Here is a 144,179-nt window from a genome sequence, read left to right as displayed (position 1 = left end):
ATGCAATTACAAAAGTATTCTGATGCAGGTGCTAGTCTCTGCCCTAGACATATGTGAAATGTAGTTTTTTTGCACTGACTGGATATCTGCAAAGGTAAGTCCGTCTATAGGCTGCAAGTACGTGATGAAATGTGCCGATAAGGAGTGTTTTTTGGACCCACTGCTGATCTTGATAATGTGTTCAGATATAGGACCCTTTACATGGGCCAAGAATTGAAAAGATCATTGCTAACGAGCGTTCATAGTAACGCTTATTAGCGATGATCTGGCGGTGTAAATGTACCGCCAAATTCAATCGTTTATCAGGTAATTAGGTCCATAGTGCAGCACAAAACGTGCTGTGTAATCACAATCTGCTGCCGGGAAACAATGAGACAGTATGGGTAAGAGCGATGACATTCGAGACCTCTGCCCCGATACTGTGGAGATCACTGCATTTAAATGTGTCTCCTCCACCAGCAATCAGCAGATTGTCTGGAAGGAACGCTTTCTTCCCGACAATCTGCTTGTACATCGTCCCGTGAAGAGACCTTAAAGGGACACTGACAGGCCCAAAAAGCATATTTAGGTATATATATGACAGTACAGGTCATATAAAGTGTATTAGAATCATCTAAGTATCCCCCCTGCCCACCTTATAAATACAGTAAAAATAAGTTTTTAGAACCTGCTTTCATCGTGTTCAATCTGCCCAAGGGGCGGTGTTTCATCTCAACTTGCGCCCAGCCAGCCTCGCCACAACTGCCGTTTGAAGCGCCGCCCAGCTCATCAATATTCACTTCGCTGGGCGGCTACTAGTGTCCCCGGCCATCTTCAGCGCATGCGCCCGGCACCCTCACTGGCCGGAATCCCATCGCGCCTGCGGACAGTCTGATTCCCAGAGGCCGATGCAGCCTCTGCTTAATGCGCATGCGCCGGGCACAGCAGCGCTTCAGAGTAGCCGCCCAGCAAAGTGAATATTGATGAGCTGGGCGGCGCTTCAAACGGCAGTTGTGGCGAGGCTGGCTGGGCGCAAGTTGAGATGAAACACCGCCCCTTGGGCAGATTGAACACAATGAAAGCAGGTTATAAAACTTCTTTTTACTGTATTTATAAGGTGGGCAGGGGGGATACTTAGATGATTCTAATACACTTTATATGACCTGTACTGTCATATATATACCTAAATATGCTTTTTGGGCCTGTCAGTGTCCCTTTAAATGTTTGTGATGTTTTTTGTAATCGGATCCTTCTGTGTACACAGTGGGTGGTCCGAACAATATTTTTCTCCCATAAGTTTTTGAGTCTTTGCTCTGTAGCTGTCAGTTCTGAATGATACGACTGATTTCTCCATATTGGGTTCTTCTATAGTGGTTGTATAGGACCTTTGTCAGCCATCTTTGGATTTAGCCATTCTTGGCTACAGGTTGTGGTATGCGTAGCTGTTAAGGGAAATATGGCTTTCAGCCAGAACCTCATCCTGATGACCACACAAATATGTGGACCCAGGAAGGGCACATTGTGAAAGCAGTTGAACAACATCCTCTTGACCAAGAGATGGGGGAAGATATTTGGGTGGTCACAGGGTGGAGTCTATGGTGGGGGGCTGGGACACAGCAACATATAGGTGAAAGTTGGGAGTGAGGCGGGCTCTCTCTTCCTGCCACCCACTGGACCAACAGCACTTCAGGAGCAAGCTAAGTTATATGTGTGCGTATGTTGGTATGTATATAAGTATAATATACCAGTAGACTTCATATGTGTACATATAGATATTTGTAGTCGGCGATTGTATTACCAATAGATTATATTCACTCACCTAAAGAATTATTAGGAACACCTGTTCTATTTCTCATTAATGTGATTATCTAGTCAACCAATCACATGGCAGTTGCTTCAATGCATGTAGGGTTGTGGTCCTGGTCAAGACAATCTCCTGAACTCCAAACTGAATGTCAGAATTGGAAAGAAAGGTGATTTAAGCAATTTTGAGCGTGGCATGGTTGTTGGTGCCAGACGGGCCGGTCTGAGTATTTCACAATCTGCTCAGTTACTGGGATTTTCACGCACAACCATTTCTAGGGTTTACAAAGAATGGTGTGAAAAGGGAAAAACCTCCAGTATGCGGCAGTCCTGTGGGCGAAAATGCCTTGTTGATGCTAGAGGTCAGAGGAGAATGGGCCGACTGATTCAAGCTGATAGAAGAGCAACGTCGACTGAAATAACCACTCGTTACAACCGAGGTCTGCAGCAAAGCATTTGTGAAGCCACAACACGCACAACCTTAGGCGGATGGGCTACAACAGCAGAGGACCCCACCGGGTACCACTCATCTCAACTACCAATAGGAAAAAGAGGCTACAATTTGCACGAGCTCACCAAAATTAGACTGTTGAAGACTGGAAAAATGTTGCCTAGTCTGATGAGTCTCGATTTCTGTTGAGACATTCAAATGGTAGAGTCCGAATTTGGCGTAAACAGAATGAGAACATGTATCCATCATGCCTGGTTACCACTGTGCAGGCTGGTGGTGGTGGTGTAATGGTGTGGGGGATGTTTTCTGGGCACACTTTAGGCCCCTTAGTGCCAATTGGCCATCGTTTAAATTCCACGGGCTACCTGAGCATTGTTTCTGACCATGTCCATCCCTGTATGACCACCATGTACCCATCCTCTGATGGCTACTTCCAGCAGGATAATGCACCATGTCACAAAGCTCAAATCATTTCAAATTGGTTTCTTGAACATGACAATGAGTTCACTGTACTAAAATGGCCCCCACAGTCACCAGATCTCAACCCAATAGAGCATCTTTGGGATGTGGTGGAATGGGAGCTTCGTGCCCTGGATGTGCATCCCTCAAATCTCCATCAACTGCAAGATGCTATCCTATCAATATGGGCCAACATTTCTAAAGAATGCTATCAGCACCTTGTTGAATCAAAGCCACGTAGAATTAAGGCAGTTCTGAAGGCAAAAGGGGGTCCAACACCGTATTAGTATGGTGTTCCTAATAATTCTTTAGGTGAGTGTATGCTGTTTATGCAGGAGTCTCTATATGTACATATACTAATGGTCAGGTACTGGATGTGAGTTGGGTTGAAGAGTAGATCCAGTAGACTGTATATTGGTGGACTCTGGATATACTGTATATACATACACATTATTAGCCACATTTGCTTAGCATCCAGGGTGCGCAGGAACGGAGGTGGCTGTGTGTGGTGGTGTCCTCTATGTATTGTGTTATCTGTATCTTTATGTATAATGTCCATTGCTTTGTCATCTCTATGTTATCAGTAAACTATTTTTATATATAAGTATCTGCGAGGGTTGTGTGTTGCTCCTGGGGTATATAAAGGACTGGAAGAGGTGTAATTATACACAGATTAATCGGGTTGTATGGGAAACAAGGGAAACATGCTAGGAATAGAATAGAAGAGATGGAAAACGGAGATATACATAAATCTCCATTTTCATAGAAGCAAAAATCCCCTCATAAATAGCACTACAAGTGAGATCCCAATCCCATCACTTGTAGATCCGAATATTCTATGGACGCATTTCTTATGTGCAGGGAAATCCGAGTAAGTTATCATTGAGGTTGCTTATGAAATTGGTTGGTCTGTCCCAAATCAGAACAATATTGTTAATATGTCTCTCCCAGTTTGGGTAGAATGTCTTGTTGTTGTCAATATGCCATAGAAAGATTGGCATGACTAGGGGTAAATGGAGTGCCCACGGCGGTCCCATATATATATATATATATATACAGTCCTGATTAAAAGTTTAAGACCACTTGAAAAATGGCAAAAAATCATATTTTACATTGTTGGATCTTAACAAGGTTCCAAGTAGAGCTTCAACATGCAACAAGAAGAAATGGGAGGGAGACAAAGCATTTTTTGAGCACTCAATTTAATGAAAACAACGAATAAACTCAAACAGGCTGTTTTTCAGCTGATCAAAAGTTTAGGACCACATGGCTATAAAAGGCCAAATCTGTGCAAAGATTGTCATTTCCTGTCAGGTAGTCACACGTTGTGATGGCAAAGGCAAAAAAACTCTCCCATTTTGAACGTGGTCGGGTTGTTGAACTGCATAAGCAGGGTGTCTCACAGCGCGCCATCGCTGCTGAGGTGGGACGCAGTAAGACAGTCATTTGGAATTTCTTAAATGATCCTGAGGGTTATGGAACAAAAAAGTCAAGTCGAAGACCCCAAAAAATTTCACCAGCACTGAACCGGAGGAGCCAATTGGCTGTCCGTCAAGACACTGGACGATCCTCGACCCAAATTAAGGCCCTTACTGGTGCTGACTGCAGCCCCATAACCATCAGGCAGCATCTGAGACTGAAGGGCTTCAAAAACAAAAAAACGTCTTCAAAGACCTCGTCTCCTTGAACGCCACAGAACTGCTCGTTTGGACTTTGCAAGAGAGCACCAAACATGGGACATTCAAAGGTGGAAGAAAGGTTTATTCTCTGATGAGAAAAAATGTAACCTTGATGGTCCTGATGGTTTCCAACGTTACTGGCATGACAAGCAGATCCCACCTGAGATGTTTTCTACGTGCCACAGTGGAGGGGGCGCCATAATGGTCTGGGGTGCTTTTTCCTTCAGTGGAACAATGGAGTTTCAGAAAGTGCAGGGGCGTCAAACGGCCGCTGGCTATGTCCAGATGTTGCAGAGAGCATTCCTCATGACTGAGGGCCCTCGTCTGTGTGGTAACGACTGGGGTTTTACAACAGGACAACGCTACAGTACACAATGCCCGCAGGACAAGGGACTTCTTCCAGGAGAATAACATCACTCTTTTGGTCCATCCTGCGTGTTCCCCTGATCTAAATCCAATTGAGAACCTTTGGGGATGGATGGCAAGGGAAGTTTACAAAAATGGACAACAGTTCCAGACAGTAGATGGCCTTCGTGCGGCCGTCTTCACCACTTGGAGAAATGTTCTCACCTCATGGAAACGCTTGCATCAAGCATGCCGAAACAAATTTTTGAAGTGATAAACAATAACGGCGGAGCTACTCATTACTGAGGTCATGTTTGGAAGTTTGATTTCTGTTTTGGGGGGGTTTAGTTTTTTTTGGAGGTGTGGTCCTAAACTTTTGATCAGCCGAAAAACAGCCTGTTTCAGTTTATTCGTTGTTTTCATTAAATTGAATGCTCAAAAAAGGTTTTGTCTCACTCCCATTTCTTCTTGTTGCATGTTGAAGCTCTACTTGGAACCTCGTTAAGATCCAGCCATGCTAAATATATTTTGCCATTTTTCAAGTGGTCTTAACCACTTCAGCCCCGCTAGCTGAAACCCCCTTCATGACCAGAGCACTTTTTACACTTCGGCACTACACTACTTTCACCGTTTATCGCTCGGTCATGCAACTTACCACCCAAATGAATTTTACCTCCTTTTCTTCTCACTAATGGAGCTTTCATTGGGTGGTATTTTATTGCTGCTGACATTTTTACTTTTTTTGTTATTAATCGAAATGTAACGATTTGTTTGCAAAAAAATGACATTTTTCACTTTCAGCTGTAAAATTTTGCAAAAAAAACGACATCCATATATAAATTTTTCGCTAAATTTATAGTTCTACATGTCTTTGATAAAAAAAAAATGTTTGGGCAAAAAAAAAAATGGTTTGGGTAAAAGTTATAGCAATTACAAACTATGGTACAAAAATTTGAATTTCCGCTTTTTGAAGCAGCTCTGACTTTCTGAGCACCTGTCATGATTCCTGAGGTTCTACAATGCCCAAACAGTAGAAAAAACCCACAAATGACCCCATTTCGGAAAGTAGACACCCTAAGGTATTCGCTGATGGGCATAGTGAGTTCATAGAACTTTTTATTTTTTGTCACAAGTTAGCGGAAAATGATGATGATTTTTTATTTTTATTTTTTTCTTACAAAGTCTCATATTCCACTAACTTGCGACAAAAAATAAAAAATTCTAGGAACTCGCCATGCCCCTCACGGAATACCTTGGGGTGTCTTCTTTCCAAAATGGGGTCACTTGTGGGGTAGTTATACTGCCCTGGCAATTTAGGGGCCCAAATGTGTGAGAAGAACTTTGCAATCAAAATGTGTAAAAAATGACCGGTGAAATCCGAAAGGTGCACTTTGGAATATGTGCCCCTTTGCCCACCTAGGCTGCAAAAAAGTGTCACACATCTGGTATCGCCGTACTCAGGAGAAGTTGGGGAATGTGTTTTGGGGTGTCATTTTACATATACCCATGCTGGGTGAGAAAAATATCTTGGCAAAAGACAACTTTTCCAATTTTTTTATACAAAGTTGGCATTTGACCAAGATATTTTTCTCACCCAGCATGGGTATATGTAAAATGACACCCCAAAACAAATTCCCCAACTTCTCCTGAGTACGGCGATACCAGATGTGTCACACTTTTTTGCAGCCAAGGTGGGCAAAGGGGCACATATTCCAAAGTGCACCTTTCGGATTTCGCAGGCCATTTTTTACACATTTTGATTGCAAAGTTCTTCTCACACATTTGGGCCCCTAAATTGCCAGGGCAGTATAACTACGCCACAAGTGACCCCATTTTGGAAAGAAGACACCCCAAGGTATTCCGTGAGGGGCATGGCGAGTTCCTAGAATTTTTTTTTTTGTCGCAAGTTAGTGGAATATGAGACTTTGTAAGGAAAAAAGAAAAAAAAAGAAAAATCATCATTTTCCGCTAACTTGTGACAAAAAAAAAAAAATTCTAGGAACTCGCCATGCCCCCCACGGAATACCTTGGGGTGTCTTCTTTCCAAAATGGGGTCACTTGTGGCGTAGTTATACTGCCCTGGCAATTTAGGGGCCCAAATGTGTGAGAAGAACTTTGCAATCAAAATGTGTAAAAAATGGCCTGCGAAATCCGAAAGGTGCACTTTGGAATATGTGCCCCTTTGCCCACCTTGGCTGCGAAAAAGTGTCACACATCTGGTATCGCCGTACTCAGGAGAAGTTGGGGAATGTGTTTTGGGGTGTCATTTTACATATAACCATGCTGGGTGAGAAAAATATCTTGGCAAAAGATAACTTTTCCCATTTTTTTATACAAAGTTGGCATTTGACCAAGATATTTCTCTCACCCAGCATGGGTATATGTAAAATGACACCCCAAAACACATTGCCCAACTTCTCCTGAGTACGGAGATACCAGATGTGTGACACTTTTTTGCAGCCTAGATGCGCAAAGGGGCCCAAATTCCTTTTAGGAGGGCATTTTTAGACATTTGGATCCCAGACTTCTCACACTTTCGGGCCCCTAAAAAGCCAGGGCAGTATAAATACCCCACATGTGACCCCACTTTGGAAAGAAGACACCCCAAGGTATTCAATGAGGGGCCTGGCGAGTTCATAGAAATTATTATTTTTTTGCATAAGTTAGCGGAAATTGATTTTTTTTGTTTTTTTCTCACAAATTCTCCCTTTCCGCTAACTTAGGACAAAAATTTCAATCTTTCATGGACTCAATATGCCCCTCACGGAATACCTTGGGGTGTCTTCTTTCCGAAATGGGGTCACATGTGGGGTATTTATACTGCCCTGGCTTTTTAGGGGCCCTAAAGCGTGAGAAGAAGTCTGGAATATAAATGTCTAAAAATGTTTACGCATTTGGATTCTGTGAGGGGTATGGCGAGTTCATGTGAGATTTTATTTTTTGACACAAGTTAGTGGAATATGAGACTTTGTAAGGAAAAACAAAAACAAAAACAAACGAAAAATTTCCGCTAACTTGGGCCAAAAAAATGTCTGAATGGAGCCTTACAAGGGGGGGGGGGGGGGGTGATCAATGACAGGGGGGTGATCAATGACAGGGGGGTGATCACCCATATAGACTCCCTGATCACCCCCCTGTTATTGATCACCCCCTGTAAGGCTCCATTCAGACGTCCGCATGATTTTTACGGATCCATGGATACCAAAACACATGCGGACGTCTGAATGGAGCCTTACAGGGGGGTGATCAATGACAGGGGGGTGATCAGGGAGTGTATATGGGTGATCACCCGCCTGTCATTGATTACCCCCCTGTAAGGCTCCATTCAGACGTCCGCATGTGTTTTGCGGATCCGATCCATGTATCCATGGATCCGTAAAAATCATGCGGACGTCTGAATGGAGCCTTACAGGGGGGTGATCAATGACAGAGTGGTGATCAATGCAGGGGGTGATCAGGGAATCTATATGGGTGATCACCCGCCTGTCATTGATCACCCCCCTGTAAGGCTCCATTCAGACGTCCGCATGTGTTTTGCGGATCCGATCCTTGTATCCATGGATCCGTAAAAATCATGCGGACGTCTGAATGGAGCCTTACAGGGGGGTGATCAATGACAGAGTGGTGATCAATGCAGGGGGTGATCAGGGAATCTATATGGGTGATCACCCGCCTGTCATTGATCACCCCCCTGTAAGGCTCCATTCAGACGTCCGTATGCGTTTTGCGGATCCGATCCATGTATCCGTGGATCCGTAAAAATCATACGGACGTCTGAACGGAGCCTGACAGGGGGGTGATCAATGACAGGGGGGTGATCAGGGAGTTTATATGGGGTGATCAGGGGTTCATAAAGGGTTAATAAGTGACGGGGGGGGGGGGTGTAGTGTAGTGTAGTGTTTGGTGCGACTGTACTGACCTACCTGTGTCCTCTGGTGGTCGATCCTAACAAAAGGGACCACCAGAGGACCAGGTAGGAGGTATATTAGACGCTGTTATCAAAACAGCGTCTAATATACCTGTTAGGGGTTAAAAAATTCGGATCTCCAGCCTGCCAGCGAGCGATCGCCGCTGGCATGCTGGAGATCCACTCGCTTACCTTCCGTTCCTGTGTGCGCGCGTTCACAGGAAATCTCGGCTCTCGCGGGAGGACGCGTATATGCGTCCACCCAGAAGAGCAGGGCCGCCGGCAGGACGCAATCCTGCGTACGGCGGTCCTGTAGTGGTTAAACTTTTGATCAGGACTGTAGATATATATATATATATATACAGTACAGACCAAAAGTTTGGACACACCTTCTCATTCAAAGAGTTTTCTTTATTTTCATGACTATGAAAATTATGGGATTTTACTAAAGTATGACGTAAAGTCATGATTTTATTAAAGACACGGAGGCGAGTATTGCTTTAACCTTTCTTTACTTCTACCATAGCAGCAAAGAGAGAAAATGGTATACAAAAAAGAAACCATGGTAACAGACTCCTCCCCCTTATCCCAGTATATCCTTCCTTGTCTGTCTGAGCTCTTCCTCTTTCTTTGTGTCTCAAACAGCGCTGGTCAACCGGAACAACAGACGCCGAAACCACCGAGTAACGAAAAAACCCCTTGAACTCGTCGGCTTGGACCGCCACAACTGGACCTCCGACCGGAACTGTGTAACTCTAAAACATGAAGCCGTAAGCCTCTCAACCTAGGAAAAAAGGAAATAAGAGAAAAACCTTCTAAGAGCATAATCCAGTGCATTAGAAACATAGGATCCACTAGTTGGAAACACAGTAACAACTTTAAAATTCTGACCATACGGTAAATCAACAAAACATACTTACGTCAAAAACCCCAAGGGGTGGGTCCAGGGAGGGCAATACTCGCCTCCGTGTCTTTAATAAAATCATGACTTTACGTCATACTTTAGTAAAATCCCATAATTTTATAACAAGACACGGAGGCTCCTATTGCTTGTTTAAAGCTGAGCCACTATAGAATCAAAAGCATGCGAAGCCGGTCGGAAATAAAACTCCCGGAAAGTGGAAGATCTGGACCAATCCGCCAATCTCATAACATCCTCCAAACGAGCCCCAGATAACGTCATGGACGTAGCTGTCGCACTGCGGACCGAATGTGCCGTGAAGATAGACGTATCAATCCCGGAAAGGGATAGAATCCACTTGACCCAGCGAGATAACGTAACACTGGTAACCGGAGCAAACGGGCTGCGAAACGAAATGAATAAGTGGGGGAGAGAAAGAGACCGCAGTGGACGGGTTCTGTCCTCATACTCGCGTAAGCACGCTACAGGACATAGCTGTGGAGAAGTCGGAAAACGGGGGTAAGAGACCGACCGGATACTGGTTTTCGTGCGACGGGAAATGTTAAAGTGGACCCCCTCCGGGGTGAAGGATCTGGCGTCCCAATCCAAAGCACGCACATCCGAAACTCTCTTACAGGAGATTAAACAGAATAAAGTGACCAATTTGGCCGATAACTGACGTAACGACAATAGCTCATTTGAGGGCCAACTGACTAGAAATTGCAAGACATCCGACACATCCCAGGTAGACGAAAACCGTGGCCGAGGTGGTCGGGCCAAACGTGAACCCTTGAGTAAACGACAGACCAGGGGGTGTTGACCCGCTGGACGGCCGTCGACACCGTTGTGTCTGGAGGAAATTGCTGACCTAAAGACATTGATGGTGCGGTAAGCCTTCCCTGCCTCAAAAAGTGAGGATAAAAAGGCTAAGATGGAATTGACAGGGGCCGTAACGGGATCCAGAGTCCGGTCGACGCACCAGCGAGACCAAGAACCCCAGGCGGCTCGATAAGCCCGTCTCGTCCCGGGCGCCCAAGCGCAGTCCAATAAGAACCTAGCTGTACCTGAAAGTCCAGCGCCTCCTCCTGGACTCCCGATATCTTGCAAGCTAGGAGGCGTAGCGACCCGTTCTGCAGGAGTGGGAGAACTTCTCCTGCAGGCCCTTGGAGTAGTGACACCTGAGTGGGAAGGAGAAACGGAAAGTCCACTAGAAGTTCCAGGATCTGAGGGAACCAGGACTGGGTCCTCCAAAACTGAACAATCAGAACCAGGTTCGCCAACTGCTGACGAACCTGAAGGAGCACTCGTGGAATGAGCGCGAAGGGAGGGAATGCGTACATCAACGCTCCTCCCCAATGTTGAAGCAGAGCGTCCACTGCCTCCGCCAAGGGATCCGGCCTCCAGCTGAAAAACCTGGGCAGTTGGGTATTCAAACGGGAAGCGAAGAGGTCGACTGCAAAGGGACCCCACAGAGAAGAAATAGCAGAAAAAAACCGTCTCGTCTAACTTCCAGTCGCTGGAGTCCGATATGTAGCGAGAACTCCAGTCCGCCAGAGTGTTGTGAAGGCCTGGAAGGTACTCGGCCACCACAGAGATGTTCCTGTCGAGACAGAATTCCCAAAAATCCTTCGCCAAATGGGTCAGAACCACCGACCGTGTGCCACCCATACAATTGACGTACCTGACCGCAGATATATTGTCCATGCGGAGCCTGATGGCTGAGCTGACCACACCATTGGCAAAACTGCGAATGGCAAACGACCCTGCTAGGAGTTCCAGGGCGTTGATGTGAAGATGGGATTCTTCTGGAGACCATGGACCGCCCGTGGACACACCACTGCAATGTGCTCCCCATCCGTGCAGGCTCGCATCGGATTCTATGATCAGATCCGGTTGGGGACCCACGATCGCTCTGCCATTCCACACTGACAGGTTGTGGATCCACCATCTCATCTCGTCCGTCGTCTCGGCATCTAATGAGACCAAATCTGCGTAAGAGGCCCCCGACCGAAGGTGAGCAATTTTGAGGCGCTGCAACGCACGATAATGGAGGGGGGCTGGGAAAATGGCCTGTATTGAGGAGGCCAGAAGTCCGATTATCCTTGCCAAATGCCGCAACGACATCTGAGGTAGGCGTAGAGCATGCTTCAACTCCTTGCGGATAGCCTTGACTTTCGAGAGTGGAAGACTGAGGGATAATTCTTCCGAGTTCACCTGGAAACCCAAGAACTCTATGGATCTGGAGGGGGTCAAACAGGATTTCTCCTGGTTGACAATGAACCCCAAGTCGGAAACGAGCGTCACCGTCAAGTGGAGGTGTCTCAACAAGAGAGCCCGTGATTGGGCCATGATCAAGATATCGTCCAGGTAGACGATCAGACGAACACCTCTGCTGCGAAGCCAAGCCACCACTGGGCGCATGATCTTGGTAAAGCACCAGGGGGCGGAGGACAGGCCGAACGGAAGGCAGGTGAAGCGCCAGGCCTGACCGTTCCACAGGAACCGCAGCAGGTCTCTTGAAGAGGGGGACACTGGGACCGTGAGATAGGCGTCTTGGAGATCTATCTTGGCCAACCAATCGCCTGGAAGGAGCAGATCCCTCAAAAGATGGATGCCCTCCATCTTGAAATGTCGGTATTGTACAAAATTGTTCAGGGCTTTCAAATTGATCACCGGGCGCATCTGGCCCCCTTTCTTTTGCACCAGGAAAATACTGCTGATGACACCCCCACGATTCTCCGGTGCGCGTTCGATCGCGCCTTTCTGCAGAAGATCCGACAATTCCCTCTGAAATTGGGACCGTGCCGCATAGGACAGTGGTACCGTAGGGGGGGCTGGGATGGAGCTCGGATCGGCAATCAGATCTATTGTGAACCCCTGCACAGTAGAAAGGACCCATTGGTCTGAGGTTATGCCTGACCACACATGAGAAAAGAATCGGAGTCTGCCCCCGACTAAATGGTCTAAAAAAGGAGGGGGACGAAGAACATAACTTACCGAATGGTCGACGGGAGCCTGGATTCCCTCGGAAACCTCGTGACCTGAAGGGAGCGCCTCGTGAGGGAAAAAAGGACGGCTGATGTCTCTGATCCTGGAGGGATGCTCTATAATTAAAGGAGCCTCTGCCGGTACCTCTGGCATGAAAGTTGGAACGGCCGGACAGTCGGCCCCTACCACTGCCGGCCCTGTTGGAAAAACGCCCTTGAAAGACTCGACGCATCGAAGTCTGGGCTTTATCAAGAGCCGTAAAAGCTCCTACATATTTCCCTAGCTCTTTAATAAAAGAGTCGCCAAAGAGCAACCCCTGGGCGTCCTTGCCCGCTTCAGTCAATGCTAAGTTCGAGAGCTTTGGCTCGATCTTAATTAGTATTGCCTTCCGCCTTTCAATGGCGAGCGAGGTATTGGTATTACCCGCTACGCATATGGCTCGCTGGGCCCAACCTCTCAATTCTATAGGGTCTACCTGGCTACCTGCCGCGATAGCGGACTCAGCCAAATCGAAAATCTTTGCTAAAGGACCTGTAATGTCCAGTAGCTTGTCTTGGACAGCCTTCAAGGCCGCGTCTAGCCCTTTACGGGGGTTAAACCCCGTCTTCGCCAGAAACTGGACCATCTTTGGATCCACTGATGGCGTCTCGCACACTTTGTGTGGTATTAAAGGACGAGGGCACTCCGCCCGCAACTTATTACGCGATTCCTTACTAAGCGGATTGCGTATGCGAGCCTCCATATACTGCGCCACATGTGTGGCGGGCATCCATTCCGCGGAGCGGGGATGATGCAGCTCCTCGGGGTTAAACAGCGGTTCCCCAGACGGATCCAATAAGAGATCCTCTGCTGATCCCTGTTGTAGTAACGGGGCTTCCGGGTCTAGATTACGAACCGGATCCACAGCAATATCCGCCAAATCGTCCTCCACCTCATCCGTCAATTCATAGACGTTGTCATGAGTCTCCTCCTCTGACTCCCTATCAGAGTCTGACCTAGGCTCAGGTAGAGACCTGGCAGTCTTCCATGCCCGCGTTTTTTCTGCCTGGCGGGTACAAGCTCGTTTACGCGACTGAAGCGCGTTGTCTTGGGATGGGGATGGCCCATCAATCTGAGGTGTTCTGGAGACAATAGGAGGTGGTCCTGGAGGTGGGACCAAAACCTGGGTAGTAGTAGCAGGGCGCGCCATAAGGGCCTGAGATATAGACTGGGTCAATGCAGATGACATCGAACCCATGGCGGTTATAATGGCATTAGATATGGATCTTTGCAGTGCCACCTCATGGTCGTCCGGGTGGATCACCTCGGACCTCCTATCCTGCGCAGGGGAACCCTGATCTACTTGGGGGGCTTCACTAGGGGCCACAGAGGCAACGGAATTCTTTCTGACAGACATGGTGAAGTAGCAAAAGGCAGGGGTTAGTCACCCCGACCGGAGCAGCAAAAATAGCACTAGAGGAGAAAAAGCGAAAAGGGGATAATGAAGCCAGGAATCATAGCCAGCCAGTGGGTAGACGAAATGGAATAAAACAGAACTTACAAGGCTCAAGAGCAGTGGAAAAAGACCGCCAGGAGATGCGCTGTGCAGAGCGGGATGTCCGGTGTGTGCAGAGCGGGGAAACGCACAGGGACGGCGAAATCTCGCGAGATCTCGCCGTCAGTAGCAGCCGAATGCGAAAAATGCGAAATAATGCGAAAATATGCGAAAATATGCGAAAAAAACGCGCGCGAAATCTCGAACTCGCGAGACTTCGGGCGGGAAGGAGAGGAAGAAGAAGCAGAAAGCGCGCGCAATGGCGGCGCAGTCTGAGGTAACGAGGGACAAGGATGACAGGGCAGAGAAACGGATCACACGGGGGGAAAGCGGGGAAGCCGCAAAAACTGTTATAAGGACAAACCCCTAGGCAGAACGGCCACAGAAGTACCTGAACGAAAAAACATATACATATATATACGTACCCTAGATAAATAAATATATATATATACAGGAGAGAAATATGTATCTACGATAAGAGTCTAATCAGAATCTAATAAAGAAACCGAACGAACCGATAATCCAAGCACATAAAAATACAAATATACCAGACCCTGAGCAATGCCACAGAGCTGGAGAGTACTTATCTGCCTGGTAGCAGCAAAGAAAGAGGAAGAGCTCAGACAGACAAGGAAGGATATACTGGGATAAGGGGGAGGAGTCTGTTACCATGGTTTCTTTTTTGTATACCATTTTCTCTCTTTGCTGCTATGGTAGAAGTAAAGAAAGGTTAAAGCAATAGGAGCCTCCGTGTCTTGTTATAAAATTGTAGATTCACACTGAAGGCATCAAAACTATGAATTAACACATGTGGAATTATATACATAACAAAAAAGTGTGAAACAACTGAAAATATGTCATATTCTAGGTTCTTCAAAGTAGCCACCTTTTGCTTTGATTACTGCTTTGCACACTCTTGGCATTCTCTTGATGAGCTTCAAGAGGTAGTCACCTGAAATGGTCTTCCAACAGTCTTGAAGGAGTTCCCAGAGATGCTTAGCACTTGTTGGCCCTTTTGCCTTCACTCTGCGGTCCAGCTCACCCCAAACCATCTTGATTGGGTTCAGGTCAGGTGACTGTGAAGGCCAGGTCATCTGGTGCAGCACCCCATCACTCTCCTTCATGGTCAAATAGCCCTTACACAGCCTGGAGGTGTGTTTGGGGTCATTGTCCTGTTGAAAAAAAATGATGGTCCAACTAAACGCAAACCGGATGGAATAGCATGCCGCTGCAAGATGCTGTGGTAGCCATGCTGGTTCAGTATGCCTTCAATTTTGAATAAATCCCCAACAGTGTCACCAGCAAAGCACCCCCACACCATCACACCTCCTCCTCCATGCTTCACGGTGGGAACCAGGCATGTAGAGTCCAACCGTTCACCTTTTCTGCGTCGCACAAAGACACGGTGGTTGGAACCAAAGATCTCAAATTTGGACTCATCAGACCAAAGCACAGATTTCCACTGGTCTAATGTCTATTCCTTGTGTTCTTTAGCCCAAACAAGTCTCTTCTGCTTGTTGCCTGTCCTTAGCAGTGGTTTCCTAGCAGATCTTCTACCATGAAGGCCTGATTCACACAGTCTCCTCTTAACAGTTGTTCTAGAGATTTGTTTGCTGCTAGAACTCTGTGTGGCATTGACCTGGTCTCTAATCTGAGCTGCTGTTAACCTGCGATTTCTGAGGCTGGTGACTCGGATGAACTTATCCTCCGCAGCAGAGGTGACTCTTGGTCTTCCTTTCCTGGGGCGGTCCGCATGTGAGCCAGTTTCTTTGTAGCGCTTGATGGTTTTTGTGACTGCACTTGGGGACACTTTCAAAGTTTTCCCAATTTTTCGGACTGACTGACCTTCATTTCTTAAAGTAATAATGGCCACTCCTTTTTCTTTACTTAGCTGTTTTTTTCTTGCCATAATACAAATTCTAACAGTCTATTCAGTAGGACTATCAGCTGTGTATCCACCTGACTTCTCCACAACGCAACTGCTGGTCCCAACCCCATTTATAAGGCAAGAAATCCCACTTATTAAACCTGACAGGGCACACCTGTGAAGTAAAAACCATTTCAGGTGACTACCTCTTGAAGCTCATCAAGAGAATGCCAAGAGTGTGCAAAGCAGTAATCAAAGCAAAAGGTGGCTACTTTGAAGAACCTAGAATATGACATATTTTCTGTTGTTTCACACTTTTTTGTTAGGTATATGATTCCACATGTGTTAATTCATAGTTTTGATGCCTTCAGTGTGAATCTACAATTTTCATAGTCATGAAAATAAAGAAAACTCTTTGAATGAGAAGGTGTGTCCAAACTTTTGGTCTGTACTGTATATTATTTTTTTTTTTTATTGTGTTCCATAATAAAAGTAGTTATGTGTCAAAATGAACATAAGAATAGCTTGAGATCTGCTTGTAGCACGTGATGAATGGTTTGTGTGCTTTGTGTGTGATCTACCCTTGTGTATAATGAACAGACCGCTAGGGTGCCTAGGTGCCAGTGGAGTTTGAGGAATAACTGAATATCCTTCAAATATGTTGTGAGATGATTTCAGAGATAATAGGTCTCGTTGCATTTTTTGGGTACCTGTAATGAATTAGAATTCTTGTTTGCTGAGGGCATCCTATAATACATGACAATCTCTTTCTAACAAAGCTAGAACCAGCTCTGTACCTTGCATTTTTGCAACAAAGAAAATTACAAAAGTAACTAGTTTTATTACACTGAATTATATTAAAATAATATTTAAAGGGGGTTTTCTCTGGGGTTTTGATATTGATGACCTATCTTCAAAATAGGTAGTCAATATCTGATCGGTGGGGGTCTGACACCCCATGCTGGTATAACCTGGGCATCTCCTGTATATCATTCTATATGTACAGCTTGTATAAGGTATACATCTTCTTGTATATAATAATATATGGACCATGCTGGTATAACCTGGGGATCTCCTGTATATCATTCTATATGTACAGCTTGTATAAGGTATACATCTTCTTGTATATAATAATATATGGACCATGCTGGTATAACCTGGGCATCTCCTGTATATAATTACACTGATCAAAAATATAAACGCAACACTTTCGGTTTCGCTCCCATTTTGCATGAGCTGAACTCAAATATCTGAAACATTTTCTACATACACAAAAGACCCATTACTCTCAGCTATTGTTCACAAATCTGTCTAAATCTGTGTTAGTGAGCACTTCTCCTTTGCCGGGATAATCCATCCCACCTCACAGGTGTGGCATATCAAGGTGCTGATTAGACAGCAGGAATATTGCACAGTTGTGCCTAAGGCTACTTTCACACTAGCGTTCGGGTTTCCGTTCGTGAGCTCCGTTTGAAGGAGCTCACGAGCGGACCCGAACGCAGCCGTCCAGCCCTGATGCAGTCTGAATGGAGGCGGATCCGCTCAGACTGCATCAGTCTGGCGGCGTTCAGCCTCCGCTCCGCTCGCCTCCGCACGGACAGGCGGACAGCTGAACGCTGCTTGCAGCGTTCGGGTGTCCGCCTGGCCGTGCGGAGGCGTGCGGATCCGTGCGGATCCGTCCAGACTTTCAATGTAAGTCAATGGGGACGGATCCGTTTGAAGATGCCACAATGTGGCTCAATCTTCAAGCGGATCCGTCCCCCATTGACTTTACATTGAAAGTCTGGACGGATCCGTACTAGGCTATTTTCACACTTAGCTGTTCTATGCTAAAAATAATGCAGACGGATCCGTACTGAACGGAGCCTCCGTCTGCATTATTATGGGCGGATCCGTTCAGAACGGATCCGCCCGAACGCTAGTGTGAAAGTAGCCTTAGACTGCCCACAATAAGAGGCCACTCTGAAACGTGCAGTTTGATCACACAGCACAATGCCACAGATGACGCAACGTTTGCCCAGGACGTCCACACCCAGCATGTTCACCTCCATGATCGTCTGAGACCAGCCACCCAGACGGCTGCAGCAACAATCGGTTTGCATAACCAAAGAATTTCTGCACAAACTGTCAGAAACCGTCTCAGGGAAGCTCATCTGCTCGTCATCCTCATCGGGGTCTGGACCTGACTGCAGTTCGTTGTCGTAACCGACTTGAGTGGGCAAATACTCACATTCTATGGCGTCTGGCACGTTGGACAGGCGTTCTGTTCACGGATGAGTCCCGGTTTTCACTGTTCAGGGCAGATGGCAGACAGCGTGTATTGCATTGTGTGGGTGAGAGGTTTGCTGACGTCAATGTTGAGTATCGAGTGGCCCATGGTGGCGGTGGGGTTATGGTATGGGCAGGCGTATGTTATGGACAACGAACACTGGTGCATTTTATTGATGGCATTTTGAATGCACAGAGAACCGTGACGAGATCCTGAGGCCATTTTTGTGCCGTTCATCCACGACCATCACCTCATGTTGCAGCAGGATAATGCACGGCCCCATATTGCAAGGATCTGTACACCATTCCTGGAAGCTGAAAACATCCCAGTTCTTGCATGGCCAGCATACTCACCGGACATGTCACCCATTGAGCATGTTTGGGATGCTCCGGATCGGCGTATAAGACAACGTTTTCAAGTTCCTACTAATATTCTGCAACTTCGCACAGCTATTGAAGAGGAGTGGAGCAACATTCCACAGGCCACAATCAACAACCAGATCGACTCTATGTGACGGAGATGTGTTGCACTGCGTGAAGCAAACGGTGGCCACACCAGATACTGACTGGTTTTCCGACCCCCACCAGTAAGGCAAAACTGTGCACATTTCAGAGTGGTCTTTTATTGTGGGCAGTCTAAGGCACACCTGTGCAATACTCATGCTGTCTAATCAGCACCTTGATATGCCACACCTGTGAGGTGGGATGGATTATCTCGGCAAAGGAGAAGTGCTCACTAACATGGATTTAGACAGATTGTGAACAATATTGGAGAGTAATGGGTCTTCTGTGTATGTAGAAAATGTTTCAGATCTTTGAGTTCAGCTCATGCAAAATGGGAGCAAAACCAAGTGTTTCGTTTATATTTTTGCACAGTGTATAATTATATATGTACAGCTGGTATAAGTTATACATCATCTTGTATATAGTGATATGGAGCATGCTGGTATAACCTGGGTCTCTCCTGTATATAATTATATATGTACAGCTGGTATAACCTGGGTATCTCCTGTATATAATTATATATGTACAGCTGGTATAAGTTATACATCTACTTGTATATAGTGATATGGACCATGCTGGTATAACCTGGGCATCTCCTGTATATAATTATATATGTACAGCTGGTATAAGTTATACATCATCTTGTATATAGTGATATGGAGCATGCTGGTATAACCTGGGTCTCTCCTGTATATAATTATATATGTACAGCTGGTATAACCTGGGTCTCTCCTGTATATAATTATATATGTACGGCTGGTATAAGTTATACATCATCTTGTATATAGTGATATGGAGCATGCTGGTATAACCTGGGTCTCTCCTGTATATAATTATATATGTACAGCTGGTATAACCTGGGTATCTCCTGTATATAATTATATATGTACAGCTGGTATAAGTTATACATCTACTTGTATATAGTGATATGGACCATGCTGGTATAACCTGGGCATCTCCTGTATATAATTATATATGTACAGCTGGTATAAGTTATACATCATCTTGTATATAGTGATATGGAGCATGCTGGTATAACCTGGGTCTCTCCTGTATATAATTATATATGTACAGCTGGTATAACCTGGGTCTCTCCTGTATATAATTATATATGTACAGCTGCTATAAGTTATACATCTTCTTGTATATAGTGATATGGACCATGCTGGTATAACCCGGGCATCTCCTGTATATAATTATATATGTACAGCTGGTATAAGTTATACATCTTCTGTATATAGTGGTATAGACCATGCTGGTATAACCCGGGCATCTCCTGTATATAATTATATATGTACAGCTGGTATAAGTTATACATCTTCTTGTATATAGGGATATGGAGCATGCTGGTATAACCTAGGCATTTTCTAGATATAACTACACTGCTCAAAAAATAAAGGGAACACTAAAATACCACATCCTAGATCTTAATTAATGAAATATTCCAGTTGCCAATCTTTACTCATTACATAGTGGAATGCGTTGAGCACAAAAAAACAAAAATCGTCAATGTAAGGGTACTTTCACACTTGCGGCAGAGAGATCCGGCAAGCAGTTCCGTCGCTGGAACTGCCTGCCGGATCAGGCAAAATGTATGCTAACGGATGGCATTAGTAAGACTGATCAGGATCCTTATCAGTCTTAAAAATGCCTGATCAGTCGAAAAAATGCATTGAAATCTGTCTTTCCGGTGTCATCCGGCAAAACGGATCCGGCATTTATTTTTTTCACATTTTTTTCAGTCTGCGCATGCGCAGACCGGAAGGACGGATCCGGCATTCTGGTATTCTGAATACATTACTATGGGAACAAATGCCAGATCCGGCAATCAGGCAAGTTGTTTTTTTCGCCGGAGAGAAAACTGTAGCATGCTGCGGTTTTCTCTTTTGCCTGATCAGTCAAAACGACTGAACTGAAGACATCCTGATGCATCCTAAACAGATTGCTCTCCATTCAGAATGCATGCAGATATGCCTGATCAGTTCTTTTCCAGTATAGAGCCCCTGTGACGGAACTCTATGCCGGAAAAGAAAAACGCAAGTGTGAAAGTAGCCTAAATCAAAATTAATATCCCATGGAGGTCTGGATTTAGAATGATACTCAAAATCAAAGTGGAAAATCAAATTTCAGGCTGATCCAACTATAGTGGAAATGCCTCAAGACAAGGAAATGAGGCTCAGTAGTGTGTGTGGCCCCCACGTACCTGTATGACCTCCCTACAACGCCTGCAGTGGCATCGCCAGGGGGGGCCAGGGCCCCCCCTACATCATGCTGTGCCCCCCCAACTAAAATGCCCCCCAAGTGAGCCACCGCCGGGCACAGGGAGATGAGCGCTTCCATTGCGCTCATCTCCATTGTAATCTGCCTGCGCTGCGGCGGTGCAGGGGAGGGAGAGGTGTGTCCCTTCCCCTTCCACTGATAGGCTGCCGGCCTAGTGCGCCGGCAGCCTATCAGAGGCCGATGCAGGCGGCGCGATGATGTCATCACGCCGCCTGAGCCTTACAGCGCGGGACACAGGCCAGAAGAGGCCTGCATCGCATCGCTGACACCGAGGTAAGTATAAGTGTTTTTTTTTTTATTACAATACTGGCACATGATGATGATGGGGGGGACGACGACTTAATACTGGCACGTGATGATGATGGGGGGACTTAATACTGGCACATGATGATGATAGGGGGGACTTAATACTGGCACATGATGATGATGGGGGGACTTAATACTGGCACATGATGATGATGGGGGGGACGACTTAATACTGGCACGTGATGATGATGGGGGGACTTAATACTGGCACATGATGATGATGGGGGGGAAATAATACTGGCACATGATGATGATGGGGGACTTAATACTGGCACATGATGATGATGGGGGACTTAATACTGGCACATGATGATGATGGGGGGACTTAATACTGGCACATGATGATGATGGGGGACTTAATACTGGCACATGATGATGATGGGGGGGACTTAATACTGGCACATGATGATGATGGGGGGGACTTAATACTGGCACATGATGATGATGGGGGGGACTTAATACTGGCACATGATGATGATGGGGGGACTTAATACTGGCACATGATGATGATGGGGGACTTAATACTGGCACATGATGATGATGGGGGGACTTAATACTGGCACATGATGATGATGGGGGGGACTTAATACTGGCACATGATGACAGGGGGACTTAATACTGGCACATGGGGGGGCTTAATACTGGCACATGATGGGGGGCTTAATACTGGCATGTAATGGGGGGCTTATTACTGGCACATTGGGGGGCTCTTGTTACTGGCACGTGATGGGGGCTCTTGTTACTGGTAGTGGAACGTTATTGAGGGCACTTATTACTGGCACATTATTGGTGGGCACTATAGGGGCATCTACTGAGGCCACAAAGAAGGGGTGTTTTATATGGGGGGCTCTGTACAGTAGCATTTTATACTGGGACACATTATGGTGGGTACTATGGGGAAGGGGGGAGAGGAGTACTATGGAGTCATCTACGGGGGCACTAAGAAGGGGTATTTTATACTTGCAAATTATGGGGGACACTGAGGGCATCTACTGGGGCACGATATATGGGGAATTTTATACTGGTAAATTATGGGGGGGCACTAGCAGGAAGGGGGGAGAGGAGCACTATGGAGGCATTCACTGGGGGCACTATATATGGGTATTTTATACTGGCACATTATGGGGGACATTAGCTCAACTGGGGGCATAAGGGGGTATTTTTTGCACTGTCACATTATAAGGAGAATTATTTCTACTGGGTGGGTTTTATTACTCCCCCATGGTATGACCCCCTAGTAGCAGCACCAGCCTCTATCTGCTCTGCTATCCCTCTGCCCCTTCTCCAAATCCTTATTATGAAATCTTTCTCATTAGGATAAAACACATCAGCTCCGCCGAGCCCCCGGCCAAGTGTTGAAGTGGCGTCCGAGATCCCCAAGGGCCAAGCCAAGTAACTGTAAGTGTTCATGTGAAATATGTTTGTTATATATGTACACTCCTGTGAGAGGCGGGGAGGGAGATCTGTGGATGACACTTATAGGGAGGGAGATCTGTGGATGACACTTATGGAGGGGGAAATGGGGATGACACATATAGCATAAGATGCTATATACGGTATGTGGCATCCACAGATCCCCCCCCCCCCATAGCAGTGTCATCCACAGATCCCCCCTCTCTATAAAAGTGTCATCCACAGACAGCTGGACTTTTCTTCCCTCTCGCGGTTTTAGGTATTGGGTAAAGTATCGCAGCATTTCTAAGCGTACTTGTGTAAATGTATCGTTGTTATAGCTGCCCCCCCTACTTTTGTCCTGGCCCCCAGTGTGCCCCCCCCCCCCCAAAATTTGAAAGCTAGAGACGCCACTGAACGCCTGGGCATGCTCCTGATGAGGCGGCGGATGTTCTCCTGAGGGATCTTCTCCCAGACCTGGATTAAAGCAACAGTCAACTCCTGGACAGTCTGTGGTGTAACGTGGCGTTGGAACGAGATGTTATGTCCCAGATGTGCTCGATTGGATTCAGGTCTGGGGAACGGACGGGCCAGTCTATAGCATTAATGCCTACATTATGCAGGAACTGCTGACACACTTCACCCACATGAGGCCTAGCAACGTCATGCTGTTGTATATCATCTATATAAAAAGAATCTTCATATAAAAGAGGATAAAAAATAAATTATATGATCCTTCAGGCGGACATAAATCGCCTTTAAGTTCTTTTATCGAGTATCTTAATTTGTTTTGTGCAAGCAGTGAAACAAAGGGACAATTTTCTATGCAAAAATATATATGTAATTTATTATACATACAAGAATATAAAATCAATACAATTGCAAAGACAAAACAATAAAGCTGTAAAATAATACCCCAAATATGCCACACGGTAGTGCTAACACACCACTATCTCACCAGCACAGTACAACTTAAAGTTACCTATGACAAAATGCCAATGCTATACTTTTAACAAACAGACCAAAGATTTATATACCAGGAGAAACTTAGGATCTTCTGTTTACCAAACAGGCTATAACATGATAAAACACGGATTAATACAGTAAGAATGAATGTTATCCCTTTACCAATCAAAAATATATGATATTAATATGACAAAATATCCCTCTCGGCATTCAGACTACAGAATATAACTTCCCAAGGGTTTAGTCCTCTTTTCAAATAATGCCAGATCTTCCATTAGAGAACGATCAGCATTATGGAGGCGCCTAACACTATATATTCCCACAGTATGGGGACTTTTGGCTATATACCGAGAGAAATATCTTATTAATATCACGAGCAATAAGCACAGTATACGTTACAGGGTCAAAAGATAGACAGAGTTTCAGATCGGACCAGTTTTCAAGAACTTTCCAAGTAGTCAAAATATAATCCAAGTTTCTTTTGGTATATCCTTCTTGTGGTCAGTTTCCTTTGTGAGTTTTTTCTTTTGGTGGGCCCCTGATGCTCTGCACAAAAGTAATTATTCCCCACCTTATCTAAGAATCATCCCCTTCTGGATTAGGGATTTCCAATCAGGTAAGGTGGGTGTATTCGTATGCTAACACAATGATGTCATATTAACCCTTGAAATGGTATAAAATAAAATAAACTGGTAAAACAATGTAATATTGTCCATCTGCCTCCAGATGGCACTGTTTTACAACATATTAACATCAGACTTAAGTTAAAACTTAAATAACGTGGCTTTATACTTGACACTCGCACTGTGGGTTTGTATATCTAACTGTCGAAGCTATTAAGTAACGACACCTGGAATAACATTAGCTTTTCTGAGAAACTTCCATTAGCAGAAAACCTTAGTATTTTCTACACCTCCTAAGACCACTCAGTGAGATACACAAGGCATAAAGTATACCTTTATACTTGGTTATACTATATATCAATATTGCATATTATAAATGAATTATTGATATGTTCATACTAAAAAGCTAAATAAATGCACACATGAATATATATAATATTTATGAATAGACATCACACACCAGATGTGTCTTACGGAGATAAATTCTTATCTGGTCATGGCTTAGCCATGAAACAAACATTGTTCCCTTCAGACAGACATGTCTAGAGAAGCCAGTATACTCCCTATAGATAAACCCATATCTTTTAGCAATAACTTTTAAAATAAAATGTCCTTTATATTCACTATGACTCTTATATAAACGGAACTTGCCATGAACTCATCGTGGCCTCTTCAGCCAGATAACAGAAGCCGATTTCACTCTTAAAAAGGCAATAAGCATTCATTTTGGCTATATCATTAGAAAATATTGTACACTTAGGCCTCATGCACACGGCCGTCGTTTGCCGTTTTGGCGGCTCGAATGCAGACTCATTCACTTCAATGGGGCGGCAAAAGATGCGGACAGCACTCAGTGTGCTGTCCACATACGCTGCTCCGTTCCGTGGCCCCGCTAAAAAAAATATAAAACATGTCCTAATCTTGTCTGCGCTTTGCGGAGAATAGGCATTTATATTGAAGGCTGTCAGTGCCGTTCCGCAAATTGCGGAACGCGCATGGACGCCAGTGTTTCGCGGATCCGCGATTTGCGCACCGCAAAACACACCACAGTCGTGTGCATGAGGCTTATGAAAATGCACTACAATGCATCAGAAGGAACCCAGGGCCAACTGTACAGGTCCTTCTCAAAAAATTCGCATATTGTGATAAAGTTCATTATTTTCTGTAATGTACTGATAAACATTAGACTTTCATATATTTTAGATTCATTACACACCAACTGAAGTAGTTCAAGCCTTTTATTGTTTTAATATTGATGATTTTGGCATACAGCTCATGAAAACACAAATTTCCTATCTCAAAAAATTAGCATATTTCATCCGACCAATAAAAGAAAAGTGTTTTTAATACAAAAAAAGTCAACCTTCAAATAATTATGTTCAGTTATGCACTCAATACTTGGTCGGGAATCCTTTTGCAGAAATGACTGCTTCAATGCGGCGTGGCATGGAGGCAATCAGCCTGTGGCACTGCTGAGGTGTTATGGAGGCCAGGATGCTTCGATAGCGGCCTTAAGCTCATCCAGAGTGTTGGGTCTTGCGTCTCTCAACTTTCTCTTCCCAATATCCCACAGATTCTCTATGGGGTTCAGGTCAGGAGAGTTGGCAGGCCAATTGAGCACAGTAATACCATGGTCAGTAAACCATTTACCAGTGGTTTTGGCACTGTGAGCAGGTGCCAGGTCGTGCTGAAAAATGAAATCTTCATCTCCATAAAGCTTTTCAGCAGATGGAAGCATGAAGTGCTCCAAAATCTCCTGATAGCTAGCTGCATTGACCCTACCCTTGATAAAACACAGTGGACCAACACCAGCAGCTAACATGGCACCCCAGACCATCACTGACTGTGGGTACTTGACACTGGACTTCAGGCATTTTGGCATTTCCCTCTCCCCAGACTTCCTCCAGACTCTGGCACCTTGATTTCCAAATGACATGCAACAGTCCAGTGCTGCTTCTCTGTAGCCCAGGTCAGGCGCTTCTGCCGCTGTTTCTGGTTCAAAAGTGGCTTGACCTGGGGAATGCGGCACCTGTAGCCCATTTCCTGCACACGCCTGTACACGGTAGCTCTGGATGTTTCTACTCCAGACTCAGTCCACTGCTTCCGCAGGTCCCCCACGGTCTGGAATCGGTCCTTCTCCACAATCTTCCTCAGGGTCCAGTCACCTCTTCTCGTTGTGCAGCGTTTTCTGCCACACTTTTTCCTTCCCACAGACTTCCCACTGAGGTGCCTTGATACAGCACTCTGGGAACAGCCTATTCGTTCAGAAATTTCTTTCTGTGTCTTACCCTCTTGCTTGAGGGTGTCAATGATGGCCTTCTGGACAGCAGTCAGGTCGGCAGTCTTACCCATGATTGCGGTTTTGAGTAATGAACCAGGCTGGGAGTTTTTAAAAGCCTCAGGAATTTTTGCAGGTGTTTAGAGTTAATTAGTTGATTCAGATGATTAGGTTAATAGCTCGTTTAGAGAACCTTTACATGATATGCTAATTTTTTGAGATAGGAATTTTGTGTTTTCATGAGCTGTATGCCAAAATCATCAATATTAAAACAATAAAAGGCTTGAACTACTTCAGTTGGTGTGTAATGAATCTAAAATATATGAAAGTCTAATGTTTATCAGTACATTACAGAAAATAATGAACTTTATCACAGTATGCTAATTTTTTGAGAAGGACCTGTATATGGTCTCACAATGGGTCTGAGGATCTCATCCCTGTACCTAATGGCAGTCAGGGTACCTCTGGCTAGCACATGGAGGGCTGTGCGGCCCTCCAAAGAAATGCCTCCCCACACCATTACTGACCCACTGCCAAACCGGTCATGCAGGAGGATTTTGCAGGCAGCAGAACGTTCTCCACGGCATATCCAGACTCATGTCGCATGTGCTCAGTGCGAACATGCTCTCATCCATGAAGAGCATAGGGCGCCAGTGTCCAATCTTGGTGCTCTCTGGTAAATGGCAATCACCCTGCACGTCGGGCCCTCATGGAGCCTGTTTGACAGTTTGAGCAGACACATGGATATTAGTGGCCTGCTGGAGGTCATTTTGCAGGGCTCTGGCACGGCTTCTCCATGCACAAAGGAGAAGGTTGCCCTCCTGCAGCCCCTTCCACGTCTCCTGGTATCTGCTCCATGCTGTGGCCACTGTGCTGACAGACACAGCTAACCACCTTGCCACAGCTCGCATTGATGTGCCATCCTGGATGACCTGAGCAACTTCTTGTCACAATCAGTGGGGGAGGGAGAGAACGCCACACTGAACACAGGAGGGAAGGGGAACAGTAACTGGGCCTGGAAATTAGGGAAGGGACAGGTCACCTCCTAGACAACCCTAATCTGGGCCCCAACTACCTATCAATATGAATAGACCTTGAAGGTATGAATATTAACCCCATCAACACTGAATCAAGAGAAATCAAGGAGGCTGTTAGATTCCTCCACGCTCAGCCAATCTCCTTTATTTCCTGACAGTCACTTGAGGGAGCGTGACACTTCTGTGAGTTGTAAACACCTCCTCATGCTACCTCTAGAGGTGAGAGCAATGACAAAATGCAAGTGTGACCAAAGCAGCCAAAAAGTTTGAGAACAGAGGAATGGTCTGTGGTCACCACCTGCAGAACCCCTCCTTTATAGGGGTTGTCTTGCTAATTTGCTATCATTTCTACCTGTTGTCTGTTCAGTTTGCACAACAGCAGGAGAAATTGATTCACAATCAGTGTTGCTTTATAACTGGACAGGTTTATTTGACAGAAGTGTGATTGACTTGGAGTCACATTGTGTTGTTTAAGTGTTCCCTTTATTTTTTGAGCAGCGTAGATATGGACCATGCTGGTATAACCTGGGCATCTCCTGTATATAATTATATATGTACAGCTGGTATAAGTTATACATCTTCTTGTATATAGTGATATGGACCATGCTGGTATAACCTGGGCATCTCCTGTATATAATTATATATGTACAGCTGGTATAAGTTATACATCTTCTTGTATATAGTGATATGGAGCATGCTGGTATAACCTGGGCATCTCCTGTATATAATTATATATGTACAGCTGGTATAAGTTATACATCTTCTTGTATATAGTGATATGGACCATGCTGGTATAACCTGGGCATCTCCTGTATATAATTATATATGTACAGCTGGTATAAGTTATACATCTTGTATATAGTGATATGGAGCATGCTGGTATAACCTGGACATCTCCTGTATATAATTATATATGTACAGCTGGTATAAGTTATACATCTTCTGGTGTATAGTGATATGGAGCATGCTGGTATAACCTGGGCATCTCCTGTATATAATTATATATGTACAGCTGGTATAAGTTATACATCTTCTTGTATACAGTGATATGGAGCATGCTGGTATAACCTGGGCATCTCCTGTATATAATTATATGTACAGCTGGTATAAGTTATACATCTTCTTGTATACAGTGATATGGACCATGCTGGTATAACCTGGGTATCTCCTGTATATAATTATATATGTACAGCTGGTATAAGTTATACATCTTCTGTATATAGTGATATGGACCATGCTGGTATAACCCGTGTATCTCCTGTATATAATTATATATGTACAGCTGGTATAAGTTATACATCTTCTTGTATATAGTGATATGGACCATGCTGGTATAACCTGGGCATCTCCTGTATATAATTATATATGTACAGCTGGTATAAGTTATACATCTTCTTGTATATAGTGATATGGAGCATGCTGGTATAACCTGGGCATCTCCTGTATATAATTATATATGTACAGCTGGTATAAGTTATACATCTTCTTGTATATAGTGATATGGACCATGCTGGTATAACCTGGGCATCTCCTGTATATAATTATATATGTACAGCTGGTATAAGTTATACATCTTGTATATAGTGATATGGAGCATGCTGGTATAACCTGGACATCTCCTGTATATAATTATATATGTACAGCTGGTATAAGTTATACATCTTCTGGTGTATAGTGATATGGAGCATGCTGGTATAACCTGGGCATCTCCTGTATATAATTATATATGTACAGCTGGTATAAGTTATACATCTTCTTGTATACAGTGATATGGAGCATGCTGGTATAACCTGGGCATCTCCTGTATATAATTATATGTACAGCTGGTATAAGTTATACATCTTCTTGTATACAGTGATATGGACCATGCTGGTATAACCTGGGTATCTCCTGTATATAATTATATATGTACAGCTGGTATAAGTTATACATCTTCTGTATATAGTGATATGGACCATGCTGGTATAACCCGTGTATCTCCTGTATATAATTATATATGTACAGCTGGTATAAGTTATACATCTTCTTGTATATAGTGATATGGACCATGCTGGTATAACCTGGGCATCTCCTGTATATAATTATATATGTACAGCTGGTATAAGTTATACATCTTCTTGTATATAGTGATATGGACCATGCTGGTATAACCTGGGCATCTCCTGTATATAATTATATATGTACAGCTGGTATAAGTTATACATCTTCTTGTATATAGTGATATGGAGCATGCTGGTATAACCTGGGCATCTCCTGTATATAATTATATATGTACAGCTGGTATAAGTTATACATCTTCTTGTATATAGTGATATGGACCATGCTGGTATAACCTGGGCATCTCCTGTATATAATTATATATGTACAGCTGGTATAAGTTATACATCTTGTATATAGTGATATGGAGCATGCTGGTATAACCTGGGCATCTCCTGTATATAATTATATGTACAGCTGGTATAAGTTATACATCTTCTTGTCTATAGTGATATGGACCATGCTGGTATAACCTGGGCATCTCCTGTATATAATTATATATGCACAGCTGGTATAAGTAATATATCTTCTTGTATATAGTGATATGGAGCATGCTGGTATAACCTGGGTATCTCCTGTGTATAAATTATATATGTACAGCTGGTAAAGGTTATACATCTTGTATATAGTGGTATGGACCATGCTGGTATAACCTGGGCTTCTCCTGTATATAGTTATATATGTACAGCTGGTATAAGTTATACATCTTCTTGTATACAGTGATATGGAGCATGCTGGTATAACCTGGGCATCTCCTGTATATAATTATATATGTACAGTGGTATAAGTTATACATCTTCTTGTATGTAGTGATATGGACCATGCTGTTATAACCTGGGCATCTCCTGTATATAATTATATATGTACAGCTGGTATAAGTTATACATCTTCTTGTATATAGTGATATGGAGCATGCTGGTATAACCTGGGCATCTCCTGTATATAATTATATATGTACAGCTGGTATAACCTGGGCATCTCCTGTATATAATTATATATGTACAGCTGGTATAAGTTATACATCTCCTTGTATGTAGTGATATGGACCATGCTGTTATAACCTGGGCATCTCCTGTATATAATTATATATGTACAGCTGGTATAAGTTATACATCTTCTTGTATATAGTGATATGGACCATGCTATTATAACCTGGGTATCTCCTGTATATAATTATATACGTACAGCTGGTATAACCTGGGCATCTCCTGTATATAATTATATACGTACAGCTGGTATAACCTGGGTATCTCCTGTATATAATTATATACGTACAGCTGGTATAACCTGGGTATCTCCTGTATATAATTATATACGTACAGCTGGTATAACCTGGGTATCTCCTGTATATAATTATATACGTACAGCTGGTATAACCTGGGTATCTCCTGTATATAATTATATACGTACAGCTGGTATAACCTGGGTATCTCCTGTATATAATTATATACGTACAGCTGGTATAACCTGGGTATCTCCTGTATATAATTATATACGTACAGCTGGTATAACCTGGGTATCTCCTGTATATAATTATATACGTACAGCTGGTATAACCTGGGTATCTCCTGTATATAATTATATACGTACAGCTGGTATAACCTGGGTATCTCCTGTATATAATTATATACGTACAGCTGGTATAACCTGGGCAGACGGCTGTTATTGTATTAATGACACCATGAAAGAAATAAAAACACCACCAACAAAAAGCTAAAGATGTAGAGATTTATTTCATCAACTTTTGTAAAGGGGAAATAAGACAATATGGACAACATAGAAAAGATTGATCAGGTTTCATTCACATCACTCTTTCGGGAGTTTACAGCATTCGGAGAAGATAAATCCACATTGAATGTAAAGCTCTTAGTATTCGGATACATGGAGTAGAACAGGGAGGACTGTCAGTGAAACATTTTTATTGTAAAATAATTATAATAAAAAAAGAATAAAACTAAAACATAATAGTGCAAACTAGGTTAGGTAGGAAGCTTTCAAATACAATTAACCCTTCATTTGCTTTGGGGTCTGCTGCAAATTAGGTAATGCATATTTAAGAACACAGTAATGAAGCTGAACACACGGCCACGACGCGGCTAAGGTCGAGCCAGCGCTCTAGTGCTATAAACACCGTATTTAAAGGGGTCGGTCCAGGATTAGAAAAACATGGCAGCTTCCATCCAGAAACAGCTACACCCGTCCATGGGTTGCCTCTGGTATTACAGCTCAGCTGACGTGAATGGGGTGGAACTGCAATACCCCACACAACCTGTGGACAGGCGTGGAGCTGTATTCCGACACAAGTCATGCTTTTCTAAACAAAGGCAACCCCTTGAAATCCTAGAAAATGGCACGAACAAGGAATTTTATGCATCCGTTATATCTTCCAGCCTCTGACAACATGTATTGGAAATTTCATCAGGATTTTCCCCCTACACTGCACCGTATGGAGAATGGAAGGCATAGCTGATGCATCCAAATAATTCGGCAAGGCTCTGTTCACACTGACATCATGGCTTTCAGCTTACATAATTCATTAGGAGCCCCCACACAGTATTAGGCACCGATCACAATGTCACTTGTTCTGTTCTGCCAGCGTTTGCCAAATTTTTGATGGCATGAGTAGCATACTCTGCCCGTCTACCCTCACAGTGATACCCCGACACACCCCATCAGGGTCCATCCTGTAGGGATAACACCTGTAGGAATACCCGGACGCCATCCTCAAATCCTCCTGTATAAACTATGGCGCGGATTTGAAAAAAAAAATAATGGGAAGCAGATTGTGAGCAGGACTCTGCCATGTGAACGAGCCCTTAGGATGTAAGCTACGACGGCAGCATGTACAGAGCCTGGCGCCAAAGTTAAAACACCGCTATCTTACAATAAAGTCATCCGAAGAAAGCTTTGAACTGTGACAAGTCTTCAGTAATTTATTTTTTATTTTATTTTTTAAATATAAATTCTTATACAGTGTAACAATTAGATAGAAATTGTATTTCTGGGGGGAGAAAATAAATGTCTCTGGATTCTGAAGAATCAACAAAAACAATTAAAATGTACATTTACAGCTGAAAGGCAGTACAACAGGAATACAGGTAGACTACAGAACACCGCTAAATACATACCTATGTACACACACTACATATATATCATACACGCATACACCAGTAAAAACATCTCATTATAAAAAGATTGCAAACTCTTAAGAGGAAAAATAAAAAAACTGATATAAGGAAACACTATGCAGCATTTTCAGGATTCTTTTTGAGGTACCTAAATTTCCATGTATTTTTTTTTCTTATTTTTGCCCAAAATATGATCGCTCCAACTTCAAATGAAAGGGAGTCGGGTGCTTTATGGCTACTAGACTAATAACGTGCGCACACAGCTCTGTGGCCACCGAAAGATGTAGAACTGCAGAGAATAAGTATTTTCACGCCCTCCAAGTGTCTGATGGTCGCCCTATCTCATCAGTAAACCCTACCCCCGTGATGGCTAACCTCCGGCTCTCCAGCTGTGGTAAAACTACGAATCCCAAGATATACACTTGCTTCGCTGTTCTCAGAACCCCAAAGAAATGAATGGAGCATGCTGGGAGTCGTAGTTTCACCACAGCTGGAGTGCCGGAGGTTAGCCATCACTGGTCTACCCAATGCCTCCCATTTGTTGTTGATTGGCAGCTCCAGTTCGAGTTGCCAAAATCTTGTGCAATATATTAGCCCTTCCATGGGTACTGCATACAGATGTGGCGCATGCACAGTATGTCGCTGAGGCCATTGTCCACACCAGGGAGAATGTGGCGCTCGTCAAACCCTACCCAATGCCTCCCCTTTGGTGTTGACGGCTCCTGTTCGAGTTGCCAAAACCTCCCAGGGCATGCACATTATATTGGCTCTCCCAAGTGTACTGCACACCGATGTGGCACATGCGCAGTATGTCACCAAGACAGTTCACACCAGGGAGAATCTGGCTCTCGTCAGTAAACCCTACCCAATGCCTCCCCTTTGCTACTGTGTGAGTTGCCCCCCAAAAAAAACAGCACATGCACATTATATTAGCCCTCCCATGGGTACTGCAAACAGATGTGGCGCATGCGCAGTATGTTGCCAAGACAGTAGTTCACACCAGGGACAATACAGTTTTCAGTACCTCACACACTGACACAGCACAAAGTTGGGGCCATCAATGAAGACTTGAAGATGAGACATTGGCCAGAGATTACGAACGAGACCCCGAGGACCTGTCAGGCTGTGACCGCCCTCGACGCACTTGAGGCTCAAAGTACTTTTTCTTTGCAGTCCCCTACCGGCACAGTTATTTGTTAAGTAGCCATAAAGCATCTGACAGACTTCCTTTAAAAACTCACACACGCGTGCGGCCGCGTTGATCCAAACATAGGGCACACATTGAGAAAGTGCAATGATGCGGATAAGTTAAGATATGCAGCATTTAATGCATGATTAACGTCCTGTAAAAAATATATCTTTATACTGTTACAGCTTACACGGAGCAAACGGTGCAGCATCACAACCTTTAAGAAAAAAAATCTGTTTTTAAATAATTTAAAATGCCTTTAAAATTGGTTTTGTAAAGGAATGTTTTTGTATTTTTATTTTATTTTTTTTTGCTCCCCCCCCCCCCCCCATGCACAAACGACTTCAGGTTTAATGTCTTTCAAGGCAAGTAACATCATCATAGATAAGGTTTCAAGTAAAAGCCTTAAGGAAGACGTGAACTTTATGCGGTTTATAAATAGTCCTTGGTACGAAATTAAGAGACTTTCTGGACTGTGGCGTGTAATGAAATCTGCAGTGACGTCAAAAGTTACGCGAGGTTCAACACAAAAGGCACGAAAAGGGGGCAAAAGTAACTCCTCTCCCAAATTCATAGAATATTTATATTTTGTATAGAAATTCAAGCAAGGAAGCAAGCCTTATACTGCCAGTGTAGTCATCTAGTACCCAAATTTCCTACATGCTGATGAAAATTTAGAGATGCCCTCTCCTGCTCAACCTAACCCCCTCTCTGAATCAGCAGGGGTGTAAAACTGAGGTAGTCTAGATCTGGAACAAACTGAGGGGGGAGTCATATCACTGATTGGCGGAGTGGCAAACAAGGGGTCTTCTATATTAAGATGCCCAGGTATGGCACAGTAGCAGTACTCACAAGACCCTCACACAAGTCCCAGGGTGCAAATATAAAGGATAATGGGCACAGACGTCTGCCGGTTTACAGGATTGGACTACTTCACTCCCGAAATGCCAAAAATTTAACTTCAGGACAATACAATTCCTTCAAGTCGGGTGCGTTAATTTTAAAACCAGCCTCAGTCTAGAGTCTAGAAGTAAACCTTAGGTCGGCTGTGCTTCTTAGTGAACAGAATAGTCCAGAGATATGAGGCTGCCAGAGGACGATGGGTCACGAGTACACCCAACTGCAAGAAGCACCATCACACTAGGCCGAAGAGGTTAGATTAAATCGGATTTTACGTTGCACATATCAAGTGATACCCAGTGGAAGACTCCTCGGGCTCTCTAGTATTTGTGTAAATCGATAGATGGGTTCTGGACAGGAGCCTGGACACTCGAGTCACCCAGGGTGGTTCTGCAAAGAAAGGCCAAGGATGTCAAAAAGGTTGACTCCTCCTGCAACAGTCATCAGGTCTTGGGTCAGGTTCACACAGGAGACCCAATACTGCGCGACAACTACAGGGGTGAGCAGTCAATCTGTGTCCTCTCATCAACCAAATGGTCTTCCAGAGTCTTTATCCAATTCTACCTCAGTCCCCCCTACAGTAAGGTTATGTCAATGCTCAAATCACGTGGGATGAGAAGAGGTATCGGTGTGCACGAGCATCAATATAAAAATTTCACCATCAGTGTATACTACATGCATCCTTGTCAGAACCTGAGGACAAGTCCACACACAGCGGAAATTTTCTGCCGCAGATCGACCGTGGATTTTGCTGCAGATCATCGCTGCTACATTAAAAGGAGTAAAATTCTGCAACCAATCCATCTTAACATGGATTTGAATATTTGCAGCATGCCCAATCTTTGTACAACCTCAACCACCTGCTGCAATCTACTGCAAATCAGACTATTTCCACCCCATGTGAAGTCACCTTAAAAGGGGTTCTCTGGGAATCAAGAAAATGAAAATACTTAAATAATACTTTATTATAAATATATTCCCAAATACAGTACCTTTCATTACTTATAATGACTCATTTTGTCTAAGGAGCAATCATTAGGAGAAATAAAATGTCCGCTGTCCTATTAGTGCACACAAAACCTGTCTGAGTCACACAGAAGGACAAGTTACATCACAACACTGAGCTAAAGAGATGCCTCATCCTGCTCTCTGCTCTGTCTGTCAGGGGTTATGACCCAAAGTACAGTTTAGTATGAGCTTCAGCTGAATCTCTGTAGGAATGTAGTTCATGAGGAGACATGAAGTACAGAGAGGATGTGGATAATAAGCAGCAGCACTTGTATAAAGTCTCCATTACCCCAGTCTGTCCTGTTGGTCCTCTCTGTACTTCATGTCTCCTAATGAGCTCCTTTCCTTCAGAGATTCTGCTGAACATCTTATCAGCTGTATTCAGGATCATAATCCCTGACGAGCAGAGCAGAGAGGAGGATGAGGCAGCTCTTTACCTCAGTGTTGTTAAGTAACTTATCCTTCTGTGTGACTAGAACAGGTTCTGTGTGTACTAATAGGACGGCGGCCATTTTATTTCTCCTAATTATTGCCATGCAAAGCAAGATATTTCAAGCCTTTATTTTGTATAATTTGGATGATTATGGCTTACAGCTTATGAAACCCCAAAGTCACAATTTTTAGGGACCCTTTGCTCAGGGGGTACGGATTAATTAGCCGATTAGACAGTGTGGCACCTTAAGCCTAGAATATTGAACCGTTTTACAATATTCTAATTTTAAGCTGCATTAATGCAACTCCTTTTAATTTGCATTACTGAAATAAATGGACTTTTGCACGATATTCAAATTTTTCCGAGTTTCACCCATACATTTATAATAAAGTAATATTTAGGTATTTTCATTTTCTTAATTCCCAGAGAACCCCTTTAAGGATACAAGACACTGTAGACACTCAAGCACAAAAACTCTAAGACAGGAGATTCCTATGTACCAGAACCAAGAAGAAAAAAGGGTTTCCCCCCCCACTTTCTTTATGAAGGATAATCAGTTTCTGCTGACTCCCACCACAGCAGCTCGGTTCTTCCTTTAGGCTATGTCCAGAGGTACCTTCCACATTGCCTATTTGTAATAGGTACGGACCCCATCAATAGGAGCATTAACTTTGCCTGTAAGGGTGAAATGGCTAAAAGTGAAAATCCCCACTAAATTACTACACTCCGAGTTCTGCATGGAGACCGGGCAGTTGATGTCTATGGGTAACAGGCAGTGGCTAAGATATGGCAGATGGTCCAATCCAATGTCTAAATATAAAATGGCATATTTCCTTCCGTGACGACGCTTTGGGTTTCCTACGCAACATTCTGCTCAGAAGCTCTTCTGGGGGGACCCCGACAATACGGTAAACTGATTAACAAGACGCTGGGCTGATAACTTCAAGCAGCGTAAATATACAAACTAATGATCACATGTAGGGGAACTCTAAGCAAAAGTCATCACAATTAAAGGGGTTCTCCCACTCCAGTAAATGGCATTTATCATGTAGAGAAAGTTAATACCAGGCACTTACTAATGTATTGCGATTCTCCATATTGCATCCTTTGCTGGCTGGATTCCTTTTATTCTTCACATTATACACTGCTCATTCTTAGGGGTTAGGACCACCCAGCAATCTAGCAGCGGTGGTCGTCCCTGAATACTATAGGAAAAAGTGCCGGCCGCTCTGGGACCACAGGAGTAGGGCAGTGTGCAAGCACGACCACCGCTGCTGGATTGCAGGTTGTCGTAACCATGGAAACGAGCCGTGTATAATGTGATGGAAAAATTAATCCAGTCATCAAAGGTGGCAATGGTCAGTCACAATACATTAGTAAGTGGCTTGTATTACCTTCCTCTACTTGCTGAAGTGACAAACCCTATAAACCTGAATTTTAATCTTAAAGGGGTGTTCCCATCTTATAAAGTGATGGCGTATGACTAGTACATGCCATCACTTTATGATCGTGTAGATCGGACCTCTAGGACCGCCACCAGTCCTGAGAATGAAGGGGTCGCCGCGCTGGTATAGCTCTCTGGTCCTTGGCTAGTTGTCCCTGCAGAGCAGCGCTCATCTGCAGCTGTTCTCATTTACCTGACTGGGCAGGAGCTCCCGTTCCCTGCACAGCGGGTGACCTGTTATTTCTCCTGCTGAGCGGCACTCTGAGGAACCAGTTCTCCATCCCTTTCATCACACAAAGGTTGTACCCTCCACAAATCATAAAATGGAGGCATATCTTAGATGGGACTACCATTTAGTATACCCCGATATATCAAAAGGTATCGTCCTGGTTCCAGAGCAAAGACCCCAAAATTCCTTGCAACTATATCTGATTTCAACCATTTTATTTGCAGTCCCCCATGTCACCAATGCTCAGACCCACTGAAGGGTTCAGGGTCTTGGCTTAGCTCCCATTTATGTCCCTCTGGACATAAATCTGATGTATTGATGAACATATTCGTTGACAAACCAAGTGGGACCCTGGACAGAGTTCACATGATGTATGTAATTTACATGTATATATTTTTCCAGACAAGCAGCACATTTCATTTCTGGAAAGTGGAGTCCCCCTTTAAATTCACAGCTAGCCAATGCAAACACATTGCTCTACAATCTTGCAAGAAACAAGCTGAATTAAAATGAAGCCCATTCACTTATATTAGCCGAGGCTAGAAATAATCTGCTAAATTCAAAAAATACATAAATCTCTTTAGTAATAAATTCTGGCGGCAGCCGATCCCTTGTCATAAAAGCCCCCTTGATGCTGCACCCCTAAAAAACCCCACAGCACACCCTGACAGCACTGTATCACACGCCGAGACAGTAATAACTCACACGTAATATAAAAGATTAGCACCCTTGATAGTGTCACCACCTTCACAATAAGACGAAGCCTTGATTGTCCACACGTAGAAATTACACAGAAGAGGAACTGTGGAAGAATCAGCCTGGCCTTACTAAAAGTGAGCACGGCTAGAAGCTGGCGTGTATTGGCATCTCTATAGGAAGAAGCGGCTCTGGGAAAACCACTTGATCGCTAGTACAGTGGCACGACACCTCAGCTTAGTATCCACAACCAGGCAATGGTTTTGGCTGCTTTAACAAAAAGAAAACATTTTTTGGCTAAAACTCAAGTCTTTGTCACTTATTACTATGAGGTCAGGAGGTAGCCATTAAAGGGGTTTTCTCATCATGGACAATGGGGGCATATCGCTAGGATAAGACAATAAATGTCTTATAGGTGCAGGTCTCACCTATATTGAGAACGGAGCCCCGCAAGTGAAGGAGGACGCACTGCGCTTGCGCAGCCGCCCTCCATTCATTTTCTATTGGGCCGGTGAAAATAGCTGAGCGCTGACTCGGCCATTTCAGTCAGTGCCATAGAAATGAATGGGAGCGGGGGCCACGCATGCGCGGTAAGCTCCTATTCACTTCTATGGGGAGCAGGCTTGGTGGTGGCCGGTCCGGAGTTCTCCAACCACCACCTTGTGGGGCTTCCGTTCTCTATATAGGTGCCGTCCCGCATCTATGAGACAATAGGGGCATATCCTAGCAATATGCCCCCATTGTCCATGATGAGACAACCCCTTCTATCTACTACAGGTTACGACAGCAGCCTCATCTAGTAAAGCAGGGATCAGCAACATTGGCACTCCATCTTTTCAGAAACTACAACTCCCAGAATTATTCATTCACTTCTATGAAAGTTAAAAAAAAACAGCCAAACTTGTTTGCATGCTGGGAGTTGTAGTTCCTCAGGAGCTGGAGTGTGAAAGGTTGATTATCCTTGTGCTAAAAAAAAAAAATCCCAAAATTTCATCTATGCCCACACTATAAAATCCGAGTCTGTAATCTGCAAAGGGTTGGTGACTGTTGATGGACTCCGGGAGCTGGACCTGGCACCGCGGATGGATGAACCGCCACTGAAATAAGAGGATTCCTTATAATAATAAAATAGTACAAAAACCCAAGTTCTCCCCCGAATGAAAGGAAACTCTTAAGTGTCCCCAACATTTTCAAAGCAATGAAATTATGGCTTTAACCATCCATCAGATTGTCATCAAAAAGATTTGCCGCACAATGACCGCAGTGATTGAGCGGCTGCGTGAAACGCGGGGACACATGGGCATGCAGAAGGCTCCATACCCTGCAGTACCCTGGCATGGCCACTACACAGGGGGTGTAGTCTTCTGCTTCTTGCCCTGTACGCTGTAGGTTTTCCGTTGCAGGCAGGTGCCCGAAACAGCCGATTGGTTGGGTGCTGTGTGTCGGACCCCCGCCGATCTGATACTTATGACCTAGAAAAACTCCTTTGAAATATTTGTACAGCCAATAGAATATAAAAGCTGGCTGCATCAGAGTGGGGTTTTCAGGTCAATTTTTAGATGACATTTTTTGTCATTTAGTTTACGCCACACCCCGCACTACAGCAAGACAACTATGCAGCAGTGAAGTTTGCGTCCACAGTGACCTCACGACACGTGACCTCACTATTCTATGGCTACCGTGGGACGTTCTGTCACTATGGACGCAGCTTCACCGTGGCCTGGTTGTCGCACTGCGGAGGAGCAGAACAGCAAACATATTACAAAGTTCTTATTATAAATTCTTGACTTTTTGGAGTCCTGGTTATAGTCCTTTAGGAACATATTCCACTTGTGGCCACCACATTCACACATCTCCCTCAGCCATCGTCACCAATGGCGTCACCAGTCTCATTACAGTATGGAGGCGGCACAAGCCGTAGTAAAATGCTGGTGATGTCACCTGAACTTGCAAGCAACTACAACAGCCACTAAAGGCATCACAATTGTCATGGACTATACATAAGAGAAGAATTGCAAAGGATCAGCTGGATATCATCCGAGCAATACAAGTCACAGTTCAAGAAATGCTGGAATAACTAATGAGTCACAGGACAAGTCTGCCCAAGGACAATTCCTATGGGCTGGAGCCATGCAAATTCGACAAGTCCCCGTGGGAACTTTCCCCCCTAAGGAATAATAGAAGTTGTACTGGAGACCACAACTTCATGAGGCACCAGCCTTGTAGACCCAAATCACACCGAAGACAGAGCAAAAAAAAAAAAAAAAACACAAAATAATCTAACCACTTAATAAAGGAAGAGCAGGGGCTGCACGAGCAGATTTCTTCTAATTACGGAAGGACTAACTTCTACTGAATGTCCTATTCCTCTGTGGAGGTCGGGTGGGCCTGGCTATAGGCACAATTCTGCTTGCATACAGAGAGTCCACGGCTGATGGACACATGCAGGGATCCACTGCCTTCTCCTTCTCTTAAGAATCCCCATTTTTTGTCCAGAGTGGAATGTGATTATAAAGAGTCTCTCTCTCTGTCTGAAGGACCTGTCCTATCCTACACAGACAACCCATCAATATGAATAGGCACTGTGTAATGCTTCTTCCCCCCCTGCGGAGGCGCTGCAGGGAAGCTGAACACTTAGGGCAAGGTTTCCCTAACAGATTAGAGAACATTGCTGAAGGTCCTCAGCCGTGGAATTTTTTGCGATTTGCTTATTGTCAAAAGGCCCTTCTAATAAGTAGGGACATGTCTAAACTGGAGAACCCCATTAACATGACCAAAAAAATGATGCCTCAATAACCATGGCAGCATGTGCTATCGTGGACTCTCCCCTCCCAACCTTAAGAAGAAAATGGTCTCATCAGTGGGTGGATGAGGGAAGCAGGGGGTAAGTCATGCATAACCCGGACTCTTTTCTGGAGCACATTCTCAGCTATATTCTAGCAGATAAGTGACTGACCACTGATTTCCGATTTCTGTTACTAGCTTATGCTACGTGTAACCCACAAAAAAAAAAATGTGTTTGCATGCGTGAGGCCTAACCTATATATTTTTTTTATTTCACCACATCCTCTGATTTGGTGAACGCTCAAGTAAAAAAATAAAAAATAAAGTGAACTACAAAGTCCGGCAAAATAACGTCTATTACCATTACAGCTTTTCAACCGAGAGCTTAGGTAGAAATCTGACGGCCTTTGATCTATTAATATTTTTATAATTGTACCTGGCTCCCTTTCCATTACAAAACCAAGATCAAAAGTCTCCCTAATTTCATCTGGGGTGCGGCTTTAGTGCAACTACTTATACAACATCTGCCATTTATGATTTGAGTGCAAACTTTTTAACAGAAGCAAATCTGCTTACTGACACCAGGAACACGAACAGAAAACTCAATCCTCACCCCACGTTATGGTTCAATGCATAGATTCTTCTTACAAAAAAGGAAAAAAATTATAAAAAAAAGAAGCACCACACAATGTAAATGGTAAAGGACAGGTCTACCGAGGTTTTCTTTAGGGTTGTTTCTGCTGCCTGCATGGGACATAGCAATGAGGTAAATGTATGCAGATTTAAAAACTGGTACTAACCCACCCCCCCATCATTCATTGCAAAGATATGGATCGGTTTTCAGAAAGGAAAACCATCATGAAATGTGCTCTGAAGCAGTGATCCCAACAGTTGCAGAACTATCAGTCCCAGCATGCCCTGCAACAACCACAGATAGGAAATCACTACTTTAAAGGCTAGGATATATAGTCAGACTTAAAGGCAGCCCCATTAAGGTCCTCCATCTACAAGTCACAGCAGCTACAGAGAGTTCTCACCTTCTGGAGGACTCTGTGCATCCATGTATTACATCTTGTAATGAACAGCATGTAATGCTTTAAGTCACCTGTGGGGGCGCGCTGAAGAAAAGCTCAACATCCGTCACCAAATTTCTCCACAGATTGCAGCTGATCATTTCAATCGGTGGATGAACATCAGATGGAAAATGAGCAACTGATCAAGAGAACTTGTGGCCAACAGCCCTACAGACCATGCGCAAAGATTTCAAAAGAAAGGACCTGCCTTTTAATGGCAGACAGGGAAGAAAGGTCAGCACTGACTGAGGCTGGCCGGGTCTATGGTCAGCTTTAAAAGGGATTTTAGTCATTTAAGTAAAAATGCTACAAAACAGTGCAATACCTACAGTCAACACTTTAATTTCTGTCCATGTCAATCAAAACAACGACTTCTCCTACCCTACAGGTTTTGGCTAAATGCTGAAGACGGGTTAGGCAGATGATAGAACTACTATCAGCACGTTTGTGTCTTCAGACACGGAGGCAGATAAGGCTTTGGTCATATGCAACTGATCGCCAAGCCAGAATGGCTGGCCGGTGTTTGAGATTGTGCTGGGACTTTCTAATGATAGAGGGCAAAAGAGCTGCTTCAGTCCTCAAATTTCTAGTATATGAAAAGGCAGGGATTATTCTGCAGGGTTCAGGAGCACTATCCTGCAGACAAACTGACATGGGTAATTTTGTTTTTATACATCAACATTAGGAATGAGCGAATAGACATCGGATGAAACATCCGAAGTCAATTCACATAAAACTTTGTTAAAAACCTTTTACCGAACTTGGGTTCGGTGAACCGAAACAGAGTTCGGTAAAAGGTTTTTAACAGTAGAAATTAATTCCTGAAGTCCCGCGAGACTTCGTGAAGTTATAACTTCGGCCCATAGGAGCCAATACATTCTAATACTGTACAGCGCGCTCACTCCATACAGTATTCTAACAAAGTTGGATGCGAATCGACTTCGGATGTTTCATCTGAAGTAGATTCGCTCATCCCTAATCAACATATATATTTCTACTTTTCTTAAGTTGGCAGTTACTACCCATTGATAGCCTTCCCGACGTGTCCTTACATGACGACAAACCCCCTGTGCATAGACAATTTCCCTACCAACATGTTCTGAATCAGGGAAACAGGGCCACACGTCATTAGCCCCTTCCCAAAGAAACCTATAAAGTCATTAATGAACATACAGAAAGAAGTGGAGGAGCGCTAAATGTTTAATGTAAGGAAATGTCAAAGCAATGACCAACATTTTCATGATAGTTTTCCATGAATTCTTGACGGTCCACAATATCAGCACCTAAAGCATCAAAGGTGAATCGTATCCCTTTGAGGAGGAAATGTTCTATAAAAAAAAATCAACATATTCATACCCCCCTCCTCCCCTTAAAAACTTCCTAGGTATTAATTACATCCAGGCCTTGACACACGCTAATGAAGACACATCTAATAAATGACAAGCAAAACCGGCAGTCTTCATCGACGTTTTACTATGGGAGACATCGTCTCCAACATGTGGCTTTCCTGCGGTAGCAAAACTACAATTGTCATCAAGTTCTAACAGGCGGTGACCTGCTGGGAGTTGTGGTTTTGCACTAGCCGGAGAGCCGCAGGCCGGAAACAGCTTTCCTATATTGACATTTCGAGTGTTAAGGCTCAATACATAAGAAAATCGCATGCCCATGGTTTCATGTAGCAGACCCAGGCTACTGCACTGTACAAAAAATGGTCATGATATTGCTTAAAAATCGAGTCTTTGTATTTAATCTCATTACAGAATTGCATATTCCTTAAAGCATAGGAGGAGCAGGAAAAGATAAATATACAGGTAAATATTAGAAGGGGAGAAAGACAAAAAAAAAATATGACAAAAAATAAAACAGGTTGCATATGAACGTCTTTGAGGCCTGACAGCATTAGAAAGCATTGTAAAACACAGTGCGGGCGCCTCGAAGACTAGAGTATAAAGAGACGAGTGTCAGTATTTGTGGTTAAAAGTGTCAAACTTTTGCTGCCTTTAAAAGCTGCAGCCTAAAAAGAATATTTTTGCATAAAAAGATTTTTTTTTTAGAGTTTAAAAAAAAAAGTTTATTTTCTTCCCCGTTTTCTTTGCTCCTCACAAATAACCCTGTTTGCAACCAGAGGGATCGGAGAGACATTGCTTCTTATTGCATTGCAATGTATGACGAGCCCTCTGGCAGTGAAGCAGTTCCATAAGATAAGGGTTTAGTTTTTTTTTGTTTTATTATATTTTTTAAAATCCATTCACTGCCGGTGGTCCTGTACAGGCTCTACAGGTCGCGTTGTCAGTGCAAGGGTTAAAAAACAGGACACCACTTAAAGCCAGAGTACATAACATAGGTTAATAGAAATAGGGTGATCTGTGTAAATAAAATAAATAGCACGGCATCTCACATTAATACTGCTAAAATAGAATATTTTTTTTCTGTACATTAGCTTAACATGATTGTACTGTCCACATTGCAACAGACCCGTATTAGTCAGCAACCTCAGAAAAAAAGAAAAAGTACGAGCGCAGCCAGACAAATGCAATAATTAAAAACTACGTCTCAGAGCTTCTGAATGGCACAGTTATAAAAACAAACCCTAGTGAATACTATAATATTCATCCTGTAGTCAGACCTGACCGCCAGAGTAACTAGTGACTTTATAAATTACAATATTTGACACAAATCTTAGAGGAAGAAGAAAAAAAAAATAAGTTTTCACTTTAAATATTTAAGGCTTTAAGAACGTCAAGATCCTTTTCTTCCTCTATTATTTCCCTAGGCTGCATCATTTATCTGATCACCCAACGTGACGTTTCCACAGAGAAAAGCATTTCATAGAGTTCTGTGTTTTTTTTCTTTTTGTGAGCCCTGAGAGAACGGTTAAGTTGAACCTTTTCGTTTAAAAGGGTAATTTTTGTAAACTCTTCTATATATTTGTGTGTATTTCACAAACCTCACAGGATTCAATGCAGGTGGTGGCGTTCGAAATGAAAGAATATTCGGTGTCTGGACGGAAGGCTGGTTGGACGCTGAGGGCCTTGTGAGACTGACGGGGCTGCGGGTAGATTGCACTTTTGCTGGATGTCACTGTAGAGGAGACTACATTACAGGTAAGTGCAGCTGGTCTGGCGTGAATGCTCCTTCGGGTAGTGCCTGCTTCCAGCACCAGTTAAGCAAAGTACATGGTACGCAGTGTGTCCTGGTGAACTTGAACTGCCTTAGCAAGTGCTTGATGGTCTCTGCCATTGCTCTGACCTGAAGTGTGGCTGCCTTCGGCGCTATAATAAAAGGACATGAATTTACATCATTATAAAGTCAATAGAAAAAAAACATGGAGCAGGAGGAGCTGATACTGATATTTAAAATATGAAATTCACTCATCCCTAAGCAATGTATGAACATACCCTTACCCATCCTGGTCATCTATAACCAGAGGTTGCACTACACTAAAATGGCTCCTCTTTCCAGTTTTGAGGAGTATTTTTGGCCAAGGAGTAAAAAAGTTGCAGTAATTTAAATAAATAATACGTAGGCCTACATAATGTAGGGCTTATTCACGTTCACATCTGTTTTGGCAGGTCTTGCATGCAGACCCAGAATAGAAACAGAACAGACTCCATTATAGTTAATGCAGTTTGTTCAACTCAGTTCAAGTTTGTTTTGTGCTGAAACAGGGACTTCCGTTATTTTCGTTGTTCTGCTCATCTAACAGGGCAGAATAATAGAAATAAATAGCGGTGGTGTGAAGAGGTTGGTATTTATGCAGGGAAGTCACTACTACTCTCCCCTCTGTTCTGCCCCCTCCAACATACAGTCCCACGTAAATATCACCACCTCTCTCCAGCCCCTCCAACATACAGTCCCATGGAAATATCACCACCTCTCTCCAGCCCCTCCAACATACAGTCCCATGGAAATATCACCACCTCTCTCCAGCCCCTCCAACATACAGTCCTATGTAAATAACATCACCCCATCAAACAGAGTCCCATGTAAATACCAGCACTCCTTTCCCTCCCGGATAGGGTTAATAAGCCCCTGGGGGTCTGCAGTGAATGCAGAGCAGACAATTATAGCCAAGTGATGAGGTACAATGCTGAATATGACTTCTATGCACTTTATCACTTGGTTATAACTGCCTGCTGTGCATTCACTTCAGACCCCTCCCAGGGGCTTAGAAACCCCCCCAAGCAGACACCCTGACCAAAGTTTATAAATGCCCACCAGGAGGCTGCTTACCCCAGAAGGCCACCACAACGCAAGCAGCATTAAACACTGGGACCCTGCTGCACGAGTCTCCCACAACACCCTCAGAGCAGTGCAGCCCGCCCAAACTGATCAATAGGCAGCTTTCTTCCAAATAACTAGTGTGAAGCTTTGTTATTGTTTATTACAGGCACCAACAATTATATCCTTGTGCCGCCTGCTGCGTTCATGAATGGCAGGGAACTATCGAACGCATATTAATACGCCCAAGACATTTTTTTAGCACATAAAATGTCCTGTACAGGTATCTGTGGTGCTTGTACAGGCATTAGTGCAATCTGTGTCCGAGACTATACATATTATGTATCAAAACGGCCAAAACACAACAGTGCAACCCAATCTATATTCTCATCCAACACCTGTGTTTTAGTGTCCATTTACTTTTTTGTATTTTACTCCATTATAAATTAACAGCCCTGTGTATCTACAGAAAAAATGCTTTTTGTAGGCAAAAATCGCTAAAAAGTGTCTGGTTACCTAGGACCAAAACTCTGGTTAAGGGGTTAATCAAAGCTGTATACAAATGAGACGATCACAACACAAAGTCGATGACATTTATAACTAGCGTACCTGTCGTGCTCTTTATCCACCAGGTGATATCTGGCTCTGAAAGCCACTAAGTGTGCGTAGTATGCAGGAGCGGGGATAGAGACGGATCGAGTGCAGCGGACGTAAGTATGGCACAGCTGGTAAGTGAGGATTTGCAGTTCATCAGAGGAGAATCTGTTATCGTCCCAGAGAACGTGATAGTGAGAGGGTCGGCTCGTTCCCTGTATTGCAAGAAGATTGATGTGTAAGCAAGAGAGTGTTCTAAGACCAGCATGTGAAATAACTCAACCACAAGTTATGAATAAAAGTTTCCTAAGGTACGGGTCGTAATGTCTGGGAGTCCTAAAACCCCATCGCCCTGCACAAAGGACCAAACTGAAGGAAGGATTTTACTCATTAGATAGAACTTCATACAACAATGGTCTGCAGGTACTCTACGGCCTTAGACAGGCTTTATAGCCTGCAGTAACAAGCGACTCCTAGTAAATATCCTGCATTCTCACAGAGACCTACCTGTATACCAGCGTGACTACACAGATAAAAATCAAACTCTGATGGGTGTGTGATCTTTGTGTCCACTGTGGTACCAGCAGGTATATTTCCGCTTTTTCCAACCTGTGTGTTGACAGAAAAATATTTTGAGACGATAGGAGACACATTGCAAAAAACATGGTGCATACTAGAGAACAGTCACCTATGGTATATGTCACACATTGCAAAAAACATGGGAGACACATTGCAAAAAACATGGTGCATACTGGAGAACAGTCACCTATGGTATATGTCTGCAAAACTGAAACTGTACTAATGCTAAAGATTACAGCTGACTGCTTTATTTTTTTGACATACAAACAGATGTTAAAGGGACATTCTGCTGGATCTGCAAAGGGCAGATGATTTACCAGCTTCTCATCGCCGGCTCCCACCCCCCACCCCCCTCTGCTCCTGCAGGCCTGGGCTCCAACGATGTTAACTTTTGCCACGACGCTGCCGGATGCAACAAAGTCCAAACAGACGCTGACATCAATGGCCGGAAGGAGAGGGGAGTCGGTAGCAAGTCATCTACCTTCTCCTTCTGCAGGTGCGGCATTCTTGCACAACACCTTTAAAGTACTCTTTTAGTGTTCTCTTCACATTAAATAACCATCACACTTTTTTTTACAGTCCTGTAAATACCTAATGTAAATTGTTTTTAAGTTTTACGTACAGTGCATTCAGAAAGTCTTCGGTAATTCCCTCTGACCACAGCTATCAAATAATTAAACAGATTCCAGTCCTTCGAGCAGGAGCTAGGCTGATGTTAACAGCTGAGCACCCTGCCAGAGTGAATGGGACACCCCTGCACAGATCATCTGTGGCCCTCAACAGCCACTGATAAAGGTGGACTGGAGTAACGGTTAAAGTTAAAATTTCCCAAGTGATTTTTCCTTCGGCGCTTACCCGTTCGTTCCTATCTGTACAGAAGAGCCTTGTATGATGCCTTTTCTGTACAACAATGAAGGTAATTCCAGGCTGATAATCCTTCTCCAATTTAATGCAGGCTTCTCGTATGGCAAGCAGCTCGTGGTGTAATACCTGAAATAAACCAAAACGTGTTCAGAACTCAAAATTATATCTGCAGGACAGGAGCAGTCTCAAAATGCGCTGCTGTATATGGAGAAACCTACCTGCTGAAACTGCCCCTCAGAAACACCATCCCTATAGAAAATGATCCTTGTGGGCTTAAAGCGAGTAGACTTGTAGAACTGGATGAGCAGCTCTCGGACCATGGCGGCCAGGTCCTGGATAATCTCCTGTCGGTGCTGCTGCACTCTTACGGTGGCACAGTATCGGTTCGGATGGGCATCCATGCTACCGACAACCTACACATACCACCACAGAAAGTCACAAGTTAGTAGCCTGGGTGCTGTAACGGATAGGCGGGGGATTGTTTTTATTTTTTAAATATGGCAAACAAGGCAAATGTTCTATGGGATATTCTAAGAACAAAGGCTACTAATAAAATAAATACAAGAATAAATATCTATTGGATATAATGTGGTTTCTTACCGCAGCAATGGAAGGCTTCTTTCCATCCCCTGCAGGAGGATGAGTGACATCTGCTCCAAGGAATATGACAGGCTGCTGAAACACTGGAGGTCTGGAATAAATTTTTTTATATAAATAAAAAAAAGTTCAACTTTCAATTTTTTTTTATGTATGGCAAATAAAGTGGAAGTCCAAGCAATGAAGCCCCTGAAAACGTGCCTGTAAAGTCATGGCTGTAGTCTAGATGTCTGCCACAGGACATATGGAATAGCACTAGTGACAGGCTGCAGTATGTCTTTAACCCCTTCCCACACACCTCTGTGCACATAAAGTCAGAGGTTGAAGGAGTATGAAATAAAACACGCGGCAGACTTTTTTAAAATAAAAAAATGTATTTTCTGCGCGCACACTTAAAAAAAATAAAATAAATAGCAGTGCAAACTGAGCAGACAATCAGTAATGGACACTACTGATTGGTGCTCAGTGGTTGCAAAATGCACATACGCAGATGGGCATTCGTCCAAAAACCTAAATGACACTAAACTCACACCAACTGAAAAAAAAATATAAAAAAAAATATAATAAATATATATATATATATATATATATATATATATATATATATATATATATATATATAATTTTTTTCTTACTACCACTAACTGCAGCTCTTTTTACACACCCAAAGTAAAAAGAAAAAACAATAACCTCAAAAATGTGCAGATGCTACGGGGCATACTACGGATCGCTGCTCTGCAACACGCCCGCACACAGATCGTGCATGCAAAAACTGCAGTATAAAAATTCACTACAGTGAACACTGGCACCAAAAATGGTAAAAAGCAGAGTGGATCCAGCATGCATGTGGGTCCAACACTCCCTGAACTAAAACTTAGCACAAATAATCCGCAGGTGCTGATCAGGCAGGTATGTACTGAACAGCACTTGGCGGTCACAGTTTCGCACGCAAAAAAAGTGACGCAGAGCTGGAAAATGGTAAAAAAAAAAAAAAACAACACAAACAAAGGCGTCCAAATGGCGTCCGTAAAAAAAAAAAAAAAAAAAAAAAAAAGGACAGGGTGGGATGGGGGGAGGGAAGGGACGGAGGGGGTTAAATCATCAGGAAAGGGGTTAAATCTCTGTGGTGTGCACCACAAGTCCCAGCAAGCAGCATAGAAACCTCTCTGCCTCTTCTGGAGTGTTGTTCCAGCCAAAAGCAGCGCTGGCAGGGGGCCCACAACACTGGTGTCCCCTTCCTCACCTCGGAGAAGACCGGTGCTGACTTGTTCAGCACCTGCCATCTCCCCCTGACCACCTCCCAACCCTCCCTGATACCTCTGACAGCTTCCTGCGCTGCAATGTGCTGGTCTCACTGATCGGCCAATCGCAGTGCTTGGAGCTGCAGGGGAGCGGTGCAGCACCATGCTGCCCTTACCTGACATGGCTGCCTGCCGGTACAGGCATTGTGCCGCGATTCCCCCTTGATCATTCCCCAGAGCCCCACAGACGTTAAGTCACGTCCATTTGCGCCGTATATGTACGGCGCTGGTCGTTAAGGGGTTAAACTTCATTTTTTTTTTTTTTCTTATACTTTATTTAATAACTATTTCCCCCTTAGGGGCTAGAACCTGGGATCTTTTGATCCCTTGTCTATTCATCCTAATAGAGTTCTATTGGGGTGAATAGGACCTCACACTCTCCCTGCTGCCCTGTACACACAGCAACAGGGAGCTTACCATGGCAGCCAGTGCTTTAGTAGTGTCCTGGCTGCCATGGTAACTGATCGGAGCCCCAAGATTTCACTGCTGAGGCTCTGATCGGAACTGCCACTGCCACCAATGAGGAGGAGGGGACCCTGTGGCCACTGCCACCAATGAGGAGGAGGGGACCCTGTGGCCACTGCCACCAATGACTGTCAGAGGCCGGGTGCCAGCTATGTGATTCTGCAGCCGCCACCCGCAGCCTGTATTTGTATTAATGGGTTAGTTATCTTGATTAGTGGCGCAGTGGCCACAGCCCCTCCCCTTATTGTCATTGGTGGCAGCGGCGGCACAGTGGGGAGGGAGGGAGAGACTCCTTCTCTACTGTGCTGCTGAGGAGAAGATGGCGCGGCTGAGAGAAGTGCGTGCCATGTTCTGTGATACTAGGCTGTGCAGTAGCGCAGCATAGTATCAGTAAAAGGAAAATCGCGGTATGAAAATCGATCCGGGTACAAAAGCATCGGTAATTTGATACCCGGTGCAACCCTAGTCACGTTATGAGCGAATTCAAAACGGCCATCTTCCATGGCATGTGGGTGAAATTTTATAAACGTATCCACTATGCTGCAACTGTAAAATTATGCAAATTTCCCACCTGCAAATTTACAGCATTTCTGCCACGTGTGGCCACTTCAAACGCTTTGGCCTTCAGGGGAAACCGGTGTGCATAGCTGGTCTGAACTGCAGTGTGGTTGACCTAACCGCTTGTAAGTTTAACAGAAACCTTCCCTCCATATTCCTATTACATATTCTCCTACAGAGAATCACTGCTCTTGGGGTCCTTACCTGCCCTGGGGTAACAGGATGTTATTGACTCCTCCTAATTTCACGTTGATCTTAAGGCAGAGGTTTGACAGCGTCTGTGGCGTGGTTCTCTGCACATTCTTCATCTGCACACACTGCGTTGCCATTCCCAACACAGTGTCTCCCACGCGCTTCACCTCAGCTAAAAGCAAAAGGGGAATTATTACTTTTCGACAATGACAGGAATATGACTGCTGCTGAAAACATACTCGGATGGCCTGATCAGTCTACATATGGGGTCTACTTTAACCCTTAGGCCTCTTTCACACGGCCGTTGCAGAAAAACGTGCGGGTGCGTTGCGGGAACACACGCGATTTTTCCGCGCAAGTGCAAAACATTGTAATGCGTTTTGCACGCGCGTGAGAAAAATCGCGCATGTTTGGTACCCAAACCCGAACTTCTTCACAGAAGTTCGGGCTTGGGATTGATGTTCTGAAGATTGTATTATTTTCCCTTATAACCATGTTATAAGGGAAAATAATACATTCTGAATACAAAATGCATAGTAAAATGGCGCTGGAGGGGTTAAAAATAATAATTTAACTCACCTTAATCCACTTGATCACGTAGCCCGGCATCTCTGTCTGTCTGTCTTCTGTGCTGTGTGTAGCAACAGGACCTGTGGTGACGTCACTCCGGTCATCACATGATCAGTCACCATGGTAAGAGATCATGTGATGACCGGAGTGACGTCACCACAGGTCCTGTTCCTCCACACAGCACAGAAGACAGACAGAAGAGATGCTGGCTACGCGATCAAGTGGATTAAGGTGAGTTAAATTATTATTTTTTATTTTTATTTTAACCCCTCCAGCCCTATTGTACTATGCATTCTATATTCAGAATGCTATTTCCCCTTATAACCATGCTATAAGGGAAAATAATAATGATCGGGTCTCCATCCCAATAGTCTCCTAGCAACCGTGCGTGAAAATCGCACCGCAACCGCACTTGCTTGCGATTTTCACACAACCCTATTAATTTCTATGGAGCCTGCGTTACGTGAAAAACGCACAAAATAGAGCATGCTGCGATTTTCACGCAATGCATAAGTGATGTGTGAAAATCACAGCTCATGTGAATTGGCCTATAGAAATAAATAGGTCGGGATTCAGTGCGGGTGCAATGTGTTCAACCGGCGCGGAATACTCGCCTGTGTGAAAGGGGCCTTAGGCTCCCAGTGCCATACAGACCAACGGCTAATGTCTGCATCAATAATGCTGATCGCAGTCATTTAAGCCATTCATTGTCAGTGGGGACAAAACAGATCAGGATGCATCAGTTCAGTTTGAGGCTAAACACAAAACTGCTGCAAGCAGCGTTCAGGAGTCTGCTTTGCAAAATGCAACAAACCGGATCCGGCACAGAAATCAATGTAAGTCAATGGTGTCAACTCCATTTTTTTTTTCCTGCTTTCCACTACATTGTATGCCATATTAAATTGTGGCATTAAAAAGTACAACTTATCCCGCAAAAAACAACCCCTAATACGGCCATGTGAACGTGAAAATAAAAAATGGCTCCAGGAAAACAGGGAAGAAAAACAGAAAACCTCCAGTATCCAAGGGGTTAAAAGTCACAGACCACCACAACAGCAACCAAGACCCTCTCACTAAGGGTGCATTCACACGACTAAATGGTTTGCGGTCCGCAAAAGACGGATACCCTCTGTGTGCGTTCTGCGGACAGCACATAGCCGGCGCTATATAGAGAATGCCTACAAGAATAGGACATGCTCCATTTTTTTTTTTTTTGCGGGTCCGCGGAACAACGGATGTGGACAGCACATAGTGTGCTGTCCGCATGTTTTGCAGCCCCACTGAAACGAATGAGTCCGCATCCGTTCGGCAAAATTGCGGAACGGATGCGGATCCTTTTATACATTCGTGTGAATGCACCCTTATACATATGGCAAGTAAATGATCGCGGCTGCAGTCAGACAGCAGGGTCAGTCACTAGCAAGAAAACAATCCCAGCAGAGGATGCACAGGACACAATAGTGTGTTCTGATGTTAGTAATGCTCACCATACACAGGCGTCTTCCCAGGAAGGATTACAACAATCAGTTGTAGACCCGTGTACGTGTTCTTCAGATGTCTAAACATCGGTTCCACGCTATCTGCTCCTTGGGCATATTTGCAGAAACACGGCTGCCCTTGGATGGGCATACCAGCATCACGGGAGATTTTCCGCAATTGTTCAGTGAAAGTCCTAAGAAAGCAAATGGGGAGGGGGGGGGAATAAAACAAAACATTAGCAAAATTGCTAGTATTATAAACTCACCAAGGAAAGCATGGAGAAGGCCTACAACCGATCCAGGACAAATGATGGAAGAACAGACATGCACAGGAGAACCTACACCAGCTGCGGTTCCCTGCACAGCTCGGTGGTCAGAATGGCGCTGGGACACCCACCGATCATGAACCTCTTGTTGATCAGGAGGGAGCTGCCTAATGTCCTGAAGCATGTATGTCACAATGAGCTCATGGGCATTGTACCCACAGGATCCTAGCTGGATACAGGGAATGAGGGGCCTCAAATTTGCGAGGCTCCGATGATTAACCACAGCAGACAAGTGCCTAGCAGACCATGCCAGAAGGGGCCATTTTGGAAGTGCAGGCTCAGGGAGCAGACAAGCAAGTAAACATAAATTAGACATAGTAACCAACTGGCCATCTGCACCGCTGGTTTAAGAATGCCCATTACTAGCTGCAATGATGTGCTACTCCCAGCACAAGTGCAACTGGAAACAGATTGCTGCTAACTGCAATATTACAGAAAAATACATATCACAAATTACACCATCCAGCAATTATTAGTGCACTTGCCCTGCCCCATTACTTTGTAATAAACATGCAACGTGTCAATTAACGGGATATGACAAACAATATAAATTACAAGTCTATTTTAGGGTCACAGGATATAAATCACCAGAAAAGATAATCAGAAAGTGTTAAAAAAAAAAAAAAAAAAAAAAAAAACAACCACTATTTTTCCAAATCTATAAACCTAAATATCCGAAAGCATGTGAAAATTGGGTTCACAACACAATTAAAAATTAAGCCTGCATTGGGCACGGAAAAAAAAAAGTTGCAAAAGCCACACTATAGCTGGACTTAAAGAAAAAATAAAATATATATAAATAATTATTATATATATATATATATATATATATATATATATATATATATATATATATATATATATATATATATATATATATATACATATACATATACATATACACACTCAGAAATTAAATGTGTACCAAAATAGCCAACTGGAATCTGGTCACGTAAACCCAAAATACCCTAAGAACTGAACCAGGTAAAAAGAAAAGCCTCTAATGTCATTCAAAACTTTTTTTTAAAATAATTTACAAGAAAAAAAAGTTTAAAATGAAAGTTTAACAAAATATTGACTGCAAGGACTTACTTCAGATGGAGCTCTGTGCACTGCCGCTGAGGAGCAAAGCAAGCAATGGCCCACACCTTTATTTCAATCCCGGTGTGAAACTGCTTGTTCCTCATGTCCCATACACCCTGCACAGGGGTAGCAATGGCCTTATTCTGAAACGTAGATAATAAATATATTCAAACGCATATTGATAGACACAAGCACAAAGAAAAAAAAAAAAAGCAGCTTTACACACTGACAAGGCGATGCAGCAAAAGCATGTGCACGTGTGAAAGGAAAGCAAACTGGTTATCGAGAGAAACAGAGCTGAACGCTGGTCATGCAGATCCCCATTAACCCCTTCAACCCCCGGGCCTGTTTTCACCTTCCTGCCCAGGCCATTTTTTTTTTTGCAAATCTGACTTGTGTCACTTTGTGTGGTAATAACTTTAAAACGCTTTTACTTATCCAGGCCATTCTGAGATTGTTTTCTCATCACATATTGTACTTCATAACAGTAGTAAAAATGAGTAAAAAAAAAAAAAAATATATAATTTTTTTATTTATAAAAAAATAAAATACCAAATTTACCCCAAAAAATTAGCTAATTTCTAAATTTCAATTTCTCTACTTTTATAATAGATAGTAATACCTCAAAAAATAGTAATTACTTTACATTCCCCATATGTCTACTTCATGTTTGGATCATTTTGTGAATGCCATTTTAGTTTTTGGGGACGTCAGAAGGCTTAGAAGTTTGGAAGCAAATCTTGAAATTTTTCAGAAAATTTCCAAAACCCACTTTTTAGGGACCAGTTCAGGTCTGAAGTCACTTTGAGCCTTACATAATAGAAACCACCTAAAATGACCCCATTTTACAAACTACACCCCTCAAGGTATACAGATTTTACAAACTTTGTTAACCCTTTAGGTGTTCCACAAGAATTATTGGAAAATGGAGATGACATTTCAGAATTTCACTTTTTGGGCAGATTTTACATTTTAATCCATTTTTTCCAGTAGCAAAGCTAGGGTTAACAGCAAAATAAAACTAAATATTTATTACCCTGATTCTGCATTTTATTTTATTTATTGTTTATATATTTTATATGTAAAATTGGGAAAGGGGGGATTTAAACTTAATATTTTAGGGTACTTTCATACTAGCGTTTTTCTTTTCCGGCATAGAGTTCCGTCCTAGGGGCTCAATACCGGAAAAGAACTGATCTGTCATATCCCCATGCATTCTGAATGGAGAGCAATCCGTTCAGGATGCATCAGGATGTCTTCAGTTCAGTCATTTTGACTGATCAGGCAAAAGAGAAAAAAACCGTAGCATGCTACGGTTTTATCTCCGGCGAAAAAAAAAGCTGAAGACTTGCCTGAATGCCGGATCCGTCCTTCCAGTCTGCACATGCGCGAGCGGTAAAAATGTGTAAAAAGATACAAGACGGATCCGTCTGTCCACATGACAAGCGGATGGATTCGTTCTTGCAATGCATTTGTGAGACGGATCCACATCCGGATCCATCTCACAAATGCTTTCAGTCACATCCAGATTGGCGGATCCGGCAGGCAGTTCCGACAACGGAACTGCCTGCCGGATCACACTGCTGCAAGTGTGAAAGTAGCCTTAGTGTTTGCGTTTTTTTTTACTTACTATTTGCCCCCTTAGGGGCGGGAACCCTTGTCCTATTCACCCTTAGGCCCCTTTTACATGGGTGAGATTTCCATGCAGGTGCAATGCGTGAGGTGAACGCATTGCACCCGCACTGAATCCGGACCTATTCATTTCTATGGGGCTGTGCACATGAGCAGTGATTTTCACGCATCACTTGTGTGTTGCGTGAAAATCGCAGCATGCTCTATGTTGTGTGTTTTTCACGCAACGCAGGCCCCATAGAAGTTAATGGGGCTGCATAAAAATTGCAAGCATCCGCAAGCAAGTGCGGATGCGGTGCGATGTTCACACATGGTTGCTAGGATGAAAGTCTATTCACTGTGTTATTTTCCCTTATAACATGGTTATAAGGGAAAATAATAGCACTCTTTAATACAGAATGCTTAGTAAAAGGTCAATTAAGGGTTAAAATATAAAATAAAATAAAAAAGAACTCCCTTCCTCCAATTGATCGCCGGTCTCCTGTTCTTTCTTCAGGACCTGTGGTGACATCACTGTGCTCATAACATGGTATATCACATGATCCATCACCATGGTAATGGACCATGTGATGAGCTCAGTGACGTCACCACAGGTCCTTCGACAGGTCCTGAAGAAAGAACAGGAGACCGGCAGCTACGCGATCAATTGGAGGAGTTTAGTTCATTTAAAAAAAAAATTTTTTAACCCTCATTGGCACTACGCCACCAATTTTTATTATACTGGGTTGTTGGGGGGACGCACTGCGCCACCAACGAAGATAACTGACCTGTTAATACAAATACAGGAGGCAGGTGCCGGAATCAAACACCGGCATCCGACCTCTATGACAGGGAGCTGCGATCCGCTGCAGTTAACCCTTCAGGTACTGCTCCCTGTTATAGGGGTCAGGTGACTGCTATTTGATTCCGGCACCCGCCTCCTGTATTTGTATTAACAGGTCAGTTATCTTCATTGGTGGCGCAGTGGCCACAGCCCCTCCCCTCCTCCTCCTGTCTCTTCTTATTGGCGGCAGCACAGGGGGGGGGGGGGGGGGGGAAAGACTCCTTCTCCTCTGCGCTGCTGAGAAGAACATCGGCGGCGGGCAGAGAACTATCATCTCCTGTGCCCCGCCGCTGTATTCAACTGCAGAGCTGCGGCGGCGGGTCTAGTCGCAAATGGCGACAAGACTAAAAAGTCTTGTCGCCATTTGCAAATTCTAAGTCGCATTGGCGACCATTTTGGTCGCCATCTGGAGCCCTGATATGTACTCTAAAATAGTACCAACAAAACTGCCACCCTATCCCGTGGTTTCCAAAATGGGGTCACTTTTTGGGAGTTTCTACTCTAGGGGTGCATCAGGGGGGCTTCAAATCGGACATGGTGTCAAAAAACCAACCAAGCAAAATCTGCCTTCCAAAAACCGTATGGCATTCCATTCCTTTCCTTCTGCGCCCTGCCGTGTGCCCGTACAGCAGTTTACAACCACATATGGGTATGTAAAATACAGAATCAGGGCCATAAATATAGAATTTTGTTTAGCTGTTAACCCTTGCTTTGTAACTGGAAAAAATGGATTCAAATGGAGAATCTGCCAAAAAAGTGAAATTGTCTCTATTTTCCATTAATTCTTGTGGAACACCTAAAGGGTTAACAAAGTTTGTAAAATCAGTTTTGAATACCTTGAGGGGTGTAGTTTCTAAAATGGGGTCATGAATTTTTTGGACTCCATTTTACCAGTGTCATGAAGTACAACATGTGATGATTAAAAAAAAAAAAAAAAAAAAAGAGCCTGGTCCTTAAAGGGAACCCGTCATTAGTTTGATGGTGTCCTAACTAAGGGCAACATAAATAAGTGACTGATTCTCTTAGCAAAATGCTGGGTCACTTTCTTTAATTGACCCAGTCAATCTGCCAACATCTTGTATTGAAAAGCTCCAGCGGATAATGATGAGTCCTGAATATTCATGAGCTCCTGACTCTCCCCGCCCACCTGCTGCTGATTAAGGCCTATTGCACACGACCGTATGGCTTTTTCAGTGTTTTGCGGTCCGTTTTTCATGGATCCGTTGTTCCGTTTTTTTGTTTCCGTTGTGTTTCCGTTTCTGTTCCGTTCCGTTTTTCCGTATGGCATATACAGTATACAGTAATTACATAGATAAAATTGGGCTGGGCATAACATTTTCAATAGATGGTTCAGGAAAAAACGGAACGGAAACGGAAGACATACGGATGCATTTCCGTATGTGTTCCGTTTTTTTTGCGGATCCATTGACTTGAATGGAGCCACGGACTGTGATTTGCGGGCAATAATAGGACATGTTCTATGTTAAAACGGAACGGAAAAACGGAAACGGAATGCATATGGAGTACATTCCGTTTTTTTGCGGAACCATTGAATTGAATGGTTCCGTATACGGAACGCAAAAAACGGCCAGTAAACGGAAAAAAAAAAACGGCCGTGTGCAATAGGCCTAACAGTTATTTTCCATATGATTTAGCAACAGGTGGGCAGGGGAGTTGCTATAGCTCTGAATTAAATAAACGCTGGACTCAATGACATCACGCTGGACTCAAATCAGCTCATTAGCATGCGGCGTCTTTGTGTGTATATTATGAGGTAACCATCTGTCACACCAGTAAGTGAATACATCTAAGGCACTTTTTAGTAGTTAATGATTGTTTATAATTAGATTATAATCAAATATCCACATAACAGGTTCCCTTTAAGGTGAAATATGGCCCTGTCCTTAAGGGGTTAAAGGCCCCCTGATGCACCCCTACAGTAGAAACTCAAAAAGTGATCACATTGTGGAAACTAAAGGGATAAGGTGCCAGTTTTATTGGGGTACATATGATTTTTTATTGCTCTATATTGTTTTTTATGAGGCAAGGTATACCAAAAAAAAAATGGATGTTTTGGCACAGTTCTTATTTTTAACAACGTTCATCTGACAGGTTAGATCATGTGCTATTTTTATAGAGCAGGTTGTTACGGACGCAATAATATAAAATATATGTCTACTTTCTATGTTTGTTTCAGTTTTACATAAAGCATTTTTGAAAACAAAAATTAGGTTTTTGTATCTCCATTTTCTGAACGCCCTATTTTTTATTTCTTTTTTCTGCCGATTGTCTTGTGCAAGGGCTCGTTTTTTTTTTGCAGGAAGAGTTGATGTTTTTATTGGTACCATTTTTGGGTACATTTTTATAGAGCAGATAGTTATGCACATGGCAATACAACACAATATGTCTACTTTTTCTTATTTAAGTTTTACACAATAATAGCATTTTTGAAACCGAAATAATGATATTTTAGTGTATCCATCGTCTGAGAGCCATGGCTTTTTTATTTTTTGACTAATTCTCTTAGGTAGGGTCTCTTTTTGCGGGATAAGGTGACTGTCTGGTACTATTTTGAGGGGGCATACGCCTTTTTGATCACTTGCTATTGCAATTTTTGTGATGTAATGTGACAAAAATGTCTTTACAGATTTTTTATTTTTACGATGTTCACCTGAGGGGTTAGGTCATGTGATATTTTTATAGACCTAGTTGGTATGGACGTGGCGATACCTAATATGTATAAATATATTTTTTTATGTATTTCACTTTAGCACAATACTAGCAGTTTTGAAACAAAAAAATAATTATGATGTTTTAGTGTCTCCATTTTCTGAGAGCTATAGTTTTTTTCATTTTTTGGGGCAATTGTCTTCGGTAGGGGCAAATTTTTTGGGGGATGAGGTGACTTATTGATACCATTTTGTGGGACATACGCCTTTTTGATCGCTTGGTGTTGCACTTTTTGTGATGTAAGGTGACAAAAATTGCATTTTTTACACTTTTTTTAATGGTGTTTATCAGATAGTGTGGATCATGATATGACGGGCCTGAGGGCGGACAGGTTGCCTTGGAGACGGGCCTGAGGGCGGACAGGTTGCCTTGGAGACGGGCCTGAGGGCGGACAGGTTGCCTTGGAGACGGGCCTGAGGGCGGACAGGTTGCCTTGGAGACGGGCCTGAGGGCGGACAGGTTGCCTTGGAGACGGGCCTGAGGGCGGACAGGTTGCCTTGGAGACGGGCCTGAGGGCGGACAGGTTGCCTTGGAGACGGGCCTGAGGGCGGACAGGTTGCCTTGGAGACGGGCCTGAGGGCGGACAGGTTGCCTTGGAGACGGGCCTGAGGGCGGACAGGTTGCCTTGGAGACGGGCCTGAGGGCGGACAGGTTGCCTTGGAGACGGGCCTGAGGGCGGACAGGTTGCCTTGGAGACGGGCCTGAGGGCGGACAGGTTGCCTTGGAGACGGGCCTGAGGGCGGACAGGTTGCCTTGGAGACGGGCCTGAGGGCGGACAGGTTGCCTAGGAGACGGGCCTGAGGGCGGACAGGTTGCCTAGGAGACGGGCCTGAGGGCGGACAGGTTGCCTAGGAGACGGGCCTGAGGGCGGACAGGTTGCCTAGGAGACGGGCCTGAGGGCGGACAGGTTGCCTAGGAGACGGGCCTAGGAGACAGGTTGCCTAGGAGACGGGCCTGAGGCCGGACCTCCTTGGCACCCGTAGAAGGCAGGTCCCGATGCCATGTAAGGCATCAGGCTGCCTTGTCGATGCGCTCACTCAGCCGACACAAACCCCTTTCTATGTCGCGGTCAGCAGCATAGAAGGAGTTAATCAGCCGGCATTGGTTTTTACAGCGATGCCGGCGAATACAGCAGGGGCGCCAGGGCCCACACGATCACCATGACATACTATTACGTCAAATTGCGGGAACGCAGAGGTTCCCATTATGTAGTAGTAGGTCGTTTATCAGGAAGGGGTTAACTTCTATTTTACTTGTTTTATTATTATTTATTATGCCCCCAGATGCACGGGGCAAAACCTCCTGCAAATAAAGGTTGTGAATAAAATTAAAACATCTAAAATGATCCCCTATAAACATTTACAAAGAACCGCAAATGACAACAGCTACTGCTCTGCTCTTCCCCCATGCTTTACACTGCAAGCTCTGTGTGCTCAGATTGGCTGACACATGTAAGCATAAGTTTACTGGTAAGGGCTCATGCACACAACTGGGCTGCAAATTACAGATCTCAACTGTGTGTATGACGCACTTACCCAACAGAACTGCCTAATCTGGTCAGCCAAACAGACAAGAAAAAGGACGCTCTATAATTTGTGGAACGGCCGCATAGATGTGGACAGCACACAGATAACGTCCGTGTGCTGTCTGCATATTTTGTGGACCCATAGGATTCAACAGGTCCAGGTGAAATCCACAAAAAATAAGGGACCGGACGCGGACCAAAACAGCTGTGCCCATGAGGCCTAAGTGAGTGCATGATCCAGCACTAATCCAAATAAGCCGCAGCAAGAAGTGGCATTTGGGGTTCTACATCAAAGGGATCTTCCAGGACTACAATCCGAATAGGCCATGAATATCAGAACTGTGGGCGTCCAGTTCCCAGTAACCCCGGTGATCAGCTGTTTGATGGGGACCACACTGTTCACATTGCTCAGTAAACCTGCACACCGTACATTTAACCCTTAGGCTACCAGCACCGTACGGTGCTGGTGCGATGTGTAAACATGACTCCCGCTCGCACGTGCACCGGGTGTCATGGCCGGCAGATCTCTGCTATTTCATACAGCAGAGACCTGCGCTTATTTACCGTGATCGGCAATAATGCCAATCGTGGTAATTAAATGCTGTAGAATGAAATCACGTGAGATCACGGCACCTAAATGCGCAAAAACCCTGAAGCTCGCGCTTCCGGGCTTCCTACTTGTGCCCCGTGTGTCCAATCCGGGAATAGGTAGTTGCTCTGAATACTAGTAACCTTACTGAGTAGGCTAACAGTATTTAAACTGCTATTCATATGTTGGCCACCAGGTGGCAGGCCAGGATAAGAAATGAGCAAAATAAGCTAATAAATTCCTGATAAACCAAAATTTAAAATTAAGAAAAAAAAAAAATTGATAAGCTCTTATATGAGGCACACAATGATCTAAAAAAATATATAAAAGTTTAAATAATTTTCCATATAATTAAAAAATAAATAACAAAAAATATAAACATCATGGCTACCATTGCGACCAAAAATGCCCATACTATTAAAATAGGGAAAAACAATTCCAATACAGCGAATGGCGTAACGGAAAAAAGGGTCAAACTGGCCGATTTGCCATTTTTTCATTGCTTCCCTTACCCAAAAAAAGTAATAAAATGTGATCAAAAAGTAACGCTTACCCCAAAATGGTATCAATTAAAAGTACAGATTGTTCCGCAAAAAATGAGCCCCTAAACAGCTCAGTAGTCATAAGTATAAAATAAGTTATAAAAAATTCTCAAAGTTTAAATTTATTTTTACACTATTTAGACATGAAGAACTTATACATATGGGGTATCGTTGTAATCGTACTGACCCAGAAAATGAAGGGCACAGGTCAGTTTTGCCGTAAACAAAACCCGTAAAACAGCGGAGGGATTGCCTTTTTTCCAATTCCACCTTATTTGGAATTTTTTACCGCTTCACACAACATTTTATGCCATAATTAATAGTGGCATTAGAAGGTACAACTTGCCCTGCAAAAAATAAGCCCACATACAGCTATGTGACTGGAAAAAAAAAAAAAATAATCAAAGTTAAACGCAAAAACCTTCGGTAGCCAAAGGGTTAATGACAGCTGTACTGGGTATTCAAGGGACTGGGACAAAGCTGCAATATTCAGCAGAGCTGCTAATGTACAGCATGCCGGTGTATGGGGCAGGGAACACCATGGCTGCTCCATACAACTGGTTGGAGGGGTCACCGAGAATCAGACCCCCACAGAACTGTTAGTGGCGGTCTATCCTAATGACAGGCCACGCATCCTCTAGTCCTGGGAAACCCCTTTACCCTGCTTTCACACCTGAGCGTTTCTCAAACGCGCGTTTTTTGTAATAGTAAACGCGCGTTTGTGTGATTGACTGCAGTGTCCTATGGCCACAAACGCGCGTCAAAACGCCCCAAAGAAGCTCAAGTACTTGATTATGCGTCGGGCGTTTTACAGCGCGATCGTACGCGCTGTAAAACGCCCAGGTGAGAACCATTCCCATAGGGAAGCATTGGTTTTCATGTGTTGAGCGTTTTACAGCGCGTTTGAACGCGCTGTAAAACGCTCAGGTGTGAACTTAGGGTTAAGGGAATCTGCCACCTAGATAATTGATATTAAACCAAAAGTATGCTCTTCTAGTACTTCATACCTTCTTACCATAGGTTTTCCTTTGGAGTATATATATATATAAATAATCCATATGCTGATGAGGCACTATGGTGCCCAGGCCCGCCCCCTACAGAGCCCAACCACGCCTCTCTGTCCCCGCTCATACATTCCTCCCCCCGCACCGCCGTTGCCGCCCCCACTTAGTCACTAGCCGATAATAACACCGCCCACCCTTTCCCTTCAACATAGTCAACAGGCACAGTGCTGAACACTGCCTGTGCTCTTCCAGATCAACTGATGACATCAGCATCAACCGTTTCATTGGGCATGCGCTGAAAACGTCACTGGGCTCGGCGCGTGCCCAGTGAAACAGTTGCCATCAGTTGATCTGGAAGAGCGCAAGCAGTGTTTGTCGCTGTGCCTGTAGGCAATGCTGAAGGGAAAGGGTGGGCAGGGTTATCGGCTGCTAGTGACTAAGTGGGGGCGGCAACGGCGGTGCTGGGGGAGTAGTGTATGAGTGGGGAGAGAGGCATGCTTGGGCTCTGTAAGGGGGTGGGTGAGTGCACTCGATGGGGGCGTTCCTGGGCACCTTTGAATGAAAATACTGCCCTATTTGCATATGGATTAAGGTGGATTTTATGAAGATATAATACAAGTTCCAAAGAAAAACATATGGAAAGAAGGTATGAAGTACTATAAGGGCATACTTTTGGTACAATATCGATTCTCTAGGTGACAGATTCCCTTTAAGCTTATCTTAGTTCCACAGAGGAAGTTGCTAGCAATTAACACGGTTGCCCCTCGCCCTCAAGTTTCCCCTAGAGCAACAATTTAACATTCCAAGAAATTCTCCCTTCAGTGGAACATTTCTCATTGCCCGGCATTTACACGAGAGGATTTCCTTTCACACAGGCGTAATACTCTATGTCTTTCCAATATGCAAAGCACAGCCAAGACAAACATAACAAGACACAGAAAAAGAGATCAAGAACCATGGAGATGTCTACCAAGGGAGCATTTGGCTCTTCCCATACCCTGCCTCCGTAAAGGATTGAAGGAGGTTGAAGGACTCTGCCGGTGACATCGGTCATGTCGTCTTTCACCATAATCCCAAACTCACGGACAAAGGGATCAGTATTGAAGCTTGCACTACGCATCTGAAAGACACAAAAATCAAGACTGGTTACATTTCTGCTCAATTCAACAAACTCTTTCATACTTGGATCTCAATTTACATTCACGTGATTTTTCCCTAAATAAACGATATCGCCCAATAGCTGTAACCTCAATACATGAATTATCCGCACTCATTTTGCAAAATAGTTCAGGGTATGGGCCACATATGTTGAATATGCAGCAGATTTGTGTGCAGAAAAATCCACAGCAAATACATTTACAAAGTGAGTAAAAAAAAAAATTATTAAAAAATATCATCCAAACACTGGACAAAATTTAGCAACAAAACCTGCAACATTTCCAGGAGAAATTCTGTAATAAAATCCACACAATTTGATGAAGATTTTGTTACTGCAGAATTCAAGCAAATACCTTTTCCCGAAAAGGAAATTCTGTTTAGGGTTTGCCCATGTACACAACCCATCAGAGAGTATGGACGTCATGGGAAGGGATCCTTATTGATGTGATGGGCAATCGCAATAGACAAAATGTCCCAGCAGCTTCAGGAGCAGCCACAGCAGGACAACAGGGGACAACTAATACAAGAACTGGAAATCAGAAGCTGTTTTTTCTCACTACAACCATAAACCATATAAAGTATTGTAATATTTGTGAGAACTGAGGGTGTGCCGTGCTCCGCGTGCGTGCCCGACCCTCCGTTCTGGACACTGCTAGTCTTGCAGGAGCGCGGCATTATACTGATTTATAATGCTATGTGCATGACCTTATTGCTACAGAATCACGCCGACAGCTTTAGGTCTCTGATTCTGTAGCAGTAAGGTCACACAGAATTAGAAAAATCAGTATAAGGGTCCATTCACACGTCCACAAAATGGGTCCGCATCAGTTCCACAATTTTGCAGAACCATTTATTTTTAATGGGGCCGGAATGTGCTGTCTGCATATCCGTAAAAAAATAGAACATGTCCTATTCTTTTACGTAATTGCAGACAAGAAAATACATTTTCTATGAGAGTGGCGGCGATCTGATCCTAGAAGTTGGTCTTTTATGTGATAAAAACGTATTCTGGTTAGTACATGTCTTGGAGCATTTGGAGGCGCAGATTTAGATTTTGGCATCCAATATGCTCGGTCCATTATGAGCAGCTGTTGTCACGTGTTGGCAGGATTGATTTGATAAGTTGTTGTATGTAATTTTCTAAAATTGGAGGGTTCAACTTCTTCAGGTAGTCCTCTTATTTTTACGTTATTTCTGCGCGATCTGTCTTCCAGATCCGTCATTTTTTCTTTTAACCCTTTTATCTCAGAGTTAGCATTTTCGTATGCTAACTCTGAGATTTTTTTTATCTCTATCTATCACCCCCCTCCCCTAGAACAAAAAAAATAAAATAAACATCATGGGAACCGCTCCGCTGCATACTATTAAAATATAAAACTATTTATCCCATACGGTGAAGGAAGTTATGGGGGGGGGAAAAAAAGCATCAAATTGGCAGATTCACTATTTTTATTCGCTTCTCCTACCCAGAAAAATGTAATAAAAGGTGATTAAAAAAACTCACTTCAAAACGTTATCAATGAAAACTACATACTGTCCTGCAAAAAATAAGCCCCGACACAGCCCAGTAGAAATAACTATTACAAAATAAAAATAAAGTTATGGGGGTCAGAATATGGCAATAATAAAAATAAAATTTATATATATATTTTTTTTTTTAAGTTTATGTTTTCTGTTATTAAAAGCACAAAAAACACGGCATCGTAATCGTACTGACCCAGAGAATAACTAGCACAGGTCAGTTTTTCCGCATAGAGAATGCTGTAGGGACAAAACCCATAAAACTGGCTTAACCGAGTATTTTTTTTCTTTCTAATTTCACCCAATTATTTTCCCGCTTACCACTACACTGTATTCCATATTGAAAGGTGGCATTAAAAAGTACAACTTATCCCGCAAAAAACACAATCCCTTATACGACTGTGTGAACAGAAAAATAAAAACAACGTTATGGCCTCATGAAACCAGTGAGGAAAAAATGAAAAACACAAAAACCTCCTCCCAAAGGGTTAAAGGCTATGAAGATCTTCAGGGACATCTTTTTTAGGTTTTATTTTTATTTTTCAGAGGCGAAAATATTTTTCTTCATTTGACTAAACATTTTCAGCTGTTTTTGACCTGAAAGGTTATGTTTCACAGTCTCTGCAGACTGCCATTTTCAGTTTTACACTGACTCCCGTCACAACGCCACTCTGACGGCGCACGCACGCGAAGCCCTTGAATTCCTGAAACCTCAAACACTCATTATAGCTAAATTCTTATCAAACTGATAATCTGGGTTAGATGTGTTTACAAGCTGTAACGACCAATTAAAAAATATATATTGTTAGATCAAAGTAAAATGCAATCTAAAAAAATAAAAAATAAATAAATCCCCCGAACGTGTTCATAGCCTTCATAACCTAGGAGATGTAAAGTTAGGGTTACCAGGAACAGGTTACAGGGGAGGTTTGGGCTCACTCTGGTGTTTTTTTGGTCTTTAAGACCTAGTTAGGGCATGTTCACATCTGCACTTACAAATCTGTCAGGCTCTTTGAGTTAAGACCCGGCATTTATTTATATTGGGAAGCGATTGGATCTCCACTGGATCCCATTATAACTGATGGGGTCCAGCAGTGCATGGATCCGGTGTACTCCAGCAGGCTTCTTTGCTGACGATTTGTAAATGCCTGCTGAAATACTCTGCAGAGCTGACCGAGGTATCCTAACAGCCATCAACTCCTGCTGCTAACCAGCACCAAGTGATCAGTAAGCAACATGGCCGCTTCCCGATCACGTCCAGACCCTGTAGTTCTCCTAGAGGTGGCTGTACAGAAAGTGTTTCTCAACTTCATTCCTCCAGTAACCGGTCAGATGTCAGCACTTCCTAAGGGCGCAGCCGTGCACCGCGGACAAAATGTGTTTATGTAACCACAAGGTGTAAATGCACACCAAGTACTGACCATCTATGGGACATCCTGAAATCAGGACCTGAACATAGAGGACACTGGTCAGCGCATTCACTTCTGCAGCTGGCCAAGCTCAGGAAAGATTTCAGGTGCAGATTCAATGCAAGTTTTTTGTGTCCTTGGGAACACATTCTGGAGAATATTAAACATCCATATTTTGGTTGGGGATCTTTCAATAATCTCTTACCAATTTACTGATCTCTTCTTGGCGATCTGGAGCAGATCGGGCTGTTGCTCGAATCATAGTGGAGGTTTGATTGTCAGTCAGTTTTTTAATGCACCTTTGTCCCGCCACTATGTTGCATACCTAACGGGAAGAGAAAGCAGCGTCTTAGACAAGAGCAATCGAAACAGGAGAAAAGACAAGAATGGAAAGACTCTGGAAGTGTTGATAGGACAGAGGTCGACATGCAACAACACACCTATAGACCTATCTAAAAGTGAACCCTTTCCATTCCAAACCACCCTCACGCGCTGTTAGTTTAAATGTTGTGCTCGACACAAATGTATACTTTAACCCTTTCAACCATGGGACGTACTTTTATGTAATGGTGGTTGAGGAAATGTATGGAGTGGGCTGCTGCAAACAGCAGGCACCTGGCCACACTGATAAGGAACGTCAATCCCGCCAAACTCTGTCACTCAAAGGGGATGTCCCATCTCAGACAATGGAGGCATATCGCTAGGATATGCCCCCATTGTCTGATAGCAGTGGGACCCACACCTATATCGAGAACGGGGCCCCGCAAGCGAAGGAAGCCCTCCATTCATTTCTATGGGGCCGTGGAAAATAGCTGAGCCGTCAGCCCCATAGAAATAAATGGGAGCCTGGGCCGTGCATGCACAGTACGCTCCAATTCACTTCTATGGGAGCAACGCTCGGTGGTGGACGGACCCCGGGAAATCTGGGGTCCTCTCCCCACTCCGTTCTCATTATAGGTGCGTGTCCTAGCGATATGCCCCCATTGTCTGGGATAGTAATACCCATTTAACCCCTCAGGTGATGCAAATCAATGCTGATCGCTGCACCGGTGAGGCAACATTTTATAGGTTATATGACCCCTCCTTTTCCCTATTTTACATATAAAATATATTACAAATAAAACAAACCTATCAGGTAAATGTTTTTAAAAATTCCTGTGCGGTGAATGCCGTACTGGAAAAATAAAATAAACAAGAAACACACATTCACCATTTAGAGCGCTTAGAGGTAACTGAACTACAGCAGTAAAATAATGGCAGAAAAAGAGCTGCAAATATAGAAAATACATGTATTCTAAATTTTACACATGGTGTTTAGGCTTGCACCGATTGTAGGGCATTTTAAAATTCCCTATTGCCGCCCTGTAGCATCTGCCAAAAAAATAAATTTAAAATACAGCGTGAAACCACCCATTGAGTTATTTTAGTTGTGTACAGATGTCAGAAACTGCCCCATGGGGAGGGAATGATGAAACAGCAGAGTTGTCAGATTGTGTGCACCAGGTACTTCTAGAAAGACAGACATTGATTCCCGGATGCTTGCCTCTAGAGGGAGGTACGTATGTTTCTGCTCCTGCCCGACCTGTAAACATGGAAGATGGGGGTAGCGTAATACTAGTTTGTGTCTATCCTTGAAGTATTGTGCGACTGTGCACTCCACCGTCTGCCCGCTCTCTTGCTGGAGAGGGAATCTGTGAAAGAGGAAGAAAACGACATCAGAGGAGGCAAAGTCTGGTCTAATGACAACACTAAAAATGTAAGGATTCATTGGCTTAGGGACGCACTGCCCGTGTAGAAGGTACAGTCAGATACGAGACTACAAACACAGTAACCGGCTTTCCTTGCTGAAGAAACGATAGTCAGTCTAACCTTGACAAAAGAGGGACCCTGCGAAAATACGTTCTACCACACACAATCTATTTGTTAGAAGGATCCCCTGGTAAGAAGCTATTCTCAGGGTGTCAGCGATCAGCTGTAATCTGAGGGAGAACAGGGCAGCAGATGTTCAATTACTCAACAGCGCCGCCACAGGGGAAAGTAAGCATTTCACACTTTCCCTTAAATCAAATACCTGTCTGTGTAAGGGGGCGTTCACACCACCTAAAAGGGGTATTCTGGTTAAAGTTATCCCCCTATCCACAGGATAGGGGATATCTATCAGATCAATGGGAGCCCTACTGCTGTGACCACTACCGATCACAAGGACGGGGGGCGCTATACCCCCTCTGAATTGAATGGAGTGGCCGGTTGCACATACATGTGGCTGTTCCATTCATTTCTATGGGAGTTCCGGAGATATCCGGGCACTGTACTCTATCTCCGGAACGCCCGTAGAAATGAATGGACCGGCCACATTGTGCGCTTCTGCATCCGTGTGGTCACTGCACAAAAGATAGGACACATACTATACTTCGCCACAACATGCGGAGCATGGATCCTTTGAAGTCAATGGAGCCACACCATGATGCACTTGGCCGGTATCTGTGTTTGGCGGATGCCGAGTTTGCGAACCACAAAACACTTAGTTGTGTGACTGCTTCCTAAGGCAGGACATGACCTCCCAGAGAAGAGCTGCCACAGCCTCTGCTTCATGGAACAGGTGATGGTCCTATAAAGGGACTCCATTTATTAACACAGAATTTGGTGAAGAGATGTTTGAAAATAGGATTTATAAGCCAGGCACACTGCAGTTTTTATAAAATGTACAATAAAAAAAAAAAAAAAAAAAAGATATTAATTATTATTTTCTTGTATATATTTTGCCCACTAGGTGTCAGCACATACAAAAACTTTTTTTCCATCAAAATATAACAAATTATTATTTATGCAAAAAATGTTTATCCCAACCAGCATCATACATGTACAGCACTTATTGGGTCTTTAAAGATGGCGCCCGCTCTGGAGTGGACATAGCTGATGTTTGTGCTCAACATAACGACCATCACTGCTCATTTTAGTGCTCAGATCCCATAGTCAATTTGGGAGGGGGAGACATTTTTTTTTCCTTGTAGCAGCCTCAGTTCTTCTGAAGGATCCCAGGCTACTACAGCAATAATTCCTATGGAGACCTGCAGGTGACAGGGCAACTTCCATAGGCTGCAATGTTAATTCAGAGAAGACTAAGGGATGAGAGATCTAACAATCACTTGTTAAAGTCTCCTTGAGGGAGGAAAAAAAGTTTATAAAAACGAGATTTTGTATAACTTACCAGTAAAATCTCTTTCTCGCTCTTTCCTTGGGGGACACAGAAGACCTTGGGTATAGCTCATCTCCCTAGGAGGCGTGACACTAAGTAAGAACTGTTAGCCCCTCCTCCACAGCTATACCCTCAGCCTGGAGAGAGAGACTGTCAGTTGCGTGTCCAAGTAGTGAAAACAAGGCAAAGTCCAAAAGTGGAACCAACAAGCCAACTACCCAACGGGTAAAACAAACCCGGAAACCGTGCAGAGAAGAACAAAGAATGGGTGGGTGCTGTGTCCCCCAAGGAAAGAGCGAGAAAGAGATTTTACTGGTAAGTTATACAAAAATCTCGTTTTCTCGCCCAGTTTCCTTGGGGGACACAGAAGACCTTGGGACGTTCAATAGCAGTCCAAGAGGGGAGGGACCACAGCACCAAGGCGAAGCACCCGAAGGCATCAAGAAACCGCCGCCTGCAGACCAGGCGGCCCAAGGCAGCAGACGCTGAAGCCCGAGTACGCACCCTGTAGAACCTGGTAAGGTGTGCAAGGAAGAAGTGACCGCCTTGCACAAATGCATGGCCGAAGCCTAATGCCTCTGACCCAGGAGGAACCGACAGCTCTGGTGAAATGAACGGTGACACCAAAAGCAGAACCCTGCCCTTGGTGCGGCAACCACAGCAATAGCCACTCTGAGAAAGAGGAGGAAAGCCACCCTGGATGCCGTCAACCCTTCGCGCGGACCTCCTGGAACCCAAGAGGCCGAACGTAGACAAGAGTCGGAGATCTCCAAGTAAAAAACTGCAAGGTCCAAACAACGTCCAAACCGGTGAAGTGTCCGTTCCCGGGGGTGGGAAGGGGAGGACGACTGCCTCGACGAAATGAAAGACAAACACCACCTTCAGAAGGAAGGAAGAGACGGAATGGAGAACAGCCCTGTCCTGGGGAAAGACAAAAGGCTCGGAACAAGAAGGGCCGCCACTCAGGCACCCGCCAGAGACACGATGGCTACAGAAACACAACCGTACAGGACAGAAGGAGTAGAGAGAACCACTGTAACGGCTCCAAGCGAAAGATTGGAGCGCCAAGAGCCCAGTATGTAGGTCCCAGGGCGGTACCGGAGGGCAGCACAAAGGAACCCAAGAGCCGCTCCACGGAAGAAGGTCCAGACAGGCCCAGAGGGCCGGGGAACGCTGAAAGAAGAAGGGCAGCGCTGACACCTGATACTTCAAGCGACAGAGTCCCAGTCCCAGTTCCAGGCCGGACTGGAGAAAAACAGAACCATGGAGAGAGAAAGGAAGAGCGGGGGAACGCCCAGCTTCCCACAGAACCCCAGGTAAAAACCTAAGTCCTCCAACAGATCCTGGACGAAACACGGCCAGGAGCGAACACTAGCGAGCCCACTAGAGTCGCCTGGGCAAGAGGGTGAAAACCCAATGATCAGGCGCAGACCAGTAACACGGGTAGAACGGTCGGTAGAACTGGTCCCGCCGGCCCCCGAGCAAGTTGTCCCGGATCCACTCTGAGTGGGGGAGCAGAAGGACAAACGGACAGGAACCGAAGGGTCCGTCCAGCAACCGCCAGATGCCAGGACAAGACAGGCTAAAACCCAAGCCGATGCAGTCACCACAGGAAGACGGACTACAGTCCCGGTGTGGGAGATCTGAAGACAATCTTGGCAAAAGGCAGTCCTCCCAAGCTACCGAGAAGGTAAGTCCATAGCAGAAACATTGCCTAGAATTGAAAACAAAAAAAAAAAAAAAAAAAAAAAAAAAACGCAATCTGCACCCAGCGGGAGGACAGAACGCCGTAGACCCGGTAACTAGGTACACAGCTAGTACAACCAGTGTGGACAAGGGGGACTCAAAGGGAACACCAGTACCATCCACATGAACAACCACGCTCTCCCCCGAGGGAAGGGCAGTGAAGGAACAGCCTCTGAAGCGCGGCCGGAACAGAAGCCACATCGGAGTGATCTGTACCGAGTGGGAGCCAAACCGACCGGCGAGAAAAGGCGGTCGAGACAGAGGCCGGCATAGGAGTGGGCAACAGAGAAGCCATAGAACAGCTCAAAAGCAGCACACCGCTACACTGAGACACCCGGTCCACCGCCTTGAATACCCTGAAGAACTCAAGGCGGAGGTCCTCCGGACCTGGGTAGGCGAGCACCCAAGAGAAGTTGGGTGACCTTCCCAAGAAGAGCAGCCCGAACCTGGTAGCAGATCAGACTGAAGCACCGAGGGCGCCAACCGGAAAGAATCATACCACACTGCACCCGAAGAGGAGGAAAAGGTACTAGGCGAGGGGACCGTAGTCCTGCCAGAGCCAACATAAAATGCGAAGGGTGCTGCAGACAGCACTCTCGACCATGTGACCACTAGCGCAGGGAAACAATGCCGCGGAAGGACGAATGGGTACGTATCTAGGAACCACGAACACTCCCCGGGCGGAAGGGCCAACGAAATGAGTGAGTACCACCCAGCTCGGTGCAGTAGCGAGCAGCAGAGCCCGTCTACTTAAATATAAGGTATTCATCTGTTGCTTATTGGACAACACCTTAGGCTCACACAGGTGGACAGAATGATCTCCTTAGAGAATAGTGCAAGGCTTGCTGCAAACACCGTCTCCCAAGAGAAAAAGTATGTCGCAGGGGGAAAGGAGGCATACGTACGAGTAGCCCCGTAAGCAGTGAGAAGGCTAACCCACCTACGGGACGAGAAGGCATACACGGCCCAAACAACGCACAAGAACGTCCGCTCACTGCAAAAATATCACTCAGCGAAGAAGGCCAGCCACAGAGTCCCACAGTATCTACGGAAGTGCAACTGAAAAGGAGTTATGCACAAGACTAGTAAGGTATGCGATAGAACGCAAACTGACCTCCTCGAAAGGGGGGGACATGTACCTGGCAAACTGCAGTCAGCAAGAGTGCAAGGGCCCGCCCCAAAAAGGGGGTGATGCCCAAGGTCGTAACTACGTCAGAGAAGTAGGGCATACCCTACTTCGCCCAGAAGGGCGCCATGCACATGGCCACACAGTATCCAGCAGGAACGCAGGAGGTCCACCTAGTGAAAGGGGGGTCATGCACAGGGCTATCCTAGCATTAAGTGAGTGTGCAACAATTCACCCAACACCGAAATTTTGTGAGAGTGCAACTACTCCACCAATGAAGGGGGAACATGAGCAAGTCCAGCACAGCACATACAAGGACAGCCTTGAATCCCGTGAGCGTGCAAAATTCCGCCCATGGAATGAGGGGTGGTCACGCACAAGGCCAGCACCGCATCCAATGGGAACACAAGCGTTCCACCCATGTTAGAAGGCCATGCTCAAGGCCAGCAATGTATCCGGTGAGAGTGTAGTATGCCACCCAGAACACGAAGGGTGGGGGGGGGCCATGCACATGGCCAGCATCGCATTCAGGGAGAGTGCGAGCAGCCGGTGAAAATGTGCGTATGTCACCTAAAGGAGGCATGCCCATGGCCGGCAGCGAATCCAGTGAGAGTGCGTACACCGCCCACGGAAGAGGGGTCATGCATATGGCCGGCAGTGGATCCAGAGAGAGTGCAAGCACCCCGCCATGCATAGGGTTCATGCACCTGGCTAACAACGTACCGGCGAGAGAACAACCACCGACCGAGGGAGTGTATGTATGCCGCCACCAGGGAAGGAGGCATGCCCAAGGCCGGCAGTGAATCCAATGAGAGTGCATCATACCGCCTATGGAAGGTGGTCATGCACATGGCTGGCAGTGAATCCAGTGAGAGTGCCGAATGCCGTCCACAGAAGGGAGTCATGCCTATGGCAGGCAGCGAATCCAGAGACAGTGCGGCGTTCCACCTAAGGAAGGGGGTCGTGCACATGGCCAGCACCGAATCCGATGAGAGTGCAATATTCCGCCTAAGAAGGGGGTCATGCACATGATCGGCAACGAATCCAGTGAGAGTGTAGCGTTCCGCCTATGGAAGGGGTCACGCACATGACCGGCAACGAATTGCCGTGTTCCACCTATGGAAGGTGGTCGTGCACATGGCCAGCACCGTATCCGGAGAAACTGCAGTAGGCCGCCAATGAAAGGGCGATCATGCACAAGACCAACCCGCAGTTAAGGAGAGTGCAGTATCCCGCCAGGAGGGGGGTCCTGCACATGGCAGGCACCCTACAGAAAAGGCCGCATGCACTGACCAGCGCCGTAGCGCGGAGAGGGCAAAAAAACCGCCTAGAAGGGGAAATGACCCTGGTAGCGCCGCAGCCGGGGAGCGCGACACCATGCCACCTATGGAAGGGGGGCATGTATACAGGCAGCACTCTGAGATGAGGCTGCAGTGTCCTGCGCAGCCCACAAGTAATATTAATAAATAATTTAATTTCTTTTTTTTTTTTTTTTTTTTTTGTTTAATTTATTTATTATAACCCAGCCTCACTGAGGCAGAAAGCCACACAGGCCCATCGGAAGCCAGCCTGTACCCAAGGGGTTAACAGGGATCCGGCCTGGGGGCGGCACTGCGATCCTCTGGGGGCGGGGGAACCTCCAGGCGGGAAGATTCGCGCCCGGAGAAGTTCCAGCCCCCTCCAACAGAGGCCCGAATTTTGCGGCCTAGCAGGCCGTGAAGCCGGGGTCTAAATTTTTAGCGGCGCCCGGCTGACCGGGGCCGCACAGTATTTAAAGTACCGGCCGGGCCTACGGAGCGGCACATACCGGCCGCGGGTGCCCACCCCGCGGGCCGGAAGAGCTGGGGACCCGGATAGAGTGGGATCGCTGCCGCGAAGTGTCGCCCAGGAGGGGAACAACATTTTGCGGCGCCCGGCCGACCGGAATGTTCCGACGGTCGGCCGGGGGCTGTTGAGGCATAGCGCTCATTTGTAGGCCGCGGTGCCCACCCGCTGTCGGAAGCGATGACCCGGCAGCCATTTCACCCCTGGAGCGGGCCCTTGGCCTAGAACAGCGCTCCATATGGCCGGCAGCCACAACCACCTTGCCCTTGGACCGGTGCCCGTGATGGGTCAGGGGCAGCAAGGCGCGGGCCCTCTGGCCCTGAAGCAGTGGCCGGTAAGAGGGAGGGTGACCCTGAGACCGGGTCTGTGAGGGTGGGAGGCCTGCATAACCCCTACGTCAGGGGCAGCTAGGTGCGAACCTCTGCAGCTCCCCAGGCATTCTTCTTGTCAGGGAGAAGGGTGCCAATGTCCTATGGAGGGGAGGAGAGGGAGCAGAATGTCGCCCTGTGGCAGCCAGGGGCCAGCCTAGGACTAGCAGGGACAAAAGGGTCCAGAGGCCCTGTCAGTATGGGGGTCAGGCACGCAGGAGACCGGGGTGGGGGGGGGGGGACGTAGGGCTGGAGAAGCCAATCTCTCACCACAGCCGTCTTCACCCTCGGTCCGTTCCAGCAGGGTCGCCCCTTCAGCTACTGGCACCGTAGTGGCAGGACGCTGGAAGAGGGACTTGGCGTGCGGGCGACCCTTGCGCTGGCGGGATGTAGGGGAGCTGGGCTGCCCTGATCCACCTTGCCTTCTGTGGGGGAGGCAGCAGTGCGGATGACCGGCACTGTCGCAGCTCGACCCCGGGAGAAACAGAGAGGTCTAGTGCGTCTCTGTTGTCCCTGATGTTCTGGAACAAAAAGAAAAGAAAAAAGTAAAAATCTAAAATTAAAACAAGGAGAAAACAGCCCTGCAGAGCAGGGAGTGTCTTGCCTCCTTGGACACTAAGCTAAAAACTGACAGTCTCTCTCTCCAGGCTGAGGGTATAGCTGTGGAGGAGGGGCTAACAGTTCTTACTTAGTGTCACGCCTCCTAGGGAGATGAGCTATACCCAAGGTCTTCTGTGTCCCCCAAGGAAACTGGGCGAGAAAACAAAAATTCAAATCATCCCCTTTCCCTATAATAAAAATAAAAAATAAAGATCATTTGAACCACCGCATCTCAAAACACCTGAACTGTTTAAATATAAACGTATTTATCCTCGTGAATGAATGGGAAGAATTGATCTTCGCTTCACCTCCCAATTAATAAAATGTGATCAAAAAGTTGCAATTCAAAAATGGTATCAAAAACTACAGATTGCCCCACAAAAAAAAATGAGCCCCCACCACCTCCGTAGATAGAAAGTTATACTGGTCAGAATATGGCGATGCAAAGAGGGGGGGGGGGGGGGGAGGGAAGAAAAAAGCAGAACAGAAAGTTATGGCTTTGGGGGGGAAAGCAGGAAGTGGAAAACAAAAACAGGCAATTGCCGGGAGCTGAAAGGGTTATTTATATTTTTATCTCTATCTCTATATATATATCTTAGAAAATAAACTATTTAGCTCGGTCCTGTTAATATGATCACTGTAACGTGTTGCGAGATTAACTTTTGAAAGCCACGTGAAATGGTCACACTGAAATGTGCAATTTTAAGAGCAAAACAATAAAGTATTACATAGTCTCAGCCTAACATAAAGAAGCCTTACGTCTGATGACTTGCTGGCCGTCTTGTCACATTGCATACTCTATATTTTCTTTTCATTTGCCCACAGTGAGTAATTTCAACTTTTAAGCCTAGAAGGAGAGGGGAAAAAAATAAATAAACAAGATATAATTTCCACTTAACAAAAACGATGCGACCCAAGTGTACAAGAGCCATCTTTTCGGGCCTGCAGCCTGTCCCCTCGCAGGGCGACTTTTTACATAAACGACTGAATCTAGAGAGAGTGTGTGTGCAGCCTGTTTATATCGATGACTTATTCTCAGGATAGAGCATCAATATCTGATCGGAGAAGGTCCGACACCGGGCACCCCGCTGATCAGCTGTTTAAAGAGGCGGCGGTGCTCCATGAGAGCATGGCTTCCTCTTCATTACACATGGTCTCCCCTGTAGCTGCCGCGTAATGCAAATACAAGCACTCACTCTGTTCCAGAGAATGGAGCGAGTACACCTCCAATACGCTACACTTCTGAGATGACGACGAGCAGCGTAATGAAACAGCCGATTGGTGGGGGTGCCAGGCGTCGGACCCCCACCGATAAGATATTGATAACCTATCCTGAGGATAGGTCATCAATACAAACAAGTTGCACAACCCCTTTAGTCGGCTACAACAAGGAAAGGGTTCAGGGGCTGTTAAACGTTCCTGTACAGATATGCTATGGATTTGACGAATAACTAAAAACGAGATTTTTGTATAACTTACCAGTAAAATCTCTTTCTCGCTCTTTCCTTGGGGGACACAGAAGACCTTGGGTATAGCTCATCTCCATAGGAGGCGTGACACTAAGTGAAAACTGTTAAGCCCCTCCTCCACAGCTATACCCTCAGCCTGGAGAGAGAGACTGCCAGTTGCGTGTCCAAGCAGTGAGAAAAGGCAAAGTCCAACAAGGAACCAACAAGCCAACTACCCAACGGGTAACAAAAACTTGGAAAACGTACAGAGAAAAAACAATGAATGGGTGGGTGCTGTGTCCCCCAAGGAAAGAGCGAGAAAGAGATTTTACTGGTAAGTTATACAAAAATCTCGTTTTCTCGCCCAGTTTCCTTGGGGGACACAGAAGACCTTGGGACGTTCAAAAGCAGTCCAAAAGGGGGAGGGACCACAGCACCAAGGTGAAGCACCCGAAAGGCATCAATGAACCGCCGCCTGTAAACCCAGGCGGGGTAAGGCAGCATCTGCCAAAGTCAGAGTATGCACCCTGTAGAACTCAGTAAGGCGTGCAAGGCAGACCTGTGGCCGCCGTGCCCAAATGCACGGCCGAAGCCCAATGCCTCCGGCCCAGGAGGCACCGACCGCTCTGGTGAAAGGAACGGTGACACCAAAGACAGAATCCTGCCCTTGGTGCGGTAACCTCAGCAATAGCCAATCTGATCAAGCGGAGGAAAACCACCCTGGAGTCTGTCAACCCTATGCACAGCCCTCCTGGAAACCCAAGAGGCCGAACGACTGCAAGAGTCGGAGATCTCCAAGTAAAAACGGCAAGGCCCAAACAACGTCCAAATAGGTGAGGTGTTGAAGCGAAAGGCAAACACCACCTTCAGAAGGAAGGAAGGAAGGAAGAAACGGGATGCAGAACAGCCCTGTCCTGGAAAAGACAAAGCTCGTAACAAAAAAAGGGGCCATTCCGGCACCCGTCAGAGACACGACTGATACGGAACACAACCGTACAGGACAGAAGGGGTAGAGAGAACTCCTGTAACGGCTCCAAGGACAAGATTGGAGCGCCGAGAGTACAGTACAGAGGAACCAAAGAGCCACTCCGAGGAAGAAGGTCTGGACATGCCCCGAGGGCCGGGGAACGCTGGAAGAGGAAGGACAGCGCCGACACTTGACACTTCAAGCAAAGGAGTCCCAGTCCCAGGTCCAGGCCGGACTGGAGAAAGACAGAACCATGGGGGGGAGAAGGGCAGAGTGGGGAATGCCCAGCTACCCACCGACACCCAGACAAAAAACCCTAAGTCCAACGACAGATCCTGGACGAAACACAGCCAGGAGCGAACAGTAGCGAGCCCGCTGGAGTCACCTGGGCAAGCGGATAAAAACCCAATGTGACCAGGCGCAGACCAGTAACACGGGCAGAAGGGTCGGCAAAAACTGGTCCCGTCGGCCTCCGAGCAACGTTGTCCCGTATCCACCCGGAGTGGGGGAGCAGAAGGACAGACGGAAGGGAACCGAAGGGTCCGCCCAGCATCCGCCAGATGCCAGGACAAGACAGGACAATCTGGACCGAAGGGCAGTCCCCCCAAGTTACCAAGAAGGTAAGTCTACAGCAGGACCATAGCCTAGAATGGAAAACGCAATCTGCACCCAGCGGGAGGACAGAACGCGGTAGACCCAGCAAGAGGCACACAGCAAATACAGCCAGTGTGAACAAGGGAGACAGTACGAGACCAAAGGAACACCGGAACCATCCACATGAACAACCATGCTCCCCCCAGAGGGGAGGACAGTGAAGGAACAGCCTCTGAAGCCTGGCCGGGCAGAAGCCACATCGGCGTGATCTGTACCGAACGGGGAGCCAAACAGAGCCGGCGAGACAAGGTAGTCGAGACAGAGGCCGGCATCACACCCCCCAACCGAAAGGAGGAGTGGGCAGCAGGGAAGTCATAGGACAGCCCAAAAGCAGAACCCTGCTACACTGTGAGACGCCAGGTTCACCGCCTCGCAGAAGGCAAATACCCTGAAGAACCCAAGGTGGAAGTCCTCCGGACCTGGGTAATAGAGCATCCAAGAGAAGTTGGGTGATCTACCCGAGAAGAGTGGCCCGAACCTGGTAGCAGATCAGACCGAAGCGTAGAGGGCGCCAAGAGGAAGGACTCATACCACACTGCATCCGAAGAGGAGGAAATGGTAATAGGCGAAGGAACCATAGTCCCGCCAGAGCCAACGAAGAATCCGAGGGGCGCTGCAGACAACAGCACGCATCTAGGAACCACGAACACTTCCCGGGAGGAAGGGCCAACGAAATGAATGAGTACCACCCAGCTCGGTGCAGTAGAGAGCACAGAGCCCTCCGGGTCAGGTGGACAGAACGATCTCTGTAGAGACGAGTGCAAGGCTTGCGGCAAGTAACCCAAGAGAACAAAGGGATGTCGCAGGAAGGAGGGGAAGCATACGTACGAGCAGCCCCGTAAGCAGTGAGAAGGCCAACCCACCTACGGGAGGAGAAGGCAGAAACGGCCCAAACAACGCACAAGAACGGCCGCTCCCTGCAAAAAAGACACTCAGAGAAGAGGGCCAGCCACAGAGTGCCCCAGCATCTATGGAAGTGCAAAGTGCAACCTGAAAGGGAGTTATGCATAAGCCTAGCATGGCACGCGATGGAACGTAAGCAGTCCGCCCCGAAAGAGGGGAAATGTACCTGGCAAACTGCAGTCGGCAAGAGTGCAAAGGCCCACCCCAAAAGGGGGTGACGCCTAAGGCCGTACCTACTCCAGAGACATAGGACATACCATACAATCCTGCAGGAGCGCAGGAGGTCCACCTAGTGAAAGGGGGACATGCACAGGGTTATCCTAGCATTAAGAGAGCGTGCAATAATTCCCCCAACACCGAACTTTGTGAGAGTGCAACCACTCCGCCAATGAAGGGGACATGTACAAGTCCAGCACAGCACGTACAAGGACAGCCGTGAATCTCATGAGCGTGCAAAGGTCCGCCCATGGAATGAGGGGTGGTCACACACAAGGCCAGCACCGAATCCAATGGGAGTGCAAGCGTTCCACCCATGTACGGCGCTGGTGCGATGTGTAAACATGACGCCCGCTTGCACGTGCAGCGGGCGTCATGCACATGGCCAGCATCTCATCCAGGGAGAGTGAGAGCACCCTGCCATGTACGGGAGTCATGCACATAACCAGCAACGTACTGGCGAGAGACAAACACAGTCAGTGAGAATGTGTGTATGTCGCCTGAGGAAGGGAGGCATGCCCATGGCCGGCAGCGAATGCGAATCCAGTGAGAGTGCGTACACCGCCCACGGAAGAGGGGCCATGCACATGGCTGACAGCGGATCCAGCGAGAGTGCAAGCACCCCGCCATGGAAGGGGTTCATGCACATGGCCAGCAACGCACCGGCGAGAGAACAACCACAGACAGAGGGAGTGTATGCATGCCGCCTGAGGGAAGGAGGCGTGCCCAAGGCCGGCAGCGAATCCAATGAGAGTGCAGCATACCACCTATGGAAGGGGGTCATGCCTATGGCCAGCCGCAAATCCAGTGAAAGTGCAGCGTTCCGCCTATGGAAGCGTGTCGTGCACCTGGCCAGTACCGCATCCGGTGAGAGTGCAGATTTCCGCCTAATAAAAGGGGGACATGCACATGATCGGCAACAAATCCAGTGAGAGTATAGCGTTCCGCCAATGGAAGGGGGTCACGCACATGGTCGACCGCGAATCCAGCGAGAGTGCTGCGTTCCGCCAATGGAAGGGGGACGTGCACATGGCCAGTACCGTATCCGGTGAGGGTGCAGTATTCCGCCTATGGAAGTTGGTCACGCACACGGCCGGCAGCGAATCCAGTGAGAGTGCTGCGTTCCGCCTATGGAAGGGGGACGTGCACATGGCCAGCACCGTATCCGGTGAGAGTGCAGTATTCCGCCTATGGAAGGGGGTCACGCACACGGCTGGCAGCGAATCCAGTGAGAGTGCAGCGTTCCGCCTATGGAAGGGGGTCGTGCACATGGCCAGCACCGCGCCTAAGAAGGTCATACACAGGGCCAGCCCGCAGCCAGGGAGAGTGCAGTATCCCGCCTGGGAGGGGGGGGGTCATGCCCATGGCAGGCACCATACCTGGAGAGGGTGACGAATGCTGCCTACAGAACTGACCGCATGCACTTGGCCCGCGCTGCATCCCGGGAGAGGGCAAGAAACCGCCTAAAAGGGGAAATGCACCTGGCAGCGACGCAGGCTGGGAGCGCGAAACCATGCTGCCTATGGAAGGGGGGCATGCAGACAGGCAGCACTACTGCGATGAGGCTGCAGCGTCCTGCGCAGCCCACAAGAATCTGTTAGACATCTGTTTATTCATTATTATTTCATATTTTTTTTTTTTTATTTTTATTTTTTTTTATTTAAAACAGCCTCTCTGAGGCTAAAGGGGAACCACCATATAGGGCACAGATTCTCTTGATGCAAGAGAAAAAAGGGGTGGCCAACCATACAGGCCCATTGGGAGCCGGCCTGCACCCAAAGGGTTAACAGGGAGCCGGCCTGGGGGCCGGCGCTGCGATCCACTGGGGGCGGAGGAAGCCCCAGGCGGGAAGAATTCGCGCCTGGAGAAGTACCCGCCCCCTCCAACAAAGGCCAGACTTTCGCGGCCTAGTAGGCCGTAAAGCCGGGGCCTAAATTTGTGCGGCGCCCGGCCGACCGGGGCCGCATAGTATTATATACCGCCGGGACTGAGGCGGAGCGGCGCATTAAACCGGCCGCGGGAGCCCACCCCGCAGGCCGGAAGAGTCGGGCCCAAATGGAGTGCCGGAATTGCGGCCCCGCAGGCCCGATGGCGGCCCAGCAGGTCATTGCGGCGCCCGGCCGCACCGGAATGTCCATGCCGGCCGGAGGCGAGGTCTGTCAGGAGCGGGCCCCAGGCCCTGAGCAACGCTCCGGTAAGGAGATGGGGGGACCCCGAGATCGGGTGCCCGCGTAGTATCATATACCGGCGGGACATCAAAAGATAAAGGGGGACAGCAGCTGCATGTCCTATGGGGCCAGGAGGGGGAGGGGGGGAGCAGGGAGCAGATTGCCGCCCTGCGGCACCCCAGGGGCCAGCCTAGATCCAGCAGTGGAAGGGTTAAGGTTTGTCCAGGGATTCGAACTCATGACCTCTGCCATCAGAGGCAAGGCATTCACCATCACAGCTATGAAAGCTGTTCAGAGAGGCACAGTATGGGCCATGGGGGGGGGGGGGGGGGGTTAGGCCCGCAGGAGACCGGGTGGTGGTGGTGGTGGAAAGGGGGGGGTCGTAGGGCTGGAGAAGCCAATCTCTCACCATAGCCGTCTTCACCCTCGGTCCATTCCAGCAGGGTCGCCCCTTCAGCTACTGGCACCGTAGTGGCAGGACGCTGGAAGAGGGGCTTGGCGTGCGGGCGACCCTTGCGCTGGCGGGATACAGGGGAGCTGGGCTGCCCTGGTCCACCTTGCCTTCTGTGGGGGAGGCAGCAGTGCGGATGACCGGCACTGGCGCAGCTCGACCCCGGGAGAAACAGAGAGGTCTAGTGCGACTCTGTTGTCCCTGATGATCTGGAACAAAAAGAAAAGAAAAAAGTAAAAATCAAAATTTAAACAAGGAGAATCAGCCCTGCAGTAGCAGGGAGTGTCTTGCCTCCTTGGACACTAAGCAAAAACTGGCAGTCTCTCTCTCCAGGCTGAGGGTATAGCTGTGGAGGAGGGGCTTAACAGTTTTCACTTAGTGTCACGCCTCCTATGGAGATGAGCTATACCCAAGGTCTTCTGTGTCCCCCAAGGAAACTGGGCGAGAAATGCAATGTACGTCAGTGGTTTTGAAAACCCCATCTACAGATTTAGGGCTTGATCCATATTTAACTCTTGAATCCACATAAGGGAAGCAGTCACGCAGATGTAAGAGTAAGGCCTAGTTCACACGATCGTATAGCTTTTATATTTTTTTGCGGTCCGTCTTTAACGGATCCGTTGGTCCCTTTTTGACTTCCATTGTGTTTCCGTTTCGTATGTCCGCAAAGAATAGCCGTATGGTTTCATTTTTTCAATACTTTTTTGCGGACCCATTGACTTTAATGGAGCCACGACCCGTGATTTACGGCCAAATATAGGACAAGCTCTATCTTTCAACGGAACGGAAAAACGGAATGCACACGGAACACATTCCGTTTTCTTTGCGGAACCATTGAAATGAATTATTTCGTATACGGACCACAAAAAAAACGGCCCGTTCACTCGCAAAAAAAAACTGTGTGTGAACTAGGCCTAAGGCTTTGTCCCCTAGTATAAAGGAACTTACTAGTAAGCAGAATGCCTCCCATGTTGAAAAGCCACCTGCCAAGATCCACCAGTCAGTCCAATTGTCACTTTGAAGGTGTTATGTGTGTTGCTGGGCAAGAGTCAGACACCACTAACCCGATATTGATGGCCTATCCTGAGAACAGGTTGATTTTTCTAAGCTAGATAACCGCTTTAAGTCACTCGTCTCTCGCATTTACCTTTTATTTCTTTGGTAAACTTGACCCTTTGGGAATCAGTCAGAGGTTTCTGTTGCTCCTCTATGCTCTTGAAATCCAGAACTTCGCACATGAACTCTATTACTGGCTGTGCTTTGTAAAACGCTGTAGCAGATACTGGAAACGAGAGAAACGTGGTCATTATGTATTCCCAACGACATTACGCAGTCTTCATGCAGACAGACAACATCAAGCCTCAACCACTGAGGTGGTGACAGCAGACCGACTTACTGGAAATCCTACAACATTTCAGAGCACAAACTCAGCAGATCGCCGCGGCAGCTTTTAAGGCGTTGTCTCACTTCAGCAAATGGCATTTATCATGTAGAGAAAGTTAATACAAGCCTCTGCCCACAACCTCTGTATACGAGCAGTGTATAATGTGATAGAAAAATGAATCCAGCCAGCAAAGGGAGCAATATGGACAATCACAATACATTAGTGTCTCATTAACTTTCTCTACATGATAAATGCCATTTGCTGAAGTGACAACCCCTTTAAATTAAATAAATCTGTGATTAAATAATCCATTGGTCCACATTTACCAAGACCACTGCAGCCTATGCTAACCTAAGTAAAGATGGTTGGAGTCATATTTGCCTTAAGGACAGGGCCAATTTCTGAGTTTGTTTTTAATCTTCCTACCTTCCAAAAGCAACAGAGCTTTCTTAAACAGGACCTTTCATGGTTTTACATTAATTGAGATAAATACCTGTACTTGTGGGGTACCCTCCGCTGATGCCACCCTGCCTGATTTTTTTCAAATATCGCTCCTACGCCCCGCTGTGCCACCCTGTATTTTTTGTGCTCAGTATGCCAATACTTAGCATCGGTACAGGGAGGAGGAGACTCTAGGGTTTCTCTGTGGGAGTATCCTTCTCCCTGGCTGTGCCGCGATCCAATCACAGCAGGAGAACGTCACAGCCAGGGAGAATGAGACTCCTACAGAAACCCTGGCGTCTCCTCCTCCCTCTACCGATGCAGCGCGAAAAACACAGGGGGCACAGCGGGTGTACGAGCTGTATTTTTCAAAATAAATAAATAAGGCAGGCTGGCAGCATCAGTGGGGGGTACCCCACAAGTACAGGTATTTATCTCAATATAAAACCATGAAAGGTCCTCTCTTTAAATGTTCCCTTCACATTTCCATAGGAGGGCTTACATTTTTTGCAGGACAAGTTAAATTTTTTTAAAGCGCCATTTAATTTGCCATATGTTGAATTGGAAAACAGGAAAAAAAAGTTTAGATTTTTTGGGGGGTAAGCCAACTAGAAAAAATATTTTTTTCTCAACAAATTTAACACATAGGAAAAATATTTTGATATTTATAACAGTTTGGACATTTTTAATGACTTTATATGTAAAATTGGGTGATCGAGTTAAAATTTGTGTATTTTATTTATTTTTTCATTTTTTTTACCGTAAAAATTTTTCACCCCTCCATGGAACTTGATTATACGATCTTCACTTGTCCCAAAAACGGCAAGAGAATATTATTGCAGCCTGGGGGATTTTCACAGGGCGCCTGTCAGGCCATGCCTCAAGCACAGATTTTTCAGGCCGCTCGCTATCAAGCACTGGGCGCCAGGCTGTCATGGCAACTGAATGAGCCCCACGATTAGCATTATTGCCGATCCCTGTAGCTGCTGAACCCACCATGTATGGGGCCATGTGGGAACAGTGCTCAGAACAACGGCTCTGCGATTCACCAAGGGATAGGAGGGGCTTAGTGAGCGGAAGGAAGGAACAGGTGTGCACCAAAGGTAAAAGGGCACAACCTTGATGCTCCAAACAATTAATCTGCATATGTCTTTCTGCTAATTGAAGCACCGGTTTAACTAAAGATAGGTCTTTACATGTCTCTGCTAGCACTACTTGACCCCATGCTTCGCCTATAGAAACATAGAATGTGTCGGCAGATAAGAACCATTTGGCCCATCTAGTCTGCCCAATATACTGATACTATGGATAGCCCCTGGCCCTACCTTATATGAAGGATGGCCTTATGCCTATCCCATGCATGCTTAACCTCCTTCACTGTATTTGCAGCTACCACTTCTGCAGGAAGGCTATTCCATGCATCCACTACTCTCTCAGTAAAGTAATACTTCCTGATATTACTTTTGAACCTTTGCCCCTCTAATTTAAAACTATGTCCTCTTGTAGCAGTTTTTCTACTTTAAAATATTCTCTCCTCTTTTACCTTGTTGATTCCCTTTATGTATTTAGCAGTTTCTATCATATCCCCTCTGTCTCGTCTTTTTTCCAAGCTATACATGTTAAGGTCCTTTAATCTTTCCTTGTAAGTTTTATCCTGCAATCCATGGACCAGTTTAGTAGCTCTTCTCTGAACTCTCTCCAAAGTATCAATATCCTTCTGGAGATATGGTCTCCAGTACTGAGCACAATACTCCAGATGAGGTCTCACTAGTGCTCTGTAGAGCGGCATGAGCACCTCCCTCTTTCTACTAGTAATGCCTCTCCCTATACACCCCAGCATTATGCTAGCATTTCCTGCTGCTCTATGACATGGTCTGCCTACCTTTAAGTCTTCTGAAATAATGATCCCTAAATCCCTTTCCTCAGACACTGAGGTTAGGACTGTATCACAGATTTTATATTCTGCTCTTGGGTTTTTACGTCCCCAGGTGCATTATCTTGCACTTATCACATTACATTTTAGTTGCCAGATTTTTGACCATTCCTCTAGTTTTCCTAAGTCCTTTTCCATTCGGTGTATCCCTCCAGGAACATCAACCCTGTTACAAATTTTTGTGTCATCAGCAAAAAGACCACCTTACCATGAGGCCTTCTGCAATTTCGCTGATAAAGCTATTAAACAATATGGGTCCCAGAACAGATCCCTGATGTACCCCACTGGTAACAAGACCTTGGTCTGAATATACCCCATTGACTACAACCCTCTGTTGCCTGTCCCTCAGCCACTGCCTAATCCATTCAACAATATGGGAGTCCAAGCCCAAAGACTGCACTTATTGATAAGCCTTCTATGTGGGACAGTATCGAAAGCCTTACTGAAGTCCTAGATAAGCGATGTCTACTGCACCTCCTCCATCTATTATTTTAGGTCACCCAATCAAAAAAATCAATAAGATTAGTTTGACATGATCTCCCTGAAGTAAACCCATGCTGTTTTTCATCTTTCAATCCATGGGATTTTAGATGTTCCACAATCCTCTCCTTAAGTATGGTTTCCATTAATTTCCTCACTATTGATGTCAGGCTTATTGGCCTATAGTTGCCCGATTCCTCCCTACTACCTTTCTTGTGAATGGGCACAACATTTGCCAATTTAAAATCTTTTGCTTAATAAACAAAACAAGGTGACAGACTCCCTTTAATGTAAATGAATCATGGAAACTAAGGGGCACATTTATTAAGACCAGCGATTTAGACGCTGGCCTTATTAAACCCTTAAGCTGGCGTTAGTTCCACTAAAGTTATGTAGAGGGTGCCAGGCCCCTTCATAACTTAGGCGGAACCTCCACCAGTTGTACATGTAAGAGAGCTTCCAAGCTCTTTTTCTACGCCTAAAACAGGCATAGCAAATGTTAAATCAGATGGTCCTGTCCCCTTCCTCTCCCACAATTTTAGACCTGGAGTGAGCGGGTAAAAGTCACAGATAGCGGGGCAAATCTGCACCTGAAATACACCTAATATAGGCTTATTTCATTATAATGAATGACCCCCTAAGAACTTACCATCTATGTTAAGCATCATTTTCCAGAGAGAAGGTCTAACAGATTGATGGAAGCCAAACCAAACTTCTCTACCCCCACCAAGAGGATTTGCACATCCTTCGGATGCAGTAAAGAACGAACGGCCCACAGGCGTGTACCTAAGGAGTGCAAAGTTGGGTGAATGAGAAGACATGGAAATCCTACACGGCACAGAAGCCAGCATCTACAGTAGGCGACATTCCGTGAAACACTAACTCCAAAGATGGCTTTATACGTACCTCATAGAGGGCAAATGTCTCATCACTACGTCTAATGCCTGGATAGTCTCAAAAGGAACGCTGGGAAGACGTCCGGTCAATGCGTCGTGTAACGCTTGTAAGCTCACACACGCCATCCATTTGATTGCTACCTTGAAGATGCGGTCCTTTCCTTCCCCTGGCAGTGTAACTTCCAACTCCACCTGCTGTAAAGTGCAAAAACGAACAGCAAATAATTCTGCTTATTCTACAAATCACAGAGCTGTCACAGGACAGAACTACCATAAACGTACTATCCTACATACATAAGAAAAGAAAGCCAAAGTGCATGTTCACAATCACCAGATTTGTTGAAGAAATTTGCACAAATGAACACCCATTCCATATATCTGCATGGGGTCGTTTCTGCAGCATGTGCATGGATTTCTGCAAGCCCAATTTGGATGAACGGAAAAGCCGCAAATGTTTCCGATACAAACCTGAGGTGTATAAACCTGCACTGATGCACCAAATTCCAGATTCCTCAGACTGATGGGACCCACAGCGCTGGGTCCTGGCTCGTTTGCTCCTCGGCCTCTGCTGCTAGTCTTGATTTCTCCCATCTATACTTCCTGTTTGATGCAGCCAATTACTAGCCACTGCTCCCATTGAGTCATGTCAAATGGTGACGAGGCACAAGAGTAGCAGGTTACTGCTGTGGCCTGTGATTGGCTGCAGTGGTGTTAAACCGGCGTTTACCAAAGACAAGCACCGGAGACCGCAAAGCGAACAAGCCCAGCGCTGCAGAAAAGTTAAGTATGATTACCAATGTGGGTCCCGCCAGTCTGAGGTATGGAAATAAGTTCACAACCCCCCCTTTTACATAGGCCAATGATTGAGCAGAAGAATGCTCGTTCCCAGTCACTGCCCAGTATAAGCTCGTTTGTTGGCTGATCAGATCTTTCATAGAAACGCTTGGACGTCAACAGCACGTTGCTCCATGTAAACAGGGGATGTGCCGACCTCTCAAACTGCACTGTGGACAAATTATCGCTCTGCTGCTCCATTCAAACAGTTAACATAGATTCCCGTTTGGCAGTGGCCCCAGTGGCCAGACACACGCTGATCAGAGAATTATCTTTATACTGGGACAATCCATTTAAGGCCTCTTTCACAAGTATGGCTTTTTCAATATTTTGCAGTCCGTTTTTCATGGATCCGTTGTTCGTTTCCATTCTTCCGTATGGCATATACAGTAATTACATAGAAAAAATTGGGCTGGGCATAAAATTTTCAATGGATGGTTCCGCAAAAACGGAACGGATACGGAAGACATACGGATGCTTTTCCATATGTGTTCCTTTTTTATTTTTTTGCGGACCCATTGACTTTGAAGGGAGCCAAGGAACGTGATTTGCGGGCAATAGGACATGTTCTATCTTTCAACGGAACAGAAAAACTGAAAGCATACGGAGTACATTCCGTTTTTTGCTGCGGAACCATTGAAACCCCCCCCCCCCCCCAAAAAAAAAAAAAGGTCGTGTGCAGGAGGCCTAATACTGTGCTCCTTATGAGAAACCAGGCACAACTCTTTGTATGGCTAGCTCAGCTGAACAAAATTATACCTTTCACTTAGCGATTCATTGCTTTATTCTGGAGAAAAGAGCACTTTAATCCATACGCAAATAAGCAGCTAAGTGCACCAATGATGGGCCCAAGTTTTTGTGTGCACCTTTGTTTCTACCAATTCCTCTCACAGCCCCTCCAAATCCTTTTTGATTAACAGGACCATGCAGGAACCTGGTTCTATCAATCAAGGAAGAGGGAAGGACTGACGGAGGAAACCGGAGGAGCAAGGGTGCACAGAGCGGCTTGGGCCCATCCTTGGTGCGCTTAACTGCTCACTAAAGATTAAAAGTGCTTTTTCTCCAGAATAATGCAATAGATTGTGAAGTGAAAGGTATAAGTTCATTCAGCTGAGCCAGCCCTACAAGGCATTGTGTTTAACAGTGAATATTTTAGTGATAGTTTCCTTTTAGGCGGGATAAACTTTTGCACTGAAATGCACACTGACAAGTCAGTCAAATGTCGACATTACATATTACCGAGTATGTGCACCTTTAACTACAGCACCTACGTTGCAGTTCCAAAAAAGGTACACAAACCCATTAAAAGGGGAGATAAACCTTTGGCGAAACCACAATCGTGCAGCATTGCGTCTCATAGCGCCCAGCACCATTGGTTTTCATCTGCATATGGGATCCATACTCCACAAAGCTGGAAAGGCCAAGCAAAGGAGATGAAACCTGATGGTGCAAAACACGATGAGAAGCGCTGCTGCAGAATTATGATTTCAATAAAGGTTATGTTTCCCTAAAAAAATATAACTCGTATGAAGAGCAAAAGGATATAAAAACAGATTTGGTTCTGTACTACAATCCTATGAAAATGTATTTTTAAAAAATAAATAGAAAATCATTCACTTTCTATAAACTACAACTATATCAGATGCTTACTTTGTCCCTGGCAATAGGAAGGGGTATTGCAGTGTAAAGGTTTTTCCTCCCATCAAACACAGGCTTCCGATCTCCAAAGATTTGACCCTTAAAATGCAATACCATGTGTTCTACTATTTCCCTGGAGGAGACACAAGAACAAAGTGAGAGGGAATTTAAATGAAAACATTATAAATAAAACTATTAATGCGCACACATACACAAGTCAATGACACACAGGAAGGACAGCATCTGCATGCAGTTTGTATGTTCTCCCCGTGTTTCCGTGGGTTTCCTCAGGGTTCTCTGGTTTCCTCCCATAGATAGACTGATAGGGGACTTAGACTGTGAGCCCTATTGGAAACAGCACGATACTAATGTCTGTAAAGCGCTGCGGAATATATCAGCGCTAAAGAAGTGAGTAAAATAAATAATCTAAGATGCACCCACTACTGCCTGGGGTTTTTAGGATTACAAATTGTGCACTTTTTAACACTGCAAAAGGCCCATAAGTATAATAGCAGAGGCCAAAAGTGTTCTTTTGGCCTTCATTGGGCAGGTGGTGTTTTCCGTTTTTTCCCCCCCTCATCAGCCTGCACTGTTCCATACAGATCCAGAGAGTAGAAAGAAGACTTATTCTGCACAGTATGCGTCTCTCTATGTATGCCGGCTTGTGTGTTATGGCCGCCTCTGGGGGACGGATGCCACACAGTCGTCCTGACAGCTATTAAAGGCATTTGCGCTTGGAAAAGCTATGCCTCAGTGGCTCGGGATTCTTGGGAAAAAAATCGCAAGACGGAAACAAAGTGGAGTTGATTGAAACTTTGATTGACATCCTGCAGACCACAGAATTTTTTTTCAACAGCGTTCATATCTCCGAGGTTCACTGATAAAGTCAAGGACAAAATGGGAGTATTCTCAGAGAAGGCAGGCGATGGCGTCCACCAGGATATACTGGACTCTGAATGACGCTATTGAGGAAAGTGTAAGGAGAAGGCTTGCGGACAAACTTGTAAAAGTGATTTGGTGTATAATCAAATTTACAAACACCACTCACTTTCACTTTTTTTTTTGCGGTTTCATGCAGACCTTATGTGAATAAAACTGGTAAATGCGTAGATCGCTGTCCTGGTCACAAGAGCAAAGGTTCTGGGGGTAAAAGTATATGCTCATCTAATACTTTTGCGCATATTAACATATACCATCTACAGCCTCTCTCTAGAATCCACAGCTCTCTCCAAATTGGAGGTCTGTGTGCTGTCTGCATTTTATTTGCGGACCTTTTGTTTTCAATGGGTCTGTGGTCTGCATTTTGCAGACATGTTTTTGCGGAACGGACATACAGATGCAAAAAGCACACAGATGATCTGTTTGCCTGTTCCGCACATGGACAGAACATGCAAAATGCAGACCTATTGAAAATGCGGATGCAACGTGGACCGGATCCATAATTTGCACACTGCAAAATGGATACAGTCGTGTGCATGAGACCTAACCCTGTGCAAGCGGTCACTGCATCTGAATGCTGTGGATATGCCATAAATGTGTAACATGAAAAATAGAATACCTGGTGCAGGTTTGAGGCATAATCAATTAGATAAAAACGCTTACACTGTGCCAATGGTAGTGTGATGAAGGAAGCTTGCCCTTTGCTACATATCAGAAGTACCTATTGCTATGAGGTGTACACGTATGCCCGTATTCTGTTTACCCGCTATTACTTGCATGTGTCAGGTTTACAGTACAGAAACACCCTTTTCTAAAAGACAAAGTCATGGTGAGACCACACAGCCGAACCGGCTGTCCATGCTGCCCCTTACCTGTTCACTCTTCTGGGACACTTTTCTGGCTTGATATCTATTTCATAATGGTAAATCTCTATTTTGGGAATGTCCATTTCAAAAAAGTTTGCCTGCAGCTTGATAGTCCTTCCTGAGGTGCCAAAATCTGGCCTTGGCGGCGGCTTGAAGGTGTATGCTGGCATTGGGAGAGGTGGTGCAGGAGGTGGGGATGAAAGCACTAGGAGAAAGAAAAAACATCAGCGTTACCATCTCACCCCTAAACGAGGAAGAACAGTAGAGTCATTTCTATATTCAACAATTTACTGAACACCAAATATATATAAAAAATAAAAAAAAATGGTAAACGGCTTTGGCTGGGTCCCTGTTGCCATGACAAACGATCAATCGCTATAATGTCTACATGTAGTCGCTACTGACTGCAACATCAAAAAGGTATTAAACAGCCATAATGAATGTTAGAGCCGATCCCTGTGGTTGCTGCAGAACGTCAGCTGGGTATGGAGCGGGCTCGACTCCAGTTCCCTTTGGCTTCAACAGTAAATCTATACACCAGACGTCAGGAAGGGGTTGAAGAGGACAACTCAGCACGTCAGCTGTATATACCTGGATCCACCTGTATTGGAGAATTTTGTATTGTAATTAGAGTTGAGCGAACACCTGGATGTTCGGGTTCGAGAAGTTCGGCCGAACATCCCGGAAATGTTCGGGTTCGGGATCCGAACCCGATCCGAACTTCGTCCCGAACCCGAACCCCATTGAAGTCAATGGGGACCCGAACTTTTCGGCACTAAAAAGCCTGTAAAACAGCCCAGGAAAGAGCTAGAGGGCTGCAAAAGGCAGCAACATGTAGGTAAATCCCCTGCAAACAAATGTGGATAGGGAAATGAATTAAAATAAAAATTAAATAAATAAAAATTAACCAAAATCAATTGGAGAGAGGTTCCATAGCAGAGAATCTGGCTTCCCGTCACCCACCACTGGAACAGTCCATTCTCAGATATTTAGGCCCCGGCACCCAGGCAGAGGAGAGAGGTCCCGTAACAGAGAATCTGGCTTCATGTCAGCAGAGAATTAGTCTGCATGTCATAGCAGAGAATGAGGCTTCACGTCAGCCACCACTGCAACAGTCCATTGGCATATATTTAGGCCCAGCACACACACAGGCAGAGGAGAGAGGTCCCGTAACAGAGAATCTGGCTTCATGTCAGCAGAGAATCAGTCTGCATGTCATAGCAGAGAATGAGGCTTCACGTCAGCCACCACTGCAACAGTCCATTGTCATAAATTTAGGCCCAGCACTAGTGTTGAGCGGCATGTCCCATATTCGAATTCGCGAAATTTTGTGAATATTCGAAAGAATATTCGTAAAATATTCGCGATTATTCAAATTCGTTATTATTTCGCATATGCGATAATTCGAATTTTCGCATCGCATAATACATATGCTATGCAAAATTCACATGTGCGCTAATGAAATCGCCTTACGAAGATTCGCAACTCAATTCAATCACTAATGTATGAATGCAATGCCCTTTGCCTCTGTTCTGGGACAAGTGTAGATATTCGCATGTGCGCTAATAAAATCGCCTTACGAAGATTCGCACCTCAATCACTTTCTAGGGAATGTGAGACTTTTGGGAATCAATCGAGATACAGTGGGGGGTGATGACAGTAGTTGACAGAGTACAGATCAATGTAATCTGTAAGGTGGAAAGTAAAATAAAAAATACGAATATTCGTAAATCGAATTTTACGAAGTTCTACGTATTCGCGAATATGGTGCTATACTATATGAATGCACAGGCCTTTGCCTCTCTGTTCTGGGGACAAGTGTAGATATTTGCATTTGCGTTAATAAAATCGCCTTACGAAGATTCGCAGCTCAATTCAATCACTAATGTATGAATGCAAAGCCCTTTGCCTCTGTTCTGGGACAAGTGTAGATATTCGCATGTGCGCTAATAAAATCGCCTTACGAAGATTCGCAGCTCAATTCAATCACTAATGTATGAATGCAAAGCCCTTTGCCTCTGTTCTGGGACAAGTGTAGATATTCGCATGTGCGCTAATAAAATCGCCTTACGAAGATTCGCAACTCAATTCACTAATGTATGAATGCAAAGCCCTTTGCCTCTGTTCTGGGACGTGCCGATATTCGCATGTGCGCTAATAAAATCGCCTTACGAAGATTCGCAACTCAATTCACTAATGTATGAATGCAAAGCCCTTTGCCTCTGTTCTGGGACGTGCCGATATTCGCATGTGCGCTAATAAAATCGCCTTACGAAGATTCGCAACTCAATTCACTAATGTATGAATGCAAAGCCCTTTGCCTCTGTTCTGGGACGTGCCGATATTCGCATGTGCGCTAATAACATCGCCTTACGAAGATTCGCGCCTCAATCACTTTCTAGGCAATGTGAGTAAGATCTGAGCTGTTGGACCTTTGGGAAACAATCAATTATATGTGTACTGTAATTTTGTGGGGGGGGGAAAAAAACAAAAAACGAATATTCGTTTTTACGAATATATAGCACTATATTCGAAATATTCGCGAAATCGCGATGTTGCGATATTCGCGAAAAAAATTTGCTTTTCGAATATTCGCGCTCAACACTACCCAACACCCAGGCAGAGGAGAGAGGTCCCGTAACAGACAATCTGGCTTCATGTCAGCAGAGAATCAGTCTGCATGTCATAGCAGAGAATGAGGCTTCACGTCAGCCACCACTGCAACAGTCCATTGGCATATATTTAGGCCCAGCACCCAGGCAGAGGAGAGAGGTCCCGTAACAGACAATCTGGCTTCATGTCAGCAGAGAATCAGTCTTCATATCATAGCAGAGAATCAGGCTTCACGTCACCCACCACTGTAAGAGTCCATTTTCATAAATTTAGGCCCAGCACACAGGCAGAGGAGAGAGGTCCCGTAACAGAGGATCTGGCTTCATGTCAGCAGAGAATCAGTCTGCATGTCATAGCAGAGAATCAGGCTTCACGTCACCCAACATTGGAACAGTCCATTGGCATATATTTAGGCCCCGGCACCCAGACAGAGGAGAGGTTCATTCAACTTTGGGTAGCCTCGCAATATAATGGTAAAATGAAAATAAAAATAGGATTGAATGAGGAAGTGCCCTGGAGTCCAATAATATATGGTTAAGGGGAGGTAGTTAATGTCTAATCTGGACAAGGGACGGACAGATCCTGTGGGATCCATGCCTGGTTCATTTTTATGAACGTCAGCTTGTCCACATTGGCTGTAGACAGGCGGCTGCGTTTGAGGCCTAGTATTTAGGCGCTGGGTGACCGGTATGGATTTAGTGACAGAATTAGACTTGGAAATGCACAGTAGCGTGTGTGTGAAGTTATTCTGAATGACCCTATGTGCACCTTGAATATTATATACCCTTTTAGGGATAGATTTCAAATAGCTCTGATATAGCAGAAACCACTAAATTATGAAATTGCTAAATTGGGAATTGTATTTCAACCCAGAACAAGAAATGTGCTTGAACGGACACTAAATAACTCGCCCAGCTACAGCACTAGGGACAGATTTAGCTGGATATAAATTTGAGGCCTAGTATTTAGGCGCTGGGTGACCGGTATGGATTTAGTGACAGAATTAGACTGGGATATGGCCAAAAAATAAACAGACTATTGCTGGTTAAATGCACTTGGTGTGACAGCTTCACCCTGATGTAGGCTTTAGCCAAAAAACAACCACACCATTGAGGGTTAAATGCACTTGGTCGCAGCTTGTGCTGGCGCACCACAAGACACAAAATGGCCGCCGATCACCCCAGAAAAATGTGACTGACAAACGGTCTGTGCAGCCTAAAAACAGTGAGCAATTGAGGATCAGCAGCTCAATGATCCACAGCTGCAGATCGATCAGTTAATCAAGTCCTTTGGAGGAGTTAATCTGCCTAATCTCGCCCTACTGTCGCATCCGCAACCTCTCCCTACGCTAATCAGAGCAGAGTGACGGGCGGCGCTATGTGACTCCAGCTTAAATAGAGGCTGGGTCACATGGTGCTCTGGCCAATCACAGCCATGCCAATAGTAGGCATGGCTGTGACGGCCTCTTGGGGCAAGTAGTATGACGCTTGTTGATTGGCTGCTTTGCAGCCTTTCAAAAAGCGCCAAGAAAGCGTCACAAAAGCGCGAAGAAAGCGACGAACACCGAACCCGAACCCGGACTTTTACGAAAATGTCCGGGTTCGGGTCCGTGTCACGGACACCCCAAAATTCGGTACGAACCCGAACTATACAGTTCGAGTTCGCTCATCCCTAATTGTAATGTGTCTGCTATTTCTCCAAGAAATGATTAAAAGCCTTGTCTGACACTGAACCATCAGTACTAACAGATTTGATAAAGACTTCAGATTTCTAGGAGGAATAACAGATGAAAAGATGCTCTTGAACTGTTATTACAGCCTCAAAAATAGCTGTGAAAATGGCGATTTTGCCACACGCATTTCCGTACCTAGTGGCAGAGGTGGCACAGAGATCACACTAATAGATGGAGACGACAGCCCGGTCATCCAGGGGATTGAACGGATTAAGTCTCTATTAAGGTCACGCAGAATGTGATGTCTATTTCAGAGGCTGATCAATGACTCCCGCCTTATAATACATCCTACAAGCCATGGAAAGCGACTCCAGTCTAATCACCAAATGACAGGATTGCCTTTAAAGTAAAGCAAAATCAGAATCTAGGAAGACAAGCTGGGATGACGTGTGGAAAACCAGTAGAGGTTAGGCATGCGCCGATGACCGCGATATCGGCGCGTGCGCATTGAATGACCACAGTCTGGCCGGGGCATCACAGTTTACCGTCCGCATGCGCCGGCCCCGGCCTAACTTACGTTCTTGCCGTCATCACAGCGCATCACTGCAAGAACGTAAGTCAGGCCGGCGCATGCGCACACGCCGATATCGCAGTCATTGGCGCATGCGCAGGATACAGTAGTGAGCCAAGTAAGGGGACTGGTGGGTAGAGATACCCTTCAGATCTCGCCTATTTGGAATATACCCTTTTGAGCGCCAATAGTGGTTGATTGTTACTGGTTGGTATTTGGGCTTTGTGTTGGTGTGAGGAGCAAGTTTTTTGGATGTAGGGGTGTGTATATATGTCTCGAGCTGTGAGATAAAAGCACATATATGTTTACGCATATATAAACGCGTATAAAAACCTGCAAAAAAGGTCAAAAGATTGTATCTATATAAAAAGTCTAAAACATTTTTACACAGGTAGGATTACTGCAAACTGTCTCAGGTGCCTAAGAGACTGTGTTCTGCAGCATCGTGCGCTGTATGGTATGGTACAGTAAGTAAATCAATGGGTTAAAAATCTGTGTCCAAGTATACCATTATACATATATTTAAAATAACATATATAATAAACAATATCTTTAAAAAAAAAATAAAATAATAATAATTTCAAAAAAATATTTTTTTAAAAATGTAGTAACGTGGGTTCAGTTACTCACTTCACGAGGGGGGCGGTTTACCAGGATAAGCATAAAACACCTGTAAACCAAGTACCCCCCCAGCCTGGATCGCTTCTAGAGTATTAACGGATGAAGGCAGCAAATCACACGGGTGCTTCTCTTCAAAGGTCTTTATTTGCATATGTAAGTAAATCCGGCTCAACGCGTTTCGGGACAGGCACGTCCCTTCATCAGGAGCAATATTGTCCATGTCTATATTCCTGGGTATATATACCCTCAATGTCTTGTTTAATTGTTTGTTAAAATGGCCCCTAATTGGCAAAAGGGCGCCAAAAGACGAAAAATGGCGCCAAAATATCTTTGGGGGACCGCCCATGTGTGGGAGAAGGCATTTTTCAGCCTATCCGTGCGATCGGCCGAAAGTAAGGGTGACCGGCTGCGCTTATGCGCATGACCGGAAGTGGGTGCGTTCCACGCTGGAGCGCATCGTAACGTCCGGTCTAGTCAGTGGTTTTCTTCTTCTTCTATTTCGTGCGCTGCGCATGTCCGGAAGTTCGGCCTTGCGTTCCAAGCTGGAACGCATGTTCTGCTTCCGGTATTTGCGATCCTTCTGGTCCCAAGTCTTTTGCTGTTAAGGCTACATGGGAGCGTTTGTTTTTAAGAGGATACCTATGATGATTTAGTGTATTTGGTGGGGTGGGCTTATACCTGAGGTGAATCGGTTGGACTTTTAGGTTAAAATTCGTGTGGGGGTTGAATTAAAAAAGGAGAAGAGAGGTCTTTTCTAATGGCAAAGAGTGGTGTGCCAAGTGTAAAAGTCCTATAGAATCTGTCTTCCTTTGTTCTGGCTCTTTTTATGTGGTTCAGGGTGGAAACATGTGGGGCTATTGTATGGTGAGTGTCAGTAGTACTGAAGAGGAGAAGGGGGGGGGGGGTTAATATTTATTAGGGTGTATAATAATTTATAGATATGTAGGGCCGGTTCTATTCAGATGGAAGTAAGTGGGATTAAATGTTATTATATATCTCAAATAAATAGTAAAAAATATGTAAAATATATATTATATGAAAATAATAATACATAATAGATAATAAACCATTAAAAATATGTAAGATGAGGAAAAAATATATAAGATGAGGACAGGGTGTTGTATCACTTGAAAAAGGTACTGATGGTGGGATTATATTTCTTGGGGTAAGGGGGGGGGGGGTGGGTTCGGGTTAGGCGGTCAAAGACATATGTATTAAAATGTGGTAATAAATAAATGTGGAATTAGTTTGTTCTATTTGTGTCGTTTTCCTTGATTCTTGTGTGTGCATATACATATACACACGTGCACATATATACATATACACATATATATACACATACACTCGCATGGACACGCGCGCATCCTCTCCATGTATAATTTGCTTTCATCGTTCTTGGTTAAAACCGTTTTTTTGAAGAACTTCTTATGTGTTTTGTGTTTATATATTCTTTTTCAGGTTTTTTCTTAGGGAAAGTGCTTGGATGTTTTGGTTTTGGTCTTTCTAGTGGTTTAAAAGGTCGAATGTACATGTTAATTGAGTAGTGACGGGTGGTTGTATTGGGTGCGGTAGTTGATGATTAGTGGTACTTGATGATTTAATAGTGGTACTTGATGATTTAATAGTTGGCGTGTTCAAGTGCTTCGTTGAGTCCAAATGGGGTAAGGGTATTGAGTTTAAAGATCCAGAACATTTCTTTTCTACAGAGTTGTTGATAGGAAGTGGTTTGTTCTAGGGGGATAACTTTTAGATCGAGGGGGTTGCCTTCGTGTACTAGTGTAAAGTGGCGTGAAACGCTGTGTGTCGTGATTTTCCTCTTTATGTTTGATCTGTGTTCATTCATTCGTTCTCTCAGGGTTTGTGTCGTGCGGCCAACGAAATAGATGTTGCAGGGGCATTGGAGTAGGTAGATGACATTTCTACTATCAACAACTCTGTAGAAAAGAAATGTTCTGGATCTTTAAACTCAATACCCTTACCCCATTTGGACTCAACGAAGCACTTGAACACGCCAACTATTAAATCATCAAGTACCACTAATCATCAACTACCGAATCCCAATACAACCACCCGTCACTACTCAATTAACATGTACATTCGACCTTTTAAACCACTAGAAAGACCAAAACCAAAACATCCAAGCACTTTCCCTAAGAAAAAACCTGAAAAAGAATATATAAACACAAAACACATAAGAAGTTCTTCAAAAAAACAGTTTTAACCAAGAACGATGAAAGCAAATTATACATGGAGAGGATGCGCGCGTGTCCATGCGAGTGTATGTGTATATATATGTGTATATGTGCACGTGTGTATATGTATATGCACACACAAGAATCAAGGAAACAACGACACAAATAGAACAAACTAATTCCACATTTATTTATTACCACATTTTAATACATATGTCTTTGACCGCCTAACCCGAACCCACCCCCCCCCCCCTTACGCCAAGAAATATAATCCCACCATCAGTACCTTTTTCAAGTGATACAACACCCTGTCCTCATCTTATATATTTTTTTCCTCATCTTACATATTTTTAATGGTTTATTATCTATTATGTATTATTTTCATATAATATATATTTTACTATTTATTTGAGATATATAATAACATTTAATCCCACTTACTTCCATCTGAATAGAACCGGCCCTACATATCTATAAATTATTATACACCCTAATAAATATTAACCCCCCCCCCTTCTCCTCTTCAGTACCACTGACACTCACCATACAATAGCCCCACATGTTTCCACCCTGAACCACATAAAAAGAGCCAGAACAAAGGAAGACAGATTCTATAGGACTTTTACACTTGGCACACCACTCTTTGCCATTAGAAAAGACCTCTCTTCTCCTTTTTTAATTCAACCCCCACACGAATTTTAACCTAAAAGTGCAACCGATTCACCTCAGGTATAAGCCCACCCCACCAAATACACTAAATCATCATAGGTATCCTCTTAAAAACAAACGCTCCCATGTAGCCTTAACAGCAAAAGACTTGGGACCAGAAGGATCGCAAATACCGGAAGCAGAACATGCGTTCCAGCTTGGAACGCAAGGCCGAACTTCCGGACATGCGCAGCGCACAAAATAGAAGAAGAAGAAAACCACTGACTAGACCGGACGTTACGATGCGCTCCAGCGTGGAACGCACCCACTTCCGGTCATGCGCATAAGCGCAGCCGGTCACCCTTACTTTCGGCCGATCGCACGGATAGGCTGAAAAATGCCTTCTCCCACACATGGGCGGTCCCCCAAAGATATTTTGGCGCCATTTTTCGTCTTTTGGCGCCCTTTTGCCAATTAGGGGCCATTTTAACAAACAATTAAACAAGACATTGAGGGTATATATACCCAGGAATATAGACATGGACAATATTGCTCCTGATGAAGGGACGTGCCTGTCCCGAAACGCGTTGAGCCGGATTTACTTACATATGCAAATAAAGACCTTTGAAGAGAAGCACCCGTGTGATTTGCTGCCTTCATCCGTTAATACTCTAGAAGCGATCCAGGCTGGGGGGGTACTTGGTTTACAGGTGTTTTATGCTTATCCTGGTAAACCGCCCCCCTCGTGAAGTGAGTAACTGAACCCACGTTACTACATTTTAAAAAAATATTTTTTGAAATTAATATTTTTTTTTTATTTTTTTAAAGATATTGTTTATTATATATGTTATTTTAAATATATGTATAATGGTATACTTGGACACAGATTTTTAACCCATTGATTTACTTACTGTACCATACCATACAGCGCACGATGCTGCAGAACACAGTCTCTTAGGCACCTGAGACAGTTTGCAGTAATCCTACCTGTGTAAAATGTTTTAGACTTTTTATATAGATACAATCTTTTGACCTTTTTTGCAGGTTTTTATACGCGTTTATATATGCGTAAACATATATGTGCTTTTATCTCACAGCTCGAGACATATATACACACCCCTACATCCAAAAAACTTGCTCCTCACACCAACACAAAGCCCAAATACCAACCAGTAACAATCAACCACTATTGGCGCTCAAAAGGGTATATTCCAAATAGGCGAGATCTGAAGGGTATCTCTACCCACCAGTCCCCTTACTTGGCTCACTACTGTATTCTCTACAGGCAGACATCTTGTCGACCTGACTATACCCGGAGCAGCCTTTAGTTTTCAACACCCAACCTTCTCTCCATTTCCACTCCTATAAACCCGAGGCGCCTCAAGTCTTTCAGATCTAGTGGAACCCCTTTCCAACAGATCAGTCTGACCCTCACACTTTCTTTCTCTCTCTCGCATGCGCAGGATTACAGACGGGAGGAGGGAGGTTAGAGCAGAGACCAAGGGCGGGCAGATGTGGTGGAGGGGGAGTTGATTCGTATGAAAATGACCCAGGGGCCCGGGCACCTTCACAGCCTAATTTGCATATGGATTAAAAGTGTTTTTTGGCAGAACGATAATAGCAAGCAACATACGGTAAGCACAGTTTTAATAGGGGGGGATGCCGTGGACATAAGTCTGTTAGGTTAATACGGTGAATCGGTGTGAAAGACTCCCTTTAAACAAGCCACATAACAGGCCTGCTTGTCTGAAATGCGTTATCTCCATGTGAGGGACATCACAGGACCTACGCAAGATGCGGAGATCCGGCAGGTCCCCCGTGGACTGAGTTAGAAGACAGCAGCCTCAAGATACTCAGAGGTATTGAGTAAGCAGAGCAGCTCAGAAGTCACTAACACTTTCAGGCCCTGAGGTTTTTTTTTGCGTTTTCGTTTTGCGCTCCCTGCCTTCCCAGAGCCATAATTAATTAATTAATTAATTAATTAATTAATTAATTTATTTATTTATTTATTTATTTATTTATTTATATATATATATATATATATATATATATATATATATATATATAATTTTTCTGTTCACATAGCCATATGAAGGCTTGTTTTTGCGGGACAAATTGTACTTTCTAACACCATTTAATATTGCATATAATGGGGTGAAATTGGGGGGGGGGGGGGGGGAACGCAATTGCACCAGTTTTACTTTTTTTTTTTTTTATTTACGACGTTCAATGTGCGATAAAACTGACCGGATACTTTTATTCTACAGGTCAGTACGAATATGTATAGTTTTTCTTTTCTTCACACTATCAAGACGCAAGAAAAAGGAAAAAAAAAAAAAACACAAAAATGTTTCACCCCTATAACTTTTTTGTAATGACGTGTACGGAGCTGTATGGGGGCTCATTTTTTGCGGGGCGATCTGAACTTTTCATTGATACCATTATGGCGTGTGTATGACTTTCTGGGCGCTTTTTTTTTTTTTTTTTTCTGTTTGCCGTATGGAGAATATATTTTTATACTATGGGCATTTTCGCACATCACCCCACATTCCATTATTTTTATTTTGGGAAAAGGGGGGTGATTTGAATATTTTATTTTTTTTACACTTTATCGTTCCAATAGGAAACTAACAATCAATCATCTGATTACTATTCTCAGACTCCAATGCACTTGCATCTATGATGATTTCACTACTTTCCTATGGAGCCCTATTACAGGTAAGGGCTCCATAGTAAATACTGTGCAGCAGCCTCCTGTCATTCACAGACATGGGCTGCTGCACACAAGCTCCAGCTCCTCCGATCATCACACAGGGGAGCCGGAGCATAACCAAAAGTCTGCGCTTTCAGTGCGCTCAAATGCCGTGGCAGTAATGCCAATCGCGGACATAAGACGTCTGTGTCTGCTATAAGAAGCAGGAGCGGGCACCATCTTTAAAGACCCCACCAGCGCCATACATGTACAGCGCAGGGCGTTAAGGGGTTAAAGGGATAGTTCTATACTTAAATACTGATGGCCAATCTTCAGGAAGAGTCATTAACCCCTTCGATACCAGCGCTGTACATGTACGGCACTGGAGCGATCGGATAAGGGTACTTTCACACTAGCGTTTTTCCTTTTCTGGCGCTGAGTTCTGTCCTAGGGGCTCAAATCCAGAAAAGAACTGATCAGTTTTATCCTAATGCATTCTGAATTGAGAGTAATCCGTTGAGGATGCATCAGGATGTCTTCAGTTCAGTCTTTTTGACCGATCAGGCTTTTCAGAAAACCGTAGCATGTTGTATTTTTACCCCCAGACAAAAATCCTGAACACTTTGACTGAACGCCGGATCCGGTCTTTTTCCCATTGACTTGCATTAACCCGGATCCGGCGCCGTGTGTTCAGTCAAACCGGATCCGGCTTTCGCATGTTAAACCCGAAAAATGTAAAAAAAAAAAAAAAAAAAAAGTTAAAGTCCATACATGGCGGATCCATTTTTCCAATGCAATTTTTCATTGTGATCAAGGATTCAAATGTAATCCGTTTTCACACGTTTTTCCGGATCTGGCAGGCAGTTCCGGTGTCGGAATTGAACGGCGGATTTAAACAACGCTAGTGTGAAAGTAGCCTAACATGGTGCCCGCTCGTCCTTGCAGTAGGCGTCATGGCCGGCGTGTCTCCGCTGTTTCAAACAGCAGAGACCCTCGGCTAATTACCGCAACCAGCAACAATGCAGATCGCGGTAATTAAAGCCTTTAGATGTCGTGGTCAAGAGAGATTGATCAAAGTTTAAATTTATTTTTACATTTAGACATAAAAAACCTACACATATGTGGCATTGTTTTAATTGTACTGACCCAGAGAATGAAGGGACAGTTTTGCCATAAAGGAGGAGGTGCTATCAGTGACTGACAGCCTTCCCTCTATGAGGAGGAGGAGGAGGTCCCATCACTGACTGACAGCCTTCCCTCTATGAGGAGGAGGTCCTATCAGTGATTGACAGCCTTCCCTCTGTAAGGAGGAGGTCCTATCAGTGACTGACAGCATTCCCTCTGTAAGGAGGAGGTCCTATCAGTGACTGACAGCATTCCCTCTGTAAGGAGGAGGTCCTATCAGTGACTGACAGCATTCCCTCTGTAAGGAGGAGGTCCTATCAGTGACTGACAGCCTTCCCTCTGTAAGGAGGAGGTCCTATCAGTGACTGACAGCCTTCCCTCTATGAGGAGGAGGTCCTATCAGTGATTGACAGCCTTCCCTCTGTAAGGAGGAGGTCCTATCAGTGACTGACAGCCTTCCCTCTATGAGGAGGAGGAGGTCCTGTCAGTCACTGATAGGACCTCCTCCTCCTTACAGAGGGAAGGCTGTCAGTCCCTGATAGGACCTCCTCCTTACAGAGGGAAGGCTATCAGGGACTGACAGCCTTCCCTCTGTAAGGAGGAGGAGGTCCTATCAGTGACTGACAGCCTTCCCTCTATGAGGAGGAGGAGGTCCTATCAGTGACTGACAGCCTTCCCTCTATGAGGAGGAGGAGGTCCTATCAGTGACTGACAGCCTTCCCTCTGTGAGGAGGAGGTCCTATCAGTGATTGACAGCCTTCCCTCTGTAAGGAGGAGGTCCTATCAGTGACTGACAGCCTTCCCTCTGTAAGGAGGAGGTCCTATCAGTGACTGACAGCCTTCCCTCTGTAAGGAGGAGGTCCTATCAGTGACTGACAGCCTTCCCTCTGTAAGGAGGAGGTCCTATCAGTGACTGACAGCCTTCCCTCTGTAAGGAGGAGGTCCTATCAGTGACTGACAGCCTTCCCTCTGTAAGGAGGAGGTCCTATCAGTGACTGACAGCCTTCCCTCTGTAAGGAGGAGGTCCTATCAGTGACTGACAGCCTTCCCTCTGTAAGGAGGAGGTCCTATCAGTGACTGACAGCCTTCCCTCTGTAAGGAGGAGGTCCTATCAGTGACTGACAGCCTTCCCTCTGTAAGGAGGAGGTCCTATCAGGGACTGACAGCCTGCCCTCTATGAGGAGGTGGTCCCATCAGTAATTGACAGCTCTCTCAAAGTAATTTTCGGCACTCCCATAGCAATGAATGGAGGGTGCCGGCGCCTTCACCTTCTGGAACTTTGCAGGCTCCGTTCTACGTATAAGTGCGGGATCTCAGAGGTGGGACCTGCACTTAGACTTTTGGGGCATATCCTAGCGATATACCCCCAATGTCCGAGATGGAAATACCGCTTTGAATCATAAAAAAAAAAGTTTGAAAAATATATTTCCATGTCATATTTAAAAGAAAGTGTATATACACCATAACCCTGCAATTTGGAGAGCAGCCAGGAAAGGCCACGTGTAGACAGGAGCTGACCCCATTGACTTGTGTGGGAGAGTTTACTGGGCATGCTCTGTGACTGAGGTCAGGAGGGAGCTGATAAGCCGTGACACGACCTATTGTGAACTGTAGATCCTGTGTTATCTATACAGAGGTGTTAATGGTCATTGCAATTCTGCCTGTGGTGATAATGATCTTTGCTACAGAAACATTACCTGTAAAGAACAGGAAATGCTGACCTATTAGACCTAGTGGCCGATATCATATGGGGAGACCTGTAAGTGCTGCTGCTAGTTCATAAAGCTATAGATCGGCAGATTGTTGTGCACCAGTATATTGAAAAGTCGTTTATGTGGATATCATTTGTACACGTACTAGGAAAGTGAAATAAAAATCCTAAATTCTGCTGATCTATCCTTCCAAACAAGCAGCCGGCCCTATTCTGCAGCTCTAGCTCTTGCAACCGACAAACATGACAGCGGATGTATTTATGGCCCTTTAACCCATCAGCAAGAAGTTCTTATCTAGGAGAAACAGTGACGTCCCACCTTACAAGCTGCGAGCTCTATCTACATAGATTACAGGCGCACGTATCTGCTGGGCCACACGGCGAGCCAGGATCCCAGTTTTCAGTAAAGAATGCAAACGTGGCCACAATAATGGATAATCTGAGGCTACTTGTCCATCTGTATGGAGTCTACCACCAGTGTGCTAAAGGTGGCCATACAAGGGGTATTTCGGGACTTGCATACTGATCACTTACGACTAGTCATCATCTGACAGGTGCAGTCCAACTCCAAGCTCAAGCGAGCACTGCAGCCTCCTCTTCGGTCATGAAAAAGTCTTAAAATGGGTATTCCTGTCACATACAATGGGACGCGCACCTACAAGGAGAATGGAGCGGGGACCGCTATGGCTGGAGGATCCCAAATTTCCTGGGGTCCGTCCACCACCAAGTGCTGCTCCCATACAAATGAATGGGAGCGCACCACGCACTCGCAGCTCCTGCTCCCATTCATTTCTATGGGGCAGATGGAAATAGAGTCGGCTATTTTCAGAGGCCCCATTGAAATGGAGGGCGGCTGCGCATGCGCCCTCCATTCATTTCCCAGGGCCGTTCTTGTTGGAGGTGCGGGTCCCAGAGGTGGGACACGCACCCATCATACATGGGAGGATTATCCTGGCACTATGCCCCCATTGTATGTGATGGTAAAAAAACTTTAATGGGAACCTGTCACCTGGGTTTTGTGTATAGAGCTGAGGACATGGGTTGCTAGATGGCCGCTAGCACATCCACAATACCCAGTCCCCATAGCTCTGTGTGCTTTTATTGTGTAAAAAAAGCAATTTGATACATATGCAAATTAACCTGAGAAGAGTCCTGTATGTGAGATGAGTCAGGGACAGGACTCTTCTCAGGTTAATTTGCATATGTATCAAATCGTTTATTTTACACAATAAAAGCACACAGAGCTATGGGGACTGGGTATTGCGGATGTGCTAGCGGCCATCTAGCAACCCATGTCCTCAGCTCTATACCCAAAATCCAGGTGACAGGTTACCTTTAAGTACTCCAAGATAATACCAATGAAGACTACAAATGGTCCCACACAGTTCCGCAGAGAAAATTTTTAAAAAGTTGTGTGTCTTGGGATGCGGTAATGCAAACAATTTCATTTTATATAGGTTTTTGTAGTACAAAAGTAGTAAAACGTAAAAACTACTAGATGTATTTGGCATCACTGTAATTGCACGGACTCAGAATAAAGTTATGTTATTTATGCTGAAAAATGAACGCTGCAAAATTTATAAGTGCTAGCTCTTGGAAGGAGAGGATAAAAAAAATAAAAAAAAAGGAAGAAAAGCGCTTGGTCAGCAAGTCCTTATTGTAAAGTCAGATACAAGCTGCCCTCCTCATGATGTGAGGAAAGTGGATCCTTTATTCACCAATTGCAACGTTTCAACTGCTCAATGCAGTCTGTGTAAAGCCGGAGCTCCCCCGGATCAGCCGCCCCTGAGGACAGGCCATGAATTTAAAATACTGGACAATCAAGAGGGGCCCGAACAGCGCACTGACCCGCTGCCCTCCTTTGAGCTGCAGTCAATTCTCATGCTCCTCTCCTGTCATCCAGCTCTGCTGCATCGTTTCTACACTGTGCACTTGTTAGTCCTGCTGCTCTTGTACTACACCAAACCACGCTATGCAGACAGTCTGAGGAGCGCTGCGGCCATCTAGGATGACAGGAGGGGAACCTAAGAACTTATGGACCTGCAGCTATAAGTGAAAAATAGGTCACATCTAAGTTCAGTCCCCAATTTAAGAATTTTTTTTCTCGGCCGCTTTAATTCCACACTGCTGTGTATTAGAGATCTGTGCACGTTTCCCTCATTGACAGACACATTGATATCCGGAGTCGGACCCCAGCTTTTCCTTCTGCACAGCGTTTGTCTCAGCCATATCATTTCTCCATTCAAGTGAATGGGGTTGTGTCGGGAAGCACCGGACAGGGGAGGCATTCACATGTTGCGGATTAGGCTGCGGACTGTTTGTGTAAATAAGGGCTCATGCACATGACTGTTTCCATTTTGCGGTTTACAAATCTGCTCTAGCCGTGCCGTGCGCATGGCACCATTTTTTTTTCAAACTACTGAAGAAATGTCCTATGCTTGTCCGCACAACGGACAAATATAGGACACGTTCTATATTTTTACGGAATGGACATATGGGTGCTGTCCACATCTAAGGCACCCTATTGAAATGAATGGGTCCACATCCGATCGGCAAAACATGTGGATTGGATGCGGACAGAACATATGGTCGTGTGTATGAGCCCTTTTGTTGTGCAGATTGCATCTCCACTGAAATGATGAGACATTCAGCTACAGGAATCCACGTCCTGCCTCACAGCAGTGTCATCCCCACAGGCTAACAGAGGAAGTCTAACGATGTGAAGGCACCGTAATTAGGACTGTGGAGGCCATGCCTACTAACGATCTACCATAATTAACATCTTAAAACGATGCAAAATCCCATCGACACTGCCTCATTTTCCCAAGAACCACAGTTCAGTGTTCTCTTCCTAAGCAGAGGATCTTTCGCCCGCCATCCCGGTACTTCCAGGCCATCAATGCAACCGCGCAACCTGAAGGATGGGAACTACAGCAGGAGGATCCCCAGCAGACAACAGGACTTCAGTGTAGCGTACCGTCACGAGGACAGGCATTTTTTTTCCCCTGCTCCAGTCAAAAAAAAAAAAAAAATGCAGGTATTTCAGTGCATCCCAAAAAGGATGAAAGAACTATTTTCTTGCCGATTTTCAGAGACCCTCCTGCGGCACAGTAATGAGGCCTACAGGGGGTTGTCACACCAATGCCATCCACAAACAGCCCTGCACAGTGTTTGCAATAATTGTGTGGCACAAACAAGTTACCTGGGAATCTATATAAATCCGCTCTTCCCCGGAGGCTCCTGAGCCGCGAGGTCTCTGAGGCAGAGCCGTGTGTGGGTGCACCCTGACAACGCTCCCAAGTGCAGTCAGCAGGCCTGGGGCAACAGCCGGGTGACGGACATGTATAATACAGTCACAAAGTACAAGCTGCTTTCACACCTAAACTCAGGAGGAAAAGGTCTGGGTGAAGTCTGGGCAGATATTGCGGATGTTTGCATTCGCACATACAGGTCCTCCGGGAAAACTCCAGGAAATATCTGGGTTGGGATCCAGTCACACAACTGTATACATTTGAGGATCAGCAAAACATGGTTACCGGCTGTGTTTTGCAGATCAGAATGTCCTTCCCTATGACAGAAATGCCCATTCTCGTCAGCAAAAACGGACAAGAACAGGAGAGGTTCTCTCTTTTTTGCGGGGCTGCGGAATGGAAGTGCGGATGCGCAGAGCACACGTTCTGCTGTCAGCATCTTTTGTGGCCCCATTTAAATGAATTGGTGTTCATCGGATACGCAAAAAATTGTGCAACAGATGACAGAAAAATACGGTCATGTGAATGGGCCCTACGGCTAAATGCACACGGTCAGAGATTGCGTGCGGATTTTCTGCACAGAAACTCTGCACCATAGGTCATGTACATTGTATTCTATGAGAATTTTAAATTCTCATGCGCACGATGCAGATTTTTACCTACGGTGCAAATTTATTTTAGTTTTCCCGTCTCTATTTTCTCCATTCACTTCAAATGGCGACAGTAAAATCCACATGCGGAAAATACGCAACAATTGATGTGGATTGACGGCACGGATTTCCCTGCGCACATCTGCATATTTCAGTGCGGATTGTCTGCACATAAATCCTGAATGTGTGCATTTACCCTGTAAAAAGGCTCGAGTCAGGCTACTTTCACACTCGCGTTTGGTGCGGATCAGTCATGGGTCTGCACAGACGGATCCGATCAGATAATACCGACTGCATGGGTTCAGAACGGATCAGTTTGTATTATATTTAACAGGCCAGACAGATCCGTCTTGAACACCATTAAAAGTCAATGGAGGACGGATCAGTTTTCTATAGTGCCAAAGAAAAACGGATCCGTCCACATTGACTTACATTGTGTGTCAGGACGGATCCGTTTGGCTCAGTTTCGTCAGACGGATACCAAAATGCTGCAAGAAACAAAATGGAGACGGAACGGAGGCAAACTGATGCATTCTGAGCGGATCCTTATCCATTCAGAATGCATTATAAAGGCAAATTGATCCGTTTTGGACCACTTGCGAGAGCCCTGAACGGATATCACAAACGGAAAGCCAAAACGCCAGTGTGAAAGTAGCCTTAGGGTACTTTCACACTAGCGGGAAAGTTTTCTGGCATTGAGTTCTGTCCTCGGGGCTCAATACCGGGGGAAAAAAACTGATCCGTTTTATCCTAATGCATTCTGAATGGAGAGCAATCCGTTCAATATGCATCAGGATGTCTTCCGTTCACCACTCTTATGGTATTTTCTCCGTCCAAAATTTCGGAACACTTGCCGGAATGCCAGATCCGGCATTATTTTCCATTGAAATGCATTAATGTTGGATCCGGCACCAAGCGTTCAGGCAAAACACATGCGCATACCTTTAAAAATAAAAAATAAATACCAGAGAGACAGATCCAGTGTTTCAATGCATTTGTTAGACAGATCCGCATCTGATCCGTCTACAAATGCAATCCGTTTGCACACGGATTTCCTGAACTTCACAACGCAAGCGTTTAAGTACCCTTAGTCGATGCTCATTGTGGTTAGGTTGGCGACAATTTACCACCACCGGTAAGTCCTCATATCTATGGCCAACCTTAGGTTGGACCCCGCACCGATGGCAGAATGTGCCAGAACTACTCCAGTCGCGGCTGATACGGATTCTGCAGGCTGTAATACATCCACAGCTCATCCCTGTAAGATGGCGGCGCCTCCATGTGTCACATAACCCTGGCAGGACCAAGCACCTGCTACACCGGACATCAGTAAAACTGTAGTCACCACACAGAGCCGCGACGAGGGGTGGGGGGGTGGGGGGGGGGGGGAGAGCCACAACATGCAGATACCTGTATTTATTCTCCATGGGTCGGAGGACTCCCCCAGACACCTACGTCATGTGGATGTGTCATATGTTAGAGACTGGGGACCCCACTGATGTCATTCTCTTCTCTGATCTCATATTAGAATTAACACTGTGAGAAATATATAAAGAGATCAACTCTTCTCCCGGCTCCTGTTCACACACGGCTATCTAAGGTGACAAACCACATGAGAGGACACTGGCTTCTCTGACAGATCATCTAATGTGTATAAAGGGTGTCCAGACTATTTTACGTGATCTTCCAAGTTTCCACAATGGGATTTCCTGCATTAGCTACCTGCAGATTTCATCACCCACATGTCCACGATTTCTCCCTTGGGATTACAAAGGATGAAATGTGCACTGAAAGTCCAGACAAAAAAAAATATTTTTTTTTAAATCACATGCTGAAAATTTAAAAAATATGCACCACAGGTCAATTTACATGCAAAAAAAAAAAAAAAAAAAATAAAATAACTGTCCCTGCTATGTGTAGCTGAGATCAGGTACGGTGTTGCACCGAGGACTTGCCACACAAAAATGAACACGTAATATGCAATGTGTGCAGGAACCCTTAAAGGGGTATTCCAGCTTTTTGATAGTGAGGACAGGTCATCAATACCAGAACAGTGGGAGTGCGACACGCAGCAAACCCACCAATCACTCGTTTATGGCAGCCGCCAGTGGACGGAACCGGAAGCAAAATGGCCTCATCCATTGTTAGCGGCCATGCCAGGGTGCAGCTCAGCTCTCAGTCACTTGGGATATACATCTGATCATCATTAAAAATCAGGGGACTCCTTCTGTCTAACAGTTCAGACGCCGCGGTCGCAACTAGGGCTGCAACGATTAATTGACATTATCGATAATATTCAATAATGGGATTTGTTGTCATCCACAGATCCCCCCATAACTGCAGCCCTAGTCGCAACTGACCGCAGCATCTGAGGCCAAACTGCTGGGATCGGAGTTTTCTCTGATCCTGCAGTCAGAGCAGGGGGCCCACTGTATAATACTGCTGGCCCCCAGAAGTCATGGTGTGGGCCCAGCCCCTGAAAGCAAGCTACCACAGTGCTGGAACAGTCTGTCGCCGAGCGCTACCTACTTGCAGAGACATACTATTATGGCAGAAAGCGCTGAGGGGTTAATAAAATTAAAGTAGTTGTCCAGGTTATAACAAAACTGCCTCAGTGCCCCAAAATATAACAAAATAATACATACCTAAAAATTAGAAAAAGCACAGTGCCAACGTTTGGAGGTGAAGGAGCCGACCATTTCCAGTCTGGCATTGGGAGCGCTCTGATCAGCCAGGTGATGACGGCTAATGGCAGGAAATGTCTGACCGCTAATCTACTCCGAATAAAGGCACCTTTATAAAGTAAGTGAGGGATTACTGCACATATCTGTGGACACACCTATAGCAACCAGAAAACTACAACCTTCTGTCCTCAATTCCAGCCTCAAACCCCCCTTTCATTTCCATGGTTATGACCACCCTGTGGATAGGTCATCAATATTATTTCCCGGTTGACCCCTTTAAGGAAGAGCAGCCCCGGTTTTCCAACTCTAGACAACCACTTTAATAGAATTGTAGAGTGGAGATCAGTCAGAAAAGTAGTATTAAAGGGGTTATCCAAGACCTATAATGCCCCCCCCCTATATGTCCAGGCCCCTTACACAGACTGTACTTGCCTCGCTCCCGACACCCACGTCGCTTCTGATGCCGGCACGGTGGCTACTGCATCTCCCCGTCGTGCAGATGAAAACTGCTAGGGAGGCTCATTCCTGCAGCAGCCTGAACCCCAACCCAAACCCCCCCCAAAGCAGGTGGCGGTGAGCGAGCCACTTGTGTGAGGGTCCCGGGCATTATAGGTCTTGGATAACCCCTTTAAGGTACCGCCACACAATACGGATTGCCTGCGTTTTTTCCTGCATAATACAGTCCCAGCAAAAGGTATGGGATTAGACAAATCTCTTGTACACTGTTTTTTTTTCCGTGAGGATATTGATCTGCTGGGGCTGATTTTTAAATCCACCGCATGTGATTTTGTGCTTGGATTTCACCCTTTCCAATGGAAAGGAAAACGTCAAGTAACACGAGGTTATTGGTGCAGATCTGGTGGTGAAAACCCGCAGTATTATAATACAGCACCAGCAAAGTGAATGAGATCTGACAAATCTAACCTACATGTTGCTTTTTCCTTCCGTTCGGAAACTGACCTGTTGGGCGGATTTTAAAATCTGCAGCCTACGAACTGTTTTAGCGATTGCGCACCTTCTGTAGAGCGGTTTTCCCCATTGATTCCAATGGTGTTAAAAAGAAAATCCTCAACAAAAACCACACACACACAAAAAAAATAATATCAACCACATGATGGTGGTTTTGGTGCGGAACCTGCACCGTATGCAGCCGCCCTCACAGCCAGCTTAGGGTAAATCCAGTGGAATATAGGACACCGTTGGGTTTGGCACGTGTGAGCTCTTACTGTCATCCCAGTTCCCACAATTCTGCTAACAGGAAACCACCAACATGTGAATAAAAAGATAGAGCATTATATGTAGATGTCGACTGAATACACTGGGCAGAAGGGGGTCCCATGCACAATACACAAAGCCAGGAAGCTGGGGAGAGCGGCAGAAAACACGAGGTGGGAGCTGCGGCTCGGCAGTATCTCCACAGCAGCTGGCATTGTTATGTAAAGCACTCTGTACAAGGTGGAGAGTCTGTGAATGAAAATCTACCGCCATATAAGGCGCGTGTCCTCAGATGACTCCGGGAGCTGCAGTGTCACTCTCAATACAAAGCACAACAAACAGCGCGGCCTCCGTCCAGCCGAGCACTGAGCACTCGCCAGCAACGTGAAGGCCGACAGCCCAAAAGAAACACACAAGTCATAAAAACACCAGCAACAACCGCCTCACTACAGGTCAATTTTCAACAAAAAATAATGAGGCACACACGACTCGTCCATCAACATAGAAGCAAGTCTGTATGCTCAGATAAGCCGCCAACAGAACATCTATTCCCCACTTACCTAACGGGGGAGATCAGATCCGGCGTGTCAGGGCTGGGTTTAGCCACAGCAGTATTGTGCCATGCGGCCAATTAATGCAGGGGGCATTTGCTGTGATTTTAACCACAGAAAATGTTGTGGGGAAAAAAAGAAAAGAAAAGGGAAAAAAAAAAAAAACGCTCAGCAAAATAAAACCATATTAGGGCTCTTTCACACTTGCGTTCTTTTCTTCCGGCATAGAGTTCCGTCGTCGGGGCTCTATGCCGGAAAAATCCTGATCAGGATTATCCTAATGCATTCTGAATGGAGTGAAATCCGTTCAGGATGCATCAGGATGTCTTCAGTTCAGGACCGGAACGTTTTTTGGCCGGAGAAAATACCGCAGCATGCTGCGCTTTTTGCTCCGGCCAAAAATCCTGAACACTTGCCGCAAGGCCGGATCCGGAATTAATGCCCATTGAAAGGCCGGATCCGGCCTTAAGCTAAACGTCGTTTCGGCGCATTACCGGATCAGATGTTTAGCGTCCTGGCAGCCATGGTAACTATTCAGAAAAAGCTAAAGTCCTGGCAGCCATGGTAAAGTGTAGCGGGGAGCGGGGGAGCAGTATACTTACCGTCCGTGTGGCTCCCGGGGCGCTTCAGAGTGACGTCAGGGCGCCCCACGCGCATGGATCACGTGATCGCATGGACACGTCATCCATGCGCATGGGGCGCTCTGACGTCATTCTGGAGCGCCCCGGGAGCCGCACGGGCGGTAAGTATACTGCTCCCCACTACTACTATGGCAACCAGGACTTTAATAGCATCCTGAGCATAGTAACACTGAACGCATTTTGAAGACTTATCAGTCTTCAAAAGCTTTCAGTTCACTTGCGGTGTTAAGGATCCGGCGTGTAATTCCGGCAATGGAAGTGCACGCCGGATCCTAACAACGCAAGTGTGAAAGAGGCCTTACTTACCGGTAATTGCCTTTTCATGAATCCTCCATGACGGCATTACCATGAGAGATGATCCACCTCCAACCAGGTAGGGACAGAAGAATAGAGAAATAAGTGCCAGAAAAGCCGCGTGCATTCCGCATTTTATGAAATGTCCGGCCCATAATCAAACAGTCCTATCCTATTTTTTGGCGGAACAAAAAAAAAAACTTGTGCAGTTATTTTAAAATCTTTTACGGCGTTCACCGCATAGCAATTTTTTTTATTTTTTTAATAGTTTGGACTTTTCGGACATAGCGATATGTAATATTTTATTTATTGTTTATATATTTTATATGTAAAATTAGGAAAGGGGGTGATTTATACTTAATATTTTGTTTAGTTCTTAAATTTTTCCCCCCCTTAGGGGCCAGAACCTGGGATCTTTTCATCCCTTGTCTATTCACCCGGATAGAGCTCTATCAGGGTGAATAGGACCTCACACTCTCCCTGCTGCCCTGTGCATAGTACACACAGCATGGAGCCGACTATGGCAGCCAGTGCTTCAGTAGCATCCGATCGGAGGCCCACGATTACACTGCTGAGGCTCCGATCAGAGGCTGCCACTGCCACCAATTAAAGGAGGTGAGGGGACTCTGGCCACTGCCACCAATGATTTTAATACTGTGGGGGGCCCACACTGCACCACCAATGATAACTAACGTTTAATACATTACAAATGCAGGCAGCGGCAGAAACACATTGCCGGCACCCGACCTCTGACAGGGCGCTGCGATCAGCTGCAATTAACCCCTGCGGTAAACTGCCGCGGATTGATGTGCCCTGTCAGATGCCGGCAATGTGTTTCTGCCACCGCCTGCATTTGTATTGTATTAAACGTTAGTTATAATTGGTGGCACAGTGCGCCCCCCGCCCAGTATTAAGAACATTAGTGACGCAGTGGCCACAGCCCCTCCCCTCCTCCGCCCCTCATTGGAGGCAGCAGCACAATCCATGTTCTCTGATACTAGGCTGTGCAGCGGCACAGCTTAGTATCGATAAAAGACAAATCCCGGTATCGTATCGATACCGGGCTAAAAGTATCGATTGGGTATCGAAAGTTTGATACCCGAAACAACCCTAATCCGGACACGCTCGTCTGCAACCACCTTTTAAAGAGGTCTGGCGACCGATGTGGCAGCCAAATTAGGCTTAAAAAGAGCTGCAGCTGATTGCCAGGATTTGTTCAGACTTGAATCTACAAAAGGAAGGACAGTAGCTCCTTTAATTTAGAAAAGGGAGACATCTACCTTATGACAGGATGTTACGGTAAGTGTTTTGTCTTCCTCATTTAAAGAGAGTCTACGCTTAAGGGTCCATCCACAAGTCCGTAGAGTATTGCGGATCCGCAATACACCCGGCTGGCACCCCCATAGAACTGCCTATTCTTGTCCGCAATTGACAAGAATAGGACATGTTCTATTTTTTTTCCTGGAGCCGCGGACCGGAAGTTCGGGGCCGTGCTCCAGAATTATGGATGCGGACAGCACACTGTGTGCTGTCCGCATCCACTCCTGCCCCATAGAGAATGAATGGGTCCGCACCCGTTCCTGATAATTGCAGAACGGGTGCAGACACATTCTACGGACGTGTGAATGGACCCCAATTGTCCTGGGAATGAATAACTTTCTATCTGGAGCCTTCCATTCCCATTTAAGCAAGTGATGTTCTTATGAACTGGAAAAAAAAAATTTCCATTGCTCAAGACCACTAAACATTTTGTCCTGTACTGACCTTAGTATCTTCTCATAGTCGCTGTAACTGCTTTAAAGAGGACCTTTCATGGGTCCAGACATTATAAACCAAGTATCAGGATATGTAGAGCACAGTGCAGGGATCTAACTGCACTTGCCATTTTTCTGGGCGCCGTTCTGTTCACCCGCTGTGGCCCCCTTTAAATTCTCCCACCTGGTATGCCAATTTTAGTATCAGTACAGGGAGGAGGAGACCGAGTCTTTCTCCCTGGGCGTCTCCTTCTCCACGGCTGTAGAGCTGTCCAATCACAGCCAGGGAGAAGGTGAGTTTTGTTGTGTTTTTTCCTCCATGGCTGCGACGCTCTGCGCTGCGATTGGACAGCGCTACAGCCAGGGAGAAGGAGACGCCCAGGGAGAAAGACTCGGTCTCCTCCTCCCTGTACCGATACTAAAATTAGCATACCAGGCGGGAGAATTTAATGGGGGCCACAGCGGGTGAACAGAACGGCGCCCAGAAAAAATAGCAAGTGCAGTTAGATCCCTGCACTGTGCCCTACATATCCTGATACTTGGTTTATAATGTCTGGACCCATGAAACGTCCTCTTTCATTTCATTCCTTAGCATCTTCCTGTCCCTGCCTGGTTGGAGGAGGGTCATCTCACATGGTAATGCCATCATGGAGGATGAAAGGGAAAAATGTGCATTAAACAAGCAGCAAATGCAATCAATTTTGCCATCCGGCACAATACTGCTACATGTAAACCCAGTCTTACCGTCCGCCTGATGGAAGACAGTTGGGCTGCGAATGTACACTTATGATAATCAGCAAATTTCTCAGTTTTGGAACTTCCCCCCCCCCCCCATATTAAAAAGTAATGTAAATAAAGATAAATTTATCAGACTGCAGATCATGCCCCCTCTAGAGAGCGCAGAAGGCGGCATAGAAACCTAGAAATGCAACAGTTTGTGACTTAAGGCGCAAAAAAAGATGATAAATCTCCCGCAAAGTGTGTATAAAGAGGCATCCGTCTGCAATAAGCATAAGAGCGGGGTAAAAGATCATATAAACATTAGTATTGCTGAAAACACTATTAACGTCACATATCACTTGCAATATCATCACTCGTTAAGGGCAATTTTTCTGCCCCAAGGTACGAGCACATGGAGCAGTCGTGATGCGGTTGTGACGTGGCAGTAGGCACCAATTAAATTAATAAGGACAGCACTGCATTGTTAGTGACTGCAGCACTGAGCACCCATTAACAATGCAGACTGACTAAACAGCGTGTGATCATACCCCAACAATCAGGTGATCAGTGACATCTTTACATGGGCCAATCAGAATTTAGCATTCGTATGAACGTTTGTTGTGCCCGCCCCCACCCCCTGTGTCAAGGTGCCTTTAATCCTTAGCAAATGCAATGAGGGCACCCCAGCTTCCCCAGTCAAAGACCATTATCTATTTATCCCTCAAATTTTTAAACTACACACCATCTAAAATGGGCGTTAACCCTTGGGGGCCTTTTCTGCAGACCCCCTAGTGAGGATTCACATTTAGCCGATCCCTGCTACTGTATTCTGGCTCCTTGGATGCTGCAGTTGTCGGATCTTCCTGCATCAATCAGTTTAATGCGAGTCACATGGCTGCTGCAACAAATAGCTGGCTCCAGCAGTGAAATGTCAACCTTGCGACATGTCACTGGGTCACGTGACACATGGCTGACATCACTGCTGCAGCCAGTCATAGGCTGCAGTGGCCACATGACTTGCATCAAACCGGGGCGGGAGCTGCACCACCAGAGGAAGAGCCATGGAGCCAGAGTCCAGCATCATGGGTCTGGCCATGCAGAAAAGGGTCTCTTTGCCATCTGGATTACTCCATCAAACTGGTTTATCAGCTCTCCCTATTCCCACAGCCCAGGATCCAGCAATTTGTTTGACAAAGTAGCCTGAACAATAGTTTGTGATGACCACTAGACGTCCGTCTGCCAAGAACGATCGTCCAGGATGGAGAATTTCAGCAGAAACTGTATGTACACAATCAAGAGACCTGCTGTCTATCTTTTAGGACTGGCCGGGTCAGTCTGGCGATGTGGCAGGTTCATACGAACAATCCCACAGATGGTGATCACCACAATGCAGCCAGAATCCAAATACCATAATCTGATTTAGTAATTTATCTAGTGATAAAAGGTATAATACGCTGTGCATTATCTTCACATTGATGTGCAGTTGAATGGAGCCCATTGTTTCTTATCAGCCCATTTCAGTCCTATCTACATTAGGAAACTTGGAGCAGTACAAGAGCTCAGCCATCAGGAGTCCGCAGTGACTGGACGGCATCAGAGGGAAGAACTGCGGAACCAGAAGAGAAGAGAACGGGGAGGTTGGGGAAGAACTGCGGAACCAGAAGAGAAGAGAACGGGGAGGTTGTGGAAGAACTGCGGAACCAGAAGAGAAGAGAACGGAGGGCCAAACTGCGGAACCAGAAGAGAAGAGAACGGAGGGCCGAACTGCGGAACCAGAAGAGAAGAGAACGGAGGGCCGAACTGCGGAACCAGAAGAGAAGAGAACGGAGGGCCGAACTGCGGAACCAGAAGAGAAGAGAACGGAGGGCCGAACTGCGGAACCAGAAGAGAACGGAGGGCCGAACTGCGGAACCAGAAGAGAACGGAGGGCCGAACTGCGGAACCAGAAGAGAACGGAGGGCCGAACTGCGGAACCAGAAGAGAACGGAGGGCCGAACTGCGGAACCAGAAGAGAACGGAGGGCCGAACTGCGGAACCAGAAGAGAACGGAGGGCCGAACTGCGGAACCAGAAGAGAACGGAGGGCCGAACTGCGGAACCAGAAGAGAACGGAGGGCCGAACTGCGGAACCAGAAGAGAACGGAGGGCCGAACTGCGGAACCAGAAGAGAACGGAGGGCCGAACTGCGGAACCAGAAGAGAACGGAGGGCCGAACTGCGGAACCAGAAGAGAACGGAGGGCCGAACTGCGGAACCAGAAGAGAACGGAGGGCCGAACTGCGGAACCAGAAGAGAACGGAGGGCCGAACTGCGGAACCAGAAGAGAACGGAGGGCCGAACTGCGGAACCAGAAGAGAACGGAGGGCCGAACTGCGGAACCAGAAGAGAACGGAGGGCCGAACTGCGGAACCAGAAGAGAACGGAGGGCCGAACTGCGGAACCAGAAGAGAACGGAGGGCCGAACTGCGGAACCAGAAGAGAACGGAGGGCCGAACTGCGGAACCAGAAGAGAACGGAGGGCCGAACTGCGTCTCCGGCTGAGTCCCGGCATTGTCTGCCAGAACAGCCTGCCGGAATTCACACCGCAGTTGTGAAACTAGCCTGAGTTATTTCCTGTATGGGATGTAACTGGAAGCAGTCTGGAAAGAATCAGCAGGCCTGTAGCCAAAAACTTTTAGGATCTCCTATTAAGAAGAGTTCCCCTAGATCAGGTTATCATCAAGTGCCTGGCATAAAGGCGACACAAACATGATGTAAAACAAGAGGGAGCTCCTGTAGAGACACTGAACAAGCAGAGAACAATAGGAGCTTTCAGTCGAGATGCCCTAAAAAAATACGGCACTGACTGAACTACAGGCTGTCAATCAATGGCACATCTCTTTGTAACCTGGCGCTCAGATGTGAACATACTTTGACCATGGAGCCATGTAATCCTAATGCTGAAGACGGTCTGGGCAAGATATCAGACAACACAAACTCGTTGCCTCCAGCAAAACCCTCACAGTGTGACTACTGCATGACTTGTCCAGAAACTGCATATTTTTGGCGTTTCTAATGCGTTGTCATCGTGTATAGGGAAATGGGGAGAAAACCAGTCTGTCCCCTCTCAGGTCCTAATGGGAGCACTGCACCAACCAAAGATATATGACCTAACCATTTAGAAGAACTGCAACAGTGAACTTCTTCCAAAAAATACTCGGGACAGTTCCCCGTGTCTGGGAATACCCTGTCTGCATGGAAAAGGTGGTTACTGCATGGATCATACATTCAAAATGAAAAAACGTAGGAAACGCCAACTTCATACTTGCGGCAAAGCTATCTGGAACAGATGACCAGAGTTCTCTAGATCCAGCATAGCCTTGTGCCCGCCACTATTGATTATAATGGGATGCGGCAGCTCCCTGGCATAAATACCAGGATTTGGTCGGACTACAACTGCTGCACAAAATGTTTTTTGTCTGTCAGGAAATCAACCGGATCACCGCCGGGCCCCACTGCAGTTCATGGGAATCCGGTGGTGAAGGAGGGGATCCGGCAAGGCTGTTCTGTGCCGGAACATCCCGTCGGATCTCAGAACAGAGATGTGAATGAGGCCTGACCTTGTGTAAGGCTACATTCACACAACCGCAGTGTTTTGCGGACCACAAAACACAGATACTGGACTTGTGCATTCGGTGCTTTGCAGACCGCACATGGCCGCCACCATTATAGAAAATGCCTACTCTTGTCTGCAGCTGCGGACAAGAATAGGAAATGTTCTATCCTTTTTTGCGGGGCGGCGGAACGGAAGCATGGATGCGGACAGTACACTGTGTGCTGTCTGCATTTTTTGCGGCCCCATTGAAATGAATGTGTTTTGCAAAATTGCGGAAACGTATGCGGACCCATTCATACGGTTGTGTGAATGAGCCCTAAGGCTTATATCACACAAGTGATTCAGAATGAGTCTGGGTCTGTTCAGGGAAAAATTGATGGTTTGGCAAGCAATTTGATAGTTTTTTTTGATGCATTTTTCACACGCGTGAAGAAAAACTATTATATCAAGGCCTAATGATTTCTATGGGACCAGGGCTACGTAAAAAAGATGTAGGCAACGCAAATCACGTACAGAGCTCCAGACTAGTCAAGTCACTGAAACCAAAGGCATTATCATCAAGGCACCGTTGTGCGCACTCTGAGGACCATACTGATCAAGCCTCAACACATTTTTTGAATAAAAGGGGCAGAATCTGAAATACTGTGAAAAGGGGCAGCGCTGGTGTGAGTGACATCTCCTTCCTCACTAACCCATGCTTCATAGCTTCTGCACACAGGAGATTGCAAAAATATGGTTAACATCGGGAGAGAAAGACCCAGAGACGCTCCTAGCACCCCAAAACCCAAGCGGAAATGGCCAAGTTTCTCCATAGGAGACCAGTGGCAACCGCAGGCCGCTCTGGCAAGACAGCGCACCAAGAATGCAGAACTCCTCAGGAGAAGAAGCTGAGGGACATTGCCTGCAGGATTAGAGCGCACCAGAGCAGACAGACAATACTGCACTTAGTAAAGCTTTCTTCAGAGCCACCTTGTCTCAGGCTTTAGCATGAGGGAACTCAGAGAACTCAGCCAAGACATGCGTGCCATAGGACACCGTGTGGACACAGTCCTGCCAGGGCCAAATTGTGGCACATAATAAGGCTCTAGGACAGACATTAAATTCATAAGTCTCCTTGCAGAACACCGCTTAGCATATGATCAAAGATCAAGAAAACAGGAGTCTGAGAAAGAACATAAGACTAAAAGGTCTCTCAGAATCTGTCATGCCAGAAAGATATTTACAGACATCGTAGGTGAGAGCAGAAGACGTCTCATAGAACGAATCCACTGCTCTCTCCGACCCAGGCCAAAACTGGGCGATTCTGCCATCAACGTGGTCTGCGGGTTATTTAGCTTCAGGGACACGGCCACCATCTCACAAGCCTCCAGAGAGGAAAGAAATAAGGTATGGGGATTCGTCAGACCTACCCGCTGTCTAATATCTTCTATATCAAAAAAATGCACAACACCGCGGCCTGGAGCATTCTCGATACTTCACCCACACCTGGCTCCCTGTAGACTCTCCCCTGACCAAACTACCAGGTCTCCCTACACTAGAAACCTGGGAAACCGTTACTATACATAAGACTACCAGAAACAAGTGAAACATGAGGCGAGGGTCACCATATTTCTCCCAGTCACCATATTCCTAACTAACTGAAGACAACAAGACCAAATGAGTTCTTCTAGGAGTGCCACATCATGGCACATTATCTGTGTCCCACCCTATGTAACTGCCCGGTGCCATTGATCATTTTGGATCCTATTAACAACTCTGCTACGTTCGAGATCGTCCTCAAGCAGATTACCCTGCTCCATGTGATCGGCATCCAGGCCCAACTTGCATCGTCATCGCATAGACAAGACCGCTGATCACCATAGGGAATCTGGTCATGAGAGGGACATCAAGCCAGGAGCACTCCTTTATGGGACTCTGGTGATATACTTTCACCTCTCCTTCAGGATTAACACCTAATTGTTGTTTCACTTCTCTCATTTGATGGTTTTATAGGTGTATTTGACTTAGGAATGATGGTTGTGAGGGTCCAGGTTGGGATGACTTCAACTTCGCCGCCCCCCCCCCCCCCCCATACCCTTGTGTAGTGGTCCAAAGTGAAGACCACACAGATATTCCTGAAGTGGTGCCAGGAGCCTGCTCACCACTCAGTCGCATATTATTCGTTATTTTCACTTCTACTTTTCCCCATATTTCTCTGTTCACATTACCCAGGATGAATTACAGCTGGTGGACCCAACTGACCCCCCCCCCCCCCCCCCCCCATGGCATTGCTCAATGTGACCACTTTTAACGTGAGAGGTCTTAATACTTCCCAAAAGAGATCTCGGATCATAACTTAATGTTACAGAAAAGCAAAATGATATACGTTTCTTGCAACACATTTAAAATCCGGAAAAAAAAAATCCCTAAACTGACCCACACTGAGGTTCAGAAGGCCGCTGGGGGGGGGGGGGTCAGTATAGCCATCAGTAGGCACGTTCCATTTGTCCCCATAGTGGCAACAGGACCCAGAGGGCAGATTCCTCTTTGTCAAAGGCAACGTTGGACCGCTGCTGCTATCTCTTGCACCAAACACGCTCCAACACAGATGGATAAAATCGACTCTTGCTAAGTTCCGTGACTTTGCTGAAGGGATACAGATAGTAGGGGGGAGATCTAAAATGTCTAATTGAATCCCATATTAGATACCTCAATAGGCAGCTCAACTAATCCCCCAAAAAACGATAGGGGGAATACAAAGTGTATTAAGGGAAAGCCACCTACTGGATACATGGAGAACAGTGAACAATTCAACTAGAGACTATACATTTTTCTCTGCAGTGCATTGTTCATATCAACGATAGAAATATAATCCAATCTCACAAATCGCACATAGACATGATACGCGGCTCTGAGATAGGTCCTGTCACAGTTTGCGACCAAGCCCCAGTAACATCTTCATTCTCCTTTACCAACTTGACCATAAAGAGAGTGGATGTGGCGCCTAAACGAAGCAATTCTAGATTCAGAAGTTCACTTATCCGATATCTCACGTAAAAGAATGCAATATTTCCAAGATAATAAACCCTCAGACACTTCCCAGACGATAGTATGGAAAGCACACAAGGCCTACATACGCGGAGAACTTATCGCGTTAAGTTCCCAACTTAAAAAAAAAAAGACAGAAAAAGCTAAACTCACCGATAGGTCAGATATCAACAAAAGAGCTACAGAAGCAATCCAAAGCACAAACAGCTCAGGAAGAACTTGCCTCTTAGGAGAACTTCTTAAAGGGAACCTGTCACCGGGATTTTGTGTATAGAGCTGAGGACATGGGTTGCTAGATGGCCGCTAGCACATCCGCAGTCCCCAGTCCCCATAGCTCTGTGTGCTTTTATTGTGTAAAAAAACCTGATTTGATACATATGCAAATTAACCTGAGATGAGTCCTGTACGTGAGATGAGTCAGGGACAGGACTCATCACAGATTAATTTGCATATGTATCAAATCGTTTTTTTTTACACAATAAAAGCACACAGAGCTATGGAGACTGGGGACTGCGGATGTGCTAGTGGCCATCTAGCATCCCATGTCCTCAGCTCTATACACAAAATCCCGGTAACAGGTTCCCTTTAACATAAAATGCGCTAAAGCTTATCAATATATTAAAGGACTTCTGTCACCCCCAAAAGTAATTTTTTGGCTACTTAAAATCCTTATACTGCGATTTTTCAATATATAGCGCTCTTAGCTTTTTTCGTTCACTAGTTTCTTTAAAAAACAGGGCGGTTACTTGCTGGTAGCAGCCGCATCCTGCTTTCAAAAAAACGCCCCCTCCTCCTGTTAATTGACAGGGCCAGCGATCGCTCTAGTCTTCTGGCTGGCCCTGTCTGCGTTCAGAATCTCGCACCTGCGCCGTACCGGTCTTCATAAATGCAGAAGAAGCTGGTTTCATTCTGGGCCGGGAAGGAAACACCCAGTCATGCTGGTTAATAAATGTAGCCTCATGGGTAAAGCCTGTCCCGTAGTACTTTTAAGCACGGATGTAGAAAAGGCTTTTGACAGAGCCGACTGGCTATACATGCAGCGCACGCCTCACAGTGATGTCTCTATATCAATCAAGTGCTAGAGTAAGCGTTAATAGAACCTTGCCGAAGTCTGTCCATATTACTAACGGGACTCGCCAGGGTTGCCCCCTCTCCCCCTCCCTTTTTATATTCGTGATGGAGACTTTATTACAAGCTTTCCGAGACAATTCGCACATAAGGGGTCTGAAGGTGGAAAAAAAAAATTGAACGACGACCTCATGCTGCTGGTTACCAACCCCACGCAAGCCTTCCCCCAGATTTTAGACATCTGTCGCATTCGGCAGCCTATCGAATTTTAAGATCAACTATTCCAAATCGGAGGCTATGGGATCCAACCTCCCGACCCGGACAATCTGCTCCCTGAAGGAATATTATCCTTTAAAGTGGAACACCAGTTCTCTTCCGTATTTAGGGATAACTCACCAATCACATGTTATATAAATCCAATTATACCACAATCCTTCAAAAGATACAAAGACAACTCAACTCTTTAGCATTACCTTGGATATCCTGCATAGGCCGCGAAAACCTACTCCAAACTTATATTGTCCCCAAGTTATTATAACTAATGCAAATGGTCCCTATATACTTCCCGGGATCATTCTTCAAATCGATTAGGAAGACCTTTACATCCTCTCTTTGGAAAGGCAAAAAACCTAGAATAGCTTATAGTAGGCTTATAAAAGATCGCCTACAGCATGTACTATCACAGAGCTACTCAATTGAACAGGTGGCTGCAAATATGCATTCCTAGGTCTTTCGGACCTCTCCTCCGCACCTACAGATCTCACCAAAGGTCTATACTTCGGCACCCATGCCATCCATATTGATACTCCTTTATTCTCAGTCCCCCCAGGTTGCCTACCAGCAAATAACATTCCTTATCTGATTCAGCCTCTACTTCCCAAGTACCACAATTTTGGGAGCTTCTAAAAGATGCTACTCTCTCGTCACTCGTGGCAGACACTGTCTGTGGAGAACATACCTACTTACTGCTCCCAGATCATTAGAGATGGACATTTCTTAGCAAGGCAGGAGCTGATACAACACTACCACAAACCCAACCTGGTTTGAAAAACTCGCTCTTCCCGAAACACAGTATCTCGCTTCATATAGGGGTCCCTTCATATATTCGTGCCTGGTAACAAGACCTAGAAATAACATTCTCCCCACAAGAAATCAAACATCCATCAGAGGTCACACGGGTTCTCAAACTAGTGTATAAAGATGCAGGAACATTCCTATAGAACGATGACCTGCTGGTATAATGACCCTTATAAACTTTTCAGAACGGGGCTCTTGGAATCTGAAACCTGTTTGAGATGTTAGTCCCAGAAGGGAACCTTATGTCACATTCTATGGTTTTGCCCGCCAATACGTCCATTTTGGGATCAAATAGGGAAACCGATAAACGAGATTTGTAAATCCCCCCAGTCTGTACTGTTGCAGCCTCCTTCCAAACAATGGCCTCCTGCCTACGTTACTAATCCAAGCTGCCAGATTGCTGACCCCACTTCGCTGGTTACTTGGGCAATGAGACGCCTTCCCTGCACATCACAAGACAAACATAATACGCAAAAGCATCAACCAACGCTACAGAACCTGCGTACAGCGCAGAGGAGGGCAGAAAATCCACATAAAAAATAAACACACAAATCTGCACTATTTCTCACAGTTTTTGTGTGGATTTTATGTTTATGCTAACAGGCCATTGATAGGATCACCCAATGAGAGCGCTGGGTGATCGCCACCACCTGTTACACAGGTCAATTAACAGCAACAAGCATTTATACAAACGCTCATCCCCCATAATTGGCCCGATTATTAGTCCTTGTAAAAGGACATTTAGGGTCCATTCACACATCCACAAGTGTTTTGCAGTCTGCAAATTGCGGATCCGCAGAACACGGACACCGGCCATGTGCGATCCGCATTTTGCGGACCGCACATGGCCGGAACTTTAAATAGAAATGCCTTTTCTTGTCTGTGTCTGCGGACAAGAATAGGACATGTTCTATTTTTTTGCGGAACCGAAGTTCGGATGCGGACAGCACACTGTGTGCTATCCACATCTTTTCCGGCCTCATTGAAATTTGACCGGTCCAGATCCGTTCTGCAACATTTCGGGATGGATCGGGCCCCATTTTGCAGACGTGTGAATGGACCCTTAGGGCTCATACACAAGCCCGTGTTTTCTCTCCACTTCCACATTTTACACAGGTTGGATGCGGGCCCGTTCATTTCAATGGGGCAGCAAAAGACGCTGACAGCGCACTTAATGCTGTCCACATCCGCATGCCTGTTCCGCGGCCCGGCATAAGAGATAGGACAAATCTTATTCCTGCCCGTTTTGACGACAAGGATAGGACATTTCTATTGAAGTAAAAAGAAAATAGCAGCATGCAGAAGTCCGGGAGCCGTGTTGCGGAGTCCTTCGCCAGATATAATTTATTTGGGATATTCAGGGCAACAGACTGGGTGGATTACAGAGGATGACCACTGGGACATCACCCATAATGAGAGTGGTGGTCCCTAAATCACTTGTATGGACTGAGCAGCAACTACTACCCTATTCACTGTCTGCAAGATGCAGAAAGGTCAAGCGACACAAGAATATGTGCGGCTTACATTAAAATCAGAGGAGTAAAGGGCATATCAGATGGGCAGATTGTCTGCCCGATAATTGCCGTGAGCGTTCCTATGAACTCTCGTTGGCGATCATCTGGCATCTAATACTGCCTCCGATTGCTCATTCATCAGCAATTCAGCATGCCGGAGGCAGATTGTGCTATGTAATCACGACCTGCCGCTGTCCTGCATGGGGACGAGCCATGGCATTGTGATCGCTCCTCCCCATGTTGCATGTAATAGCAATGTCCTCCGCCAGCTATCTGGCTTCCCTCCCAACAATCGCTAGCAGCATCAGGGTGTCTCTTACAAGCTTAAAGGGGTTGTCACTTCAGCAAATAGGGATTTATCATGTAGAGACACAAGGCACTTACTAAATGTATTGTGATTGTACATATTGCTTCCTTTGCTGTCCGGATTCATTTTTCCTTCACATTATACATGGCTCGCTGCCATGGTTACAAGAACCCTGCGAACCAGCAGAGGTAGACATGTTTGCACACTAGGAAAAAGCGCTGGCCTCTCTGGTGGCCGGGACCGCGGGAGTGTGCATAGTCGCCAGTGAAGGAGGCAATATGGACAATCAGAAAACATTAGTAAGTGCTGTGTATTAACTTTCTCTACACGATAAATGCTACTTGCTGAAGTGAGACGACCCCTTTAAGGCTTCCAGTTCCGCATCCACAAGTCCGTTCCGCGGTCCTGCATAAAAATAGAACATGTCCAATTCTTGTCAATTTTGCAAAATAGGACCTCTCTCTAGACAGGGGGAAAAAGGCGGCATGCTCACAGGCAGGATACGCCAGAGAGCGAGGCGCGCTCCCTCTTCTTGTCGCAGGAAACTGTCTCAATAGAAAGTCTATGGGCCGGTCTTGATTCTGTCTCCTGCAGTGGGGAGTGCGCTGTGTGAGCGGTCGGTGGGGGTCTTAGCACTTGGACCCTAAAAGATCAAAACCTCTGAGATGTTGCTATGACATACCAAAAGTTTTCCGAAGTTCAGTGACACATTAACGTCTCCGGTAACCCACTGAGGTGTTGGGGTAAATGCACACGTTCAGGATTTACGTGCGGACAATGCGCAGGTGTTCACAGGGAAATGTGCGAGGTCAACCTGCATCAATTGGAGCGGATTCACATGAGTATTTGGTGCAGATTTTACTCTCCTCATCGAACTGAATGGAGAAAAAAACGTTTATAAATTGACATGCTGTGGATTTTAAAATCCGCATGGAAAAAACCTGCATTGTGTGCATGAGAATTTCAAATTCTCATAGAATACAATATACATGACCTACGGTGCGGGTTTTCTGCATGCAAATCCGCACGCAATCCTGAGCTGACAATGGGACAGATCATTGCTGACCAGGGCTATTAGTAACGCTCGTTAGTAATGATCTGGCGGTGTAAATGCACCGCCGTCAATTACCTGCTGAACGAGCAAAACGTTAATTCATCGGGCATAACTATCTTTTGCGCAGCACAAAAGATCATTTCCCTGTGGCAGATGGTGCCGGGTAAACACGACCTGCAGCCGGGAAACAACGAGACCGTATGGGGAAGAGCGTCGGCACTAGCGATCACTCCTTCCCGTACTCAGGGGCAGATCGATCCATGTAGATCCGAAGTCGACTCGCATAGAACTTCCTTTCAATACTGTACGGAGAAAGAGCGAGCTCCGTACAGTATTAGAATGTATTGGCTCCGATGAGCCGAAGTTATTACTTCACGTAATCACTTCAGATATTGTTCTCTACTGTAAAGAAACATTTCCCGAACTCGGGTTTAGTTGCAAGTGGTTCTCCGCTTAGGGTCCATTCACACGTCCGCATCCGTTCTGCAATTTTGCGGAACAGGTGCAGACCCATTTATTTTCAGTGGGGCCGGAATGTGCTTTCCGCATCCGCAGATCCGCACTTCCGTTCCACGAAAAAAAATAGAACATTTCCTATTCTTGTCCATTTTAGTCATTGTTACAATGGATCTGCAAAAAATAAAAGATAATGGATAGGATACGGATGTCACCCGTTTTTTTTTTTTGCAGATCCGCAATGTGTGGTCTTCAAAACGCATACGGTCGTGTTCACGTAGCCTTAGGCCGAGTTTTTGTAACCCAGTAATTTCTGAGGTAAATTTACAGCAAACTCTGCATTAAACGTCCGTGAATTTCGAGGCCGTCTGGTGTGCCCGGACGGCATTTCACCTGCACTGATACATTGTAGCAAACCTCTCGTTGTCTGAGCTGGATACAACAGTAACAAAAAAATAGCATCCTCTCTTTCACTGACAAGAAGCAGAGGTCTTGAACAATCGCAACATACTGTAGAGTAGGATTTTCCATTCCACAATAATTCTCTTTATTTACCCAAATCTGGGCTAAAAAAAAAAAACACACTTGGGCGGTTGCAAACTAACATTTTCTTTCTGCGGCCGTTCCGTTTTTTCTTCTTCTTGCGGACCATAAACAGAACCATTCCTTTCAATGGGTCCCCCAAAAAACAGACGGTAACCCGCGTGCATTCCGTATGCCTGCTCCTATTATTGTCCGCCTTACAGACAAGTATAGGGCTGTTCCGTTCCGCAAAATATGGAATGCACACGGCCATCATCCGTATTATTTGCGGGCCCCAAGGCCTCATGCACACAGCCAGTTCTTTTTTATTTGCGGTGAACAAACCGCAGACCCACAAAATACGGATATCGCATTTCGCTGCTGCGGACCAATAGTCTTCAATTCGTCCACCACTTGCAGCCCAGACACGGGACGTTCAGCCCGGACATACGGATACACACAGCCGTGTGGACGTAAGCCCAGGAGAATACGGAGGCTTACGGTCGGGACTGGCCCTTTAAGACGTGTTTTACCCAGCATGCCCCGGGACGCCTGGCACGTGACCAAGGCTCCTCAAGCGGGACTTCGCGCGCCGCGACCGTTACTGAAGAGGTATAATACAATATATATATATATATATATATAAAACTATTCCGGTCGCCCTTCAAGATGGCGCCCAGGACGTCCGGTAACGGAGGGCGAGAGGAAGCTCAACACCCGCTCCTCTATGGTATGCACCGGAGACCCCGTAACACAGGACTCACCAGGGCCGGCTCCGGCGTACATCTTGATTCCACCAGTCAGTCACACAGAAGGGAGCGGATAAAAGAGAGAAAGTTCCCGAGGAAGCAGTAATGGCGGGCGAACTCCCCTCAGCTAGGTCTCCATCGAGCTTCGTGTACTCCGCCGCCGCCGCCGTCTCTAGACTGTACGCGACATGAACTGAGGGAGAAAGGCGGGGGCGGGGCGACGACGTCAGGAGGCGGGGCTAGAATCGCCATTCGCGGCGTCCTCTGTAGAAGGCGGGGCCACAAGCCGCACTCACTGATGTCATCCGAAAGGGGAAAAAAGGGCGGTTAAACCCAAGGGGCGGGGCCAGGACGGCGGTTATGGTTACTCAGTCAACAGCAGCAACAACTGTTTTTTTTTTTTGTTTTGCGTCTCTCGGCCGCCATCTTTGATGTGGGCAAACAGTCCTCTGAGAGAAAACTTGAGATGTTATAGTCCCTGCCTTCCCAGAGCCATAACCTCTTTATCTGTCTGTTCACACAGCCGTATGAGGGCTTGTTTTCTGCAGGACAAGTAGTACTTTCCAACACCACTGTCTAATATTGCATATGATGTAGTGGGAAGCGGGAAAGAAATTCCAAATGGGGTGACATTGCAAAATAAAAGCAATTCCACCACAGTTTTACGTTGTTTTTATTTTCGATGTTCGATAAAACTGACCGGTTGCTTTTATTCTACCGGTCAGTATGAATCCGGCGATACCGTATACGTCTAGTTTTTCCTGCGTTTTGGTAGTGATGAAATAATAACAAAGTGGGAAAAATATCTGTTTTATTTTTTCGTCGCCATATTTCGACCCCTATAACTTTTTTGTAATTATGTGTAAGGAGCTGTATGGGGGCTCGTTTTTTGCGGGGCGATCTGAACTTTTCATTGATACCATTCTGGGTGTGTATGACTTTTAGATCACTTTTTATTTTTATTTTTTTATAGAAAATAAAGCTACAAAATATGGCAAATCGGCAATTTTGATGCTTTTTGCTGTTTGCCGTATGGGGAATATATTTTTATACTATGGGCGTTTTCGCACATGACGACACCCATGATGTGTATTTTTTATATTTTTTTAGGTCTTCTATTTTTATTTTGGATGATTAGAATTTTTATGTTTTTATATTTTTAAAAACTTTATTATTATTCTTTTTTTACACTTTTTTATAGTTCCCATAGGGATCTATGCCATGCAATCATTAGATTTCTGTTCTCCTAGACTCCATTGCACTTGCATTGGAGTCTATGAGTAATTTGCTACTTTCCTATGGAGCCCTATTACAGGCAAGGGCTCCATAGGAAATACTGTGCAGCAGCCTCCTGTCATTCACAGAGACAGGGGCTGCTGCACACACGCTCCGGCTCCTCCGATCGCCGCACGGGGGAGCCGGAGCATCACCGGAAGCGCGAGCCGGGCCCCTCACATTAAATCTACTTACATGGCTACCTGCGCCGCTCCTGGTCCTCACAGCGCCGCCGCTGCTTCTTCCCGTGCGCGGATGAAAACATACGTTGTCGAGGTGGGAGTAGCAAATGGCAGACGGGGACGAGCCTCCCTAGCATCGCAGGTGACGCTAGAGAGGCTCGTCCCCGTCACCGCCTGACATTGGCTGGTCACCCCCCCCCCCCCCGACACCAGATGTTTTCATCCGCACACGGGGAGAAGCAGCGGCAGCAGTGGTGCGTGGAGCCAGGCAAGTATATTCAATGTGAGGGGCCCGGCGTATGGGGTGGCACCTTATAGCCTTGGATTAACCTTTTAACTTGATGTGCGGTGCAGATTTTAAATCCACAGCGTGTCCGTTTATGTTTGCGGATCTCTGTCACGGATTTCCATGGCAGAAATTTTCTAAGGCAGCTCAGAAGAAAGGGCCATTCCACAGAGTCAAAGGCCTCGGCTGCAACCAGGGACAACAGTTCCCAATCTGTACTCTGCTACCTGGGTCACAACCTGTAATCGGCGAATATTTTCGGAGGTCGATTTGATCTGGGTGCACTAAAGATAAAAGGACAGAATTCAGTCTGGTGCAAGAATCCCCGTCAGAATTTTATACTCTACATTAAAGGGATTCTGTCACCAAGTTTTGGGCTATAGAGCTGCGGACATGCACGGCTAGATCGCCGCTAGCATGTCCGCAATATATCTGTCCTATAGGGCTGTGTGCTTTTATTTTCTTTAAAAAAGGATTTTAGAGAGATGTAAAAATTAGTCTTGTAGGTGCCCAAGGGGCTATACGAACCTTCCTGGTGCCCAGCCACGCCCGCCTGTGTCCTCCGAATCTCCTCCCTTCATCAACGATAGATTGCCGTAATCTCGCGATGCGCGAGCTCGCGCATGCGCAGTGCCGGTATAGTGTTCCTTCCTTGTGCTGGCATCAGCCTCAGGGAAAGAACTGCGCGTGCTCGCGCATCGCGAGATTACGGCAATCTATCGTTGAGATTCGGAGGACATAGGCGGTGCTGGGCTCCTTCACAGGCGGGCGTGGCTGGGCACCAGGAAGGTTCGTGTAGCTCCTTGGGCACCTACAAGACAAATTTTTACATATCTCTAAAATCCTTTTTTAAAGAAAATAAAAGCACACAGCCCTATAGGACAGGTATATTGCGGACATGCTAGCGGTGATCTAGCCGTGCATGTCCGCAGCTCTATAGCCCAAAACTTGGTGACGAAATCCCTTTAAGTAGTGCAATAGATCTATGAGATCCACAATCTAATGGATCTTTATCCAGTTTTAATAAAAGTACCACTGAAGCCTCCATGAAGGAGGCAGGAAGCATGCCATCACAGAATACCTTCAAGTAGGTAGACAGTAGCTCGAGACTCCACTGATTTGAGTAGCTTATACTTCGTTAGATAGGCCATCAGGTCCAGGTGATCTCCCATTGTTCAGGTCTGCAATTCATTGTTTAACCTCGTCTAAAGTGATAGTCTCTTCCACCAACATGGAACGTTGGGAGCCTGTTAGGGCTGGGAACGGAAGGGCCACCAAATAGGCGTCCATATCTTGCTCAGAAGTTGATATGCTGGATTTACAGATTTCACTGTAAAAGCACAGGTAATGTCAGGTTGAGTGTTTAACATATCCCCTGTTGATGAGCGAATTGCTAGGATTGCCATAGACGGGAACAAGTGGTGTACCATTTCTGCTAACAATTTACTTGATTGATTGCCCACTGTTTTTTTTTTTACCATTCCTTCAGGCAAAACTGTTCAGCTCCATCCGGTTGGATGGTTGCGTTGGTGTAGAGCAGTCTTCAAGTCGTGCCCCTGATTCTCCATCTCCCTGAAGATCTGGGCTGGGACTAGGCAATTCCAATGTTTCCCCTTAAACCCCTCCAGTGTAGTTTTAGCAGTACGTTTAGGTTTATTCTCTTGCTAAGAATTTAACCTCCTTCCCAGTCTGAAATTTCTGGCAGACTGGAACAGATTTATCTCAAGAATTGTCCTGTATTTGCTGTGATCCATCTTTATTTAAGTCCTGACCCATTTCCAGTCTTTACCTATGAAAAGCATCCTCACTGTGTGAATGGTGTTCGTGGGGTGATGGGAAGTGTTGGGTTTTGCCCCACACTAGTGTTCCCATGATGGTTGCATCTGACCAGAGAACCTTCTTCCGTGTGTTTTGGGAGTCATGGTGTTTGGTGAACTCCAAAAGTGTTTCCTTATATTTTTCTTAAACATTGTTTTTTTTTTTTTAGACACTCTTCTATAAAGTCTGTGTCTGTGGAGTGTATAGTTTATGTTCAACCTATGGACAGATCCTTCCATCTCCTCTGTGGAGTGTTCGGCTTATAGTGTCCTATGGACAAATCCTTCCATCTCCTCTGTGGAGTGTATGGCTTATAGTGTCCTATGGACAGATCCTTCCATCTCCTCTGTGGAGTGTATGGCTTATAGTGTCCTATGGACAGATCCTTCCATCTCCTCTGTGGAGTGTATGGCTTATAGTGTCCTATGGACAGATCCTTCCATCTCCTCTGTGGAGGGTACGGCTTATAGTGTCCTATGGACAGATCCTTCCATCTCCTCTTTAGAGTGTACGGCTTATAGTGTCCTATGGACAGATCCTTCCATCCTCTCTGTGGAGTGTACGGCTTATAGTGTCCTATGGACAGATCCTTCCATCTCCTCTGTGGAGTGTATGGCTTATAGTGTCCTATTGTAACAGTCCTACAGGCTCACCTGAGTCAGAGGACAGCTGGCTGGAGGTAGGAGTGGAGCCCAGTGGCAAGGACCGCAGGCAGGTAGTAGGTGCAGGAAGTCTGGCAGAGGCGTAGTCGGTAGGCAGGCGGTGGGTCAGGGCAGGCGGCAGTAAGCGTGGTCAGACAATCCGGATGGCAACGGTGGTAGCAGTTCAGTAGGTAGGGACAAAGCAGAAGAGTAGTCGGTAGTCAATTCCTGGTCAGCAGTGGACTTCCAATAGTAGCAAGAGCAGCAGATGAGGAGAAGCTTGATCAAGGCTCAGGAGCTCAATAATCAGCAAGCTAGGAGTGCAAGGGGCTGGACTTATATAGGGAAGTACCAGGTGTGGGGAATCAAGGGTGATGAGCAAGGCTTGGCAAGACTGAGGTTACATAATAGGCTTCAGGGAGGAATGTCCAGAGAGGATGGTAGCCTAGTAAGCAGGGCTACTGCCTGGGATGTGGCTGGTCACGGGTTTCGAATCCCGACAGTACTCCCCCCCTTCCAAGGTGACCTCCGGGCACCGCAGGGGCAGGCTTACCGGGGTGCCGTTGGTGGAACTCTTTTACCAGTCTGGGGGCGTGGACATTTCTCTTCTGGCTCCCAGGAGTTATCCTCGGGAGGGTAACCCTCCCACCCAATTAGGTATTGTAGTCTTCCCCGGTGGATCCTGGAGTCGAGGATCTTTGCGACAGCGTATTCTTCTTCACCCTGTACCCTCACGGGTGGTGGAGGGGGCGAGTGGCGGCCTGTGAAGGTGTTCTCCACGTATGGCTTGAGGAGTGAGCAATGGAAGACAGGGTGCACCCTAATGGAGTCCGGAAGGTCGAGCCGGAACGTGACCTCATTGATTTGTGCGGTGATCGGGAACGGACCCATGTATCTTTGGGCCAACTTTTTGGAGGGGACCTTCAATCTGAGGTTCCTGGTGGACAGCCACACCTTGTCTCCCACATGGAAGCCCGGGGTGGGTTTGCGACGTCTGTCTGCTCCCTGTTTAAAACGCCTCTGGGCGAGGTGGAGGTTGTCTATAATGTTCTTTTGTGCCTCCTGTAGGGTTGTTAGGCGTTCGGCCACTGCTGGGAGGGTGGAGGCGACGGGCAGGTGGGGAATGAACACCGGGTGCGAGCCTGTGTTAGCAAAGAAGGGGCTGTGCTTGGTTGAGCTGTGCTCAGCATTGTTGTAGGCGAACTCGGCCGTGGGGAGATGGTCAAGCCAGTCATCCTGCAGGTGGGAGCTGAAACAGCGTAGGTACTGCTCTAGGGTCTGATTAGTTCTCTCCGTCTGCCCGTTTGACTGAGGGTGGAAAGCAGGAGGACAGGTTCACTTTAACCCCGAGCGCCAGGCAGAAGTTCTTCCAGAACTTTGAGGCAAATTGTACGCCTCGGTCGGAGACCACGTCGTCCGGGATCCCATGCAGCCTGAAGACCTCTCTGAGAATAAGATCGGCCGTCTGTTTGGCGGTGGGTAGGCCTTTGTAGGGGATGAAATGGGCCATCTTGGTGAGACGGTCGACCACGACCAGGATGGTGTTCATCCCTTTTGAAGGAGGAAGGTCTACCACAAAGTCCATGGAGATCGAGCCCCAGGGGCGGGAGGGAATCGGGAGGGGTTGTAACAGACCCACGGGAGAGGAACGAGGAGTCTTATTGCGGGCACAGACCGTGCACGAGGAGATGTACCTCTTGATGTCCTCCTTGTATGTTGGCCACCAGAAGGAGCGGGAGAGAAGCTCCTGGGTCTTTCTTGTGCCAAAATGGCCGGCCAGCCTTGGAGTCATGGTTGAGTTTGAGCACTTCGAGCCGTGCGATTTCTGGTACATATAGTTGTAGGTCCTGATGAAACCAATGACCGTTCTTAAACGTAAGGCTGACATTCCCTGTGGGGTGGGCGAGGAAGGGGTCATTTTCATATCCTTCTTTGATTGTGCCCAGGAGTTCTTTAGAGTAGGTGGCCCCTACGACCCTTCTCTCAGGGTAGGATGTTATTTTGGCCCTTGTTACTCTGTGAGGGCTCGGAAAACATTCTGGAGAGGGCGTCAGCCTTGCCGTTTTTTGATCCGGGGCGATAGGTGATGAGAAAGTTGAAGCGGGAAAAGAATAGGCTCCATCTGGCCTGTCTGGCTGAGAGTCTCTTAGCGCTGCGGATGAACTCGAGGTTCTTGTGGTCAGTTAGTACGATTATGGGGTTGGTGGCTCCCTCCAGCAGGTGTCTCCACTCAGAGAAGGCATCCTTGATCGCCAGTAGTTCTTTGTTCCCGATGTCATAGTTCTTCTCGGAGGGGGACATCTGGCGGGAGAAATATGCGCACGGGTGTAATAGCATCCTCTCCCCTGTCCGTTGTGACAAAACTGCCCCCACCGCGGAGTCTGATGCATCCACTTCGACTGTAAATGGCAGCTCGGGGTTCGGGTGGATTAGGATTGGAGCAGAAGTGAAGAGGAGTTTCAACTTGGTGAAGGCCTCGGGTGTCCAGGAGAAGGGGACTGCCTTCTTGGTGAGTTGGGTGATTGGTGCTATGACCTTGGAGAAGTTCCGGATAAACTTTCGATAGAAGTTGGCGAAGTCAATGAATCGTTGTATCTCCTTCTCGTTACTCGGAACGGGCCAGTTCAACACAGCATGGACCTTCCCCGGGTCCATACTTAGGCCCTCAGGGGAGATGATGTATCCGAGGAACTGAGTGGTGGTTAGCTCAAACTCGCATTTCTCTAGCTTGATATAGAGAGAGTTCTGTCGGAGTCTCTGCAGTACCCTACGGACGTGTTCGCGGTGCTGCTCGAGGTCTTCAGAGAAGATCAAGATGTCGTCCAGGTAAACGACTACAAACAGATCCAGCATGTCCCTGAGGACGTCGTTAATGAAGTGCTGGAAGGTGGCGGGAGCATTGCAGAGTCCGAAAGGCATGACCAGGTACTCGAAATGACCATAACGCGTCCGGAAGGCGGTCTTCCATTCGTCCCCAGGGCGGATTCGGACGAGGTTGTAGGCCCCTCGAAGGTCGAGTTTAGTGAAGATCTTCGCTGCCCGGAGTCTCTCGAGGAGTTCTGAAATCAGTGGGAGCGGGTACCGTTTTTTTACGGTTATGTTGTTAAGCTTTCTGTAGTCTATGCAGGGACGCAGGGAGGAGTCTTTTTTCTCTACGAAGAAAAAGGGGAGCTCCCGCGGGGGAGGTAGAGGGCCGGATGAACCCCTTCCTCAGGTCTTCGTCCAGGTACTCTTTCAGAGCCTTGAGTTCAGGCTCTGAGAGGGGGTAGATACTGCCAAAGGGTATTTCGGCCCCGGGCAACAGTTCTATAGGGCAGTCGTAGGGTCGGTGTGGTGGCAGCTTGTCTGCGTTTTTCTTGTCGCAGACATCCTGGAACTCGCGGTATTGAGGGGGTAGCAGATCCTTGACGGATAGTTTTGAGATGGTGGTGTCTTCGGGTGGAAGGACGGGTTTGTGGGAGCAATTTAGCGAGCAGAACTCGGACGGGAATCGTATGCAGCGGGTTTCCCAGTCCACCGAGGGGTTGTGGGTGGCCAACCATGGGATGCCCAAGATCACTGGGAACTTCGGGGAGGCGATCAGTGAGAAGTGGATCTTTTCGCGGTGATCGGGTTCTATGAGGAGTTGTAGTTCGGTGGTCTCGTGAGTGGCCGGCCCCGAGGAGAGTGGGGATCCGTCGACGGTTTCCAGGTCAACGGGGGCTGCCTTGATTGTCAGTGGAATGTTCTTTTCGCGGGCGAAGGTTAGGTCCATGAAGTTGCCTCCCGCCCCGGAGTCTAACATCGCTGAACAGGGGAGTTGTCGCCCCTCAATGTCGATGAGGATGGGGACGATGAAGTGGGATCCATGAGCCGCCGTGTTGTTATTTTCAGGGGCTGCTGGCGGGGTTGGAGTCTGTGGTTGCTCCTTTAGTTCCGTGACGGCAATAGTCTTTCGGATCTTATGAGGACATTTGATGGCAAAATGACCCGGCTCCCCACAGTAGAGGCAGAGGTTTTCGGCCAGCCGTCTCTCCTTCTCAGCTGTGGATAGAGACCTACGTAGAGCGTCGACCTGCATAGGTTCAGTTGCTGACTGGGGGTCGCGCTGGGCGGTGGAAGAGAAGGAGTAAGTGGGTCTGTGGTCCAAGGACCAGAGTCTTTCTTTCTTCCTCTCGGAGAGTCTTTGATCTATCCGGATGCATAACTGAATGAAGTCATCCAGATCGTCCGGGGCCTCAACTCTGGCGAGTTCGTCCTTTATTAATTCGGACAGGCCTCGCCGGAATTGGCTCCTCTGTGCCGCTGGGTTCCAGGTGGTGTCCGTGACCCAACGGCGAAACTCAGCGGTGTATTCGGCGACGGAGCGTCTCCCTTGCCGCAGACTATGTAGTCGCGCCTCGGCTGTCGCACAGCGGTTGGGGTCGTCGAAGACTTGGCTCATGGCGGTGATGAAGTTGTTTAGGTTGTTCAGGAGCTGACTGTTAGTCTCCACGTATGGTGATGCCCATGCTAATGCTTCATCCGTCAGGAGATTGACCATGAATAGCACCTTCTTTTTCTCGGTGGTGAAGGGGGCCGGGTACATCTGAAAATAGATGCGGCATTGGTTTAGAAACCCCCGATACTGGCGTCTGTCGCCGCTGAATCTTGATGGGAGTGGCATGCGGGTGTCTGCAGCCGCGCCGTGGACGTCCAGGAGTTGCCTCTGTAGTTCAATAATCTCGCTCTGTTGGCTTTGGACTACGCCTTGGAGCTGGGCAAATTTCTCCTGATATGTAGTACCAAATTCTTGAAGTTCGGAGACCTGCTTACGCAGAGTGGCCATTGCGGACTCCATAGTGTGGCTGATTATTCTGTAACAGTCCTACAGGCTCACCTGAGTCAGAGGACAGCTGGCTGGAGGTAGGAGTGGAGCCCAGTGGCAAGGACCGCAGGCAGGTAGTAGGTGCAGGAAGTCTGGCAGAGGCGTAGTCGGTAGGCAGGCGGTGGGTCAGGGCAGGCGGCAGTAAGCGTGGTCAGACAATCCGGATGGCAACGGTGGTAGCAGTTCAGTAGGTAGGGACAAAGCAGAAGAGTAGTCGGTAGTCAATTCCTGGTCAGCAGTGGACTTTCCAGTAGTAGCAAGAGCAGCAGATGAGGAGAAGCTTGATCAAGGCTCAGGAGCTCAATAATCAGCAAGCTGGAGTGCAAGGGGCTGGACTTATATAGGGAAGTACCAGGTGTGGGGAATCAAGGGTGATGAGCAAGGCTTGGCAAGACTGAGGTTAACTAATAGGTTTCAGGGAGGAATGTCCAGAGAGGATGGTAGCCTAGTAAGCAGGGCTACTGCCTGGGATGTGGCTGGTCACGGGTTCGAATCCCGACACCTATGGACAGATCCTTCCATCTCCATCGGTGGAGTGTACGGCTTATAGTGTCCTATGGACAGGTCCTTCCATCTCCTCTGTGGGTTGTACTGTTTTATAGTGTCCCCTATGGACAGATCCCTTCATCTCCTCTGTTGGAGTGGAATGGCTTAAGTGGGGTCCTATGGACAGATCCTTCCCATCTCCCTCTGTGGAGTGTATGGCTTTATAGTGCCCCCTATGGACCAGATCCTTCCATCTTCCTCTGTGGAGTTGTGTGGAGCTTATAGTTGTCCTCTGGACAGATCCTTCCATCTCCTCTGTGGTAGTGGTAACGGCTTATAGTGGTCCTTGACAAGATCCTTCATCTACTCTTGTGGAGTTTACGGCTTTATAGTGGTCCCTATGGTGTCCTTCCCATCTCCATGTGGAGTGGTATGTCTTTAGTGTCCGTATGTCATATATGTCCCCATCTCCTCTGTGGAGTGGTCCTAGGACAGTCCTCCACCTCTCTTTGGAGGGTACAGCTTATTTATAGTTGTCCTATGGTCAGATCCTTCCATCTCCTCTGTGGAGTGTCCTATGGACAGATCCTTCCATCCTCTCTGTGGAGGGTACAGCTTATTTATAGTGTCCTATGGACAGATCCTTCCATCTCCTCTGTGCAGGGTACAGTTATTATAGTGTCCTATAGACAGATCCTTCCATCTCCTCTGTGGAGTGTACAGCTTATAGTGCCTATGGACAGATCCTTCATCTCCTCTGTGGAGTGTACGGCTTATAGTGTCCTATGGACAGATCCTTCCAGCTCCTCTGTGGAGGGTACGGCTGTGTCGGCTCTCCTGTGTGGTGTAGTATAGAGGATCTGTCGCTCTCCTGTGTGGTGTAGTATAGAGGATCTGTCAGCTCTCCTGTGTGGTGTAGTATAGAGGATCTGTCAGCTCTCCTGTGTGGTGTAGTATAGAGGATCTGTCAGCTCTCCTGTGTGGTGTAGTATAGAGGATCTGTCAGCTCTCCTGTGTGGTGTAGTATAGAGGATCTGTCAGCTCTCCTGTGTGGTGTAGTATAGAGGATCTGTCAGCTCTCCTGGTGTGTATAGAGGATCTGTCAGCTCTCCTGTGGGTGTAGTATAGAGGATCTGTCGGCTCTCCTGTGTGGTGTAGTATAGAGGATCTGTCAGCTCTCCTGTGTGGTGTAGTATAGAGGATCTGTCAGCTCTCCTGTGTGGTGTAGTATAGAGGATCTGTCAGCTCTCCTGTGTGGTGTAGTATAGAGGATCTGTCAGCTCTCCTGTGTGTGTAGTATAGAGGATCTGTCAGCTCTCCTGTGTGGTGTAGTATAGAGGATCTGTCAGCTCTCCTGTGTGGTGTAGTATAGAGGATCTGTCGCTCTCCTGTGCGGTGTAGTATAGAGGATCTGTCGGCTCTCCTGTGTGGTGTAGTATAGAGGATCTGTCAGCTCTCTGTGTGGTGTAGTATAGAGGATCTGTCAGCTCTCCTGTGTGGTGTAGTATAGAGGATCTGTCAGCTCTCCTGTGGTGTAGTATAGAGGATCTGTCAGCTCTCCTGTGTGGTGTAGTATAGAGGATCTGTCAGCTCTCCTGTGTGTGTAGTATAGAGGATCTGTCAGCTCTCCTGTGTGGTGTAGTATAGAGGATCTGTCAGCTCTGTGTGGTGTAGTATAGAGGATCTGTCAGCTCTCCTGTGTGGTGTAGTATAGAGGATCTGTCAGCTCTCCTGTGTGGTGTAGTATAGAGGATCTGTCAGCTCTTCTGTGTGGTGTAGTATAGAGGATCTGTCAGCTCTCCTGTGTGGTGTAGTATAGAGGATCTGTCGGCTCTCCTGTGTGGTGTAGTATAGAGGATCTGTCAGCTCTTCTGTGTGGTGTAGTATAGAGGATCTGTCAGCTCTCCTGTGTGGTGTAGTATAGAGGATCTGTCAGCTCTCCTGTGTGTGTGTAGTATAGAGGATCTGTCAGCTCTCCTGTGTGGTGTAGTATAGAGGATCTGTCAGCTCTCCTGTGTGTGTAGTATAGAGGATCTGTCAGCTCTCCTGTGGTGTAGTATAGAGGATCTGTCAGCTCTCCTGTGTGGTGTAGTATAGAGGATCTGTCAGCTCTCCTGTGTGGTGTAGTATAGAGGATCTGTCAGCTCTCCTGTGTGGTGTAGTATAGAGGATCTGTCAGCTCTCCTGTGTGGTGTAGTATAGAGGATCTGTCAGCTCTCCTGTGTGGTGTAGTATAGAGGATCTGTCAGCTCTCCTGTGTGGTGTAGTATAGAGGATCTGTCAGCTCTCTGTGTGTGTAGTATAGAGGATCTGTCAGCTCTCCTGTGTGGTGTAGTATAGAGGATC

General features: G+C 45.9%; 1 protein-coding gene across 2 annotated transcripts; it reads right to left on the bottom strand.

The window, feature by feature from the left end:
• Positions 1 to 41,129: 41,129 nt before the first annotated feature.
• AGO2 (argonaute RISC catalytic component 2) lies at positions 41,130 to 132,570 on the bottom strand. 2 transcript variants are annotated; one of them, XM_044292805.1, is made up of 19 exons: positions 132,315 to 132,570; positions 93,334 to 93,532; positions 91,535 to 91,655; positions 89,061 to 89,245; positions 88,804 to 88,940; positions 85,064 to 85,198; positions 77,869 to 77,956; positions 69,793 to 69,940; positions 68,455 to 68,574; positions 65,132 to 65,281; positions 55,326 to 55,459; positions 53,917 to 54,101; positions 51,872 to 52,031; positions 49,347 to 49,437; positions 48,965 to 49,159; positions 48,738 to 48,872; positions 47,811 to 47,912; positions 47,319 to 47,518; positions 41,130 to 45,760 (listed from the first exon to the last, which is right to left on the bottom strand). In XM_044292805.1, exons 1-19 carry the CDS (start codon positions 132,334 to 132,336, stop codon positions 45,652 to 45,654), a joined length of 2,616 nt encoding a protein of 871 aa, XP_044148740.1. In that variant the 5' UTR covers positions 132,337 to 132,570; the 3' UTR covers positions 41,130 to 45,651. The 2 variants fall into 2 exon arrangements, with proteins under 2 accessions (XP_044148740.1, XP_044148741.1); XM_044292806.1 differs by having other exon boundaries at positions 65,159 to 65,281; positions 132,315 to 132,569.
• Between the last annotated feature and the right edge of the window lie 11,609 nt (positions 132,571 to 144,179).

This window comes from Bufo gargarizans, chromosome 5 (assembly GCF_014858855.1).
Source record: "Bufo gargarizans isolate SCDJY-AF-19 chromosome 5, ASM1485885v1, whole genome shotgun sequence".
Lineage (NCBI taxonomy): Eukaryota > Metazoa > Chordata > Amphibia > Anura > Bufonidae > Bufo > Bufo gargarizans.
Note: the sequence above shows the minus strand (reverse complement) of the source record. Positions and strands in the feature narration are given on the sequence as shown.

Excerpts from the sequence above, each read along its gene's own strand:
- AGO2 (XM_044292805.1), bottom strand. The coding sequence starts at position 132,336 with ATGTACGCCGGAGCCGGCCCTG. Across the intron at positions 65,282-68,454 it reads AAGAAGAGATCAGTAAATTG|ATGCGTAGTGCAAGCTTCAA; the intron begins GTAAGAGATTAT and ends TGTGTCTTTCAG. Across the intron at positions 54,102-55,325 it reads TGCACAGAGCTCCATCTGAA|GACTTTCACTGAACAATTGC; the intron begins GTAAGTCCTTGC and ends TTGCTTTCTTAG.